The 116,332-nt window shown below is 43.0% G+C and overlaps 2 protein-coding genes and 2 pseudogenes across 13 annotated transcripts; 1 reads left to right on the top strand and 3 right to left on the bottom strand.

The window, feature by feature from the left end:
• Positions 1–6,204: 6,204 nt before the first annotated feature.
• Positions 6,205–9,653, bottom strand: GPR119 (G protein-coupled receptor 119). Its single transcript, XM_002720293.4, has one exon. The coding sequence runs from the start codon at positions 9,466–9,468 to the stop codon at positions 8,458–8,460; it is 1,011 nt and encodes a 336-aa protein (XP_002720339.1). The 5' UTR covers positions 9,469–9,653; the 3' UTR covers positions 6,205–8,457.
• Positions 9,654–14,362: 4,709 nt separating this feature from the next.
• Positions 14,363–14,766, bottom strand: LOC149119719 (small ubiquitin-related modifier 1 pseudogene; annotated as a pseudogene).
• Positions 14,767–22,128: 7,362 nt separating this feature from the next.
• RBMX2 (RNA binding motif protein X-linked 2) lies at positions 22,129–74,317 on the top strand. 11 transcript variants are annotated; one of them, XR_016227744.1, is made up of 11 exons: positions 22,129–22,315; positions 22,488–22,603; positions 23,873–23,924; positions 30,363–30,492; positions 32,342–32,519; positions 35,858–35,964; positions 69,282–69,950; positions 70,386–70,529; positions 70,791–70,860; positions 73,195–73,232; positions 73,770–73,895. XR_016227744.1 is itself a non-coding variant. In XM_089323894.1 (9 exons), exons 1-9 carry the CDS (start codon positions 22,311–22,313, stop codon positions 73,842–73,844), a joined length of 771 nt encoding a protein of 256 aa, XP_089180020.1. In that variant the 5' UTR covers positions 22,129–22,310; the 3' UTR covers positions 73,845–74,317. The 11 variants fall into 11 exon arrangements, 7 of the variants coding, with proteins under 7 accessions (XP_089180020.1, XP_089180025.1, XP_089180024.1 ...); XR_016227745.1 differs by having other exon boundaries at positions 69,282–69,428; positions 69,777–70,529; XR_016227743.1 differs by having other exon boundaries at positions 69,282–70,529.
• Positions 74,318–84,968: 10,651 nt separating this feature from the next.
• Positions 84,969–95,126, bottom strand: LOC149119720 (fibrous sheath-interacting protein 2 pseudogene; annotated as a pseudogene). The gene is made up of 2 exons (XR_016227747.1): positions 95,096–95,126; positions 84,969–91,000 (listed from the first exon to the last, which is right to left on the bottom strand). The product of XR_016227747.1 is annotated as a fibrous sheath-interacting protein 2 pseudogene (transcript).
• Positions 95,127–116,332: the final 21,206 nt, after the last annotated feature.

A 116,332-nucleotide genomic window follows, 5' to 3' on the forward strand; every position in this document is an offset into this window, starting at 1 on the left:
ATGAAGAAATAAACAAGTGACTCATTTGGAAGTTTCTACACATAAAATGCTTAAAAAAAAATCCTATGTTCAGAGTCCTAATCATATTATGGGCAAAATGTTCTGACTACTTTCTAACACTTAAGATAGTGCCTATACCTTATATGCCCTCAAATATTTGTGGAATGAATAGTTCATGTTTATCAGTTAATTCCTTTGTTGAGCAATCATTTATTATGTGTCTATTATATCTTCGAACCTGGGAATATAAAAACCAGCATGAGGTAGTCTCTGTTTCCGAGTTGACATCATAGCAGGAGAGCAGATCTGTAACTAATAACTGCAGTGTCGGTTCTAAGTACTCTGTGAGAGAGGAACAAAGTGCTGTGGGAGCACAGAGGATGAGTAGCCTTACCTAGAGTAGTTGTCAAATATAAAGTGGGGTGACATTTGAGCTGAATCAAAGAAGGGTAGATGCTCCTATATAATAAGGCATTATACAGGTTTACTGATGTAAAATGACATGTATCTATCATTATAGAATCATGCCAAATAGTTTCAATGCCCTAAATATCCTCTGTATTCCTCGTGTTCATTCCCCCATCCTCTCTAAACCCTGGCAACCACTGAGCCTTTCGGTTTCTCTGTGATTTTGACCTTTCCAGAGTGTCATATAATTGGAATCGCATAGTGGTTGTTCAGATTGGATTCGTCCACTTAAGGCTTTGGATTTAAGGTTCCTTCATGCCTTTATAGCTCATTTCTTTTTAGTGCTGAATAATAGTCCATTGTCTGACTATAACCACAATTTATTTACCCAGTCCCATACTGGAAAACATCTTGGTTGCTTCCAAGTTTTTGTAATTATGAATAAACATGCTATAAACATTTGTGGTCACGTTTTTGTGTTGACATAAGTTTTCAGCTCATTTAGATGTATACCAAGGAGTATGATCACTGAGTGGTATGATAAGAGTATGTTTAGTTCTGTGAGGAACTGCTCAACCGTCTTCAAAGTGGCTGTACCTCTTTGCGTTCTCAGCAGCAATGAATGAGAGTTCCTCTTGCTCTACATTCTCTCCCCCTTGTAGTGTGTCAGTGCTTTGGATTTTGGCCCTTATAATAGGTGTGAAGTGGTGTCTCATTGTTTATGTTTTTTTAAAGATTTATTTATTTGTTCAAAAGGCAGAATTAGAGAGAGAGAGAGAGAGAGAGAGAGAGGTCTTCCATCCACTGGTTCACTCCCCAAATGGCTGCAATGTGCCAATCCGAAGCCAGGAGCTTTTTTCTTCATCTCCCATGTGGGTGCAGGGGCCCAAGGACTTGGGCCATCTTCGACTGCTTTCCCAGACCATAGCAGAGAGCTGGATCTGAAGAGGAGCAGCCAGGACTAGAACTGGCGCCCGTATGGGATGCCGGCACTGCAGTTGCTGCCTTTACCCTCTATGCCACAGTGCCAGCCCTTCCCCCCTTTTTAATATCTGGAGAATGAGACAACTCAGATAATAGTAGCTGAGACTGACATGGCTTTTATTATGTGCTGGGTTCTAGTGTGTTGTGTGTGCAAGACCATCGACGTCCTTATAACCACTCCTGTGAAGTAAGTACTGTTCTTGTTTCTCAGATGAGAAATACTTTCCCCCTTAGAAAGTGACAGAGCCAGGTTCTAGCCTTTGCAGTCTGGCTTATGGCTCATGCTTAGAGTCAACTATGCCAAAGGTGCACTGATTTAACCTTGTTCCGAGTCTCTGACAGTTTATGGCAGGTATGCAGTAAAGCATATTGATTTCATTAATTCCCCTAGCTTTATAGCACCCTAGAGAAAGAAGGTCAGTAGCTTTGTGGTTGGCCACTCTTTAACACTTAACTGTAGTGCTGGGTTTAGCTTATTTTCCTGGAGACCTGTGGCTGTACATATATCATTTTCCCCTTTCTGCTGCTTCTCTCCCTTCCCTTTTTTGGTCTTTCTTTATCACTATCCCACCCCCTTTTCCTCCAGTCTAATTGAGCACAATTCAGCAGGGGGTGGCACAGCAGGGTTCAAGGGATCTTGCTGTCAGAAGATGGCACTACGAAACATGAACTTGTTCCTGTTGGATGTTAGATCATTTGTGAAGAACATGCAGTTATTTCTACAGATGCTGCTAGTTTGACATTTAGTAATTTGGACATGTGGCTAGACTTCTATGCAAAGAAATGTTTTGTTGTAAACAAATGCATGGGAAGAATGATTAAGCTATTAAGGACCAATTATGAATAATTCTTTTCTATTATTCACTAAGGCATATTATTTAAGGGATAATATTTTTTGTCAGCCTAGGTCTTTTAGGGTATTACCTGTTTTTCTTAACAAATTTCTTTGTTCTCTCAGGAACAGCTATTCCTCGACAATCTTAATTTCTAAAGTCTTGCTGTAAGGGGTATTTCTTCTCTATACTCAGTGTCTCAGCCTCAGAATGTGGTTGTATTATGGGCTATGCTTTACTATAAGTACTCTTCATACATCCTTGTGTCTCCTATTTATTTAATAAAAAGAAAAACAATTCACCACCATGCACTGTGTGAGATTTCTAAGGGACCTGGTCATCTTAAGGTGCTGGCTGGAATTTTGAATAAGAAATGTTTAGATTATGAGTCTGTTTTCCACATTTGAAACAACTCTCATAGACATTGAGCTATAATATCTTGGTTTAGTTTTCTCACCTATAAAAAAATCTCCTCTGAGATGTAACTGATACCCATTTGCTTTTCTATAGGAAGTGCTTTCATGTTTGTTGAGTGGTTCAGTGGATAAAGCCACACAAATACTATGGGTGGAAAAAGTACACTGAACAGTTTTCTGAACAGCATGGCCTTTTACTGGGCCTATGACTGTTCTCTCAGCATGTTTATCAGCTTTTTAGTGCCTTAATGTCAATACAACTGAGACAGAATTGGAACTGATAGGGATTTATTACAGTAACTGGGAAATATGATTCAATCATGGAATTGTTGGGCAACATGCACCAAATGGGAGCAAACCTAACTAGATGAGGAAATCCCCTCAGGCCCTTGGCCCTGTGTGATTATATTTGGCCCTCCTGTGCTTGGGAGCAAATAAATCCTGCCTGCCTCATGTGTAGAAGTGGTTTTGAAAGCCACAGGAACCACTTTGCGCATTAGAACAGACTCTTAGACCCTTAGCACTGCATTGGTGGTTTCTAGGACTCCTCACGAGAGGGCTCCTTGAGCCTGGTGGCTGATTATGGTCTCAACAGCTTATAAATCCAGTGACCATATGGCTGGGTAGCAGCATGTTAAGCTCTCATGCCCTTTACCCTGCCACGTGTGATCCATTAAGGGAAGCACATCTTTCCCTTTCAGCTTCACGGCTTCAGCTGCATCGCAAGAATGGTCTCCTAAGCTCTGTGAGAAACTGTTTTCTGATTCACTTGCCTGCTTAGCACAAAGCAGCTACCTCCAAAAGTTTCAGAGTGAAGACACTGAAATCACCATCTGGATCCCACATACTGCTGTCGGATGGGCTTGTTCTTAGTCCAGGTTTCTGAATGTGCAGGAGGCAGATTAACCCGAGCAGTAGGATATGTCAAAGGGCTTCCTTTTGTGATACACAAAACAACAACAACAGCTGGTTAACTCTCTTGGTATGGCTGATGCTTTCCGGAAGCTACATGTCTTTATTTCTTTGAGATTAGTGAGGTTTGTTCATTTACGGGTCACTTATGATTTCTCTTAGCAGATATCCCGGGGAAACATTACACTTTGAGAAATGCTGGCAGAAGTATGAATCAAACTTCTTACCAATGTTTAATGCCCCTTGATCTAGTAATACTGCTCTGGAGAATTTATCCCAAGGAACTGAACAGAGACATGTCAAAGAGTTATACAGAAGGGTATTTATAGTGGTATTGCAACAGTGAGAAATTGGAAATGATCTAAATTTTAGCACATCTATAAGGAAATGGTTCAAATAGTATACATTTGTTAACAAACATGCAACCAATTACAAGCTATGTTTTTGAAGACTTAACAACAGGAAAATACACAATGTTAAGTAAAAAAAAAAAACAGATGAAGGAGAGTTACAGGTCATCTCTGGGTGGTGTAATTGTGGGCACCTTTATGATTTTCCACATTTTCAAAAAATTCTAAAACAAGTTGCTTTTAAAATCAGAATAATAAACATGATTTACACATCGATATATATCTCTAGAAGAAATCCCAGCAAAACTAGGGCAATTTAGCACCCAATTCCTAATAAACATTTGTGGGATAGGTAGGTGGATGGAGGGACAAACGAATGACAATTGACATTTGTAGACACCGTCATTGAGTTTATAAGATGGCAGAAATTACAAAGACTCATTAATTCTAAGACAATATTTCCAGACAGGTCATCAGTTTGAAGGATGACATGGAAGGTACTCAAGGAATCATAAAATTGAGTGGCTGATAGTAGACAAGGAGCTGTGGTCTGCTCTTGGACCCTTTACTGCTCTTGCTGCCCAGCTACTGACATCATGTTTCCTCTTACTCTGTGTGTGTCCTTGCAGTGTTTTTTGTGTCTGCCATTTTCACTGATCCCTATTGGTATGGCTAGGGAGAGTATGTTGAGAACAAAACCAAGATCATAACTTCAATTCCTATTTGAACCAGTTTAGTCTCTCTGTCTAGGTAGAAGGTATCCCGAGACTAACTCTTGTTGACCAACTCTCAGAGATGAGCATACTTGTCATGAGGACAAGCAGGATAGTGTTGGTAGATCAGGGCAGCTTGCTTCTAAAAATTGTGAAATCATTCAAAGCACTCCTTGACAAAGGGTTATGTATTCTATATTCTTGACAGTAATCCTCTGAAACTAAAGTGTGATATATGCATAACTCGAGCTCCCCAAGAAATCCATGTAAAACTTGGGCATGTCACAATTTATGTAACAAATTCACAATAATCTGTTCATGAAAACAGTCAGAGAGACTGATTGACCTGCATTGCATCGTACAAGATCTCAGTTTTTTTTTTGATGTTTTGATTAAATTGCTGAACAGAATCTGGCTTCTTTGCAAATCCATCAGGAGACAACATTGGATGCATGAGTGAAATCTCAATGTTTCCTCTCCAGTGTATTCCTTTATCTGTGAAGCAATGTATGTCAAAGAAAGCCATTAGACTTTTGCATAGCATTCTGTATTTTTGCTCTTGGCAGCTTATTAAACACAGAGTGCTTAATTGCAGTTACTGTTAAACCCAAGTGTATGATCCTAGTGCCAGTGCCTTGTTTCTATCTGCTCTGTCTTTATCCTGCTAAGGTATTTGATTTACTAGTTATCTTTTTCAACCTGAGTCACATCTCTCATTATTCATTTTGAGAAATTATATTCAGAGAATTCACAGGTCTGAGCCAAATCGCTCTGATCCTGTAGTTAATAATATCTGAATATATAGACTCCCTTAAGCAGGTCAACTGGCTGTTTTATTTTTAGCATTTTTAAGAAAGAGGAAGAGAAATTTTTTTTCTGAACACTAACAATGTGCTGTATTTTATTAGGCATTTTCACATGTATTATCTGAGTTAATGCTCACCATAACCATGGAAGGCAGTATTATTAGCTTGGTTTTATAAATAAGGAATATAGCTTTGAGAATTTAAATACATGAATCATAACGTGAACATGATCTGTTGTACTTCACAGCCTGTGGTTTTCCCACCACACGTCTGATGCTAGGGGACAGCAGGGTTTCTCAGACCAAACCTAGTAACACAGTGATCACCTAGCCACCCCTCCACTCCTGCATTTCTCCTGTACCTTTCTTGGAAAAATTTGTTAATTTTAATTTTTGATGGGTAATTATATATATATGATACACATGATGGGATACACATTTACAACATGGAATGATGAAATTTGGCTAAGTTCCATTCCACTTTACTTGTATTACCTGGGCAAGATCCATCCTTTGCAACAAGTCCAGGAGTGAAGCCTTGAATCACCAATATGGAGCATGTTGGCTTGAGCCTGCTTTCAATTTTGTCCAAAATACAGTTGTTTGTATTTTACCTAGTTCCCAGGGTCTCATTAACCCAATCCAAGAATGTGCCTTCTTGTATTTCTGGCATAATTGTTCCTTGATGGATGCTAAACCCTGCAAGGCATCTTGGGTTCCATTATCCACTCAGGAGCTAAGAAGTTCTTCTGTTGTAGGAACATAAAGCCTGCTGTGGTGAAAGCAAGTACCTTCTTCCTCTGGGCTGGCCTGGTAAACAGAGCAACTGCAGTAGAATAGGTCAGTGGGAAACAGGCCAGTTGGGCTGAAGACAGAGGGTGAACATAGGGAGAAAGGAATTTTCAAGAGTAAAGAAACTCAAAGGGATGGCTATTATCCTTTGGACAGCTGATGAACAAAAGCTGGAGGCTAATCTAAGACTCAAAGGGAATTAAGGAAAGCCAAGTGTGAAAATTCATGGTGTGGTGACATCGTTTTAAGAGGAAGATGGCTGGATTCCATCCAGGTTCTGAACATTATAATTTGAGATTTGAAGGAACGTTTGCAAGGGCCTCTTGGGATTAGCCATTACACAGTAAACTCAAATGCATTCTCAGACCAACTTTTTAAAGATATTGAGAGATTAGCTTTCCAGTGTTGGTTCAGCACCAAATCTCAGACAAATTTATACACACGGTTTTACTTTCTTCTTGCTATCTTTTGTTGTCAACTCAGAAGCTTTCTGGAGAGGTAATCTTTTGGTACTTGAGAGCCAAACTCCATGGCACTCCACTGTGGAGACTAAAGGTTGAGAAAAGAGTTACAGGGAAACACAGGAAGGCAGAGCGTGGTTTCTTCCCCGTTTCTGTTCTTGAATTCTTCCTGCCAGGGTTGTTCAGGGGGAACTTAAGCATAATTCCCAGCTGCCAACATTGACATTATCGGTATTCCGTAGAAAGGAGGATGAGGTACCTGCTCTTCAGTCGGTCCTTTGTGCCATCTTGACGCCCTCATCTTGTGCAACTGAGTCTCTCAGAAAATGCACATTAGGAGTAAATGAAAGAAGGTCTAGGTCTGAGGAGCAAAGAGGGTCCAGTCTGCAGAGCTTGGCAGCACCTGCCGTGGCACCTACCTCTTTTCCCTCTTTCCTCCCTCCCACTGTCAGAATTCATGCTTCATTGTCTTCAGCAAAAAGCTACATGTGACATATGAAACAACTAAGGGGAAGAAGCACCAGGAGATTTAAAAGGTGGTAAATTGGGGGGGCATAATAGCAGAAATAATCACAAGATAGGCTATATCCGAAAGGAACTCTATTGGGGTGGGGGGCAGCGTTGTGGCACAGCATGTAAAGCTGTTCCTGTGATGCTGGCATCTCACATGGGCTCCAGTTCGAGTCCTGGCTGCTCCACTACTGATCCAGCTCTTTACTAATGGCCTGGGAAAAGCAGCCAAAGATGGCCCAACTGTTCAGGCCCCTGCCATGCGCGTGGGAGACTGAGAGAATCTCCTGGCTTCTGGTTCCTAGCTTCATCCTAGCCAGCCCTGGCCATTGCGGCCATCTGGGGAGTGAACAAGTGGATGGAAGAATGGACGATCTCTCTGTCTCTCCCTCTTTGACTGTAACTTTGAGTTTCAAATAAATATTAAAAAAAAGAAGAAATCCTATTTGGAGTACTATGATGTGTGGGAAAACACACACTTTAGATTCCAATTGAGATTCTGGAATTATATACAAACTCACGCTATGAAATCTCTGATTTACATCAGGAGGGGCAGGAGGTACAGGAGCCCTTCATTTTACCAAAGCAATTACTTGAGTAAATCACAATAGTAAACACTGAAGAACAGAACCTTACTTCTCTAGTGCTGTGCTGTCCAGTATGGTAGCCACTAGCCACATATGGCTATCAAGCATTTAAAATATGCTTAGTTTAAATTGAAATATTCTGTAAGGTAAAATATACATCACATTTCAAAGACTTGGTATGAACAACACTAATAATTTTGATTACATGTTAAAGTAATATTTTGTACATATATATAGGGTTAATAAAGCATTACTTTTCACTGTTTCTTTTTACCTTTTTAACATGACTACGAGAACATTTGAAATTATGCCTGTGGCTTGCATTATAATTTCTGCTGCGCGGTGCTGCCGTGTTTTTATCAGAATAGGATTTGGTATATAGCATTTTTTTAGCAGTACATTTCTTGCTTTAGATAAGTGTACCTGCACAGGAGATACAGGGCAATTTCAAAAAGGACAGGGAGCAGTGGCGATTTGCAGTGGGGAAAGGGATGGGGCAAGAAGGTTAGGACCCTACCTCAGTTGCCCCTCAGGCTGAGGGTCAGGGGATGCAGGGCGGGGAAGTGGGCTGGCAGATTGCCTGAAGCGAGTGCTCTCTCATTCCCCTTGGCTCCATCCGATCTCCTCCTTGAGTCCCAGAGGGGAGAGGGGAGAGGCACTTTGAAACTTCTAATGCCCTTACCATCTTAGCCATCAAGCTCTGAGTGGGAGATAGTGACGATGTGACAAGAAGTTTCTCTGGGCCTTTCTGGGCCTCCATTCTTGGCTGAGACAAGGAGGAAGAGGAATGCAGTGAGCCCCTTCTTCACTCCCAGGGCCATCTGGTAGAGCTGCTGTCGCACTTCCTTCTGCCAATAGGCATAGATGAGTGGGTTGAGCAAGGAGTTGCCCACACCAAGCAGCCACAGGTACCGTTCCAGTGCTAGGTAGAGCTGGCACTCCTGGCAGGCCACTTGCACGATGCCAGTGATGAAGAAGGGAGCCCAGGACAGAGTGAAGCTCCCAATGAGAACAGACACAGTGCGGACGGCCTTGAAGTCACTGGGAGTCCTTGGAGGCCGGTAAGCTCCAGCCATGGCTCCTGCATGTTCCATCTTTCGGATTTGCTGGCTGTGCATGAAGGCAACCTTGAGCATGTCACAGTAGAAGAAGACAAAGAGGAGCTGGGCTGGGAAGAAGCCAACGCAGAAGAGGGTCAGCACGAAGCGAGGGTGAAACACAGCAAAGAAGCTGCAGGGCCCCTGGTAGGTGGTCTGCTGGAATACGGGGACTCCGAGTGGGAGGAAGCCAATGAAGTAAGACAACAGCCACAGCCCGGCAATGCATGCCCCAGCCACGAGCCCACTCATGATCTGGAAGTAGCGGAGGGGCTGCTTGATGGCAAGGTACCTGTCAAAGGCAATCAGCATGACCGTGAGGACAGAGGCAGCTGCAGAGGAAGTGACAAATGCCATCCGAAGGCTGCACAACGTCTTCTGTGTGGACCGAGCAGAGTTGGAGACCTGGTCTGAGACCAGGCCAGAGATGGCCACGCCAATCAAGGTGTCAGCCACAGCCAGATTCAAGGTGAAGCAGAGACCGACACCGTCACTCCTGTGGATCAACAGCAGCACAGCCAGGGCCACTAGTGCATTGGCAGCAATGATGAGGGAGGCCAGCACAGCAAGGATCACTCCGAATGAGAAAGAGGGCTCCATGTCTGGAAGTGGCAGGACTTCCACTTACCAGGTCATGCCGGCTCTCCAGCTCAAATTCTCATGGGCCAGGCGCTGAGCAGCTGTGGGTTCAGAGCTACAGTGCAATTCTGGCCACTGCCGGCAGTCCGGGCTGGCAGCTGGCCATCCTGTGGGTCATTAAGAAGTCCTCCTCTTTTTCAGTCCTGAGCCTGCTGTCTCTCCAGCTCTCTGAAGGCAGCAGTCCCTGTGCAGACCTCCCCCTGGTCTTGAACTGGTCCCTCCCCCTGACAACAAGCGAGTCACCAGACAACTCTCAAGTACCTGGTGTCTCGCCAGGCCCTCTCTTTACTGATGCTTCAAGGACTTTGTTTGGAGGCATTGGGGCATTAACCAGGTATCCTGTCTGACAGAAGATATAATTGACTCTAATCACACATTTTCTCCCTCCATAGCTTGATGTTAAATTTCTACTTCTTCCTAAGCCGGAGTAATTTTGGCTTAATTCAGCACTTGCTTAAGAAATAATTCTGCTACTATTACGATTGCTTTTAATCAAGCAAGATGCTCATCATCCATTGAAATGGGGAGGGCAGGGGAGCTCTTTGAGGAGCCCAGCATACTTTCAGGGGTGTTGCCACACATTGAGGCTGTTTCTGACATTTTGTTTCATGGCAGCTTACATCCTAAATCAAATACGGTATGCTGTTCCACTCTTTCTTATTCTTTGGAACTCAATTTATTGAGGATGTGGAAGGACAGGAATAAAAAAGCAAAAAATTGTTAATAGCTGCCATTCAGTTGAGAAGAGAGCCCATTCTTGTCATTCAGTTTAAAATAGAGCCCCCTCCTCCAGCCTAATGCTGCTGACAAGCTTGTTCTTGGTCCTGTAGACTGGAGGTTATCACTGGGGGCAGGAGCAGAAGCAGGGTAGACTCCATTCAGGCTGTGGAATTTTCCATTTTCCAAGGATGTGCCAAAGGGAGGCAGTGTTGCTGAATCAGGAGAGATGGGCTCAGGAGAGGCACTCGTATGCTAGGTTGTATAACCATTTGCCCGGGTACATTAGAACTAACCTTTTGCCTCCTATTCTCATCTTGGATACCAAGAAGAGAGCGTTGGGGAGAAGAGTGGTTCGAAGCTTATTTACTCAGTTAAGGTGAGAGCACAGATGGGAAAGGTTAGTGTTTTAAGTGAGGGAGTGGAGAGCAAGGTGCAGAGTTGGAGGCAAATATTGTAGGGCAGGATGTTTTGACAGCCTGAGAGGGCCCCTTGCAGATGTCTCTCCTAGGAAGGCTCAGAAAAGCTGTGTCACTGAGATTCAGTCTTCCGGTTGCCTGCCTGAGAACAAGTCTTGTTGTTAGGTACATGCTTCAGGAAGCTGAGTTCAGTTGCTTAGAACCTGGTTGAATTTGATACATGCATCTAAAGTGCACTTTTGTTTCCCCGGTGGCCATTTATAAGCCCATGTTCAATCTTAAGAATGCATCAGAGAGGGCTTGTTAAAACACAGTCTTGGGGCCACCGCGCTGTGGTGCAGTGTCTTAAAGCCCCAGCCTGCTATTGTCGATATCCCATATGGGTGCTGGTTCAAGTCCTTGCTGTTCTACTTCCAATCCAGCTCCCTACTAATGTGCCTGGGAAAGCAGTAGGAGATAATAAATCTTTTTTTTTTTTTTTTTGGACAGGCAGAGTGGATAGTGAGAGAGAGAGACAGAGAGAAAGGTCTTCCTTTGCCGTTGGTTCACCCTCCAATGGCCGCCATGGCTGGCACGCTGCGGCCGGTGCACCGCGCTGATCCAAAGCCAGGAGCCAGGTGCTTCTCCTGGTCTCCCATGGGGTGCAGGGCCCAAGCACTTGGGCCATTTTCCACTGCACTCCCGGGTCATAGCAGAGAGCTGGCCTGGAAGAGGGGCAACCGGAACAGAATCCGGCGCCCCGACCAGGACTAGAACCCGGTGTGCCGGCACTGCTAGGTGGAGGATTAGCCTATTAAGCCATGGCGCCATCCAGGAGATAATAAATCTTAAAATAACATATTTTTTTAAGAAATCTTTTTATAAGAAAAAACAGTCTTGGCCTCACCCCCAGAGTTTCAGATTCAGTAGGGCTGAGTGGGCCTGAGAATCTGCATTTTTAACACATTTTCAAATGCTGGCTCAGGAGAATAATGGCTTTAATGCAATTTTCTTCTTCTTCTCCTTCTTCTTCTTCTTCTTCTAAAGATTTGATTTATTTGTTTGAGAGCTAGATTTACAGACAGTAAGAGGCCGAGACAGAGAGAAAGGTCTTCCATCTGCTGGTTTACTCTCCAAATGGCCGGAGCTGGGCCAATCTGAAGCCAGGAGCCAGGTGCGTCTTCCGGGTCTCCCATGTGGGTGCAGGGTCCCAAGCGCTTGGGCCATCTTCCACTGCTTTCCCAGGCCATAGCAGAGAGCTGGATCAGAAGTGGAGCAGCCAGGATAGGAACCGGCATCTATATGGGATGCCGGTGCTACAGCTGGAGGATTACTACTACTACTGCGGCACATTGCCAGCCTCATTGGAGATTTATTTATTTATTTGAAAGGCAGAGCAAGAGAGAGAGAGAAGCAGACAAATCTTCCATCTACTGGTTCACTCCCCAAATGGCCACATTGGCTGGGGCTTGGCCAAGCCAAAGCCAGGAGTCTGGAACTCCGTCTGGGTCTCCCACGTGGGTGGCAGGATTCCAGGTACTTAGTCCATCTTCCCTGCTTTCCTTGGCACATTAATAGGAAGCTGAATTGGAAGGGTTTTTCAGACCACACAAAAGTGCATGTGCCACACACACATATAAACACAGACGCGTAAAAAAGAGGGGCTTTTATATATAATTTGCACATTATAAACATACACATATATGAGGTACTTCAAAAAGTTCATGGAGAATGGAATTAAGAGATGAGAAGTTTATTTTGGCTGGGGTGGATGTTCGGCGAAGTGGTTCGGATGGTGCTTGGTATGTTTGCCTCCCGTATCAGAGAGCCTGGGTTTGGTGCCTAGTCCCAGCTCCGGACTGCAGCTCCCTATTAATGCACACTCTGGGAGGCAGTGGTGATGGGTCAAGTAGTTGGGTCTCTGTATCGGGAATTGGCAGACAGGCAAGCAACTTGTGCAGGACACATGGGCAGCCACTAGGAATCTGTCCTGTTTCACATCAAACACAAAGACTACACTGTTGTCCCCTTGCTAGTCGGTGCCTCTGTGCCTTTGCCCATCCTAATTCTGACTTCAAGCTGATACTTTGATACTGTTTTTTTTCCCAAACGTGGCTGGGCTGAGAATAAGGAGATTTTTTTGGTTGATAAGGTCTAGTGATCATGGAAAATGTGGATCATTTTAACCCAGGCCCAAGAAGTAGATAAATCTGGACTCGTGTATTTATCTGCCCACTCTTCCTTTCCATTCTTGCTGTTGCCACTCTCATTTGGCACTTTATTATCTTTTCTCTGCACTATTGTAGCCATGTCATTGTGCATCCTCTCTCCTCACATGAACATCCCCCTAACAGCATGTTTGTTGAGTGCCTACTCTCTGCTACTTACTATGCTAGGAAAGAGCTTTTTCATACGCTCAGTTGTTCAGTTGTCACACAGTGAGCTGGGGGTTATTATTATCCCCATTTGCAAGTGAAGAAGCCTAGGCTTGCAGAGGTGAGGGGATCTTCCCCAAGGTTATGCAGGGTAGGTGGGGCACATCCAGCCCAGGCCATATAAGGCCTGCTAAAAGGTTTGGTCTGGCCCAGCCAAGGCAACCGCAGGTGGGACTTGAAATTCAATAAATCTATTGCAGGCTAATTTTTTTTACAGTTTTTACAAGTATTGTTTATTTTAATGAACCTGGTACAGACAATGTCCATTTAAAACCCATATCTCAGGCCAAAAATTACAAATGAAATCAAAAGGAGCAGTGTTCTGTTGTACACACTTCTGCATGAATAATTTCATTAACTGCTTATGAAAGTCAGAACTTTTATGGGATCTTCTGACAAGATTTTTTTTTAAATCTTAAAATGCTTTCTCTTCAGTGAAGCCATCTTTGGAGTTAGTCATTTCTTTTTTTTTTTTTTTTAAGATTTATTTTATTTATTTGAAAGACAGAGTTACAGAGAGAGGTAAAGACAGAGAGAGGTCTTCCATCTGCTGGTTCACTCCCTGGATGGCTGCAACGGCCAGAGCTGCACAGATCTGAAGCCAGGAGCCAGGAGCTTCTTCTGGGTCTCCCATGTGGGTACAGGGGTCCAAGGACTTGGGTCATCTTCTACTGCTTTCTCAGGCCATAGCAGAGAGCTGGACTGGAAGAGGAGCAGCCGGGACTAGAACTGGCGCCCATATCGGATGCCGGCGCTTCAGGCCAGGGCTTTAACCTGTTGCACCACAGCACCAGCCCCAGTTAGTCATTTATCTCACCAAATCTGTCATCTTGACACCAACCTGCTATTCCTCTTCTTTAGGTCCAGACTGTCAGATTTTTAGAAGTAGCTTCAAGTTAAGGAAAGGTCATTTTCCCACAGTTGTGTCCTCTGAACAATTTCCATCTCCCACTGAAAGTCACAGTCCAAGAGTGAAGCAGTCACCTGTTAGGATCTCAGGGCCAATTGGAAAGTCATTCTTAATTATTACCACAAGCCTGAAAATGCACAGTCCTGAAAAAAGTGGCCTCTCTGTACACACGGAATCATGAAAAGAGAGAGAGGGCCCTCTGAAGGAGCCGAGGCTTGATCACCAAAAATCAGCGCGAGGAAAACAAGAATGGATAGCACCAGAATTCAAATTCCCAGATGTTTTAAAGAGACGGGGTGCCAGTTTTGAATTCTGTTTTGAACACCACATTACAAAAGAACGATTTTTACAAATAAAAAAGGATTAAGGGAAAAGAAAACGAATAAAAAGAATATCTAAACCGTGGAATGACCCCCTGTTTGTTCCTGATAAACTTCAGTCACATCTTCTTCCTCCATTCCCAGTTCGTTTGGAGTATGATTATCAGCGATTCTCTGACCTTCAAAGAGAAACCTGAATGAATTCATTGGAACGCCCTGTCTTTGACAGTATGATTCTTTGAGTTGCTTGAGATGTGTTATCATTTTCACTTTGAAGTGAATCTCACTGCTATCTTCTCATGCAGGACCTCTGTCCTCAAAGAGTTGTATTGTAATTATGTCTAAGTGCTTGCAAGAGATGTGTCATTCCTGGGTGCTTCTTTAGAGTTAATTACGTTTCTGTCCAATGACTTTGAGTTTAATGTGTTCTCCTTCCTTCTTATCCCCAAGTCCTCAGTTGAAGGTTTTGCCTCTGAGGCCTAGAGCCTTCCTTCCGCAATCAGTCCCCTGGAGAGAGACGGACGGGTTCCCCAGGGATCCTTAAGGGGGGTGGAAGCGGGGCTCTGCACCAGGTCAGACATGGTGACGGTGGCTTTCCCTGGGGCTCTCTGCACAGCAGCGGCCTCTGGTAGGCAGATCCTTGCTCTGGGGTTTACAAATCCTTTTCCCTTGCCCACAGCACAACATTGTGGCTGCCGCAGGCTAATTTTTAAGTCGGTCATTTGTATGGTCTTTGTTAAAACCATCCACACGGCCCTTGGCAGAAAAAAAGGAAAGTGGGTAGCACAGCTGGTATTGGAATCCACCAGTTCTCTACTTCTGATCCAATGGTCTTTTTGCTATTCCATGTTGCAGAAACCTTTGTGTTCATAATGCCCTTCCCCCATAGATATCCACATCCGGATCCCTGGAACCTCTGGTTGTGTTTCCTTACATAGCAAAAGCTATGCTGCAGATTGATTGGATTAAGAATCTTCATATGGAGCGGTTAGCGTTGATTTTTCACATGGGCCCAGTTATAGAATCACAAAGGTTTCTTACAAGAGGGAGTCAGGACATCGGAGTGAGAAATACTGGGGACGCGACAACAGAAGGCAAGAAGAAGAAAAACCAGAGAAGCCAAGGAAACAGATTCTCTCCTAGAGTCTCCAGAAGGACCCAACCCTGTTAGCACTCTTACTCTAGCCCAGTGAAACTGACTTCTGATTTTTGACCTTGAGAACTGGGAGAGAATAGATGTGTGCAATTTTAAAGCTGCTACTTTTGTGGTCGTTTGTTTTCACAGCAAAAAGAAACAAATACGAGAGAGTTGAAAGGTTAATATGAGGACACCATTCAAAAACTGAGTCCTGGTTATTTCACTGTGTGGCAGCCGCTACTGCCCAAAAAGCATTAGGTTGCAACACTGTCTTGAAATCTACTCGCTGGGAAGGAGCAGCCTTGCTGGCCTAAGATGCCAAGATGGCAGTGGCCAAGAAGCCCAGCAGAGGGCACTGTGTAGGGAGAAAACAATCCTTGGAAAGACGCTTTTCTGTTCTGGATTGTTCTGCACAAAGGCACAGCTAGGAGGAAGTTCTCAGGGCAGCATGGTGAGTATGAAGCCCTTTTCATTCACCACTCAGAGCTCAGAACCTTGCTGTTCCTATTTGCATCATTGGGGCTGGGGTGTCAAAATGCTACCCCAAACCCTGCAGAAAACAAATTGGGTAATAGGGCACACAGGTTTTTGTTTAATGCCCATGGCTTCTGGACTGGGGTTGGGGTAATGGCAGAAAATATATATTCAACTCATGTGTCTTGTTGTTTTCAAGGAACATTTTTTTGAAGAGTATTCATAATGAAAGATTGTACTTGGGGGATGGTTCTAGAAGGAATTTCATGTAGCAGCTCTCCAACTGTCAGACAGCTACTTCCAGCATTTACCTAAGGAAGAGCTAGTTTAGTTTCTAAGGTGTAAGACTTTGGGGTTGCAGAAGGGGTGGGGGGCAGTAAGCAATGAGCAAGAGTATTTGGAACATGAGGAGGGGACTGTTATGATTAATATGAGGGCACTTCACAAAGCTCATGGAAAAATGAGATTTAAAAGATCAGTTTCTTTTGGTGAAAAAAAAATGGAAATCCATGCTGAGTTTACAGTTTTTTCAGAACAGGCATTCTCCATGAACTCTTTGAGGACGCCTCATATGCTTGCATTTCAAAGATTTTTGCACCAAAATATGCTCATTTTTAAATTGCACTTTCTAAAACTTTTTGAAGTGCTCTAATATTAGTAATACTTACCTCTTCTCACAACCCTCATAATATCCCTGAGAGCTGATATTGTCACCATTTGATAACTTGGGAAGCCTACCACAAAGAAGTGAATTGAAGCTGATTAAATTGCCCAAGATTCCATAGCTAGCAAGTGGTGGAACTGGCATTTGAAACCAGGTGTCTCAAGACTCAGCATCTATACTTTTCCCACTCTTCCACCTGGTGTCTGCAGAATGTAAGTTGCTGACCAGAGATAATGAACACCTGTGTCTGGGATGCCAACCCATACCACACCCAAGAATGATGCTGCCAGCCTTCATGCAAGGCCATTGTGACTTGAGCCAAGACTGGCCTGGAGGGCTTCGCAACTGATCACTCATCTGCTCTAGTCTTTACAGTGCTGTGTTTGAGTTCTGTGGCTGCTCTTCGTCCCCTAATCTGCAGAGACTGTCCCCTACTCCCAGATGGGTGTTTCACCTGGTATGCCTAGTAATTGGCTTCTTCACCTCAGGTACCATATTCCATCCTCTGATCTGATTCAGAAACAGAACACCCCAGGAAAAGTCTGGCTTAGGAAAGTGACACTGACTGAACAGAGGGTACTTCACATTAGGGATCTAGAGCAAATATGATTTGTGATTACAGGTGGGTTCTATTTGGACTGGAGCTGTCTTCTCCTCTAGCAATTTTTTCCTCTATTGTCTCCCTTTGTTCTCTGGAACTGGATCCTGCTTTTCATTTTTAATTTAAGAGAGAGAGAGAGAGAGAGAGAGAGAGAGAGAAAGAAAGAGAGAGAGAGAGAGTGTTCCCATTTGCTGGTTCACTCCCCCAAATGCCTGCAATGGCCAGGAGCCCAAAGCTAGGAGCTGGGAACCCAATTCAGGTTTCCCATTTGAGTGGCAGGAACCCAATTACTTGAGCTATCATGGCTGCCTCTCAGGGTTTGCATTAGCAAGAAGGTAGAGTGAAAAGCTGGGGCTGGGAATTGAACCCAGGCACTCCGATGTGGGACATGGGTGTCTTAACTAGCATCTTAACCACTAGACTAAATGTTGGCCCCTGGTTTCTGCTTTCTAATCAGCTCATCAACATTTATTTTGCATCTTCTTGAAGGCATTCTCACCCCTAAAAGCTACTTGGCTTCTTCCTTAAGCGTTTGTCTCTGCCCAGCCCCTCAAGATTCTATCCAAGCATCAAGTTACTGGGAGCTGTGCTGGGCCAGTGGGGTGCAAACAGGCGTGCAGTTGTACCTGCAGTGCATTTATTTCTGACTCAGATCACTCATGTGAATTCTCCTGGAAGAGCTTCTTGCTAAGCTCGCCAAACTGTTCTCAGTTGTCTGTGGGTGACAGTTTTCGTAATCCTTAAATTCGCCAAAGCAGTGGTCCTCAGCTGCTGTTTTTCTACCACAGAACTCTTCTAGACTCCCTGAAGCCCAAGCATGAATGTTGTTAATATTCCCCGAACCTGGCTAAAGTTGGGGCTTCGTGTGGGGGAGCAGTGAGAGAAAAGACTGGAGAATAGGAGCTGGGGCAGTTTGAGAGTGTAGGTTGTAAGAGTGATGAAAGAGCGAGGAGCCATGTGATAATGACTCAGAATGGGACTGTGACTGGAAAAGATGCATTTTATACACATTGCAGTAGTGGGATTACTGGCATTTGGTGACTGCATGGATATCCCAGGGGGTGAGGAATAGGGCAGAAGGAGATACGATACCCATGTTTTTGATCCTGGGCAACCAGGAAAATGGTGATAACATTGCCTGGAATAGGGAAGTCAGGAGGGGAAACTGGGGGCATGGTGTGGTGGTGGGACGTGGGGAGATCAGTTTGGCTAGACAAATTGTTCAGGCTTTCCGTGAAGTGTGGGCTTCCTTTGCTTTCCTTAGCATTGTCCACATAGGCTAGAGTGAAATGCCACATACAATAGGTGTTAAATGAATATTATTGATGTGCATCACTCATAGCTATCTTGGATGGCAAACCATACTCCTTCTCTCAGGTGTTAATTTCAGAGGGTCCTCTTTATCTTTATCCCTTTTTAACTTAGAGAGATATCTCTAGGCATTGTCTTACCTACCAATTCCTACAAGCTGCAAACATGTCTATGGAGAATCTGCCTTCTTTTTTAAAATTTTTATTATTTGAAAGTCAGAGTTACACAGAGAAGGAGAGGCAGAGAGAGAAAGGGGGGGGGCTTCAATCCGCTGATTCACTCCCCAATTGGCCAAAACGGCCGGAGCTGCACCGATCCGGTGCCAGGAGCCAGGAGCTTCTTCTGGGTCTCCAACATGGGTGCAGGGGCCCAAGGACTTGGGCCATCTTCTACTGCTTTCCCAGGCCAGAGCAGAGAGCTGGATTGGAAGAGGAGACCTGGATGAAACTCCTGGCTCTGAGCTTTAGTGTAGCCCAGCCCCAGCCATTGCAGCCATTTGGGGAGTGAACCAGCAGATGGAGGATCTCTCTCTCTCTCTCTCTCTCTCGATCCCCTCTCTCTGTAACTCTGCCTTTCAAATAAATACATAAAATATTTTTTTCTTTTTTTTAACTTTTATTTAATGAATATAAATTTCCAAAGTACGAATTATGGATTACAATGGCTTCCCCCCCATACTGTCCCTCCCACCCACAACCCTCCCCTTTCCCACTCCCTCTCCCCTTCCATTCACATCAAGATTCATTTTCGATTATCTTAATATACAGAAGATCAGCTTAGTATACATTAAGTAAGGATTTCAACAGTTTGCTCCCACACAGAAACATAAAGTGAAAAATAATAGATGATTTTTTTAAATGATGATGAAATCAGATCAGACCTATTGTCATGTTTAATCCCAGTGAGAGTCAAGTTGGGAGTTGATAGTTTCTTTTTTTTTTTTCAAATAAATACATAAAATATTTTTTAAAAAATGAAGTAGCAAGGAGGCCAGAGTGGCTGAAGAGGAGCAGGCCAGAGTGAGAATAATAGGAGACTTTTGTTTATTTAGCAAGATCTAGGTACTTTATATACATTCTAAGTACTTTATATACATTCACTTATTTGCTTCTTGCAACTAACCTATGTGGTAGATGTTAGCATTCCATTTGACAGATGAGCAAACAGGCACAGAGAGGCTAAGTCCCTAGGTGACAGCTGATAAATAGTAGTCAGGATTTGAAACTAGGAATTGTAGCTCCAAAGTCTGAACTCCTTGTTTTAAAGAGGCGGAGGATTAGCCTATTGAGCCGTGGCGCCGGCCCCATTTATTTTTTAAAAAAGATTTTATTTATTTGAAAGGCAGAGTTACAGAGAGGCAGAAGGAGAGAGAGGGGGAGAGAGAGAGAGGGAGAGGGAGAGGGAGAGGGAGAGGGAGAGGGGGAGAGAGAGAGAGAGAGAGATGTCTTCCATCTGCTGGTTCACACCCCAAATGGTTGCAATAGCTAGAGCTGCATCAATCTGAAGCCAGAAGCCAGGAGCTTCTTCCTGGTGGTCTCCCACACGGGTACAGGTGCCCAAGCACTTGGGCCAACTTCTATTGCTTTCCCAGGCCATAACGGGGAGCTGGATTGGAAGTAGAGCAGCCGGTACTCGAACCGGCACCCATATGGGATGCTGGCACTGCAGGCGGCAGCTTTACCTACTCCACTACAGCGCCGGCCCCTATAATGCAATTTTTTATAGTGGACCTGAGCATCCTCTGGGTTCCGTATCCACAGGCGCTGGTGGCGTGTGTGTATGTGTTCTGGGACAAATCTCCCATGCATACTGAGGGAAAATTGTATATCACCACGTCTTTTACTGGTTCCTAGATAATCCCCGGCCTGTGGCACGGCATCCCATATGGGCTCCGGATTCTAGTCCAGCTCTCTGCTGTGGCCTGGGAGGGCAGTGGAGGATGGCCCAAGTGGTTGGGCCCCTGCATCCACATGGGAGACCAGGAAGAAGCACCTGGCTCCTGGCTTTGGATCAGCGCAGCGCTGGCCTTAGCAGCCATTTGGGGAGTGAACCAACGGAAGGAAGCCCTTTCTCTCTCTCTCTCACTGTCTATAACTCTACCTGCCAAAAAAAAAAAAAAAAAAAAAAAAAAACAACAACAAACTACCAAGCAAACATATCTTGTCGCCTCAAGAGGGCAGGAAACCCACCCCAAGACTCCTATCTACAGATGTTAGCTATACAAGACAAATAGACTCGTAGATACTGAATAATGACTAATTAACCCAACCTAGTCTGCAGAGAAAGCACTTTTCAAGTTAACTGAAGTTTAGTTTTTTCTTCTATAAAATGGGAATGGTAATTGCATCTACTTCATGGTTGCCAAAGTGGAGAGGCAGTACATGCAAACTGCTCAGCACATATTAGCACAGCACATCATCTGCTCAATTGTTAGCTATTAATTTCACAATATTAATTACTGCCTCCTGGTCAACTAGGAGAGAGGCTATGGAAAAGAGTGTAGTAGTGCCCATCAATCTAGGAGTGGTCAGTTTAGCCTGTACAGGCACGCTGGCCACCTGCAGATGCATTGGGATTTGATTTACCCTTTTGAGGCCAGCCAGTGGGGCTGGAGTCTGTGGGCCCCTTCAGACAAAGGTAGAATGCCCTTCACAAGCAAGCTGTCAGCTGTGGCTGGAAAGCCTGTCTCCAGACCAACTGGCATCTCCCCCACTAATAGCTTCTTGTGCTGCATGTGTGACCTTGCAGCCTTAAATCACACCTTCAGGGTGGGTGCAATCTTTCACTCAGAGCTGTCAGGGGAAGGGGATGAGTCCCTGGGGGGTGGTGGTGGTGGTGGTGGTGGTGGTGGTGGTATCAGGCTGGTTCCAGGAGATCCAGGCTATCTTAGGACCTTATGGCTTTAAATCACACCTCCAGGGTGGCTGCAATCTTCCACCCAGAGCTATCAGAGGAGGGGGCTGGGCCCCTAAGGAGATGGACAGTTTCCAGGAGACCCTCCCCCCTCCCCGCCCCCGCTATCTCCATGAGCCCCAAGCCAATCCACATACAAATGTGAAACTCCCTGTTCAATGGGCACCCCCCAGTAGGATAACCCAATCAACAGACAATAATGCCTTAAAAATCCGGGGCACAAAGCCAGTGTCCTGCTCAGGCACTCTGCCTGCTCGCCCCTCGGACCAGACGCTTTGTCTGTCGCTTGCCAATCAAATAAAAGTTTTTGCCTCTTTGCAAATTGTTTCCCGGCTCTTTATTTCTATACTAAGCTGAGGAAAGAACTCACGAGATTCGCTCCAGCAACTGCCCTCCCTTTCGTGACCGGTAACACCTTTTACCTATCTTCATTTTTCTGCCCTAACTCCTAAACAGGGACGCTTTGATGGGGTTGTGTGTGCACAACTGACTGGGAGCGAAGATCCCTGTAGGGCTTTGCAGTGGGAGCGAGGGCTGGGACTAAAGTCCCCCCCACACAAAGAATCTTGCTCAGTTTTCATTAAGCAAACCAGTCTTCATTACGTAAACGCTCAGAGATAATATAATCAGTGCTAGGCATCGATCAGGAGCCAGGGCTCCGGTAACAGCCCGGGCTCGGACCCTTGCCCCATTTTACAGAGGGAAGGTAGGAACTAGACAAAACTACGTTTTCAGAGGTGGGAATTCCACGGAGCGCTGAAAAGCCGCTTCCGCACTACAGCGCTGACGTCATAATCCCGCGCCGCCGACTTCTTCCGTCGTAAACTGCCTACGCCTCTGGGCGCGCGGCGCCGGGGTCGCGCATGCGCCGCGCAGCCCCATCCGGAAGCTGACTCCTAGGTGCATAGAGGAAGCCTGCGAAATGAAGTAAGGCCTCAGTTTCCCTTTGGGTTTGGGGGAGCAGCTTTCTGGGGTGGACCACCGGGGCTGGGGTGGTCGACCGTCTATAGGGCCGAGGGGCGGGAGAGGCGCGGAGAGTAGAGAGTGGCTAGTCCGGTAGTTTGGCTGGACTAAGCTATGTCTGCTTTTCCTTGTGCAGCCCTTTAACTAAGGTGAAGCTGATCAACGAGCTGAATGAGCGGGAGGTCCAGCTTGGGGTAGCGGAAAAGGTGTCGTGGCACTCTGAGTACAAGGACAGCGCCTGGATCTTTTTGGGTAGGATGCACGTCTTTTCCTCTGCAGTATTATATTCTCTCCTGGCCTACTTTTGTCCCTTTCAGTATTTCTGCCTTTCACTCCTCCGCACATTTATCGTCCACTTTTATGTCCCTGTGCTAGCAGTCTTGCCACTTGTTTTGTCGGAGACCGTGGTTGTCTCATCCACCCATTGTACAGGTGAGAAAACTGAGGCACAGAGACGTTAATGGATCTCCACGGAAGTATGGAATTCTAAAACTCATGGTCCTCACCATTATCCTATATTACTCCTAACTGCCCTACACCTTTCCCGTTCCCTCAGAATTCATGCCCCTCCTTTAACTAACTAGCTGTCTTTGGTCCATGGCCAAACTACCATCCCTGTGTTCATTTTGAATCACAGCCGCTAATTCTACAGTGTGACTCTTCAACAGGGTTATTTCACCATTTATTTCATTCTTATAAGAAGCCTTTGAGGCAAGTACTAACACCTGAGTTTTAAAGATGAGGTTTGGAGGGGATATTGTTTCCTATGAAATGCTTAACAGTAGTCTGTGTGATCCTTTGTAGGTGTGAGGTGGGGTAATGATATATTGAAATTGGTTTTGGATGTTACCTATAAAACCAGGGGAAATAAGCATACTAGTTCAAGGTATGGGGGCCGGTGCTGTGGAGTAGTGGGTAAAGCCGCTGCCTGCAGTGCTGGCATCCCATATGGGCATCGGTTCTAGTCCCGGCTGCTCCACTTCCGATCCAGCTCTCTGCTATGGCCTGGGAAAGCAGTAGAAGATGGCCCAAGTTCTTGGGCCCCTGCACCTACATGGGAGACCGGGAAGAAGGTCCTGGCTCCTGGCTTCGGATCGATGCAGCTCCGGCCATTACAGCCATCTGGGGAGTGAACCAGCAGATGGAAGACTCTCTCTGCCTCTCCTCTCTCTGTGTAACTCTGACTTTCAAATACATAAATAAATCTTAAAAAAAAATAAATTTAAGGTATGTTTTAGAAGCAGAGTTTTGTGGTAGAAACTGCTTTGTCCGTAGGATTTTCAGTGTGAGGAGAACTGAGTGATCGGATGAGTTTGGCTTGTGGTGACCTGACCTTTCCACTCAAAAATAATCACTCCTTTGTACTACTGTCTTTTTTATATATACTTGTGTCACTGTATCAGACTGATTTCTTTGACGGTGGAGTCTGCTAACTCTTTGTATCCCCAGTGCCCGACCTAGTGATAATGATACTTAGGAGTCATTTGCTAAATTTCAAACTGAAATGTTTTTCTCTTCTAGGAGGGCTTCCTTATGAACTGACTGAAGGGGATGTCATTTGTGTATTCTCACAGTAAGTCCATTTCACTTCCTGCCTTCTGGGTCAACAAAGTAGTATACTTTCCTTTTTATTTCCTTTTTCTTTCTTTAAAAATGATTTATTTATTTGAAAGGCGGAGTTATAGAGGCAGAGAGAGAGAGGTCTGCCATCCGCTGGTTCACTCCCCAGATGGCCGCCACAGCTGGAGTTGCACTGATCTGATGCCAGGAACTTCCTCTGGGTCTCCCATGTGGGGTGCAAGGATCCAAGGACTTGGGCCATCTTCTATTGCTTTTCAAGGCCATAGCAGAGAGCTGGATTGGAAGTGGAGCAGCCAGGACTCGAACCAGCACCCATCTGGGATGCTGGCACTGCAGGTGGTGGCTTTACCCGCTAAGCCACAGCGCCGGCCCCAAGTGGTGTACTTTCATAATACATTTTGTGCATGTATCACAAAAGCCATATATTTTAATTCTAGGCTGATGGCATCCCTGAATGTGGAGGGCTGGAACTTTTGCATTAGTCTAGATCAGTCTCAGGACATGACGAAAGACCCCAGAAGTTGAATAATTTGAAAGCTGTCTTGGGGATTTTCACTGAGGCTTGTTCAGCCTGGGTCTACACAGAAACAGATTGAACTCCCAGGAAGATCTCATGTTGGCCCACTTTCTTGGGCTCCTGCAGACTGGGGGTAACCCATGATCACGGGTTCCTTCTGAGCTCTCACTTCTGTGACACTGTAGAATTAGGGCAAAGCACAGAGGAATCTGGGAAAACCAGAATGTTTAGGTGGTAGCTTGTATTCTTTCTAGATGAGTGTAAAGTTAGTGAGCAGAGCCATTGTCTGTACTGAGAGCTTGAGAGTGGCCCATGAGCAACGAGAATGAATAGGAGGCTCATATATTCTTTCTGCCGAGGGCATGAATCAGTAGCACCTGATGGTAAAGGGTGCTGGTAGCTTGTACTGGTGGAAGCACCTGATAGGAGAGGGCCTTGGTGGCTGATACACAACCCCGGAGCTAAACAGAGTGGTTAGACAATCCACAGGGCCAGAAGGTCTTGGCAGCTCACAGGAGCAGAGGGCCATGGCCTCTGGGTTGTGTATCCTCCAGAAGCAGAGAAGTCGCACAGCAAGTATAGGCAGAGGACCATAGAGGAAGGGCCGGGTAAGCAAACATGGGCTGTGAACCTGGCAGAGGGATTGCTGTGGTGGGATGGTTGGGGCATCCGGTAGGCAGACAGCCCTGGCCAAGTGATTGGTCAGCCAACCATGGGAAAGGAATTGGCGAACACACGTGAGAGGAAGGCCGTTGGTGGAGGGCCTGGGCAGCCCAGAGAGGCCATGGGTCCTGGCAGGGAAGAGTCTGCCACCTCTAACTTCTGGGTGTTGGCAAGTTCTGGGCATGTGCAGACTGTAGTTTCTGTCCCTTTGTGGGTACCTTTACCTGATCCAGCCTTCATCTTGGAGCTGTTTTTATTTTTACTTGCACTGAGTGGTGCTCTGCTAGTCTGTATGTTTATTCTAGTTCTCTCTTCTGTCTATACATTCTCTCCATGAAGATTGCCTCGGCCACTGATAATGATGGCTTTCCCAAAATGCATTTTAGGGAAATTATTGGGGCCAGTGCTGTGGTGTAGCAGGTGGGACTACCGGCTGCAGTGCTAGCTTTCCAAATGGGTGCCAGTTCAAATCGCAACTGCTCCACTTCCAATCCAGCTCTCTGCCATGGCCTGGGAAAGCAGTAGAAGATGGCTCAAGTCCCTTGGGCCCTGTACTTATGCCGGGGACCTGGAAGAAGCTCCTGGCTCCTGGCTTTGGATCGGCCCAGCTCCTGCTGTTGTGGCCATTTGGGGAGTGAACCAGTAGATGGAAGACCTCTCTTTCTCTCTCTCTGCTTCTGCCTCTCTGAAACTCTGCCTTTCAAATAAATAAATAAATCTTAAAAAAAGGCAGTGATGTCTATTAAAAAAAATTATCAAAAAAATGTGTAGTTGTTTTAGAACCTTGAACACAAAGCAAAAAGTGTAAAGAAGAATGTAGAATGTACTTTTAAGGAAGAACTTGGCCGGCACCGCGGCTCACTAGGCTTATCCTCTGCCTGTGGCGCCGGAACACGGGGTTCTAGTCCCGGTCGGGGCACTGGATTCTGTCCTGGTCGCTTCTCTTCCTGTCCAGCTCTCTGCTGTGGCCTGGGAGTGCAGTGGAGGATGGCCCAAGTCCTTGGGCCCTGCACCCGCATGGGAGACCAGGAGAGGCACCTGGCTCCTGGCTTTGGATCAGTGCGGTGCGCCGGCCACAGGGGCCATTGGAGGGTGAACCAACGGAAAAGGAAGACCTTTTTTTCTGTCTGTCTCTCTCTGTCCACTCTGCCTGTCAAAAAAAAAAAGGAAGAACTTAACATGTTGGCATATTTCTTTCTTTTTTTTTAAAATATTTATTTTATTTGAAAGACAGAGTTACAGAGAGAGGTAGAGACAGAGAGAGAGAGGTCTTCCATCCGCTGGTTCACTCCCCAGATGGGGCCTCAACGGCCAGAGCTGCGCCGATCCAAAGCCAGGGCCAGGAGCTTCTTCTGGGTCTCCTACGTGGGTGCAGGAGCCCAAAGACTTGGGCCATCTTCTACTGCTTAGATAAAATAAAGACCTCATCTTTATTTTTTTAAATAATGTTGGGTATTATTTCCAATGATTTACTATTACAAGTTATATTACAGTATACATTATCATATGTAAATGTTTGTATGCAACCGCAGTGGCTTCCTCAGTGAAAGAAAACGAGCCTCCTGCTCCCTGCCCCTCCCCTCCCCTCTCCTTCCCTCCCTCTCCCTTCCTCTCTCTCCCTCTTTCCCTCTCTCTCCCTTTCCTCCCTCCTCCTCTCCCTCTTTTCTCTCTGTTCCTGTCTCCCTCTCTCCTTCTCCCTCCCTCTCCTCTTTCTCCCTCTCTCCCTCTCCGTCTCCCTCCCTCCCTCTCTCTCCTTCTCCCTCTTTTTCTGCCACTCTGCCTTTCAGGTAACTAAAGTAAATCTTAATGTTTTTAAATTATGAAACAATTTCAGGCTTAAAACAATGAAAGTTATAAAATAATATAAAGAATGCCTGTGCCCCCTCCACCTAGATTTTACAGATGTTAGCATTTTGCCACATCGGCTTTGTCATTTCTTCTCTTCACGTGTACATACCAGGGGGTCTTCAGAAAGTTTGTGGAGAATGTGGCTTATGAAAAAATGTAAGAATTTCAAAACAAATTGTTTTAAATTCAATTTTTCCACAAACTTAAAAAAATGACTGCTTTACTTTCATTTTATTGAAAGAAAGAAACAGGGAGGGATTGGCTGTCTGCTTGTTCGTTTCCCAAATGCCTTCTTCATATTGACTTTCATGGTATCTCTATTCAGTGTGTTATTTTTATGTGGTCAGATTTATGTCTTTTATTGTTTCTGGATTGCGACTCATAATTGGAAGGTGTTTCTCCCACCCACATACCCATGTTCTCTAGTATTTGGTTTCAATTTTGTGTATTGAAATCTCTGACCAATTTAGAGTCTGGTTGACAGTGTGAGGCATGAATCTAGTTCAATCCTTTTTCAAATTGCTATCCACTTGTCCCCAAACCATTATTAAAAGTCATATTTTCCCCCAGAAAATTGAGATGCCATCCTATCTTATAGTAATTTTTTTTCATATATACATTAGTCTCTTTCTTGGCTTTCTTTTCTGCTCTGCTGCTGTGTTTAATCACTTGCCAGTACAATGTTATTCTAGAAGCTTTTCAGTGTGTTTACTATCTGATTAGCTTATTTCTCCTCATTGTTCTTTTTTAAAGGTTTTTTTTTTCAGTTCTTATATGTTAATTTTTTTTTCCCCACAAGAACTTTAACGTCAACTTACCCGGCTGCAGGAAATGAAAAACTTATACTTTTATTGGAGTTATTTTACATTTATATATTTACTTGGAAATTTTTATATCTTTTTGATGCTAATTCATTTATCCAGGAATAATGGGTCTTTTTATATTTGTTCAAATCTGTGTTTTTGTCTTTCTTTCAGGAGTTTTTTTTTAAATAAAAAAATTTTTAATTTATTTGAAAGAGAGACAGCAATCTCTCATCTGCTAGTTCAATCCCAAGATGCCTGCAACAGCCGGGGCTGGGCCATGCTGAAGCCAGGAACCTGGAACTCAGTCTAGGTTTCCAGGTGGATAGCAGGGAACCAAGATATCAACCCATCACCTGCTGCCTTCCAGGGCGTGCACTAGTGGGAAGCTAGAATGAAGAGCAGAGCCAGGATTTGAACCCAGGCCCTTTGATATGGGATGCAGGCGTCTTCACCACTATGCCAAATATTCACCCAGGTTTTTTTTTTTTTTATTTTCTTTATGTAGGCTATCTACATTGCTTGTCGCTAAATGTGTTTCCAACTATTTTATCTTTTGTTGCTATTATAACTGGGATTTCTCTTGTATCTTCTAATGGATTATTGTTTGTATGTAAGAAGATGATTGATTTTTAACTTTATTTCCTGTTTGCTGAATTATTATACTGCTTGTTTTTTAAATCAGTTTATTATTCATTCTCTTGGGTTTTCTATATATATTTTAATGTATAAACTGTGGAAATAGTTTTATTTCTTCTTTCTCATTTCTTCTGTTTTATCTCATTTGCTTTGGTCCATACTTAATATGCCGTTAAATAGTTCTGACCTTAGTTTAATCACCTCTAGTATTTTCTATTATGTAAGATGTGTGTGATCATATAACATCATATAATATGAGCTTTAACTTATCTAGAATTTATCTTTTTGTAAGGAGCAAGATAAATTTTTAAAATTTATTTATTTGAAAGGCAGAATTACTGTAGGGGGTGGGGGAGAGACAAAGATCTTCCATCTACTGGGTCACTCCCTGAATGGCCTCAATGGCAGGGGCTGGGCCAGGCCCAAGCCAGGAGCCTGGAACTTGTAGCTCTTCCACGTGGGTGGCAGGGACCTAAGCACTTGGACCATCTCCTGCTGCTTTCCCAGGGACATTAGCAGGGAGCTGGATTGGAAGCTGAGCATTGGAACGTGACCCAGCACTCACATGGGATGCTGGTGTTGCAACTGGAGGCTTAACCCACTGAACTAGGATGCTGGCCCCTAGATTTTTTTCTATTTAACTTCTGCTTTATCTTTATTGCAGCCGTCTTTCATGAGTTTGCTTTCATTTTATATTCATTTTCTGTTTTTTAGACAACAAAATTCATTAAGGTTATAGATTTTCCTGAGTATGGTTTTAACCACATCCTATAAATTTTGGTGTATATTCTTTGTATTTTTGTTCTTTTCTAAATAGTCTACCACTGACTTTTAGCTTTATTTTATTTTACTCTCTTTTCTTCTGGTTACTGGTTAGAAGAGTAGGTTCCAAGTTCTTGTTAGTAGGGTATTTTTTTTGTTTAAAACGTTATTTCCAACACTGTAACTGTGGTTGGATAACGTAGTCTAGTCTAATTTTTGGAGTTTATCGAGGTCTATTTTCAAACTTTATTGAGGTCTAATCTGTAGTCTGTTTTAATCCAAAGTTCATGAATTCTTTTTTTTTTTGACAGGCAGAGTGGACAGTGAGAGACAGAGAGACAGAGAGAAAGGTCTTCCTTTGCCGTTGGTTCACCCTCCAATGGCTGCCGCGGCCAGCGCGCTGCGGCCGGCGCACCGCGCTGATCTGAAGGCAGGAGCCAGGTGCTTTTCCTGGTCTCCCATGGGGTGCAGGGTCCAAGCACTTGGGCCATCCTCCACTGCCTTCCCTGGCCACAGCAGAGAGCTGGCCTGGAAGAGGGGCAACCGGGACAGAATCCGGTGCCCCGACTGGGACTAGAACCCGGTGTGCCGGCGCCGCAAGGCAGAGGATTAGCCTAGTGAGCCGCGGCGCCGGCCAGTTCATGAATTCTTGAAAAGAAATTGTCATCTTCTTGTAGGTTTCAAAAATAGCTATATATGTACTAGCCTGATGTTTCATATTTAATATAATTATTGGTATGTTAATTATGTTTATTGTTATTATACAATTGTCTATTTTCTCATCTTATTTCTGTTAACTTTGTTACGAACCTACTGATGTGTTAGAATCTCTTATAGTTTTATTAGTTTCTTTTTGTATTTCTACTGGCTTTTCAAAAATTTGGATTTCTTAATTGATGCATAAAACTTAATGACTTATACCTTTGTTATATATTAGAACCCTTTTCAAGGTAAAAGAGTTTTCATGCTCTCATAGTCCCATTTAATGTTTTTAATTTGGCCTTGTATTTGTCTTCAATCTTAGTATTTCCACTCCTTTTTTAAATTGGTCTTTTTTTATTTTCAACCTTTCTATCTTACCTTGTTCTAGATGTGTTTCCTGCCTGGAGTACATTGTTGAATTTTGTTTTATTATGAACAGTCTGAATATTTTTGCATTTTGAGTCAATGATGTCTTACTCTTTTCTCACATAAATAGATATGGGGAGGTTGTTAACATTAATCTCGTGCGGGACAAGAAGACTGGAAAATCCAAAGGTTTCTGCTTCCTCTGCTATGAAGACCAGAGGAGCACGATTCTGGCTGTTGACAATTTTAATGGGATCAAGGTGAGCATGCCTAGTGAGCAGAATTTGGCTGGACTCTGTGTGTGTATCCGTACAGGTGCAGGGGCAGTACTGGGCAGCTGGGTGTGTGGCAAGGACTACAGAGGTGTGGAGGCATTCTTCAGAAAGTGATTCAGGAGATGATGCTGTTGGCCCATGGCCCTGTCAAGACTTGTTCCTTTCCCCCGTACGTGAGCAAGCCTTCTCCCCAGGAACATGCCTGCCGCCCATCCCATCCTGCATTTTTTCACCTTTCCCTCTTCACCCTCTGCCCTCATCTCTGGTGCACTGGAGAGCAAAGAGACTAGCAAATGTGTTTTTCCATGTGTGCTATGTTGGTGGAGTTGGGCCTCATAGGACACAGCCATGTCTGTCTGTCATGTGTCTCCAGTGCCCTAGCACACTGGGCCCTGGAAATTCTCTGGTGAAAATCTGATGACCAGTTCTACAAAAAACTCATTCTGAGATTTTTCCCTTCTCTCTTTCCTCTCATCTCCCCCATTGCGAGTGAGGCCTGGAGCTGAGAGAAGAGGATGGGACAAGTTAGGTTTATCTGTGCTCCACATGATCCCTACACTCATTTAGCAAAGACCCTTCAGTTGGAGTGAGCATTGTTCAGGGTCAGATGTGACTCCTGCCTTTGAGAATTTGTCACTGGTTGTGCCAGTACGGAGTGGCTGGAGATTATAGAACAGAGTGGAGCAGTGTGCCAGGCTTAATTTTTAAGGGAGCCAGCAGCCAGAGGGAGTTACCATAAAAGGGAGGCTTCTAAAAATGTTTCAGAATGGAGAATAGGATAGTTGATGAAGGTATTCAAGCCCAAAGAACAGAATAAAAATCTGTTCTTGAATTGGAACAATAAAAGTTAAGCTTTTCAAATTTCAAATTAATTCGTCTATGTAATAAGTCTGTATCTGTCAGAAAATAGAATTTTTTTTAAAAAAGATTTACTTATATTTATTTGAGAGGCAGAGTGACATTGAGAGAGAAACACAAGTGTTTCCATCCTCTGATTCGCTCCCCAAATGCCCACAACAGCCAGGTCTGGGTCAGGCCACAGCCAAGAGCCCAAATTCCTGGGCTATCATCTGCTGCCTTTCCAGGCTCATTAGCAGGAAGCTGGATCAGGAGCAGAGCAGCTGAGACCCAAACAGGCACTCCAATATGGGATATAGGCATGCCCGGTGGTGGCCTAACCCATTGCACTGCAACTCCTGTCCCAGAATGAATTTTAAGTGAGGAGCAATTTTGTGATTCCCCTGTGGGAGTTGTGATTCACAGCACAGGAATCGATGTAGGCTGATTGTTCTGGTATGGTGAGGGTAGAACAAGGCATGAGAGCTTAAGAAGAAGAAATTGGTCTTTTCTCCATTTCTCTCACCTTTCTACTTGTTGGTCCACTTTTACCTCCTCCTAACGACTGTGCTGAGCTTAAGCTAGACTTCAGGAATTCCTTCTAGCTGCCAGGCTTTTCCAGGACAGCTAATGATACGGTATTACAGAGTGGGGCAGTTGGTTGCTGTCCCTCTGAATTCTCATGGTCCTCTGTGATGCTTGTGCTCCTGGGCAGTGCTTCTCGGCCTTTGTTCACATGAAAGTATTTGTATCTCGCCCTGGGGTACGCCGATGAGAATGCTAGTACAACTGTCCCGGGCCCAGCTGGCTGCCGCTGCCCTAAAGGCTGAATGGGTTACCATCTAGGCACACCTGCAGTGATTCAGACTGGTTGAGTGGGTCTGCTGTGGCGGTTTGCGCCGTAATAGAATTAGAGAGAGGGTAATAGATGGCGTTCAAACAGCTGGACAGTTTGAAATGAAGCCTGCCTTTTTGAGACGCTGCCTGTTTTTCTTAGATCAAAGGAAGAACTATCCGGGTAGATCATGTGGCTAATTATCGGGTTCCTAAAGTCTCAGAAGACATGGACGATGTGACCAGAGAGCTCCAGGCGATGGGCTGTGGTGTTAATACCCCCTCACCGAGTTCATCTGAGGATTCTGAAGAAGAGAAACCCATAAAAAAGCACAAAAAAGGTAAAACATTCAAACCCAAGAGAAACTTGGCAGTCTTAGCATCTGTTCCTCCTAGAGTTCATTGATGGTTGATAATCGGGTCATAAGTATGCGAAGGAGAGGTGGGGGGACCTTATTTTAATTGGGGAAGGGGAGGTGTCAGCAGAAGACTCCTGTTCTGGGTTGAATTGTGTTCCCCAGAATCGACACGTTGAACTCCTCACCCCTAGTCCACTGTGACTGCATCTGGACATGTGGTTTTCAGAGAGAGACTGGAGTGGGAATGGCCGTGCCCAGCAACTTGACGTTGCGGGTGACAGACATCGAAGTTGCTTCCCCGCGGCACTTTCCCAGAAGCACAGGGTGACGGCTTCACGCTGCTGCCCAGCCTATTTTCCTTGCCCATGGGCTCCCCTCCCGGCAGGCAGGCATTGGTAAACTGGTCTACCTTTGCTGGATGTCACGTACACGGAGAGGAAAGACATGGCTTTAGGGAGTTCTATTTCCCTTTTGTTACCGATTGTCGCCCTTCTCCTCCAGACAAAATGGAAAAAAAGAAAAGACGGAAAGAGAAAGAGAAAGAGAAGAGTGACCGGACAGTACTGGTCGAGCAACCATCTCCCTCTTCCTTGCCCAGAAGCAAGACAATAAAGGAAAAGGATGAGCCTGGCCCTAAGACAAGCAGCACCAAGGGCTCCGAGAAGGTGCCGAAGTCGGAGTCCAGGGAAGCACGGAAGCACTACCCTGTCTCCCCTGAGGTCAGAACTGTCCCCCGCGGTGGAGTTGAGGACCTGGCCAGGGAGCTGAAGAAGGAGAAATCCAAGCATGAGCACAGGTCCTCCGACAGGAGAGAGGCCAGAGAAGAAAGGAACAGGGATAGGGACAAAGGACGAAGCTCAGACGCGTGTTCTAGCTGGCACAATGGGCATTCGGATGGGTGGAGCCATCGGAGTAGAAGTCGGAGCCGAGATCGATCTCACAGACAGAAGAAGTCCCGTAGCTCCCGGGAGCGGGAGTCCTCAAATCTCAGTGAGCGTAGGCGTCACTGAAGCCAGTTCAGCCGCTCGGTAGATCTGGAAATGAAATGTGTTTCTAAAATGCAGTCAGATTCAGCTACGCCATTACTTCTCCATATGAAATCTCTAGAGCTGATTTTTAAAAAATCCCTTGAGTAGTGGAGTCCTTGAGAAGGCTGTGGTTTCATTGGCAGATACCCTGCATTTTCTAGTACAATCCATCATCCCTGGAAATATACTTGGAACTTAACAGAGAACGTGTCCTGAATTTTCGTTCATAAATTGGCCATGGGGCCCATAGCCCCCCCAGCTTGAGATGAAATTGCCAGAAAAGGAAAATTACAGACAATTCTAGAGGCCTAGTCTTTGTCTTCAATGTTGAGAACCCAGCATTCTAAGACTTCCAGTTAGAAGGTAGAACTGCAGTGAAGTGTGGTTTAACTAGGTTCAGACAGCTGGAGGTGAATGTGATGGGATTCTTTTTTTTTTAAGTATTAATTTTATTTATTTGAAAGGCAGTGTTACAGAGGAAGGGAGGGAGAGACACAGAGATCTTCCATCTGCTGGTTTACTCCCCAAATGGCCACAACAGCCAGGGCTGGGCCAGGCTGAAGCCAGGAGCCAGGGACTCCATCCAGGTCTCCCACATGGGTTTGGGGACCCAAGTACTCAGGCTATCTTTCACTGCTTTGCTGGGCGCATTTAGCAGAGAACTGGATCGGAAGTGAAGCAGCTGCAGCTCAAAACTGTTGCTCATCTGAGATGCCAGCATCACAGGAGGCAGCTTACCACTGCACTACAACGCCAGTGCCTGATGGGATTCTTAAGAACAACCAGCTCCCTCTCTAAACCCTGTTTGAAAACAGCTTTAAATGTCTTGTCTTTTTCTTTTTTTGGTTGAGATATTTTTCCACATACTTTTTTCCCTTGGAATTCTTTGTATTGATGTGAAATGCAGATAACATAAAGTTAACCAATTCAAAGCAATTCAGTGGCACTTATATTCACCATGTTGTGCAAACACCACCTGTGTCTAGTTTTGAAGCATTCACATTGTCCCCAAATAAAACCTAATACCTATTAAGCAATAACGTGCCATTACCCCTATCCTCCCTGTCCCTGGAAGCCACCCATCTGCTTTCTGTGTCTATGGATTTGCCTGTTTGGGATGCTCCACAGAGCAGGAATCACACAGCAGTGGCGTTTTGTGTCTGGCTTCCTTCACTAAGCATAATGTTTTCTAGGTTCATCCATGTTATAGCATGTATCAGTACTGCACTCTGTTTTAAGGCTCAATAATATCCTGTTGAGAGACCACGCTTTGTTTCTCCATTCCTTGGGACGGACGTTAGGATTGTTTCTACCTTTGGTTAGTCAGCTTCCTGTTTTGTGTGCAGACACGCCAGGCGACCTTCTGTGCTTGGTTTGCTTTTCACGTAGCCGCTCTTGCTCAGGTGGGAACACTGGTAGCTCCATCGCACACCTCTGGTCTGATTGGTAGTTCCTTCTCATTTTGAATCTTAGTTTCTATTATAGCACTCAGCCCCTTATGAATTTGGCAGGAACTGGTTCACAGGCCCTGCTGCAGTCTTTTTTTTTGTTTTTTTAGTTAAAAAAATTTTTAAACCTTTATTTAGCAAATATAAATTTCCAAAGTACAGCTTATGGATTAGAGTGGCTTTTTTCCCCCTATACTTCCCTCCAACCTGCAACCCTCCCATCTCCCGCTCCCTCTCCCCTTCCATTCACATCAAGATTCATTTTTCAATCTTTATATACAGAAGATTGATTTAGTATATATTAAGTAAAGATTTCAACAGTTTGCACCCACACAGAAACACAAAGTGTAAGTGTACTACTGTTTGAGTATTAGTTATCCTGCTGCAGTCTTAATGTTGAATTTCTTTTTTTTAAGTTCTCATTTTTAAAAAAGATTTTATTTGAAATGCAGTCACACACAGAGAGAAGGAGATACAGAGAAGGGTATCCGCCATCTGCTGGCCACAACAGCCAGGGCTGGGCCAGGCCAAAGCTCAGAGCTTCATCTGGGTCTCCCATGGGGGTTTAGAGTCCCAAGCAATTGGGCCATCTGCTGCTTTCCCAGGCACATTAGCAGGGAGCTGGATCAGGAGTAACCAGGACTCAAACCAGCACCCTTATGAGGTGCTGGTGCTATAGGTGGCAGCTTAAGCTGCTATGCCACAAGGCTGGCCCCTTAACGTTGAATTTCCGACCCTGCCAATGGGAGGGCCAGTGCTTTAACAGTGAGCACGCTATCTTAACGTTACCCTGAGTGGTAGTTTGGGTCCTTGATTACAGGTACAGGGCTTTTTTTTTCCCCAGGGATAGAACGCCTGAAAAGGAAAATGGAGCAGGAGATGGAGGAGTCTGGGAAAGCTGTCAGACTGTGGTGCATGTCTGACCTCTGGAGAAGCAAGGAAGGAAAGAAGGTGAGTAAAGAAAGTCTTACAGGGCAGGTCTCAGAAGTTCTAGCAAAACTGATGTTGAGTCCTCGAGCCAGAGCCACTTGTCAGAGGAGGCCTGTTTAGTCAGTTTGGTAATCAGGAGTCTGCTGTGGGCCTCTGCTTCACCCATTGTGGCTACTTTGCTCAAGTCCCAGTTCCTGGTAGCCAGTTGTGAAGGCTCATGCAATTGACTAGGTCATTTTGTGTGGTTTTTCTGTATATGGCAAGGAGCTGGATCATACAGTTGTGGGCACTGGTTAGGCAAGTATGACATTCACAAAACAGGAGCTGACACTGCAGTCCACAGGCAGAATTTTTTCAGGGAAACCATAGCTTGCTCTTAAGGCCTTCAACTGATTGGATGAGGCCCACCCAGGTCATCAAGGATGATCTTTCATTTATTTTAAAGATTTATTTATTTGAATGTCAGAGTTAAAAAAAAGAGAGGGAGAGACTGGGAGAAACATCTCCCATCTGCTGGTTCATTCCCTAGATGGCTGCAATGGTTAGCACTGTGCCAGGCCAAACCAGGAGCTTCATCCAGGTCTCTCACATAGGTGGTGGCAGGGGCCGAAGCACTTTGGCCATCTTCTGATTTCCCAGGCACGTTAGCAGGGAGATGGATTCGAAGTAGAGTAGCAGGAACATGAACTGACACCCATATGGGATACTGGTGTCATAGGTATTGGCTTTACCCTCTGTGACAACACTGGCCCCATAATTTCTTCTTAAAAAAACTGTAGGGGCGGGGCTGGTGCTGTGGCATAGCAGGAAAAGCCACCGCCTATAGTGCTGGCATCCCATATGGGCATCAGTTTGAGTCCCGGCTGCTCCACTTCCCATCCAGCTCTCTGCTGTGGCCTGGGAAGGCAGCGGAAACACTTGGGCCACTGCATCTGTGTAGGAGACCTGGAAGAAGCTCCTGGCTCCTGGCTTTGGATTGGTGCAGCTCTGACCGTTGGGACCAACTGGGGAGTAAACCAGCAGATGGAAGACCTCTCCCCCCAACCCTGCCTCTCTGTGTAACTGACTTTGAAATAAATAAATAAATCTTTTTTTTTTTTTTTGACAGGCAGAGTAGACAGTGAGAGAGAGAGAGAGACAGAGAGAAAGTTCTTCCTTTGCCGTTGGTTCACCCTCCAATGTCCGCCGCGGCCGGTGCGCTGCGGCCAGCGCACCGCGCTGATCCGATGGCAGGAGCCAGGTACTTATCCTGGTCTCCCATGGGGTGCAGGGCCCAAGCACTTGGGCCATCCTCCACTGCACTCCCTGGCCACAGCAGAGAGCTGGCCTGGAAGAGGGGCAGCCGGGACAGAATCCGGCGCCCCAACCGGGACTAGAACCCGGTGTGCCGGCGCCGCTAGGCGGAGGATTAGCCTAGTGAGCTGCGGCGCCGGCCAATAAATAAATCTTAAAAAAAAAAAAAAAAAAACTGTAGGGGGCTGGTGCTGTATTGTAGCAGGTAAAGCTGCCACCTGCAGCACTGGCATCCTATATGGGTACCAGTTAAAGTCCTGGCTGCTTGGCTTCCAATCCAGATCCCTGCTAATGTGCCTGGGAAAGCAGCAGAAGATGGCCCAAGTACTTGGGCCCCTGCACGCATATTAGAGACCTCGAAGAGGCTTCTGGCTCCTGGCTTCAGCCTGGCTCAGCCCTGGCTTTTGCAGCCATTTGGGGAGCAAATGGAAGATCTTTCTCTCTCTGCCTCTGCCTCTCTCTAACTCTGCCTTTTAAATAAATAAATAAATTGTAAAAACAAAACAAAACCAATTGTGGTGTTAACCACATCTACAGTATATACCTTCATAGCAACACCTGGACCAGTGTTTGAATAATGGGACTCTATAGCCTAAGCCAAGTTGACACACAAAAATAGTCATCACAAATGACCATCTTGTCCACTTGACTTTCCTCACTGATAACCTTTACCCCACAGGCCAAGACACATTGGTGTTACTCCAACTCCCAAATTAGTTCTAGGTACATGCTGGGGGCTAGGAAATGACCCCTGGGAAATTCAGCAGGCCCACTGTGAGGCCTATTTTAGGCAGCACTTCATAAGCCCCCCAGTCCACTAGGGGTCCGTGATGATGCTTCCAGTCTCGGGCTCAGGCAGTTTAGATGCTGAGTCCCGTACTGGAAATGTGTGGTGGTTCTTTCCCCAGTGTACATGTAGTTTAGTAAGTGGCTGGAGGTCCTGTAGCAGCCAGGACTCAAACTTGTCGCTCCCCCTCTTCGTGGAGGAACGACACAGGACCCTGTGCTGTTCTTTCGTCTGCTCGGCCCTCCCCGGGTTTGCTGCTGGTTCTTCCCGGGTTGGCTACTATCCCTTCCACCTCCGTGGAAGGGCAGTTCCCCCTGCCACATTCCCCACTTCCGCAGGGGAGCGGCACACCGCCGGCCGGCTCTCTCGGGGGCTGCACAGGTGTTCCCCTTAGATGTTCCCCTTAGATGTTCCTGGTGCATGCCGTCTCTCTCCTCCTTTATAGTCCTCCTCTGCCAATCCCAACTCGGCTGCCCACACGCCGAGTACGCTGCTCTCCTCCAATCAGGAGCAAGTCCTACAGTTTATTGGTTGAACTGGAGGCAGCTGTGTAGAAGCTGTTTTCTTCTCTCCCAGCGCCATATTGTGGGAGAGCAGGTGCATAGAATAAGTCTCAATTCCAGTAACAGTCTAGTCCGAGCTGCTCCCCACAGATCCCCCTTTCTTTTTATTTTTTGGCGTTGATACGCGCCTGTCTTCGGTGTCCCGCGGCACACATTCTGCTCTACTTGCTAGAGTTGCCACAGGTTCTTACAAGTCCTATCAATCAGGCAAACCGAATCCGGGTCCTCTCTTCGCCACGTTGTGAGGAGGTTTTTAGGCGCTGATGCGTGCCTGTGTTCGGTGCCCTGCAGCGCATGCTCTGGTCGAGCCGCCTGCTGGTGCTTACCGCCTTAATCAGGCAGACCGAATCCAAGCTCTCTCATTGCTGTGTTGTGGGGAGGCCTTATTGGTGTTAATTCGTGCCTGTCTTCGGTGACCTGCGGCGCATAAGCTGCTAGCCGCCCGCAGGTGCTCATCGCCTCACTTAATCAGGCAGACCGAATCCAAGCTCTCACATTGCAGTGTTGTGGGGAGGCCTTATTGATGTTAATTCGTGCCTGTCTTCGGTGACCTGCGGCTCATACTCTGGTCGAGCCGCCTGCTGGTGCTTACCGCCTTAATCAGGCAGACCGAATCCAAGCTTTCTCATTGCTGTGTTGTGGGGAGGCCTTACTGATGTTAATTCGTGCCTGTCTTCGGTGACCTGCGGCGCATAAGCTGCTAGCCGCCCGCAGGTGCTCATCGCCTCATTAATCAGGCAGACCGAATCCAAGCCTTCTCATTGCAGTATTGTGGGGAGGCCTTTCTATTTTCTCTATTTCTCTATCTCCGGGCATTCCTATTTCTCCCATTTTACTTCTGTCTGCCAACATTCCTATTTCTCTCATTTTACTTCTAAACTTCTGTTTCTCTTATCCCTGCGGCTTCCCGGCGGCGCTCGCCCCGAGGCTGCTTCTCGGCACCTCGCCCCGCGGCAGCTTCACGGCTCCGCGCGGCTTCCCGGCGCCTCGCCCCGCCGGCGGGCTCCCGGCTCTGCGCGGCTCGGCTTCGCGCGCACACTCCGCGGTCTCCACGCCCCTTCGCGTCTGAACCACGGCCTCGTGCCAGCCCCGCGTTCCCTATCTATTCACGCCCCGTGCTCTCTCTGCACGCGGCGGCTTCCGCGAGTCACACAGCGTAGCTTGCGTCTCCGCCACTAGCATTCAATCCAAGTTCCCCGGGCTAGCCTGGCGAATTCAACCCAGCTCACGTCTCCGCCCCACGATTTGGCCTCCCGTCCTCTGCTCCCCGGGCTAATCAGACGGATCCCAATCTGGCTTACGTTTCCGCTTCTGGTTTCAACTTTTCGCCCCCTATTCCCGGGCTAACTTGAGAATCCCAAAGTGGCTTTCGTCTCCGCCTTGGCCTGCCCCCCGCGGCTTCAATTTCCCTAACATTTTTCTCTACCCGGTATGTTTCCCCAAGCTTTCCTCCAACAATACTCCTCCCTCATTTCTCCTGGCCTCTCCCCACAGTCCGCATCCGAGTCTGTTTGTTCTAGCTTTCACTTTCGCTTTCGACCTTAGAGATTTCTCCCAGCTTCCCCCCGTAGTCCGTATCTGAGTCTATGCCTAGGCTTTCAATAGCTTCTTCCGGCACCTTTTTCGTCCGGCTTTTCCCTAGGCTGTTTGCTAGTCTCTCCCTCCGATATTTTCCACTTCTTCCCGTTTCTTCCCTCCTAAGTTTCATATCCGTCCTAGGTTTCCTATCCGAGTCACGGCACCATTATGTCGCTCCCCCTCTTCGTGGAGGAACGACACTGAACCCTGCCTAGGCTTCATATCCGAGTCACGGCACCATTATGTCGCTCCCCCTCTTCGTGGAGGAACGACACAGGACCCTGCGCTGTTCTTTCGTCTGCTCGGCCCTCCCCGGGTTTGCTGCTGGTTCTTCCCGGGTTGGCTACTATCCCTTCCACCTCCGTGGAAGGGCAGTTCCCCCTGCCACATTCCCCACTTCTGCAGGGGAGCGGCACACCGCCGGCCGGCTCTCTCGGGGGCTGTACAGGTGTTCCCCTTAGATGTTCCCCTTAGATGTTCCTGGTGCATGCCGTCTCTCTCCTCCTTTATAGTCCTCCTCTGCCAATCCCAACTCGGCTGCCCACACGCCGAGTACGCTGCTCTCCTCCAATCAGGAGCAAGTCCTACAGCTTATTGGCTGAACTGGAGGCAGCTGTGTAGAAGCTGTTTTCTTCTCTCCCAGCGCCATATTGTGGGAGAGCAGGTGCATAGAATAAGTCTCAATTCCAGTAACAGTCTAGTCCGAGCTGCTCCCCACACAAATTGGCACCCATATGGGGTGTTGGCATCATATGGTAGCTTAACCTGCTGTGCCACAACACTGGTCTCCTGGCAAGGTTTTGGACTTCACATAATCTGTCCACTCTGGCATGCCCACTTCCCTCGGCTTTTGTGTTCCTTCCTTTGCTGTCTCCTGGGCAGCTCAGGCCTTTGTACCTTGCTTAGCATTAGCAGGCCTCTGAGAGCCACTGGAGTAGACTTTTTGCCCCTTGTTGTTCTTGCCAGGGGGTTAAATCCTATATCCTGAGAAAGGTCTTCCAAGTCTGACTTCTAGCTTTTCTGGCCCTTTTAATAATCAAAGCACCCTTGAAATGCAAACCCACCACTTTCCTGACTCCTGCCAGTGGGTGCCAGCTAATTCTTGCGGCTCTGTAGTATACACCTCCTTCTTCATTGGGCCCCGTGCATTGCCTGTGAGGTTACGTTGGGATTAAATCCTAATTAACAGTGAATAGCCAGGACAGGACCTGGGGACGGCTTTGCAGGGCACTGGTTGCCTGGTGCGGGGAGCAGACTTGCTGCATCTTCTGGCACAGGGGAGTGTTAGGCCTCACTCACGAAGAGTGGGCCCCTCTGCAAACTGCCGGCTGTGCTGAGTGTGCTGAGCCAGCACCCTCAGGGGCGTCCAGCCATGTGTTTGCGTCCAATGTTTCAGGGCCCCAGGTCTCTGCTAGCACATGAAGTGCGGCCCTGACCTCAGCAGAACAGAGTTGCTCCATGGTAAACACTGCACTTTTAATCTCCCTGGACTTCCGCAGCACTGGCCCATCTTGTCCTGCCTGGCTGTGTTTGCTCCTCACTGTGGGAGATAAGGGCCCTCTGTGGGTTTCATGGAAGCCCTCTGGCTCTCACAGTCTATCTTTAGCCACTTAACTGTCCTCCATTTAGCATCACACTGCTGAGCACGCCTGCCTCTCCACTAGCTTTGCAGGCCTTACTCCCCCAGATTTGTCAAAGGTCTGAGATGGCATACCTGCAAGGCCATCTGCCCAAGTCATCACAGAAGCAGGTGGAATGCCGCCCCGTGGCTGCGGCTATTCAGGCCCTCCAGACAATGAGAGAACCTCACCCCGCCACGGCCTGTTTCCTGGACCACCACTGGCACCATTTGTGCTGGTTTGAGTTCTCTGAGAAACCAGTGCCAAGGTGGGACTACACAGACACTGACTCGGGAAAACACAGGGTGAGGGGAGTGGGGCGCTGGTGGGGAGAGCCTAGAGGCAGGCCTAACCTCTGAGAAGAAGAGAAATGAAGGGTGGATAAGAAGGCTGTAAAATGCAGTCTAAGAATATCCCAACAACGTGAATATGTGTGTCAAGAGGGCCAGTGTTTTTAAAAGATTGATTTATTTGAAAGAGGGGGAGAGAGATCTTCCATCTGCTGGTTCATTTTCCAGATGGCTGCAACTGCTGGGTTGGGCCACACTGAAGCTAGGAGCTTCATCCAGGTCTCCCATATAGGTGGCAGGGGCTTAGACCATCAGCTGCTGCTTTTCCCAAGCCATTAGCAGGGAGCTGGATTGGAAGTAGAGCAGCTGAGACAAGAACCAGTGCCTGATATGGGATGCTGGTTTCACAGGTGGTGGTTTTACCTGCTATGCCACACAGTCTTTTTTTAAAAAAATTATTTGAAATGAAGAATTAGATCTTCCATTCACTGATTCACTTCCCAAATGGCTGCAATGGCCATGGATCTGAAGTGGAACAGCCAGGACTCGAACTGGTGCCTTTATGGGATGGCTTAACGTGCAGTGGTACAGCGCCGGCCCTAAGAGAGGCAGACTTGACTCAGGCCCTGAGCACCCTGTACACTGTTGGTGTTTTATATGGCCAGGCTTATCCATCTTGTAATGCTGAACTCTCACTGCAGGGTCCCATAGGCAACTCAGTGGGGCAAGGTGGCCACTGGGTGACTACTGTTCAACTGCTCGCTTCCCAGGGGAGGAGCACCAGTTTGCTCATGGCCCCCAATGTCCCAAGACCTTGACCCCAGGTTCCTCAGCTCCAGTACAACCTCCAACATATATTGCAGCCATCTAAACCTGCTGCATTGTCCCTGTGAGACTGTGTGTGTGTGTGGGGGGGGGGGAGATGTGGGAACTGGAGAAACTGCACTGCTGCTCATGGTGTTGGCTGCTGAAGTAAGCCATCTGCTTCTGGCCTGTTAAGTCTCATTGTGTGTTCTTTCTGTACCTGTGAAGTTACGGGAGATTTGCTCTTTGCCAACCTCTGTAATGGCTGGGGGCTCTTCCCTGACAGTACCTGTGACCTGAAGTTACCTGTCAGGGGCAAGTGTTAACGGTGCAGTCAGTTAAGCCACCGCTTGTGATGCCAACATCCCACATCAGGGTACCAGTTCGAGTCCTTGGCTGCCCCACTGCTCATCCAGCTCCCTGCTAATGTGCCTGGGAAGGCAGCAAAAGATGGCCCAAGCGCTTGGGTCCCTGCATCCCATGTGGGAGGCTTGGAGTTCCTGGCTCCTGGCTTTGGTCTGACCCAGCCTGGTTGTGGCTGTTTATGAAGTGAACTGGCAGATAGAAAATCTTTCTCTTCCTTCCTGTCACTCTGCCTTTTAAATAAATAAATAGGGCTGGCGCTGTGGCATAGTGGGTTAAGCTGCTGCCTGTGATGCTGGCATCCCTTAGAGGCACTGGTTCGAGACTTGGGTGCTTCACTTCCCATCCAGCTCCCTGCTAATGTGCCTGGGAAAACAGCAGAAGATGGCCCAAGTCCCTGGGTCCTGCACCCATGTGGGAGACTTGGATGAGGCTCCTGGCTCCTGGCTTTGGCATGGCCCAGCCCTGGCCATTGTGGCCATTTGGGGAGTGAACCAGTGGATGGAAGATCTCTCTTTTTTTCTCTGTAACTCTGCCTTTCAAATAAATAAAATTAAATAATAAATCCATCTTTTTTGTGAAAGTTACTTGACAGAGGAGTCCTGTGTTGCAGGAGTGGCCCTACTTGAAGTCTGCCATGTGGACAGATGCCTGTGGGGAGACTTGGTAGAAATGCAGTGATGGATGGTGAGTTTCAGCTGCAGTAACTGGAATGCAGGTCAAAGGTCAGTAGCTGGGCAGTGTTATGCTTCCTGCACTCAGATCTCAGAGGCACGTAGGCACCCTGCATCAGGCCCTGGCTACTACCAACCTACTAGCCATTGGTTTTAGTGAGTTTTGAGGAACAGTGAACATTTATTTATTCCTTTCACGAGTCACTTCTCAGAAGACAGTTGGAATTCATTGGTGGACAGATTATCAAAAGTGACCCCAAAGCTAAACAGCCACATTGAGGGGCAGGTATGGTGGCACAGCAGGTGCACAGCAGGACGTCCGCACCCCATACCAGAGCGCCTTGGTCCAAGTCCTAACTTTTCCCAATCCAGCTTCTTGCTAATGTGCACCCTGGGAGGCAGCAGGTGATAGCTCAAGTACTTGGGCCCCTGCCACTCACGGGGGAGACCTGGACTGAGTTCCTTAGCACCCGGCTTCTGCCTGGCCCTGCCCTGGATGTTACAGGCATTTAGGTAGTGAACCAGAGGAGAGATCTTTCCCTCCCTCCCTACTTCTATCTCTGTTGTTCTGCCTTTCAAATAAATAATATGTAAATAAAACAAAGTCACATTGAAGTGTTTGTGAGGAATTTTTTTAGGTTATTGATATGTCAATTTTTTTTTGATATGTCATAATTAACACCAAAGATGGTCCCTCTGACTTTTTTTTTGCTTCCTTTAACTTATTGAAGCATGTACTTAGTAAGCAACTACCTTGGCAGTTCATGAACTCATTGACTCCTAAATTGGAAGTAATCTTTATCTGGTAGAGGCCATTCGTTCTGTAAACATGTTTTGAAGCTCTTTGAAAGGAATGGCTTAGTGGCTGTCTAAATGGTAATCTAAGTGAAGTGTGTAAGTGCTTTGCAGGGTGCTGTTAGGACCAAAGAATGAAGGCAAACATTTCCTGCTTTCATTTTATCTGAAAATGTCAACTCAGAAGACATCATCATTTTGGGTGTGATTATTTGTACCATGGAGGCTTTATCGCAGAGTTCTTCCTTTACTAAAAAAGTGGCCCCTGATTTCTGTTACTGGAAACTGCATCATAAAATAGACAAGGGCACCAGTTGGGGCGCCGGATTCTGTCCTGGTCGCTCCTCTTCCTGTCCAGCTCTCTGCTGTGGCCCGGGAGTGCAGTGGAGGTTGACCCAAGTCCTTGGGCCCTGCACCTGCATGGGAGACCAGAAGCACCTGGCTCCTGGATTCGAATCAGTGCGGTGCGCTGGCCACAGCGCACTGGCCACAGCGGCTATTGGGGGGTGAACGAATGGAAAAAGGAAGACCTTTCTGTCTGTCTGTCTCTCTCACTGTCCACTCTGCCTGTCAAAAAAAAAAAAATAGACAAGAGCAGGTCATATTTTTCAGTGGAAACTAACCAACAATGATATTTATGATAAGCATTTGTATTCAAGAAATCATGACCAATAGTATGTCATCAGAGATGCACTGGTTGTTAGATCAATCATCGAAAATGTGTGTCAGGTATTATTAAGGGGCAAAACCATGTGACACATGGTAGTTATGTTTCTTTGCAGTGTGTCTCATCATACAGATATGTAGCCATTGTCATTGGATATTCAGTTTTGATCCAGTACACTCTGTATAGTGAACATCAGTCAGAAATGTGGTTCCTTCTCGTCACTGTAGGATTTAGAAGAGTCCTTTGGGGATGGTGGAAGATGATCTAGCCTTTTTGAAGAAGCCCTTCGAAGCAGTCTGAATGCTTCCTTTTTCCTCAAGCCTCATAAGAAGCTAGGGCATTTGATAGCATTCCACTCACTTTAGGTTGGGGTTAGGGTTTCCTTAAGAAGTGATGTTACTGAGGAGTATGATGGTGCTTCTTCAAGAAGGTAGCTTGTTTATTAACAAGCAACTAAGAATATTCAAAAAGACCATCACTATTTTTGAATTTTTCTTTGAGAGACTGAGAAAGAGATCTTCCATCTTCTGATTCACTCCTCAACTGCCTGAAAAAGCTGGGGCTGGGGCTGGGGCAGGCTGAAGCCAGGAGCCCAGAACTCAGTCAGGGTCTCCCAAGTGAGTGACAAGAGCCTAAGCACTTGAGCCATCAAATGCTGTTTCCCAGGTTGTGCACTAGCAGGAACCTAGAATCGGGAGCAGATATGAGACTAGAACCCAGGCACCAAGTGGCTGTTCCAAATACCTAGCCCCATGACTATTACTTTAAATCCCTACGTTGTTTGCATTTTTCTTGGTATACCATGATTGTTAAATGATAACAGAGGGTGCATCTTACTTCGTGGGCTGTTTTCACTTATATGTTCATTTCTTTGTGTGTATATAGTCACTATCCTTGTCATTTTCACTGGCTATATAGCATCCTTTCCTGCAAATGTATCCCACAGTCTTCCACTTGGAATGTTTTACTTTTTCATTACAATCAATGGTACTGATATGAAAACTTTTATGCCAAACCTTTTTAAAAAATGTCCCCCTCTCTTTTAGGGTTTCTTTGCCCCATATTCCCTGAAGTGGAGTGGCCAGCTCCAAAAGTACTATAGTTTGTCTTACTGCTTTTCAGAAAGGTCACCTTTGTAGAACCATCAGCACGGTATAGTTCAACCAAGAGTAATTGTTTCCACACATTCTGAACAACTCGGGATTTTATTATTTCTTCCCTGAAAGGTACATTGTGGTACCTTCAGGTAATTCTGATTTCCATCCTTTCATTACAGGCGAGGCTGTGCATGCATTGTTACTTGTAGTGCTTAGTCTGTTCTTTAAATGGTTCCCTCTCCAAGGACTGTAGATACTGGCTCATGCATTTGTAATGATTTTGACCAGTGGGCATCAAATAGCTGTGGTAGACACCTTCCCTCTATTCTGTTGCTCATCTTTGGATATTTATTAGGAAAAAAGGATGTTTGAAAATGAGGGCTGGCTTTGTGTACTCAAAGCCACAATTCCGAGCATAGAAACAGATCTGTGCAGAGTCAGCAGGAGATGCTGGCTGTCAACATACTGACTGGCATTCTCTCTCTCCCTCCGTTCTCTTCCCTGCCCTCCCTGTTTTCTGCCTTTCTGAGGGAGGCTATCCGATCAGACTTCTTTCCAGAGGCAGATGTTAACGTACTTGTTTTCCCAAGCACTCCCTGGGGAAGAATACTGGATCCATTAGTAATAAAGCTTGCTTCTGGAGAAGAGAACCAGGTAGCAGCTGGGTGGGTGGGTGGGGTGGGTGTGAGCAGCTTCCTTCCCACTGTATCTTTATTGCTCTAGTGTTCTGTATTGGTAATAAAAATGAATTAAAACCATATAGAAGACCAGCGTTTGTCACAGTGGATTTTTGAAAAATGACCCTCAAAGTTTGCTGCTGCATGTGACAAGCTTCAGTGTGCACAGGCAGGCAGGAATGAGTGAGCAGATGAAGGCGGCCAATAGACGGAGGTCATATTTGGGCAATAGAACTGCCTGCCTTTCTCTTTACTGAAGTTTACTTAATCTTTATGGACTGCAGGACAGCATAAAGGAAATTTACTTGCCTAAAACTACTTCCCTGAGGAGTGTGGGATATAGCTGGGATGTTCCTCTGATCTAGCCTTTCGGATAAAGCTGGGGTATGAGAACAACGAGTTGAGTCATTTTCCTGCTTCCTGGGTGGACAGGGCCAGAGAGTGGCGTTGCTATAGAAGCTGCTTCTAGCCAAGCACGGTGTTTGAGGCCCGCTGGTGGGCACAGGTTCAGGTTGTGATTAACTTGACTTTGTTGTTCTACTTGGGGCCTGTCCTTCATCAGTTGAGTTTTGGCAACTGCAGGGGAACGGGTATGACTGGAAAGCTTGAGCACCCCTGGCCACACTTAGTGGTTCATGTGTCTTGAAGGGGGCAAGAGGATGCCTGGAGGCTTCAGAGCCCCCTTTGAGAAGTCACTGCACCACCCTAGATATTCTGGGATAGACTTTGGAAATGAGCTTTCAGGGAACCCCTCAACCTCACCTGAACTGGCTTGTGTCCATGAGGCTGTGTACTAACCACTAGCCACATGAGGCTCTTTAAATAGAAATCAAAATGAAAAACCCCGTTCCTTAATCCTACTAGTTGCTCAACAGCTGCGTTTGGCTTGTGACGACTGGACTGGACTGCATATACAGCCCAATCCCATCGTCAGACAACATTCTATGGGACAGTGCTGAAGTGGGCCATTGAGGGATGGTGGGATGCTTTGTAGCCGTGTGATACACGCTGCAAGCCTCTCTGGTGCTTCCCGTGCCGACGTAAATCCACCCTCCCTTTTAGGGTTGGCTCAATTCTAGTTCTTCCAGAAACTTCTCCTGACTACCCCAGCTCATAGTAACGACTCCCTTCTTGGGACTCCCCCCGACAGAGTCCCCCAAATACTTGATGACACTCCATCTTACTGGTGTCACATCTTTGCTCATCAGTCTTATCTTCCCAGTAAGGCCACAGGACCCTCAAGCACAGAGCTTAAATCCCACACTTCCTGGGAGATGCATCTACATGTGAGGCTAGCACCTCTTCTTCTTTTTTTTTTTTTTTTTTGACAGGCAGAGTGGGCAGTGAGAGAGAGAGAGACAGAGAGAAAGGTCTTCCTTTGCTGTTGGTTCACCCTCCAATGGCCGCTGCGGCCGGCGCGCTGCGGCTGACTCACCATGCTGATCCGAAGCCAGGAGCCAGGTGCCTCTCCTGGTCTCCCATGCAGGTGCAGGGCCCAAGGACTTGGGCCATCCTCCACTGCACTCCCGGGCCACAACAGAGAGCTGGCCTGGAAGAGGAACAACCGGGATAGAATCTGGCGCCCCGACCGGGACTAGAACCTGGGGTGCCAGTGCCGCAGGCGGAGGATTAGCCTAGTGAGCCGCGGTGCCGGCCATAGCACCTCTTCTCCTGCCAGAGTGCTCAGCAGAAGCATCTATCAAACCTTTCTGTTCCCCAGCTGCCTTTTGTACTTTGCACTTACCTTCAGTACTATAAGAATCAGCACGTGGGACAGACTGCATGTCGTGCTTCAGAAGCATTTATTGGTAGGTCAGCATCCTTGTGATGCCAGAGACAGCAGATTCAGCTTTAGTACTGGTCAGGGGAGGGGGGAGGAGGGGGAGGGGGTGGTGACCGAAACCAGGGCTTGGCATTGACATCAGGTCTTGAAAACATCTTTGACAAAGCTGTTGATATGTTCTTCCTTACTTCAGAGCCTTGTCTGGAAGTACTGGGCATACTGTCTGTGAACAGACCGAAAGAATTACAGACACTATTTCCAGTTGTTGCTGTGGTGCTAGGGGACTGAGAATTTAGGACTCAGAAAAGCAGCATTTACGGAATAACATGGCTTTCAGAGTGCTTTCACAAGGAGTTTGTTGCTTCCTTCTGACATCCCTATGAAGGAAGCAGGGGAGGTCAGCGAGGTCACCTCATCTAAGGCCACATGGGTAGCAGTGGGCAAACTGGCAATAGGGCCAGCATTGTCCTCTCTGTACCCTGATGCTTCTTTTTTATTTTTAAGGATTTTTTAAAATTTACTTGAAAGGTATAATTACAGAGAGTGGAAGAGACAGAGACAGAGATGGGGGGAGCAGGGGAGAGAGAGAGAATGAATCTTCCATTCAATGGATCATTCCCCAAATGGCCATAACTACCAGGGCTGGGCCAAGCTAAAGCCAGGAGCCTGGAGTTTCTTCCAGGTCTCCCACGTGGGTGGCAGGGACCCAATTACTTGGGCCATCCTCTGCTGCTTTCCCAGGCACATTAGCAGGGATCTGGAGTGGAAGTGGAGCAGCCAGGACTTGAACTGGTGCTCATATGGGATACTGGCGTCACAGATGGACGCCCAATCTACTATGGCACAACACTCCCCCCTACCATGCTTCTTGAACCAACTCTACAGCCTGCCTTCTCCAACCTAGCAGATGGCTGTCCAAAAAAATCAATCAATCAATCAAAAATTCCTAATGAGCTAATTCCATGTGAAGAGGTAGCTTTCAACTCTGGAGTGTGGACACTCATTTCAGAATTCCAGGTAAAAGCAGCAATGTGTTCAAAAGGCCCATCGTTCTCACTTGGGCTAAATTTTCAGTTAACTGATCTCAAGTGACCAGTTTGTTGTGTGAGCTATAAAGGACTGTGTGGCAATAAGAGTCTCCATTTGAACCCATTTTTCTGCACCACTAGTTTTACGTATAGAGCTCTTAAGAGCATATGGCACTTCGTGTTAACAAAGTGATGGCTGTATCTGTAAGGACAGAGAGAAACCTTTATCTGCTGTTGATGCCTCATGGCAGGATGTGCTATCCCATGCAAAGACAGCAGGTGGGGTGGGCGTTGCGGCCTAGTGGGTTAAGCTGCTGCCCGTGATGCCAGCATCCCATATGGATGCTGTTTCAAGTCCTGGCTGCTCCACTTCCAATCCAGCTCCCTGCTAATGCATCTGGGAAGGCAGCAGAGGATGGCCCAAGTGCTTGAGCCCCTGTGCCCACATGGGAAACCTGGAAGAAGCTCCTGGCTTCTGGCTTCAGTCTGACTGAACCCTGGCCATTGTGGCCATTTGGGGAGTGAACCAGTGGATGGAAGATTTCTTGTCTCTTTCTCTGACTTTCAAATAAAGTAAATTAATCTTTTTTTTAAAGACAGTAGGGTAATAAAACATATGCTTTCTTATTCCTGGTAAAAGACTTCTTTTATACTTCCCATGCTTACCTAGTTTTTATTTTCTCCAGTGATATAACCTTGGAACCTCAAGCATCTGGGGTTTAAGCTAAGGTGGCAGCAAATTTACACCTTATGAATGAAGGGGGAAAGGTTTAGCTTTTGAAGGAATAATACAGCACTGGAATATGCTGGGAATTTTAAAAATGAACTAGAAATTGATAAGGAAAATGCCAAAATCTGCAGGGGGCAAAAGCAAGGGCCCGAGTGAGGGCGATCTATAGTCGTAATACATAACACAGAGACTATGAGTCATGGGACTAAGCTTGTGCTGCAGGATCATGTTCAGAAAATCTCATTGCTGAGGGAAAACTGAAGCTTTGTTTTTGAAATTTGGGAATTTTGTAAAAATGCACCTGCCTGGACACCATTTCCCAGACGGTAACTGGGCGTGTCTGGGGATGAGCATTGCTAGTTAGCACCCTGGGTGATCCTGATGCAAACACCCCAGATGACACTTTGAGACACTGTCCCTAACTTGCAGTCACCATGGATTCAGCATATTGCTCAAGATTGGCAGGTGGCTGGCATCCTAGATCATAGCACACGCGGAGCTGTGCCTGAGAAGCTCAGCGAAGCCAAGTTGTCCTTTCACAGCAAACTGCTGAAAAGGGAAATGAAGCAGTAGGTGTGGCGTTCGCAATGTGTGGGAAGTAGGAGAGTCAGCCATCAGGATACAATAAAGCCAGCTGGGTAAGACCACATCTCTGACAGTGTCTCTGCTGCTGCTTTGGTCAGTTTGTGGGAAGAGTGGTGGGCTGCCACTGGGATCTGTGCAGAGACAAGCCTGGGGCATTTACGGCCAAAGTGAATGGGCCGTGATGCACACTACGTGCCAGGGAAAGTCACTTCACACTGTGGCCCGATTCAGAGTCCCGCTAAGACCGGACTTGTCAAAACAACACTATTGGCTCTAATGAGCATGCGCTGGTCCGGAAGTCCTCCTTTTCTTGTGGGTTTTATGAACAGGCAGCATTGTAATTCTTAATAAATTCCCTTCTGTGGGCCTTTTTATTGTGAGCATCTGAGTACAAAGTTGGCCATTTGTGCATTTCTTTCCCCCAAAGCCCTTATCAGAGTAAAACTGGGTGGTTTGACTCTCTAATGGCTGCCCGCGAGCTTCTGTGTTGTGCAGCATGCAGAGGCTGGGAGGAGGTGTCCCTGTGCAAATGAGGGCACAAAAGAATGTGATTTTACTTTGTTGACTGGACATGTGGTTGGGACCCTAGGTGGGATCTTTTGCTCCTTGCCCCTGAATTCTGCAGCCTCTCCAATTTTGGGCCACAGCGTGTTTGGCTATAGCCCAGGCTGGTGGAAAGACAGCCACACACCCTGCAAGGTGTGGGCCCCAGCTCTGCCATTTGCAAGGCCATTCAACCTCAAGCAAGTCATTTCCCTCCAGTCTCTGTTCTGGGACAGACGTGAGGCCTTGCCAAGGAAGCATGGTATGGTGAGCTCCTTCACTTGTGTGACGCTCTCCTCTGCTGTGAGGTTCAAGTTTGAGAACTGCATAATAACCTGCTGATGGCAATCTGTTCACACACACTGTGTTAACAGTCTTTCAACCCATATTGGTGGTGGATGCAAGTGCTGCAAAGCAGGAGTCAACACTCCAGAGAAATGAATAACAAAATATTTGTTTTCCAAATGATGTAACTGTGAGCTGTGTTATAAAATGAAATCTATTCTGTACCTGAAGTGTCATCATTTGAAGAGTGGCCATTGGTGAGAGCACTGTCACGTTGAAAGAGAGTAACAAACTGCGGAGACAAAAGGGAAAGACTAACTCAGGCCTCTGCCTTTTGTTGGACAGTGAACCCTAGACATGCCTAGGAACCCCTGTGAGGTGGGAACACAACCATTGTGGCACTACACGTGTTAATCTCTGCTCTGCAGTCTCAAAAAGTTATTCTCTGGGGCTCTGGCTGCTCCCAGGTTTTGCTTCTCATTCTCCCCATTTTAACTCTGAAGATTGGCCCCAGGCTTGGGTGCAGACCTTGGCTGTGCCTCTAGGGTCATTTTGAGGGATCACGTGAGTCCCAGGTCACAAAAACTGTCAGCTGTGTTTTTAAATTCCCCTTTTTCCTAGGGCTTGCATGAAATAAAATGTAAAACCCTACAGATCTTTCTCTGAGAAGATAACAATGGGGGAAGTCTTAGGGGAAAAGGGGGGAAAGGGATGTCTCTTATCTTACCACCCCAGTCTCGCTTGAAAAGACTCAGCAAGTGTGGGGTCTGGAGCAACACAGTGGCAGAGGGTGGAGGGGAAGGGTCACAGGCACATGGAAGTGGTGGCAAGGCAGGGTGAGTGGCCAGACCCTGGTTTTTCTTTGTGGAACTTTATTAGCTCTTGGAATACAGAAGAGGCATGGCTGCAGAATTCAGGGGCAAGGTATAAAATAGGCTGGGGCACATAGCTGGGCTGCAGGATTCATTTCAAAAGGAACTGGGAAATCAATGAAGTAGGCCCACATACATGCTAGAGGACAGGGATAAATTGGGACATGGGTAATCCTGGCTGTACAAGAGAACCAACTGGAGAAAATGTTAATACACATCCTTGGGCCTAATCCCAATTAAACAGGACTCCTTGAAGGTGGGCCACATACTGGTAGGGTCTTAAATTGCCCAGGTGACTATAAATGTGCAGCCAGGACAAGAAGCCAGAAGGGCAGAGGCTACCAGCCCCCTGACGTGAGCCTATTAATTTAGTGGTTGTACATTAAAAATGCACATAAAATATGTTGGCTGTACATTAAAATCATCTGAGGAGCTTTGAAAACTTCCGCTGCCCTGGCTTCAACCTACGTAAGTTGACTCAGAATCCCTGGAGGTGGAACCCAGGGGTCAGTCATTTTTAAAGTTTTCCAGATGGTGGGCTGTAAATGTGGTACTGTGGGTTAAGCTGTCACCTGTGATGCCAGTATCCCATATTAGAGGGTAGGTTTGATTCCTGGCTGTTCTCCTTTTTTTAAAAAAATATTTGAAAAGCAGAGTTACAGAGGGGGGGAGAGAGAGAAAGAGAGAGAGAGAGAGATTGATCTTCCACCCACTGGTTCACTTCCCAAATGGCCGCAATGGCTGGGGCTGGGCCAGGCCAAAACCAGGAGGCAGGAGCCAGGAGCCAGAAGTTTCAGGTCTCCCACGTGGGTGCAGAGGTTCAAGCACTTGGGCCATCTTCAACTGCTTTCTCAAGCCATTAGCAGGGAGCTGGATAGGAAATGGAGCAGCTAGGATTCGAGCCAGTGCCCATATGGGATGCCAGTGTTGCAGATGGTAGCTTAACCCAGTACAGCAAAATGCCAGCCCTGGCTGCTCCCCTCATGATCCAGCTCCCTGATAATGCTCCTGGGAAAGCAATGATGGTTGGCCCAGGTACTCTGGTCCTGCCATCCATGTAGGAGACCCAGATAGAGGTCCAGGCTCATGGCTTTGGCCTGGCCAAGCCCTGCCATTGCAGCCATTTGGGGAGTGAACCAGTGGACGGAAGATCTCACTGTCTCTCATGCTCTCTTTGTCACTCTCCCTCAAATAAAATAAATCAAACAAAAAGTTTTCCAGGTAGTTGAGATTCTCTTTCTGTGTAGTAGTTCACAAAGACAGCCATACAGCAGATTCACAGGGAGGGGTATCTGGGAACTCCTGATACAGAGATGAAATTTAAAACATTTTTCAGAGATCTCCCTCTGGTGGGTTCACTTCTCAAATGACCACATTAACCAAGGCTAGGCCAGGCCACAGCTGAAATCTGGGAACTCAATTCAAGTCTCTTATGAGGGTGGCAGGCACCCAACAACGTAATCCATTGTTACCTGCTGCCCTCCAGAGTGTGAGTTGGCAGAAAGCTGGGACTCAAACCCAGCCACTGTGGTATGGGAAGCATCTTAACCACTAGGCCAGATGTTTGCTCCATGCAGACTAAATCTCACCCTGACGGCTAGGCATTACTGCCTTCAACAAGTGTTTGCTGGTCAGGGAAGGCTTCACCAAAAAGGTGGCATGAGGGGCTGGTGCTGTGGCATAGTAAGTTAAGCTTCCATCTGCGGTGCTGGCATCCCATATGGGTGCCAGTTTGTATGCTGGCTGCTCCTCTTCTGATCCAGCTCCCTGCTAATGTGCCTGGGAAAGCAGTGGAAGATGGCCCAAGTCCTTGAGCCCCTAAACCTATGTGGGAGACCTGGAAGAAGCTCCTGGCTCCTGGCTTTGGATTGGCCTAGCTCAGGCCATTGCAGCCATTTGGGGAGTGAAACAGCGAATAGAATACCTCTCTCGCTGTCTCTCCCTCTCTCTGTAACTCTGCCTCTCAAATAAATAAATCTTGAAAAAAGAAGGTGGCATGAGCAAAGACTAGAAGGAGATGAGGGAGCCAACTGCAGTAGTTATCCCGGGACAGTGTGAAGTAGTTGCAATCAGTACTCATTTCCCTCTAGCAGTGGCCCTTCCTCTCGGGGGCATCTGTTCCCTCTCTGCCACCAGCAGGCCTCTCACTTGGTCTAGCTGGGGGCTATGTGCCTCTCTCCCTTTCAGCTTGTCTCCAGAGGCTATGGCACCACAGCTCACGAGGGGAGCTGTACTAAGGTGCTGAGGGGCACCTGCAGCTTACTCTATGTACTTAGGCAAAGGCAATGCCTTAACCCCCAGGTGAGGGCTTTCATTCAGGGCTTTTCAGGCACCAGGGGCTGGCCGCGGCAGGAAGAGGCTAGGAGATGGGCATGGACAGGGTGGACAGAGAGTGATTCCTGATGCCCCTCATGGCATATCTTGTGGACGGTCCTTTATTCCATGTTGACAACCCACTACACCACAAGGAGGGGCCAGCAGCACCACATATTTACCTTAATACTGCTGGATTTGTCAGCATCTAGGTTTTCAAGATCTTCTGTGAGGGAAATACAATATTGGGAAAGTTATTTTTGAGATGTGTATGAACTGTCAGCAAAAAATAATCTCAATACTTCCATCCAAGCATCATAGAAATTAGGCAAACAGAGGTGAAGCAGGTGTGATCCTTAGAGAGCTAGGTCAGGTCTTGGCAAAAGATGGGGCTAGAGTGTGGAGAGGCATTCTACTGTAGTCGCCTTCAACATCTAGTCCCTCAGAAGCTCCTGCTGACTCAACCTGCCAAGCAGGTTAGGAATCTGTTCACTTCTCCCCATCTCTTCACTGCTACCCCCTCGCATGAGCTACCTTCCTCCCCTGGCTGGCTTGGAGTATTCTCCTAACTGATCTCCCTGCTTCCACCCTTTTCCGACTCAGTCCATTCGCTAGACTGTGGCTAGAGGGATTTTTTTTATTTTTATTTTTTTATTTTTTATTTTTATTTATTTTTTGACAGGCAGAGTGGACAGTGAGAGAGAGAGACAGAGAGAAAGGTCTTCCTTTGCCGTTGGTTCACCCTCCAATGGCCGCTGCGGCCGGCGTGCTGAGGCCAGCACACCATGCTGATCTGAAGGCAGGAGCCAGGTGCTTCTCCTGGTCTCCCATGGGGTGCAGGGCCCAAGCACCTGGGCCATCCTCCACTGCACTCCCTGGCCACAGCAGAGAGCTGGCCTGGAAGAGGGGCAACCGGGACAGAATCCGGCGCCCCGACCGGGACTAGAACCCGGTGTGCCGGCGCCGCTAGGTGGAGGATTAGCCTGTTGAGCCACGGCGCCAGCCGGGATTTTTTTTAATGCACAAATTAGATTATGCCATTTCTCTGCTTCAGATCCTCCACAGGCTTTATACTGCAAGGCAATCCACACCTCTTCCCAGGCTCGAAACAGGCCCTCCATGACCCGACCCTGGCTGTCTCTTTCATCTCCTGTCACCTGCCTTCTCACTGTGCCCTGGATGTGGCCTTTCTTCTTTTCCTCCAGATTCAAAACTCATCCCATCCCAGGGCTTTTGCACTTAGTGGAACCTGTATATGGACTCCTCTTCTTCTATATCTTTCTCCTTCTTGTCATTAAGGTCGGATGTTCCTGGATTTCTTGGACCAAACTGATCTAGCCAGCTACCTTCTATCTATCACGTTTATCTTTCTTCATACTCATCTATGAATTCCTCAAGCATTTACTGAAACCCTACTCTGTGCCTCCTTTCTAGCCATGTGGGGATCTAGTAAACAGATGCCTGGGAAAGGCTTTACTTGGAATATGGTATTTGGGCAAGATCTGGAGCAGGTGAGTGGGTTGTGCAGACATCTGGGAGAAGAATATGGCTGGCTGCGCAGCAAGTGCCAGGGCTCTGAGAGAGGAGAATGCCTGGCATGCCGAAGGTCAGAGTGGCTAGACTGCAGTGATTAAGAACTAACAGGGTGGGCTGGTGCTGTGGCATAGTGGGTAAAGCTGCCGCCTGCGGTGCCGGCATCCCATATGGGCACTGGTTCAAGTCCCGGCTGCTCCACTTCCATTCCAGCTCTCTGCTATGGCCTGGGAAAGCAGTAGAAGGTGGCCCAAACCCTTGGGCCCCTACACCCACATGGGAGACCCAGAAGAGGCTCCTGGCTTCGGATCAGCACAGTTCTGGCCGTTCAGGCCATCTGGGGAGTGAACCAGTGGACGGAAGACCTCTCTCTCTCTCTCTCTCTCTCTCTCTCTCTCTCTCTCTTTCTCTGCCTCTGCTTCTCTGTAATTCTGCCTTTCAAATAAATAAATACATCTTTTTTTAAAGAGCTATCATTAGGAGAGGTGCTCACAGAAGTCACAGGGAGTGTGAGGGCTGTCCATACCATCTAGGGCCTTATAAGCCATTGTAAGGGCTCTGGCTTTTACCCTAGATATGATGCAGAGTACTCATTCTATCCACAGTTAATATGTTTATGCTCCTCTCCCCCACACACACTCCCACGTTAGAATGAAAATTCTATGAGGGCATGGACTTGGTCTTGTTCACAGCTGTATCCCCAGCACTTAGGACAGTGTCTACCACAGAGAAAGTGCTCAGTGAATATTTGATAAATGAGTGAATTGTGCAGGTATAGTAATGCCAAAGGATTGAGGAACTAAGCCTACTTGGTTAAGCAATGAAGTTGTTGGAAACACTAACTCTGGCTTTAGGTTTAGGAGACTTGGATCTATACTCTATCTCAATATATGACTTTAGACCATTCACCTTTCCTATCCTGAACCTCATTTTATCCATCTCCAAAACCTTGGTCCCACAATACAGGAAAAAAAATCACCTCTGACTATGATGTGTGCATGGAATTCTGGCGTATTTACCAGTATCCTATGGCTCATCTTTTAATGAATATTACTTCTACTGTTGGGTGAGTAACTCCTTGAATGGGTTACTGGCTTAAAATAGGCAAAGTAAACTTGGGCCCTGTGGTTTGAGTCTCAAGGCCACCTTTATCAGTAAACATGACAGTCCTATGTCTAGTTCAGTGCTGTCATTGTTAAATTGATGCTGAGATTTCAACAGAGGACCAAAAATTCAACTAATACTTCATGAGCCACTTCTAAAAGAGACAAAAGCATAAAGTGGGATCCACCCTAGCTTGATTTTAATGTAAGACATAAATATATCTTTAGCTTCAAAAGCTTTTTAATATATTTTAGTAGGGCTAAGCTAGTTATACAAAGCAAGCATATACTCTTAAAGAGATGATTAAGTCCTAGTAGCATGGACTCTGGTTCCCATTTAAACTATTGATATGATAAACTCTTATTTCTTGGATAGTTCCCACAGGAGCATGGTTAATTATAAACTCACATCTCAGCATATACTCTATACCCAAATCATTAATGAAATCTTAGGCCTGGCTCAAACTAGTTGGCTCACGTTAATAGGTTAACTGTCATAGTGCTCCACCAAAGTAGGTCAACCTACTGAAAGATCTGGTTTTAACTTCAGGTTTGACAACAGGAAAATTCATCAAAGTAATGAACAAAGACTCCTTTTAAATATCAATTTAAATTAAGAAAAAAAATCAGTCCAACCTTTGGTTATTTTAGTGCTTGGGTCAGGGGAATGATCATCGTAGTCACTGAAAAAGTAAAAGATATTTCATTGTTCTACATTTTATACGTGAAGGAACAGCAGTCAAGCCAACATACAGTCTGACAAAGCCATTAGTTATATAGAAGCAAATCTGGAATGGTGTGCCTCTGAATCCACAAATCAAGTAAGAATGAGGCCAACGTTGACTTTTACAAGTATTTCATCTTCTATATGCCCCCTTCTTTTCTCCAAGGATACACATAATTGAGAATTGCCTGCATTACTGATCCTGCATGTTAAAGCTGTCCTGACATCATGAAGGGCCAACAGTGGGTGGGGAGCTAGTGCCCTAAAATGGCATCAGGTCAATAAATACCCTCAATTTCACATTCCTAACTGGAAAAGAATATAGGTACAACCTAGTGGTTTTCTCCTTATACCAAGTTTCTCCTATGATACAAAGTGCTTCCCCCTGTCCCCAGTTTGTGAATATTCTTATAAATACAAGCACAACTTCAGATGTGTTTTGGCTATTCTAGAAAAAAGTGCTGGGGCCGGCGTTGTGGCATAGCGGGTAAAGCCACTGCCTGCAGTGCCGGCATCCCATATGATCACCAGTTCTAGTCCTGGCTGCTCCTCTTCCAATCCAGCTCTCTGCTATGGCCTGGGAAAGCAATAGAGATGGTCCAAGTCCTTAGAACCCTGCACCCATGTGGGAGACCTGGAAGAAGCTACTAGCTCCTGGCTCCAGATCGGCACAGCTCCAGCTGTTGCAGCCATCTGGGGAGTGAACCAGTGGATGGAAGACCTCTCCCTCCACCCTTCTCTCTGTGTAACTCTTCCTTTCAAATAAAAATAAATCTTTAAAAAAAATGAAAATGAAAAAAGTACCAATCAGGTCTAAGTTATTTGGTCCTCCTTGTTCCTTATAAATACCAAATAGTTCAGCCTTTGTTCCTACAGTCTTCCTCAACTTGGACAGCCTTCTTCTTACCTAAATCTTATCTATTCTTAAAGTATCAACTCAAACTCCACTGCTTTTGAGAATCCTTCAAATGCTCTGATTCACATCATCACTCCCTCTTATTTTTGGCATTCCTCTGAACTAAGGGAACTAAGTAGGAACCTCTGTGAGTGAGCCATTAGTACAGGCACTTCTGTTAATCTGGGGCCTGTTTCCCAAGTTCAAGAACTTAACACGTTAAAGACCTAATCTACTATACTACAAAAAAGGAGGTCCCAGGAGAAGGAAGTAGAGGCCAGGTAAATAGGAATGGGAGAGAAGATGAGAATTTAAAGCACGGGAAATGACCACAGTGGGGAACTGGGGTGGGAGTGAGGAAGATTGAGGGGTTTAATACTGGGTTCCTCACAGGCTGATTCCAGGGCCCTGTTCTTCCCACAGTTATAATTTTCATGTCAGATTTCTATTTTCTTAGTCAACTAATACTGCTTTAACTGTACCTAGAATATGAAGTCACGTCGTCATCGTTGTATGAAGATGAACTCATGATTCTGTGTATGAAGAAATGCGCTGGTTCTTTAGAACTCACTACTTCTTTCTGAAAAAGTACAAGTACAATATTACACAAAGTAGAGTTCACAATACACCAAGTAAAATATACTGTAACATTTCCTTGGTGCTCTAACTGTATTTTGTTGCCACAGGTTCACTGCTGTGTCTGGGTTAACCTGGCATCATTGCTAATGGATAATCCAGGGAACTCACTCACTAGGAAACCCTAAATCCCATGTATTTTCCAAACAAATGGTATGGTACAACTTTTTGGATAGGTTCAACCGAAGAGGTCAGCCCAGACCACTGACAGAGGGATACAGAATCAGGGACAGGAGCTGTGTGTCAAAGTGATAGTGGGGTGCACAGGCTGACTGCAAGAGATATAGTCAAAGTATTTTCACTAACTTGCTTTTTTGTTTCAACAAGCTGGCCAAATAATTTTTTAGAAAAAACATTGTCTAAGTTATGTGCCCAACGGTCACATAACTAATAAGTGGTGCCAAGCCAGAATGCTAAGGCAGAGAGGCTCAATTTGCATGAATCTTTTTACTTCCCTCCCGCTCATCTTCTGACCCTGTCCACTGACATGGAGCTTTGTACACCAAACTCCCAGTACGTATTGATCAGCTAGGATCAAAGAAAAGGATGAAATGTAGCGCTTTTAAGTAATTAGCTTGTGGGGCTGCCATTATCACACAGCAAATTAAGCTGTTCTCTGTGACACCAGCATCCTATACAGAGGTGCTGATTTGAGTCCTGCTGCTATGCCTCCCAATCCAGCTTGCTGCTGATGCACCTGGGAAGGCAGAGGAAGATGGCCCAAATTCTTGGGGCCCTGCCACCCATCTGGGAGACCAGGATGAAGTTCCTGGCTCCTGGCTTTGGCCTGGCCCTGCTCTGGCTCTTGTGGCCATTTGGGGAAGTGAACCAATGGATGAAAGGTCTCTCTTTTTCTGTCTCTCCCTCTCTCTGTCACTCTGCCTTGGAAACAAATATTTTAAAAAATGATTAGCTAGAATTTCTCCTAACTAGCTTTCATTTTCTGTTTTTGTTATGTTTCTATCTAACTTAGACTCTTCCCATGATCTGTTTTATCTTAATGAAGGCTCCTGATTTCATCTGTTAATCATTTCCCTTTTGTTGTAAACATCAGCAGAGTTGGGAGAGACTCCCTGAATGCAGTTCAGTAATGTTTTCTTCCTATCCAAGGTACACTGCTGGGACTAATATTGTGAAACTACCCTCTCGATAGAAAGCACATTTCTTACTTACATTAAGTTGTGGCTTCTGCTCCTGAAAGGAAGAATCTGCAATGGTGGAGGATTTCAAGGTAGCCTTGTTAGCCACAGAAATATTTTTTATTTCTGTCTCTTTAGGGTCTGTGCATGGAATTGGGCTTGCTTCAGTACTTTTTGTGGATAAAGTGGTTATGTAACGACAACATTTTCCTAGAGACAGAAACTTTTTCAGAGTGCTCTTGTTCTGTGATGGCTTGGGAGAAGACTTTGAACTTGCAGGGGGCTTTCTATCTTCTTTGACTTGATCTTCAAACAGGCTGTCGGATAGAATTTCTTGGACAACAACTTCATCTTCATCAGAAGTCAAGTTCTCTTCTGTGTTACATTCTGACCCTTCATGGCTGATATCATGAGCAACTAGCCGAATGATAAGATCTTTTTTGTTCAGGACATCCTTTAAGAGTTCCACTTTGGTGATGTCAGGTTTTGTTAAATTCTGAAAAGAGTTTCTGCTTGCTGTCTGCAGTTGAAGAGACAATGAATATTAAAAACAATTGCCTAAGCCATTTTCCCTGTGGTTCTATTGAATCAAGGTAATTTTTATGTGGTTTCTAGTTTCAACTTAGTAAAATTACTTATCTTCAAATTACATTTACTTACATATTAATGGTATATTTAAAGGAAGAAATAAATGAACTGCAAAAGCAATTTATGCTGTTGTGTAAATTTTTTTTTTGTATTCAGAAATAATAACATTCAAGACCAAAGAAGAAAACCTAACTAAGGTTCTTTATTTATTTTTGACAGGCAGAGTGGACAGTGAGAGAGAGAGAGAGAGAGAGAAGTCTTCTTTTTGCCATTGGTTCATCCTCCAATAGCCGCTGCGGCCAGCACATTGCGCTGATCCGAAGCCAGGAGCCAGGTGCCCGGAGCCCGGTCTCCCATGCGGGTGCAGGGCCCAAGGACTTGGGCCATCCTCCACTGCACTCCCGGGCCATAGCAGAGATCTGGCCTGGAAGAGGGGCAACCGGGACAGAATCCGGTGCCCCGACCGGGACTAGAACCCAGTGTGCCGGCACCGCAAGGTGGAGGATTAGCCTAGTGAGCCACGGCGCCAGCTAAGGTTCTTTTAATTCAGAGTCTACTTTCTACTTCCTAAGAAAAGGAGAATCAGAAATACTTTAATTGCATTATGTTTTCATAATTTACTATGAAAACTCTATAACAGACTTAGACTTGGCCATCCATGATAACATGTTTTTCTTTTTTTCTTTTTTTTTTTTTTTTTTGACAGGCAGAGTGGACAGTGAGAGAGAGAGAGAGACAGAGAGAAAGGTCTTCCTTTGCTGTTGGTTTACCTGCCAATGGCCGCCGCGGCCAGCGCGCTGCGGCTGGCGCATTGCGCTGATCCGATGGCAGGAGCCAGGTACTTATCCTGGTGTCCCATAGGGTGCAGGGCCCAAGCACTTGGGCCACCCTCCACTGCACTCCCTGGCCACAGCAGAGAGCTGGCCTGGAAGAGGGGTAACCGGGACAGAATCCGGTGCCCCAACCGGGACTAGAACCTGGTGTGCTGGCGCCGCAAGGCTGAGGATTAGCTTAGTGAGCTGCGGCACTGGCCAACATGTTTTTCTAAGTTTCTTAGTAGGGAACTAATCATAGAGTAATCTAAATACAGGCATTTTCACGAAAAAAGGCAAGATACTGGCTGACCTGGATTTTTAAAAATGCCTCACAATAAAAAATGTGAAGGCCTTTGAATGTTCACTCCTCACCATTCTGTCCTTAATACTTTGAATACGTTTAAAAAAATAAACTTCAAAGAGTAAATGTTTATTTTTCCTCACCTCCCTAGCCAAATGTCACTTTCCATTTTGCAGTGTTAAAGACAGCCCAAAGAAAAGACCATTATAATTAAATAAATGCCTTTTCCCATTTCTGTAGTCTTTGATGATGCAAAGAACCTTTAAATTAATTTGAGTTATCAATCTTAGATCTCAACTTCTCTTTGTAACACTGAAGAACAGATTTTCAGATAAATTCTGCCCTAAAGGAATGTCTTTTGTGCAAAACAAAATGAAAGAGGAACTTCTGTAAGAAATGGAAACAATCAATTTTGATTATCTGTGCTGTTGGAGGGGAACAGTGGCTCAAAAAAAGATCGTTCTATATGGCTTTGGAATTTGTCACTGTTATAAGCCTTAACTGTGCACAAATGTGTTGTGCTGGGAAGTTTTTGTACCTCAAAAAGAGCAAATGAAGCCCTGCTGGTGAATTCTGTACTGAGGAGTAGCCATTGAGTTGTGTGGGGCTATGCGGGGCCTTGCTATCCAGATTGCTGCAAAGCATTGTTCTAGTTGAGCTGCCTATATCTGTCCACTTTCCTTAAGACAGCTTCTGCTCCTCTTTCTAGTGTTAGGGTAATTCTTTGGGGTTAAATATTCTCTTCCAATGTTCTCTGGGCTATAAAGAGATAGTTAAAGTACTAAGAAAAGATATGAGAGCAGGTAACCAAAAATAAGAACTGTGACAGATTTCTGCAGATGAACTAGGCACTAGCATGGGAGTAATGTTTCAGTTTATTCACACAGATCTTGTGCCCAAAGAATTGCTTACATATAAATGTAGACTAAGTAAATGCTAATATAATTTTGAGAACTGAGAGAGATGGACATTTTAGAGCTGGGCTGGCAAGGGCCTTAATGTGGTTCAAGAAACTAAGGACCACAGAGATTCTGTTAGTGTTCCAGCTGATAATAATCTCAGTATTTTGCATTCAAAAAAGTACCCATTAATGTATTCACCAGTTCAGAGACTTAGTTCAGTGGTTTGGAGAATAATGCTAAGGAAAACATGCTCCTGGGCCTATACTCCAGGCATGGTGGTTTAATAGAACTTTGCTCAGGTGTTACGCCATGGGCTGCATCCCTAGTGTGAAAGCACATGATCAGAGCAAGAGGCTCATTTACATATACCAAGTGGCTGTGGCATGAATTGAGAACATGGGGCTGAAACAGTGTAACTCCATCTTTGGGCAAAGTCTTTTGACAATAAAATGAGAAACATAAAATCTAAAGAACTTACAGTCTAATGTTTGCTGATGAATATTGGTAAGTAAAAACAGTAGGACCATGGAGCCTTAAATTTGAGGACTCAAATGGCTGGCAGAGGCTGCTGTAGCTGATATTCTAATGGTCCCTTTTGTACCTATTTAGTACTCTAATAATGTTTAGCCATAAAAACTAACTGGGGGAACTTCTGTAAAAGACTGCATTTCTTTTAAGTTACCTAATGGAACTACAATGCCACTCAGTCTCACTTGTTGTCAGGGGATTCCCTGGGTTCCCATTCTTTAAGAGATGGCAGTTCAGTCTGCTTGGCTAACCACAACAAGCCTGATACCTAGAGGTGATGGGCTAAGTTCCAGAAAGGCAGAGGACTGCATTGTCTTGAATGAAGGCTACCCAGTTCTACCAGGATGGGAGGAGAAGTTGACCATGTTTTACAAACACATTCTGTGGACCTAACCGAGGAAGGCAGGCACAGAGGGGCAACCGGGTCACCCTAGACACTCGCTTCTGTTCACGACGCCTCTTATGCTTACCTCTAAAGGCTTCACATTCAGTCTTCCGGCCATATCCAGGGAGATCCGCCTTTCCTTCTTCCTCGGCTCTGCGGCAGCTAAGCCTATTGAGTAACTCCTTCCACTTATCATTGCGGACCTCAGTGCTTCTATGCTGTGTCCCGTTTTAGCTAAGCACTCCATCTGCAGTTTTTCAAGAGGTTGCGTTTTTATAGAAATGACCCCTAAGTGTTCTGCAACAATGTTTGGATCAATATTGATTGGCTTTTTCCCATGGTGAGGAATTATTCTAATCGGAAGTTTCTCTTTAGTTAAATTGTGGTCTGATTTTTTCCCCTCCGGTATGGGCTTCCCTTTAACAGCATACTCATATGCTTTTTCAGCAATCTGATGGACATCCAGATCTTTAAAGAAATCAGTACATGAATCTTTTGAGCTAACTGTTTCTAGTGGACAGTTTAAAACTTTACTAAAAACCAAAGAAGCCACCTTATTAGGGAAGAAGTGGTTTGTACCTTTCACATCATAATAAAGTTCTTCTTGTGTTCCACATTGTTGTAGTGCCTGATTATAAACAGAATCAACAATCTGAAGAACAGTTTCTCTATTTTCTGGATTTAGAAAGTATTCTTCAGGATAAGCAGCTACAACACTAATGTTATTTCTAGAAATTTCAGCTGTAACAGATTTTGTCAATTGAGATGACATCTTATTTAACTCAAATTTCGATAAGTTTTTAGTATTTTTGCTTGAGGCACTTGGCAACATTGCTAGTCTAGCCAAGAACAAGGCCAGTATCTCCTCTAAAAACAGGGCATCTAATACAACAGATTTTCTGGATGAAGCCTTTTCCTTCGACCTAAGGTCATCAATGATCTTAACCACTTTTTCCATAATTTTGACAGCTTCTAGAACTAATTCCGAACCTGATGCTTCTCCTTCCACTTGAGGGTGAAACTCTGAATTGGAAATTTCTTTCACCATTAAAAATCCTATGATATCGGAAAGGAAGTTGCTTTTGCCCAGTAAATCTTTATACACTGAAATATGTGAGCCAGAGTGCTTTAAAACACTGTTATAAACTGAAGTGACTACTTTTTCAATAGTTTCACTTTCTGCTAAAGATATAGTGGATGATTCTTTGGTTTGTGGTACAACTTTAATCTGACTTTTGGACATATATTCTTGGAACGAGTCTAAGATTTTTGAGATTATCTTTTGCATTTCAGCATGTAAAGTTTTGTTTGATTCTTTACCCACTGTTGGAAACACAGATAAAAGCTTTGATAAAAATTGTACAGCAATTTCTTCTATTATGTGAAAAGGCAGTTTGTGAGCCTGCGGTGGCTCACACTGGGGAACTTCGGTGGTTTGCACTATATCTTTAAGGACATTTTCAACAACATTGTCAATTTCTGTACACTGATGTGGGGTTAGCTCTCCTGAAAAATAGGTCTGGAGCTGATTGCCAGTTACTTCCCTTACAACTAAATTCACTATAGATTCTGAAAGCATTCTACAATCACTGGTGATACAATTTTGTATGTTTGCAAGAGATCCAAATTGTGGCAAGAGATTATTATAAATAGTTTGAACCACTAATTGAATAATTTCATCATCATTAGGATGTAAGGACTGTACATACTCTATAATCATACATTCATCTTTGGATATCTCTGTCATAACCGTGCTTACTAACTTCATTTGAAGGAAATCTAGTTTTGTGTACAAATTATCCTGTAACATGCTTGTGTTGGCCACTGTAAAGAAAATTTTTGACAGAAGAGAAGACATTATGTTCTCTAGAAATTCATGAGGCAACAATACAGTATATGGCTGCGATGTCTGACATTCTTTGCAGGAAGTTTGAGGCACCTTTTGAACCTTTTTCATAAGCTCCTTAGATTCTAAAGGCAAACATATTGAAGGCAGACCTTCATCATGAAGTAGCAAGTTTAGCTGATGCTGAAAAATTTCTTCTAGTACTGCATTAGCTAGCCTTTTTGCTAAATTCTCACCATTACTATTTATGTCCTTACAAATGGAGTACTGAGATTCATATTGCTGCAAAATACTGGATAGGGAAGAGTTAACAACCTTACTGATGAATGCTTTATCAACTGATGGTGTTTTAGGTATTAAAAGCACCTCATCTGAGGGAGACATTTTAGTTTCAGATGACATTTTGTTCATGGATGGTATTTTATCTCTAATTATCATTTTTATCTCAGGTGAGACTTTATTCACAGGTGGCTCTTCCTGCCTGAGAGATACTTTATGAGCTGATGAAAATGTATCTGTAGATGAGAAGGACTGATTTCGCTGATCTTGGTTTGATGCTTTCATCTGAGCCTCTAAAAACTCCTTTAACAGAGAATCTATCAACTTCACAGCTGCATCATACAGCTCATCTGAATTTACATCACTGGCTACATTTTGACATGCATCATCTGTATTTGGTGAGAAACAAAAAATACATTTATTAACTATTTCTGAGATAACTTCTTCTAAAAAGTTTTCAGGAAAAATACCAGGGTTGTTTTCTGGTGGGTACTGAGCACTGTCTGGTTTACTAGGTTGAGTTAGAATCTCTTCATCGTTACTTTTCTCCTTCTCTTTCTTGATGGCCAGAACATATTGGCTAGCTGAATTCACTGAAGTAGGCTGTGCAAAGTCCTTGTCATCCTGCTTGATTCCATATGTTGCTTTATCATTTAGAGGATATTGGGATTTTGAATCATCTATTGGCCCTTGGAAAGAAGATATTTCTAAAACGTTGCTGTAAATGATTTCAGTGATATTGTGGACATGCTGAGGATGTAATATCTGTGTGTCATCCCTAACTCTGTAAGGTGGGGAACAGCTCCTCTTCACTTGGGACCGAATATCTTTCACAATGGATTTCAAAGATGTTAATTCAAAAGGTACATCCTCTTCTAATTTTCTTTTTGCATCACTCTTCTTTGCATCATCTAATTTAACACCAGATCCCAGTACACTGTTCATGTTCCATGTGTCAGCGGTAGCTGGTGAAAACTGTTGGCATAACTTATCACCTCGCCTTTTCTCATCTTTTCTAGCTGAACTATCATTCTTCATGTTATTCTCTGGAAGTGGTGTACTTGAATATGGCCTCTGCGTATCTTCACTTTTCATCCTGGTTGTGGGGGAAGAAACTTCTGCTGTCTTCCCATTCTCCTCTCTGATGGAACTTTCCTTTTTGTTTTTATCCCTGTTCTTTCTGTTGGCCACACCTCCAGCCAACTCTGATACTAGTGTAGTTACTTTGCTCTTTATAATACTTGTTACACCAGTGCATATTGGATCCTGGATGCTGCATCTTTTCATTGAAGTCTCCTCCTTTTTGAAATCCTCTTTTTCATTAAATGTTCCTGTATCTGTCTCCCAGGTGTGCATTTTGTTTTTCAGGCCTGAGGCAGATGACTGTTCTGGTGAAGAAATCAGATTCCCTTTTAAGCTTCTGGTTGCCTTTGTAAAGGTTTTATATGGCAGATGTTGAACCCTTTGGATGATGTTATCTACATCTAGAAAGGAAAAGAAGGTGGAATACCAATTTCCTGAAAACAGTGGTTCAATCTCGAAAGCAGTGATTGCCTTCCTAGCTAAAGAAGCAATCAACTCTGTAACAATGTGACTTCTGTCATCTTTTTGAATGTCACTAGATCCATATATTTCTGTGACCTGATCATACACAGAATCAGATATCTTATTAATTGTCTTTTTATCTACTGGTGGAAAAGAAAATATTTCTTCAGCATTTGTTACAGCTTTCATTTCACTTTTCCTAAATTCTCCTATCAGGTCATTTGCAAAATTTATAGCCATGCCCACAAGCTCTTGTTCTGGCATTTCTTTGTCATTATGATTTCTATTACTACTTAGGAGTGTACAAAACTTGCAAACAAGGTCAATGATAACCTCTTCTAAAAATGAAGCAGAATACACAGATGCCTGTGGGCAGGATGATGTTTCTTCATTAGCAGGATTTGAGAGTTCAGTGGCAGAGTCATTTTCAGGTAACTCGCTGGGAGGTAAGTCTTCATCACATAAAAATGGCTGCAGATGGCGATCTACAATTTCCTTGATAATGAAGGCAGCTATTCTCTTGATGAATGAACTTCCCTTTTTGCATGTACCTCTCTGTGGTTCAAGTTGGAATTTAAGGTTTTGCATAATATTGTTACATATGGAGTCAATAAAGTTCTCAGTTGCCTCTAATTGCATACTTCCTGCATGCTCTTCTGTAGAGGCAAGTCTAATCTCATGTGCAGAAATTTCTGCTATTATTTCATCTGTTAGTTTTGAAGCTGCATCCACAAATTCACAATCTGGTATCACCTCTTCCTCTTTTATTTCAGTTTCTGTCTCAGATGAAGAGACTACATATGCTAAAAGCTTGGAAATCATATCTTCTAAGAGGGAACGAGGCAAAACAGTGATGCATGACGGCGAGACACGGTTATCCTCAATGGCCTCGAGCACATTTCTAATGATGTTATCTTCCTGTAAGGAGGAGTAAGAAGTCATTGCTAATTCTCCTGAAACTAATGACTCTATTTGATGATCATAAATTTCTTCTAACAACAAATAATAGATTTTTCTTCCAAAATTGACGGTATCATTTTGTATAGCCATATGAATATGAATCAGAGATTTATATTCATCTAATAGCTTTTCATAAATTAGGCTTATCATTTTTTGGATCAGTTCTTTATATCCTTCTGAAACATGCAGATTTTCATCCAAGTTGTCTGTAACTAAAATCTGTGATGTGGTGAGCTCCAACACAATTGATTTTACTAATATTGTAACAATGTTTGTAATATCAACTTTTGCTTCCTGTCGGTCTTCAGAAGCCAAGACATTACATGAGAACATGTAAAGGAGTTTGCATAAAAGTTCAGAAATAACTTCCTCCAAAAAGACAGCTGAATTCACAATGAAAGACAGTTCTCTTTGTTGAGGATCTTTTGTTCTTTGTTTATAAGTATGGTCAACTGAACCTGAATAAAGAGTTTTATCTCCAGGTAAAAATGACTGAAGATGATGGTTAAATATTTCTTTTATTATATAACTTGCTAGTTTTGTAACAGGTATAGCACTTATGCCTTTTTTATCTTTTGTAAGAGACTGAGAAATATCTTTATAAATGGTATCAACCATAGCCTGAGTATCTTCTTCTGAAAGCATATTTTGTTTTTCACTTCCATGTTTGATAATGCATATAGCATGCTTAGAAATTATTGACATGATTTCATCCACTAGTCTCACAACTGTGTTACTGACGTCTGGTTGGGAACATACTAGGCTTTCTTCACTGAAGTTTAATGGACTTATTTGAGACAAAACCTGAGTGACAATTTTTTCCAAATGGGTATGTGATAATATGGTGGTATATGTTGTACAATTCTGATTTTGGAGTTGTGATTTACTAATTTCACACTGTACTCTTTTTATCAAAGCATCAGCATTGAGTTTTGAATATGATGTAACAGGCAGCTTTGCTATGATATCTGGAAGAATCTGGAAATCAAAAACTTCAGCCAAGATAATTTTAGTTACTCTTTCAGCCAATGTCCTTGTGTCACTGAGAAAATCCTTATTAGGTAATAGTTCTAGATTATATTCTTGTGAAATTTTGTTATACACCACATCAATAATTTTTCTAGTTATATCTCTATCTACTGTTGGCAAACACAGTTGCTCTTTAGTATTTTCAAGGATGCTAACCTTGGCTTTTGACAATTCTTCTATTATCAAATATATGAGTTCTTTAGCTCTTGAAAGCTGTTCTTTTTCTAAGTCTCTTATTGTTTTTGTTTTCACACTGCTGAATGTCTTATGGAATATTTTGCTTACAACCCCAGAGATCACATCTTCTAAAAAGGCTGGGGAGTAAACACCAGCAAAAAATGGTTGCCTTCTCCTATCATCAAGGTGTGTATTCGATGGAAGCAGCAAATTTCTATACTCAAATGGATGGAGATGTTGTTGGCAGATATTTTTAATGATACAACCCGCTATTCTATCAATAAGAACATCATTACTGCTTGTGATATTATGCTCCACTACTTCTGGAGACTCTGAGTTTTGCAAAATACTTTGGAATACTGAATCAACAAGATGCTGAGCATCATCCTCTGAATACAAAGATTTGGTTTCATCTTTATCTTTTGAAAATCGAATTTCATGTTGGGAAATTTTCATCCTAATATCACTGATTAGTTTTGAAGAGATTGTATTGACATTAATTCCTGATCTACCATCTGGGGTTTCACCACATGGAAGCATGCTAACTGCAGGTGGAAAGATTCTAGATAATATTATCTTGATTATGTCTTCTAAAAATGTATACGGCAGTAAGGTGTTATACAGAGATAAATGCTGACTTGGCTTGGTAAATTTACTGATGCCACTAAAGATGTTCTGAGTTATATTCTCTGTTGTTAAAGTTGCATAGTAAGAAGCTGACAAATCCCCAGAAAAGAGTGGATGAAATAGATAGTCAGAAATAGCTGTCACAATTAAATTGGTAATATTTTCCACAGAAATATCACTGCCTTTGAGTTCCTTATTAAAAGCCTCAGGGGCCAGATCATGCTGTTCCAGAATACTCTCATACACTGAATTGACAAGTTCATCCACAATATCTGTATCTACAGTGAGAAAAGAGTGCTCTTCATCATCACAAAGAATGCAGATTTTAGCTTTGTTAAAATGGTCATTTATTGAGTTAACTATTTTGGAGACTGTTTTATCAAATTCATGCTCAGTGTTATAGTTTGGATTGAAGACCTTTGATAAAATCCTGGCTACAATTTCTTCTACAAATGTATTAGGATAAAAACCCATACCTAGTGATGATGCTGGGGTCTTTTGGGGTTTGTATGATTCAGTGACTTCACTGAGAATCTCTTTGGCCATATTTGATACTTCATCCAATGGAGTCCTTGAACAAGGTAAATTTGTTCCACACAAAAAGGGCTGAAGATGGTTGTCAATAACCTCTTGAATAATAAGACTGGCTATTCGGTCAATCATAATTGGACTTTGGCTTACCATACTTTTCTGCATTGAAACAACAGAGTCAGACATCTGCAGAATATTATCATAAACAGACTCTGCCAAATTGTGGAGGTTTTTTTCTGTACACAGATGTTGATTATCATAGTTAGTGAGCCAAATCTTATGTTTTGAAATGGCCAACATAACTTTATTTACTATACAAGTGGATAGCTCATTAAAATCTGAAATTGTTAAATAGTTATTTCCCAAGCATGAGGTCTTGCCAGAGATAGGCATAAGCCGAGGTAACAGCTTTCTGATGACATCTTCTAAAAATGAGTGTGACAACATGGTGGTATATGAATGTTGAGCATGGTAATGGCGTTCTTTCAGGTTATTTTGGAGTTTTTGTAGTATATTTTCAGCCCTGAGAGGAGAATATGAATTGGGCATGAGCCTTCCTACAAGGTACAGTGGGAGCTGGTAGTCTAAAATCTCCATCAATATGCTATTAGCTATCTGTTCTGATATGGAAGTAATAGTATGTGCCAGATAATTTCTGCAGTTTACTTGCAATTCATATCCCCATAAAACATCATTATAAACTGAGTCAACAGTCTTATTAACACTTTCTTTGGAGAATGGTGGGAAATATATACTTTCTTCAATATTCTCCAAAACAGAGACTTTGGCATTATTAAACTCATTAACCACAGAATTCACACCTAATATATTCATTTCACTGAGCTCGGCCTCGGTGATGTTTACAGTTTTGGCCCACAATGAGGTATAGAGATTAAGAAAAATGCCTACAATGATCTCTTCCAAAAATGTGGCTGAGTAAACTATTGTGCTCATGCCTCCTGCATTTTGCATGCTATGAAATATGGCTGCTGTGTTCATTCTTTTATTTCCTGGCCTTTGCAGGGGAGGTAGATGGGATAATTTTCTAGGAAAGTGCTTATCAAAAAGGGTGTGTGTTTCAGAACAAATGGATTTGGGATCATTCAATGCCCCTGTCAAAGGCTTGCCTTCATAACTTGTGAAATTTACAGAGCCTTTACCCTGTCTTAATTTTTTTAATTCTGGCCTTTTTGCTTTTGGAAACCCAGAAAATTTCTCTCTAGTGCTATATGTTAATTGTTTGTTTGCTAAGAGTGGACTTCTGGGGGGCTGTGGTACATTTTGTGACAGTTCTTCCATTAAGGATTTTACCAAACTATGGGAAACAATACTGAGAATATATTCTTCATCTATTTCTTCCAGATTTTCTAAAAGGTCTGCCATGTCATATCCTTCAGATGGTGAGCATACATTTTGAAGCATGTTGAATAGTTGACATTCTGCTGATATTTCATTAGAGAGTTGGTCACTTGCAAGGGCATTGTTGTGGGCCCTGTGTTCTTCCAAAAGTATCTGAATAAGTTTCTCACTCACAGTATTCAAAAGAAAAACTGATTTGGGTGAGAGGTCTACATTTTTTTTAGGTATGCTATGACTGTGCTCATTATTTGGAGATGGGGATACTTTCATTCCTAGTCTGCCCAAATCAGTATTCCAATTTGGGTGCTTTTCTGGAAATAACAAGTCTACAACAATATTAAAAATTTTGTTGACCACTAGTTTAGATTCACGAGTTCTTAGGCTCCCAACCAGAGTGCCTAACTTACATGCTAGTGTATTTAGTTTATCTTCCGGTAGAAGTTGATCAATATGGGGAAGACTAGTTGATTTCCAATCTCTAGAGCATGTCTGTCTTTTCATAGATTTAGTTTTGTTGCAAATGGTCAAACTATGGCCTCCACGCATGAAAAGTGACTTGTTTCTTTGTTTACTTTCAGGATGAAGGCTCATCCCTATTTCTTTGGACAGAACGTGGATTACTCCCATTAAAAGATCCTGAAAGAGTTCATTGAAGTCTGTTGCAGCTACTCTTAGGCAGTAAATATATTTAGTTTTTACAGAAACCGTTTGTTGTGTAGTGTCTTCCTTTAAAATATTGTTATTAAAAAGGATTAGAATAATGATTTCAGAAATGCTTAAAGCAAGTTCTCTGATAGAAATGATCTGACTCTTAAACTCTTGGGAATGAACTATAATAAACTTTGTAAAAGTTGCATCTTTTCTTTCCAGTACTTTCTGAACCATTCCACTGTCTTCAGTGCAATCAGAAATTCTTAACATTATATGGGAAATAACTAATTCAGTAAGACGTTCACAAAATTTCTTAAGTGAGGAATCAGTGTTTATGCTTCTTAGAGTCTTTTTAAATTCATACTTTTCCCTTAATGGTGTGGAAATCATATAGACTTTTTGATCATGAGGACCTTAAAACAGAAAACATTGCTATTTTTAACATGTAATAAAGAAAAATGTTGACCATTCAAAATACTGGCTATATTTTTATGTTAATTTCAGCTTGGTTGCACATGACTCAAGAAATCAAGAAAGCTAGACAAGAAAGGTACTGGGTTTTCTTCAAATCTCTATTTCCTATCTGTGGAATCCTTACTTCAGCTAGCAATTTTAAGACAGCAGAATTGTAAGGTCTAAAGTGTTGGTTTCCTCCTTTAATAGCTATGTTGCTTTAAGAAGCTGAGAATCCTGAGGCAGAGAACATATTTCTAGCTTTAGTGTTGCAATGCCTTTGTAGGATTCCTGTGATTGCTAGAGACCTCATATTAGTATCTTAAAAAAAATTTTATTACTATACAGATTTCATGTATTTCATAGGTACAATTCTAATGATATTCATACTTCCCTCCCAACTTTTGTCCCTCCCTCAATCCCCTTCCTTCCTTCCTTTTTTCTTTAATATTTGAAAAAAATGTAATTTCAATCCACTCTATTATTATCACAGGCTTAATGCCCTACTAACCATAATATTCAACAAGTAAAGTAGAAAGGCCACAGTTTGTATAAACAAGGGCTAAAAACAACATGAAAAATTTTAGGATGTTCAGGAAATTATCCAATTTAGTATGTATAACTATTAAACTTAACTAAATGACTGAATAAACTTGTTGCTGTTTGACAGTTTTTGACACACATAACTGGCTATTTCATATAGTGAGCATTCGCAGACTGGGAATAGAAACAACATCTTTGAAAACATAAGTTTAGAATTCTCTACCCAAGATTTTAGTTCAGACAATGGAACGTGAATAGAATTAGCCACTGTTCCCATAAATGCTTGCCTATCAATTATTAAATGTCAATGTCTTTAACTATATACCTCAAAAATGAATTCAAGGGGGAGTTCCAAGATGGCAGAGTAGAGAGGGAGCTTAGTGCTCTAATCTAGGAAAAGATGGTTTAAAAAAGTGGAGAGAGTACAGTCTTAGGGAAGTGTTAGGGAGAAAACAGTAAAGGAAGCCCTACACAAATTAGAGGGACATGGTGGACCTACTTGGAGGGCATGGGTGCTCACAGCTCAGGAATCCAGCAGCTGAGAACCTACGCATCATTGTTGGAAAGTGAGGTGAGACCGGACCCGAACAGCCCAAGTCACTGGCAATAAAGCTTCAGAAAGAGGCTAGAGGTAACCTGGCTTAGAGCCCTGAGAGGGATAGTGTACCTGCCAAACTAGAGGAGAAAAAAAAAAGGAGGGACATGTTTCTCTCTCCCAATCACTTTACAATGGCATCTTCTAACAAGCTGATAGAGTGGGTGTCATTTTGGACACACATAAAGCTGCGCCAGCTCGTGTCTGCACCCAGCAACCAGCTGAGTGGAGAGTCCTGAATCTGGTGGGGAGAACTAACAGGGGGCTGGGAGCTCATGACTGTGGGAGGCTTAGGTGCCAGGACTGTGAAAAAAACTGAGGCTGTGTGGGAGGACTCACCACGTGGCTGGGACTTTGGGCAGTCACTGTGGGAGACTCCACATGCTCAGGGCTTCCTGGTTACCTGGTCGGGGACATTGCTGGGGAATCTGAGCTAACACTGAGGACTGCACAGGTCCTTTGTGTGGTCCTTGGGGCAGAGCAGATGAATGCTATACCTGCTGGGGTTAGTACTCAGGCACTGGTCACCTTTGAGGAGAGGGACTCAGCTGAGCAGAATAAACTTCCCTTCTGATTAAAAAAAAAAGACCACAGCTAATCTGGATGTGTCAACTTAGACATGCCCTTCACCCTGGAGAACTGAACAGAGCTCCCTGGCCACACCCACTACAAGCCTCTAGGTATTCACTGAAAGCAGATTCTCCACTTATCTACAGAGGAATAATACAAAGATAAAAGCCATCACAGTGAAAAAAACAAAGAAGAAACCAATGAGTATCTCCACAAATGCAGAATAACAAATGCACCAATTCAAGAAACAAGAATACCGAAGACAACATGACACACCCAAAAGAACACAACACTTCAATACTAGATTGTGAAGATGACAATATGGAAGAAATGCAAGAAATGGAATTTAAAAAATTCATCATAATATTACATAGATTATCAGCATCCCATATGGGCACTGGTTCGAGACCCAGCTGCTCCACTTCTGATCCAGCTCTCTGTTGTGGCCTGAGAAAGCAGTGAAGATGGCCCAAGTCCTTGGGCCCCTGCACCCATGTAGGAGACCCTGAAGAAGCTCCTGATTCCTGGCTTCAGATCGGTGGAGCTCTGATCATTGCAGCCATTTGGAGAGTGAACCAGCAGATGGAAGACCTCCCACCCTCCCTTCCTTTCTCTCTCTCTCTCTCTCTCTCTCTCTCTCTGCCTCTCCTTCTCTCTCTGTATAACTCCGAATTTCAAATAAATACATAAATCTTAAAAAAAAAGACACAGACTGGCTGACTGGATTAAAAAACAAAACTCATCTACTTGCTACCTACAAGAAACACATCTCACCAACAAAGATGCAGGCAGACTGAAAGTGAAAGGATGGAAAAAGATATTCTAGGCTAACAGAAACCAAAAAAGAGCTGGTGCAGCCATCCTACTATCAGACAAAATAGATTTTAACACAAAAAAAATGTTAAAAGAGACAAAGAAAGGCATTATGTAATGATTAAGGGATCAACAGGAAAATGTAACTATTATAAAAATGGCACCTGTCTATTTAGAATTGTTCAGGGATCTAAAGGGAGACATAGACTCCAATACCATAGAAATGGGGGACTTGAAAACCCCACTTTCAGCACTGGACAGATCAACCAGATAGAAAACCTGAAAGGAAACAGCAGATTTAATTGACACTATAGAACAAATGGACCTAACAGACATCTACAGAACTTTTTATCCTACAGTTGCAGAATACACATTCTTCTCACCAGTGCATAGAACCTTCTTTAGGATTGACCACATACTAAGGCATAAAGCAAGTCTTATCAAATTAAGAAAAAATCAAAATTATACCATGCATTTTCTCAGACCACAATGGAGTGAGGCTGGAAATCAGCAACTCAGGGATCTCTAGAACATATGCAAATACATCAAGACTGAATAACATACTCCTGAATGAAGAGTGGGTCATAGAAGAAATCAAAACATTTCTGGAACAAATGAAGATGACAACAGAACATATCAAAACTTATGGCATACAGCAAAAGCAATGTTAAGAGGAAAGTTTATAGCAATTGGTGCCTACATCAAGCAATTGGAAAGGCTCCATATAAATGAGCAATCAATGCATCCCAAGGATCTAGAAAAACAACAGAAAATCAAACCCAAACTAGTAGAGGAAAGAAGCAATTAAAAGTAGGGGCCGGTGCTGTGGCATAGCAGGTGGAGCCGCTTCCTGCAGTGCCAGCATCCTATGTGGGCAGCAGTTTGAGTCCTGGCTGCTCCACTTCCAATCCAGCTCTCTTCTGTAGCCTGGGAAATCAGTAGAGGATGGCCCAAGTCCTTGGGCCTCTATGCTTGCATGGGAGACCTGGAGGAAGCTCCTGGCTCCTGCCTTCAGATTAGCACAGCTGTGACTGTTGTGGCCATCTGGGGAGTGAACCAGCGGATGGAAGACCTCTCTCTCTCTCTCTCTCTCTCTCTCTCTCTCTCTCTCCTTATGCCTCTCTGTAACTCTGCCTTTCAAATAAATGAATAAATCTTTAAAACAAAGAAATAATTAAAATTAGAAAAGAAATCAAAAAATTGAATCCAAAAAAGCCATACAAAAGATCAGCAAAATGAAGAGCTGGTTTTTTAAAATTAAACAAAATTGACACACCAATGGCACAACTAACCAAAAAAGGGAGAGAAGACCCAAATCAATAAAGTTAGTGATAAAAAGGAAATGTAACAACAGACACCACAGAAATAAAAAGAATCATCAGAAATTACTACAAAGAGCTGTATGCCAACAAACTGGGAAACCTAGAAGAAATGGATAGATTCCTGGACAGAAACAATCTACCTAAATTGAGCCATGAAGACCTAGAAAACCTAAACAGACCCATAACCAAGACAGAAATTGAATCAGTAATAAAGGCTCTCCCAACAAAGAAAAGCCCAGGACCAAATGGATTCAATGCTGAATTCTACCAGACATTTAAAGAAGAACTAACTCCAATTCTTCTCAAGTTATTCAAAGCAATTGAAAGGGAGGGAATTCTCCCACATTCTTTCTATGAAGCCAGCATCACCTTAATTTCTAAACCTGAAAAAGATGCAACAGAGAAACAGAATTACAGACCAATTTCCCTGATGAACAGAGCCGCAAAAATCCTCAACAAAATTCTAGCCAATCGAATCCAACAACATATCAGAAAGCTCATCCACCCAGTCCAAGTGGGATTTATCTCTGGCATGCAGGGATGACTCAACATTCACAAATCAATCAATGTGATACATCACATTAACAAACTGCAGAACAAAAACCATATGATTATCTCAATAGATGCAGAAAAAGCATTTGATAAAATACAACACTCTTTCATGATGAAAACTCTAAGCAAACTGGGTATAGAAAGAACATTCCTCAACACAATCAAGGCAATTTATGACAAACCCATGGACAGTGTCCTATTGAATAGGGGAAAAGTTGGAAGTATTTCCACTGAGATCTGGTACCATACAAGGATTCCCACTCTCACCACTGCTACTCAATATAATCCTGGAAGTTTTAACCAGAGCCATTAGGCAAGAAAAAGAAATCAAAGGGATACAAATTGGGAAGGAGGAAGTCAAACTATCCCTATTTGCAGGTGACATGATTCTATATATAGGAGATCCAAAAGACTCCACTAAGAGACTATTGGAACTCATAGAAGAGTTTGGTAAAGTAGCAAGTTATAAAGTCAATACACAAACATCAACAGCCTTTGTATACACAGATAATACCAAGGCTGAGATTGAGCTCCTAAGATCAATCCCATTCACAACAACTACAAAAAAATCAGATACCTCAGAATAAATTCAACCAAGGATGTCAAAGAGCTCTACAATGAGAATTACAAAACACTAAAGAAATAAATAGAAGAAGATACAAAAATTGGAAAAACCTACCATGTTCATGGATTGGAAGAATCAATATCATCAAAATGCCCACTCTTCCAAAAGCAATTTACAGATTCAATGTGATACCAATCAAAATGCCAAAGACATTCTCCTCAGATATAGAAAAATGATGCTGAAATTAATATGGAGGAACAGGAGACCTCAAATAGCTAAAGCAATCTTATACAACAAAAACAAAGCCAAGGCATCACAATACCAGATTTCAAGACATGCTACAAGGCAGTTATAATCAAAAAAGCCTTGTACTGGTACAAAATAGATGGATAGACCAATGGAACACAATAGAAATGCCAGAAATCAATCCAAACATATACAACAAACTTATATTTGACCAAGGAGCTAAAACCAATCCCTGGAGCAAGGACAGTCTCTTCAACAAATGGTGCTGGGAAAACTGGATTTCCACATGCAGAAATATGGAGCAAGGTCCCTACCTTACACCTTTCACAAAAATCCACTCAACATGGATTACAGACACCATCAAATTACTAGAGAACATTGGAGAAACCCTACAAGACATTGGTCAGGCAACGAGTTCTTAGAAAAACCCCAGAAGCACAGGCAGTCAAAACCAAAATTAACAAATGGGATTACACCAACTGAGCAGTTTGTGTATGGCAAAAGAAACATGCAGGAAAGTGAAGAGGCAACCGACAGAACAGGATAAATTATTTGCAAACTATGCAACTGATAAAGGATTAATAACCATAATATACAATGAGATCAAGAAACTCCACAAATAACAAAACAAACAACCCAGTTAAGAGATGGGCCAAGGACTTAAACAGACATTTTTCAAAACAGAAAATTCAAATGGCCAATGGACACATGAAAAAATGTTCAGGATCACTAGCCATCAAGGAAATGCAAATCAATACCACAATGAGGTTTCACCTCACCCCAGTTAGAATGGCTTTCATACAGAAATCAACAAACAACAAATGTTGGTGAGGATGCGGGTGAAAAAGGTACCTTAATCCACTGTTGGTGGGAATGTGAACTAGTAAAGCCACTATGGAAGACAGGGTGAGGATACCTCAAAAATCTGAATATAGACCTACCATATGACCCAGCCATCCCACTCCTGGGAATTTACCCAAGGGATTTACCCAAGGGAAAAGAAAACAGTAAACAAAAGAGCTATCTACACCTCCATGTTTATTGCAGCTCAATTCACAATAGCTAAGATATGGAACCAACCTAAATTCCCATCAACAGAAGACTGGATAAAGAAATTATGGGATATGTATACTATGGAATACTACACAGCAGAAAAAAATGAAATCTGTTCATTTGCAACAAAATGGATGAATATGGAACACATCATACTTAGTGATATAAGCCAGTCCCAAAGGGACAAATACCATATATTCTCCCTGATTTGTGAGAACTAATAGAGCACCTAAAATGAAATCTGTAGAAGTAAAATTGATACTTCAAGAAGGGTTGACAGAAAGAAGTGGCCATCGAAGAAGGAGGTTCTTTTCTCTAACGGGAGTAGAGTACTTCTACTTTGCTTATGGTCTTGTCCAAATACTGACGGAGTTTGTGTACTCAAAAGGCTTCCATAGCCTAGGCAGCTCACATCAAGAGCCTTAGGTAGTCACTGATGTAATACATAAGAGTGTGAATTGCTAAATTAACAACAGGACTCACTGTGCACTAACTCCCCATGCAGGACCTCTGTCCTCAGTGAGTTGTATTATGAGAGTTATCTGTAAAACTAGTTCTCAGGTTTTGTGTGTGTGTGTGCAAATTGTTGAAATCTTTACTTAGTATAGAGTTGGTCTTCTGTGTACAAAGTTAATTGAAAATGAATCTTAATGGAGAATAGGACTGGGAAGAGGAGAGGGAGGAGGTGGAGGGGTGGCAGTGTGGATGGGAGGGCGGTTTTGGTGGGAAGAATAACTATATTCCTAAAGTTGTAATTATGAAATTTGTATTCCTTAAAAAATAAATTAAAAAATGAATTCAGTCATTACTTTGCCATCAATTAGCTATGCATGAGGTCTGCCTATAATGTAAGAAGTCTTTTAAAAAGAACTTTTAGTTTTTTAAGATTGACAGTGTTTATTATCTTTTAAAATTAAGATTATTTGTTTTTATTGACATACAATAATCATACATATTTATGGGGTACAATATAATATTTCAATACATGCATATACATTGTAATGATCAAATTAGGATAATTAGCATCCATCATTTCATATATTCAAGATTTGTTTGTAAGAAGAACTTTTAAAAGACCTGTTTGAATTTCTTTTCGGGAATTGTCTTTAGAGTTTTATGTACCACTCAAGGAAACTGGTCTCATCATTTCATAGACATACCTCATGCCCAACCAAGATCTCTTGCTTTAAAATTTGCCCATTTAATTTCTTTTTTTTTTTTTTTTTTGACAGGCAGAGTGGACAGTAAGAGAGAGAGATAGAGAGAAAGGTCTTCCTTTGCCGTTGGATCACCCTCCAATGGCCGCCATGGCTGGCGTGCTGCGGACGGCACACCGCGCTAATCTGATGGCAGGAGCCAGGTGCTTTTCCTGGTCTCCCATGGGGTGCAGGGCCCAAGCACTTGGGCCATCCTCCACTGCACTCCCTGGCCACAGCAGAGAGCTGGCCTGGAAGAGGGGCAACCGGGACAGAATCTGGCACCCCCACCGGGACTAGAACCCGGTGTGCTGGCGCCGCAAGGCGGAGGATTAGCCTAGTGAGCTGCGGCGCCGGCTTGCCCATTTAATTTCATCTGTAGATAGGGAAAACTGAACAACAGCCCTCCCAATAAAAGTTACCTGAAAGCGTATTTTTTTCTTTTAGCATACCAACCAGTTGAAAAATGCCCAAGTAGATAAACAGCCACCCAAATCTAAGACTGCTTCCAGAGAAAGCAGTAAATGCAGCTTCTTAGGTGTAAAGGTAAAAACAAAATTCTTAAAATTATCACTGATTTCTCATCTAAAAACAGACTAACACTTTATTAATCATCTCTCACTCACCTCTGGTTTCAAAGTTCTTGAAATGTGTGACCACAGATGTAGTAATATATCTTGCTACTAGATGGATTTCATTTGCTCCCAGTTCCTGGTCCGTAAAATCAATGACTTCAGCCTCTTCAAAAGTCGCAATTTTCTCTGAATTTGGGGACTTATTTTCCCACTTTTCTAGTAAAGTGAAGTCTCCACTGGCTTCGTGGCTTTTGTTTTCTTTTTCAGTTTTACAGCTGAATCTTTTGCCCCATGTTTTAAGTAAGCTGTTCTCACCCTTTTCTTTAGACATTACAGACAAAGCCCTTTCATTTGAGATTAAAAGTGGCTGCACCATTTCCATACTTGCATTACCGTGGAGAGAACCCAGAAATTCAGAACGTCGCAGCACATTGTCGATATCATTTTCTGCAGCTAAACATACTTTGACTGGAGAAACAGATGTCTGTGTTTGGTTTGAGTGAAGCATTTGATTTTCCTCTGCCTCTCCTTCTCCAAAGGATGTGGCGTGCTCTAGTGTTGCCTGTGCAGAGATGATGGATTTCTGAGGTAATTTCGGTAAGACACTGTCTTTAGGGAGAGTCTTGTTTCCTTTCATGCCTTGATCAAAATGGTGAAGGTCTTGTGCTTCACTTCTTGAATATGATGGTTTAAATTCTGGTTTGAGCTTTTTCATTGTATGTGTGGTTTTTGTTGTATCTCCCACACAGTGGCTGGCACAGGAAGAGAATTTTGAGGAAACCCTGTCTGATCCTTTCGAATCTCCCTCTGAAGGAAACACAAAAGCAGGGATTTGTGAAGGATCATTCCTGTGGTTAACTCCCTCTAACTCTGAGGTGGGCATTTTCACCCTGTTTGTGAATTCGTTCTGATTAATATTGCAGTCTCCTTTGAGCTGATCTTCCTTTTGTTGATTTTTGATGAAGGACTCGTAAAAATGAGTACACTGCTCTATCAATGTGCTGATGATCTGACTTGTTACTGTGCTGTCTTCAAATGCACTATCTGAAGATAGTCCCACTTGGAGTTTTTCTTGGTCTAGCTTGTTCTTAATTATACCAAGCATGTCCCTGACAGTATTGGTAGCATAAGTAAGCAATTCTGTGTGGAACGAATGAAGCTGTCGAAGGGTGTCCTGTATGTTTCCTTGGGGAGTCACAGCACTATGTTTAGATTCATCAGGAAACACATTCAATGACTGGAAACTTGGTAATAATTTTTTCACTGATGGTTTCTGTTGGACAGCAAAAAATTTTTCAATAGGCACTTTCACAATTTCTGAGAAAGTGTATCTAGAAATGTGCTTAAGCTGGAGGTCTGCAAATGACTCTAAAATGTTTAGAACTCCTTCGATGATCTCTTGAGCGACTTGGTGGCTAGAGAGCAAATCACGTGTGTCTTCTACTTCTGTGTCATATATTGGTGTACTGTTGATGTTGTTTGATCTTTCTAGAGCTTGCTTTTTGCTGACTTGAGTTTCTTTACTATCTTTTAGGAACATCAGCGTTGAGAAGCAGAACTTTAGTTTTTGAAATAACATTTCAATAATTGCCTTGCCAAACATATTAATTTGTGTTTGGGAATCCACAGCTCTTTGAAAACTATGTTGCCTGCTTTCACAAGCCTTAAGAGGTGACAAATTTAAAAGTGAAACAGGCTGCTCTAGTTCTTTTGTTTTTATTAAAATTTCATGCAAAACAGTCTCAGTTATCATCAATAGCTTATGTTTTTCATTTTCCATCTCACTTGATTCTGTTGGCCTTTTACCAAATATTTGCATAAAAATGTCTTCCGTAGGAAAAATCTTTTCCGGCTGTGAACAAACATTCTCTAAGTAAAACTGTGCTTCTGGGTTTGGAGGAGAGATAGTACTTAAAATCTTCCATAAATGTTTTCGGTTATCTGAACATGAGCCTTTTTTTGGGTCAGCCAAATTGTTCTTCATGGCATATACTCCTTGTAAAACTGTATTTACTATTTCACGTGCTTTCTCGAGTTGATCAGAAGGAAAAGTTTGCATGTTTACCATTGCTCTACTTTGCTTTACCTTTTGAAATTTATTCACAGTTGTCTCCAGAATATTGCATACTATATCATTGGCATACATTTTTAGTTCTGCAGTGGGAAGTTTTGTTCTCACTGAAGGTCTTTTGGCATCTCCTGTTGATAATAGTTCTTGCAGCCCAATGATAGTCTTGGACTTGCTGTCTCTTGGAATCTTCACTCCAAGACCCAACTTGGTCTTGCTTTTGGCCTTACCACCACCAAGTTCCAATGGCGGTGTTGCAAATTTAGGCAGAGAGGTAACTTTCGATTTTGTTTTGAAATCTTTTTTAAAGCCTGGCCCAGGGCTGCCCTTGGGATTCATTTTAGAATTGCATGGCCTCAGAAATCGTGATTCATGAGACTGACCTAGATCCAGCAAAGCAAAATTTGTGATCTTTGTAAGAACATTTTGGACCAATTCTTTGCCCACTTGCAATGGAAAACAATGCAATGATGTGGTTTCCATTGAAGTAACATTTTTAGTGCCCGTAAAAGGATAACCTCGCCTTATTAAATGTTCAGGGAATGCTCGTCTTTTTTCTGCTTGTTTCACTCCTTTAAAGCATGATACATTCATCAGTAATTTATCACTGCCAGATGCTTCCAGTTCACTCCTAGTCTCATTATTTTCATATAATGATGTCAGAACTACCAAGAGCATTGTTTCAAAAACATTTTTAATTATATCATTTGTGACACTGCCTATACGTGATTGTAAGATATTTTTTTTGTGCTGCTGTTCTAATTTTAAAATCAGATGGAAAACGAGAGGGATTGTTAAATGGAGGCCAATGGTCTTTGTCTTCCATTACCCTTCGATAAACCTTCTTTACAATTTCTCTAACTGCACTGAACAAAGGTGATGTTTTCTCCTGTCTAGATTCTCCATTTCTAAATATTCCCTCCAAAATCCTTCTCAAGTTTTCCTCTTCTGATGAAATTTGGTTTTGATCCAGGCATTTTGAAATCAGAGGAAGTTCAGTGTTGTCTTCCACCTTTCTTTGACCATGCAATAGTTTATTTTGTAAAGCCGGTTGTGGGAAGAGAGTAAAATTGTGTTTTGAGTGAAGACTACTTTCCTTTAAAGATATTTTATCATGCAGACTCTTCAAGATATTGTTGACAGTTTCACTTGCAATGGTGTTTTCTAGAAATAAAGTAATGTTTGGATATGAATATGTCATTTGGATTTCTAGATCTACGTCATTTTTAATAAGCATCAAGATGGTGCTAGCAATGATTTTTGCATATTCTTTAAGGCTAGCTTGTGATAGGTGGATTGCAGGACCCCATTCTTCATAATTAGCAAATTTATCATCTGTGACTCCTTCACTGAGAATGGTTTCATTTGTTGATAGTTTCAGACCATTCACATCAGATGATATTTGGTTTGATTTTAAAAATACAGTGTCATCTTGTTTGTAATTTGTAAATTCTGGGCTAATAAATGATTTTTCTCTAGGCTTGGAATCAAGAGTAAGTAAATCTATTCTTTCTGTGGCAAAAGATTTTAATCTATCTAAAATAGCTTTAGTAATGCAGTTAGCATTTTCTTCATATGAATTAAGGGCAGATTGCTTGGTGTCTTGTTCCTTAAGAACAGTTGCTTGAGAGTCCATAGCAGACTGTTGACATTGTTCTTTTGGATATGCATCACACAGTCCTGGGGACATTCTTGCAGACATGGAATACTTTGCACTTAGGCCAACCGTAACAGCAGAACTGATATTTTCAAGAACTATATCCACCATATCATTAGAAATCACAGCAACACATGAATTAGGAACTAAAATCATTGGGACAGCCATATTCGCACACTCAGGGACCATTTCAGAATTGACTTCAAGATGTCCCCAGCTTCCGTTACCTTTATGACTTGACGTATCATGTGGGAAATTATTCTCCTCTAGCATTTTTTCACAAATGTCACTTAAGATACATTCAATGGTTTCTAGTATTTGAGACTGAAGTTTTTTTCGATAATCCTTTTTATTAAACAGCTTTTTTACGACATATTCTGGCTCACTTGAATCAATCTGTGTGTCAGAAATACTTTTTTCACACTTGCCTTTAGCAGATAGACAATCCAACACTGTATTAACAATCTGACTTGTAATACTTTCAGAGACCACAATATTATGTGTTAAGAATGGGCTTTTTGCTTCTTTATCTAACTTCCGTTTGATTTCTTGTAAAATCTGTTTAGCTACCTGCGTTGCATATATATGTAATTTAGATGTAGTCAATTGACATTTTGAGGTGGCCTTTCTTGACTTCTTATGATCTACTGAGTGACAAGATAATTGATCACTAGAATATGAATTTTTGGTTGATGACCATGATTGACTTAAAGCAGTCACATCCTGCTGTAAAGTCATTGGAACTCTGATAAGAGGACAAAAGTATGATTTTACTTTAGAAGTTGCAAATCTTTCCAAATTTGCTAATACTGACTGTATAATATCTTCAACTACATCTACTGTGGTCAATTTATCAGCACTAAATCTAGTAAGTGAACATGGGTTTCTGTCCAGTATGGTAAAATGAACAGAGGGCTTTTGTCCACTGGCATGTTCAGGGAAACAGATGCTTGTGGGGTTGCTTAAAGTGTCCCATCTATTTTCACCTGCATTTCTATCTGTCATGGTTGCAGAATGAAGTTTTTGAAATATGGTTCTGATAATATTATCTGCAACAGTGATAACATCTGCTTCAGATATTAAAGGATCCATTGTTTTGTCCAGGCCTTCAACTGGCTCATCATTGGCATGAGGGGTGTCACATAACTTGGAATGGAGGACAGGACGTACATTTATTTGATCAATTAAATCATTTTGGAAAATTTCTTTCAAAATATGTCTTATAATGGGCACAACTGGGGACTTTTGTGGCTCTCTAAGTTCTGATTCAATTTTTTTCAAGGTTCTTTCTAATTTCTGCTGTTCAAGACAATCTGATTTAGTTTCTTCTGGTGGCCTTTTCTCTCCATCACATTCTTTCTCTGTATCTTCAGGATCTTCTAGATAGGTTTCTGGTCCAGCTCCTCCAGGAAGAAAATTGCCATAAACTGGTTTGTACCTGTAATATTCAATACTTCTCTCTTCCAGTTCAGTTTCATTAAACTTATCTGGAGGCATTCCATCTAAAATTAAATTGACTAGCTTCTTAAGCATTTGTTTCTCTTGTGGAGGGTTGTGTACACATGTTTCCAAATCTGGCAAGCTCGCATTTAATTCAGTTTGAATAGCCTTTAAAATAGCACTTGATGCCTTCTTTGTTCGTATGTGTAAAGCAGACTTCAATAGTTTGTCATGTGTGGTAGGCCACATATTGGTACCTTCACTTTCCCAGTCTGTTGTGTTGCCCTTTTTATTGCCATTGATTACAGCACCCAGAGTTTTAAAACTTCTATTGGCAAACCCTTTCAATATAGCAAAAACTGTTTCAAGGATATCTGAAGCCATGATTTTTAGTTTATTTGTATACTTTTTTGGCATGCTCCCGGTTTGAGGGACAGTAGTTTTACCCTTACTGGTAGTCACCTCTTGACTGCCCTGCTGGATCACACTGGACATCATGCTGGAGATGATATCAGAGCATCTGCTCATTTCCTCCATAAGTGAAGCAAATGAAAGGCTGCTAATATCAAAGTATTCTGAGGTCTCTTTAAATTCTGAATGTTTCAAGCTGCCATTCATCTCAGCACTACATAATTTTGTAATGATATATTCTAGAATTGTATGAGAGATCAGTTGAATATCTGGCTGCATTTCAGTGTTCATTCTCAAATTTTCATTACTCCTCTCTCCCTTTGGCTCACTATCAGATTGGGGAGAATGCGGATAGCCTCCTACAAGATTACATAACATATCACATAAAATGTCTCCAATTTTATCTAATACTTGCCACGTGGTACATATGTGAACTTCTTTTTGCCCAGGAGGACAATGAAAAGGAGAAAATATTGGTTGATTGATGTCAGTATTTTCATACGAGATTCCTTTGTTTGAAGGCAATGGAACATTGTGTTTTTCTGGCTTTTCATTTAACACTTCACAAATACAGCTTACTAGTGAACTTGTCATAATGTCATTGTTTAGTTTTGTGACAAAAGAATCTAATTCGTTTTCAGTGTTAGCAAAAAATCCTGTATCTGTAAATTTCTTGGCAGGGCCCTTCTCCCTAAAATTTTGATTTTGCCTATTGTGTTTTAGTTTCTTCTGTATAGAATCCAGAACAATTTTTACCACTTTAGTTGTGTATGAGCTAAGTTCAGATTGAAACAGAGATTTCTTGCTAGGTGTAGGCTTCAAATTGCTAGTATGGCTTTCTGATTTGAAGCATTTTTGCAATTTTCGATAAAGGAATGACTTCAGCTTCTTAAAAATTGTATGAGTGATCTTATCATTAATATGAAATACAGTGTCAGATGTTGATTCATTATTTCCAGATTCTAACCAGAGATGGTCTTCAGGATCAGTACTAAGTGCAGCTATAATGTTCATCTTCTTTTCACTCTCAAACCATATTTCTAATGGATCTTTATCTGGTATTTCCGCATTATTGAGAGAAGTTTCATGTACTGATGAACAAGCAGAATGTTTACTGTCATTGATGATGTGAGTTGAAGCTATGGAGAGTATTTTTAACACAGCATCTGCTATTTCATGAGCTACTGTATCGATTTCTGACACAGAGAACATCTGGCCCAACTGTTCTAGATGTGATAGACCAGATTTTTCTGAAGTAAGAGGTGTAGCTTCTTGATCAAGGAACACAGAAGATGTATCTTTAAGCACTTCTGCTAAAATATTTGTAATTATGTTTTTTGAGGCTTTTTGTATTTGATGCTTTTCATGTTGACTGAAAATCCAAGTATCTTTATTCAAACATAGTGTGTCTTTAAAAACATCTTTATTATTAAAAGTTGGAAAGTTACTCTTTAATCCCCAATCTTGAAATGCCACTTTGCCTTGACAAGCAGGCGTTGCAGGTGAATTGGCAATTTGGTTGTATTTAAGATCAGCGTTTCCCTGTGCTGACTGGCGATTAGCCAATTGTTCTTGTAAATTTGCTTTTTCATCCTTGATACATGGGATCAGCGCCTCTTCCACAATTTTGTGTTCTTCTTTTTCATCTTCAGCATAAAGGACCATGCCAGGCACATTAATAGGTGGAAACAGTTGCCTATTTCTAGGACCAGCCACCCCAGTGCCAGCAAGTCTGTTTTCTTCAGTGATAAAAGGACTGCCTAGTCTGGGCTGTCTAGTCTTTCCGATGTCTGTTTTCACTGATTTCCAGTGTAGCTGAGTCAAGATATCATCAAGTAGCCGAAGGGTGGCTACTGTCTCTTCACTTGAGGTAAGCCTTTCATTACAAAGTCCAGTTTGTATATAATCCAGTATAGTGCAAATTGCTTCCTCTATATTAACAAGCAGAGAGGACTGGGACAAAATATTTGACACTAAATTTTGTATTTCTTCTTCAGCAATCAAATTGGCTGCATCATATTCCACACTAGACTTTCTTTTGCCAACTTTTTGAAAACACGTGTATGTTGGATCTGTCAGACATAGCTGATGAGTGGATTCAGGCATGACATCATCAGCAAGTTGATTTTGCTTAGAAGATGCAAGAACCAACAGCTTCTCTAAAATTACATGAACCATATCCTCTGCGATGTCACCCATGTTCTCTGAAGCATAAGGCAGTGAACCTTCCGAAGGCTTTTCTGTGGGGGAAATGAGATGTTCTCCACTGGGTGTTGAGTCTGATTTAAAGTGGACTGGCACATCTTGTGAAAACACTTCCATACATTTTTTCTGAGCTGCAGACTGTAGTTTATCAAGCACGCTTTCCACGATTTCATCAGCTGCTGAAGAGGTATCAATGTCAGAGAGCAAGTCTTCACTGTCCCTGTCAGTCTGGTCAGGCAAATCATCAGCTACAACAGTAGAAAGGGTGGGGATGGCCTCATTTAGATTGGACACCATTTCCTGAAAAATGTTTTGTAAAATTACCTCAGTTTCCTCCTTTAGGTAACTCTTAAACTTAACAAAAGCATTCGTTAACTCCTGCTTCTCGTTTTCGATTGTTGCTTTCCCACCTGAAGACTGTGGGTGTTCTAAGTCATCTGTTTCAGTGGCAGCATCCCTCGATTTCTTTGAGTTGCGCTCAGTTGATACAAAAAGGTGAGTATCTGATTTACAGGCTTTGAGACCTGTGTATTCATAGACCTCGTCGTCATTAATTTCAGAGGGCACAGATTGTCTTTTCTTGGGATGAGCTTTCTCCGCAGCTGTTCTATTTATAGGGGCAGGAGATGGTATTAATGGTGTGGTTGGTTGCTCCATTGACCTATCAGCTGCCTTTGCAGAGGGCTCTGTCTGAAATGTCTTCGTTCCTGTATACATCAACATGTAACTGCATGTACTACAGGAAGAGGGGGCAGAGTCAGCAGATACTGGGTGTGCATTATTTTTTACTCTTTCTTCATAATTTGTGATGGCTGGGTATAATATACTGGTAACTGAAGCCACAACCCATGCCATTATATTACGAATTATACTATTCAGTTCTTCAGAAGTTACCTAGAAAGAAGATGAGCAGGGATACAAGGAAAATCAAATATAAATTCACTCTATTTTAGGGATGAGGGCTAATCTTTAATTTCATACATCAAACAACAAGTAACTAGAATACAGTCATGGTGTAGAGGGAACACAAGAAAGGATCTCTTTTGAAAATCTGATCAATTTCAAGTCAGTTTGTTCTCTGTAGCTCTGATCTATTCTTCAAACATGATTCCATTTTATTTAAAATCCCTTGGGGGTTTTATTTTTAGCGGTTTTTTACCAGGAAAAAAATGACTTTTTGGTAGGAAAACAAAAGCTAAATGGGTGCTTAGGTTAAGACAAAACAAATGCTTTGACAAGAAGTGAAACTGTGTTTATGATCTATATGCTATTGTAAAAAAACAGACTACCTCTACCAAACCATTTCATTTTTATTTATTTTTTTTTTATTTTTTATTTTTTGACAGGCAGAGTGGACAGTGAGAGAGAGAGAGAGAGAGAGAGAGAGAGAGAGAGAGAAAGGTCTTCCTTTGCCGTTGGTTCACCCTCCAATGGCCGCCGCGGCCGGCGCGCTGCGGCCGGCGCACCGCGCTGATCCGATGGCAGGAGCCAGGAGCCAGGTGCTTTTCCTGGTCTCCCATGGGGTGCAGGGCCCAAGCACCTGGGCCATCCTCCACTGCACTCCCTGGCCACAGCAGAGGGCTGGCCTGGAAGAGGGGCAACCGGGACAGAATCCGGTGCCCCGGCCGGGACTAGAACCCGGTGTGCCGGCGCCGCTAGGCGGAGGATTAGCCTAGTGAGCCGCGGCGCCGGCCCCAAACCATTTCATGAAGCAAATCTGTAGCCAAAGCATTCCTGTGCATTCACAGAGATAACGTTCTGCATAGGCATGTTTTCAGCTAGGATGCAAAGAGAAACATTAAGACCAGGGATCAGCCTGAAGCCTTGGTGGTCACTCTGCTACTTTCCTCTGTCAGTTGCCTTTTGTAAAAGCAAATGATTACAGCTAATTGTTAAGGATTAATTGATGGGCAAAATTAGCACTGATGCTTCAGGAGGAATGAATGGGCTTTAGGTTTAAAAAATTATCAGTGTAAACTGTTTTGATAGGTAGAGGACAGATAATGAAGTAAAGGAACACATTAATTTAGTTAGAAAAAAGTGTTGAGCCAGAACTGAGCTTCAAACAGTCAAGAAGGACCAATAGTAAAGGGAAGCTGGGTCTCCTAAGGTCTGGACTGAAATGGAAACTCAGGAGCCAGACCTGAATTACCATTTCCTTAGTGTTTAGTTGTGCTCATGTCACAGCTTAGAGTGGCCCAGGGGTAGACACCAACTGCAGCTGCAAAACTTTGTATCTGCTCCCATACTTTTTGTATTATGCACTTAAGTGTTACAGATCTATTTGCGGAACATAAAAATCCTTTTCCCTATAATAAAATGATACATATTTTCAGTGATTGTTACGCTCAAGACAGCCAGACCAAGAGTGCTACCTTCCTCTCACATGGACTCATACTTTTAATTACATTTCTCCCTGAACATTTTCAAGTGTCCTAGAATACTCTAGTATTTCTTGATCTACAGGTTGGATCAAAATGTTACATTTGGTGATAAAGCATTGCATTGATGTTGACATTTTAAATTTCCCCCCAAATTGACATAGTTATAAAACCAAAAAGGAACTATTATTGTGAATTTAAAACCCTCAGATAATTTAATTTTTTCCAATAAAAAAAAGGCACTCTGCAAGTCAGTGGCAGCATTGGCTGGACACCTGGCATTTGGGCATCAGAGTGAATGGTTGGATCCCTATGATGTGGTTGTACACCTCCTCCCTCAGTTATCTCCAAGGTTAGCTCCTAGATTGTTCAGGTTTAGGCCAATGTTCAAAGAAAAGTTAATACCTTGTTGTATTGTCATATACTCTCTCCTGACCCATTGAGGTGGAGGGCCAACTTAGAGATCAGTTATTATTTCACTCTTAATTCCCAAATCTCTCAGTGCAGCTTTTGTTGTAATAAAATACATGACATACAATTTACCATTTTAAAGTGTATCATTCAGCAGTGTTATGTATATTCATAATGTTGTGCAACCACTATCACTATCTTTTAACTGCATTTTTAAACCCATGATAAAGGTCAGATCATTGGCAACTGAGTTTGAAAAACATGCACTGGAATGAAAGCATATAGTTAGAAACATACCAGGGGATTCCAATTCAATCCCATCAAGGTGGCATGTACCAATGCCATCTCACTAGTCCAAGTGATCAATTTCTGTTCACAATTGATCATAATGATAGCACTAAGAGCCAAAAGGATCACATAAACAAGACTAGTGTCTGCAAATACTGATAGAATAAAAAAGGGAGAGAACGATCCAACATGGGAAGCGAGATACACAGCAGACTCATAGAATGGCATATGTCCTAAACGGCACTCTGGCCTCAGAATCAGCCCTTAAGGCATGCGGATCCGGCTGAAAAGCCCATGAGAGTATTTCAGGCATGGAAAGCCAAGATACTCTGGCAAAAAAAAAATGACCTAAATGAAAGATCTCTGTGAGTGAGATCCCAGTGGAAAGAACAGGTCATCAAAGAAGGAGGTACCTTTCTCTGAAGGGAGGAGAGAACTTCCACTCTGACTACGACCTTGTCTAAATATGATCAGAGTTGGTGAACTCAAAAGGCTTCCATAGCCTTGGCAACTCATGACAAGAGCCTTGGCAACTCATGACACCATAAACAAGAGTGTCAATTTGTTAAGTCAACATCAGGAGTCACTGTGCACTTATTCCTCATGTAGAATCTCTGTCCTTAATGTGCTGTACAGTGTGATTTAATGCTGTAACTAGTACTCACAGTATTTTTCACTTTGTGTTTCTATGTGGGTGCAAACTGTTGAAATCTGTTGAAATCTTTATTTAATATATGCTAAACTGATCTTCTGTATATAAAGAGAATTGAAAATGAATCTTGATATGAATGGAAGGGGAGAGGGAGCGGGAAAGGGGAGGGTTGCGGGTGGGAGGGAAGTTATGGGGTGGGGGAAGCCACTGTAATCCATAAGCTGTACTTTGGAAATTTATATTCATTCAATAAAAGTTAAAAAAAAGAAAGAAAAACATACACTAGAATGAAAGTATATAGTTAAAACATACTTGTTTTACATAAATATGTCCTCAATCAAATACTTTTAAGAATAACATCTGAATATTAATAGGGAATTTACCCACCTTCTTGGTCTAAATCCATTCCAATACATATGTGCCAAGAATTTCACTAGGTATTATTTTCTTATTACCAGAGATCACATACAGCAGACCTACATTTTTATTCCTAGGATAGCTGAGAGGAAGCAATTCCAAACTTGATATATAAAATATGGTCACTGTTAAATGTTTCAATGAAATGAAATGTGATAAATAAAATCTGATTCTTCAGATTATTTTCATTATACTATGAAACTAAGAAATATCCTTTTGGTGCCATTGTGTTTATTTCATGGTCTATGAATTCAAGAATTATATGTGTGAAACAGTGTCTAAGAGCATGTGCTACTCCTTGTAATCCTGTAGTTGTTCATGCTTGTTCTGTCCAGTCCTAGAGTAGAAGCTCATAAAATGTACCCTCTCATCTTTACCTGGTACCAGTTCCAGCTCTCAGTTGACCAAGTCCTTTCTTTTGATGGAGTACTCAACCTCAACCTCAAATTCTTCTTAGTGCTTGAAAAATTAACCGACAGACTCAAGCATACTGGCTTACCTGCCTGAGGGGCCAGCCTGAGGGTCTGCAAAGGCATTTCTCATAATGGCTTCCCATTATGGAATGGGTTTATCATATTTGGATGCTTTTCCTGTGCAGGCTAGACCTCCTAAGATTCCCCAGCCCACCCTCCTGAGCCCCATATCTAAAGGGCCAACATTTTCTTTTAACAATAAGTTTGTATCCCTGAAAAACTGATAGTGAAAGTCAAAAAGAAAAGGCAAAGAGATGGACCAATATGAACAAATGATTGCTGGCTGTCTAATTCAGATTTTTCTCTTATACCATATTATACAATATCTTTACTATGTTACTTATATAGTGAATTTCATCATACATACTTTTTCTTGACAGAGATGTTCATTGCTGTACTCTTGTCTGAAAAGTCAAGAGAGATTGATTTCATTACTTAGGGTTAAGAATTTATGGAATCTTCCCCCAACTGTCACATTACACTTTCTTTTAAAGAGTTATTTATTCATTTGACAGTCAGAGTTACAGAGGTAAAGGGAGAAACAGAGAAGAGAGATCTTCCATCCATTGGCTTGTGGCAGGGAGCCCTCCCCTCGAAGAAGAAAAAAATTGACTAAAGGCAAAAACGGTAGAGGCTTTCAAGCAGGGGCTTCCTGGGACAGGGGGTGGAAGGTGCTTTCTGGGAACAATCGCAATGCAATTAGGTCAACTGCAGTGATGTGGGTGCACGTAGGCATGGCTGTGTGATGCAGTGAGTGTAAGCAGGGCTGCAGTTCTAAGATATCCAATCAAAAGTTGTATAACTGAATATGTATTAGAAAACTTACAGTCATTTGTGCTAGGCTATATAAGATAATACCCTGCTTTGTTCAGGGCCCAGAGATGTTAAGGACTGTTTCAAAAGTTAGCTACTGTATCTTAAAAGTCCAAAAAACTAAAATTGCCCGATTGTATACCTCTTTGTATATGTTATAGTTATAAAATCATATGCTGTCATATGCTAATCATTTTTAATCAAGGTTTTCCTGTTTTTGAAACTAACCTAGGTAACAAAAATATCATGTCTCTTGGGAAACTTTCATTTATTTTCTGACTGGCTTTATTCAGTTTTACTGCTAAAGAACTGAGTCTGCTTATTTTAAAATGTTTGTGTGATCATTTTATCTCTGAGTCTTTGACTATGAGTCTTTCAGTTGGATCCCTGAAACTCTCAAAGGATGAGATTCTCAACATAGAGGTGATAGTTGTTTAAATTAATCTGGATTGTACAAAATACATTGTTGGGTTATAAAATAATGCCAGGTTTACATTGTGCTTATACAAAGTTGATGTTTTACACTCCAGGGTCAGTGGAATGCCATCACAGATCAGACCCATCCCTCATGGATTTTCCCGGATAGCTTGTCCTGCATGTTCTGTTGGTTGTGTGATGATGGGATAACAGGAAAGTATGCTCGCTCTCTCTCTCCTGCCTTCAGCATCTGACTAAGGCTCAGTCAGCTCTGGGACAAGGAGCTGGCTGTTCTTCCCCCACTATACTTCCATCCTTGCTTACAACTCTTCTCCACCTAGTGTGTCCTGGAACCAAGGATTAAATTCCCAGTGTGGTGGATGTGTATGTGGCAGGGCGAGGAGGGCATCACAGTGTGTAAGTATTTCCAGCTGTGCAACTGCAGCTGGCTAAAGAAAAAAATAGACAATTTTGCCCTATTCAACCTTCTAGCTGTTTCCTTTTACTCAGAGAGTCAGTCAGCCCCCAGCCCCAACTGTAAAAGCCATTAAATGTACCCTCCAAGAAGAGACAGTAGGACCAAACAGCACCATCAAGATATAAGTCCCCTTTACAGCACAAGACCTAAATCAGATAAAAGAGAAGAGGGGAAGCTTCATTGAGAACCCTAATTAGTGGACAGATAGATGGCAGAAAGTGACTGACATGTTTGATCTTACCTAAAAGAACACAGTTAGCCTCATGGGCACTGTCTTAACTCACAGGAAAAGGCAATGCCAAAGCAAGCCCATGACTATGGATTGCTAGTTCTGGCCACTCTTGATGTTAGAAAAAGGTCCAATTAATAGCTGCCTTATGCAATGATCTGCTATTGAGGAGATCTAATAAGGCCAGTCCACCCCTAAAGAATATCTGTTTTTGATGCAAATAGCTAAGGCATCAAACCGTTGTTGTGGCAGAGGCTGGCTTTCAAAGAAGCCCCACCTACTCTGACCAAAAAAAAAAAAAAATCTGGCCACTTGAAATGAAACTGCTGGGAGGGGGCTGAGGGGCAGAACTGTCAGATCAGAATCACAAAACCTACTGTTCCTAAGCTGAAGAAGCCATTCTTCACTCAGCCTAGCATCATTGTTGGCATTGCAGATAGGACCATAACTTTCTGTACTCTCCTAATCATAAACCCCTCTCCTGAGACCCCAAACCTTTTACACCTGGATGTTTTTCCAGCCAGGTAAGACTCCCTGCCTCTGGGACACTCAACATCCTCTGTTGCCATAAAATGTCCCTTAAGGACCCCTTTCCAGTACGAGTTAACTCAGAGAATGGGGGTCTATGTGAAAACTCTCAACCCAAAGCCACTCCAATCATCTGGAGTGGGCCTTCCACGGTCCTTTCAACTACCTCTCCCCTCCCTGCCCCAGCTGCCAAACTGTTAGGCTTTCCCTGCTAGATTCACTTTTCCACGTTAAAGCTCGCCTTAGCCCAGAAAAGGCAACAACCAGGTAGGGGCTCCAAGTAGATGGCACTCATATGCCCTAACCCCTACTTCCCTCCTTCTTACTGCCATTCCAGAGGATTCTGAAAAGGAAGACACACCCACTCACAAAACTCTGAGACAACCCTCTATGACCCTGGACAATTTTGTTTTCCTGATCTTTCTGGAATGCTCCCACATCCCTATCCAAACAAAACAAACGTTCTTTACTCTGCTGTGTGCCTGTGTCCTCCAAGGTAATTTTGTTGGTCACACTTTTGAGTGCCTTTCTGCTTGAATTCTAGTCTCCAAGAGATGATTTTCAGGCTGCTTCTCCTGACCACTGCCCTGTCTCCCTCCTGCCTGGTCCCCATGCAGGACTCGGTTTTGCAATACATCACTTAGAGTGCACACTCAATCTTACCTTCTAACTTTAAAATAACACAAATGCATATCTCACAAAGGATTATTGCCTATGACTCTCCCTAACTTCCTCCACCTCCACTGCAGTCTCTACCCCACAGCAGGCCTGTGTTAGCACCAGAGCACACTTCTCTGCTAAAATGGAAAAGGGAGCAAAGCAGCATTTTCAGATGTAGCAAAAACTTTCTTAAAAATTACCCTACAGCCCAAGCAGACTGGACCTTTAGGCTTTTTGAGAACTGTATGTCACATATCACAAAATTCTCCTATATCCAAACCCTAATCCTTGGCCCAGTTACCACCAATAAGCCAATCCTAGCCAAGGCTCCTTTCTGCATTAAAAAAAGACCAAAAAAACTACCTCTCCAAGAGTAGCCTCTCTCATTACCCTGGGTAATATTCCTCCTGAGTTTTGTGCTGTAATGATTAACATTATTGGCCCCTCTAATCACCAATCACATCAGATAGATTATTCTGTGTCACCTCAGGCTAATGACAAATGTACACAACCTTTTCTAAGCCCCTCCCAATCTCTCTATGCTCAATTCTGGTAATCTAAATACCCAATTCTGTATGAGCCGGGCCTCCACACAGCACGGCATGGATTTTTTCCCTGGCAACCTATCTCAGAAACTGAAATGACAAAGGGCTTTCTTACAAACACATATAAAAATTCTACTAGTTGGTTCCTCATAAGATACTCACATTTTATTCTTTATGAAACTAAATCATCAGGAGTGAACCAAATTAACCACAACAATTCCCTACAACCTCTCACAGGCAACACATTGGCAGGTACTCGAAATGTGTGGGAGAATGGACTAGGAATAGCACGAGGCACTTAACGTACTTAAACATCCGACAACTTGCTTTTATGAACAGGAGCTCCTCTTCATTTGTGGAATCAACACTTACGCTCTGCCTCCCCACTGATTGGACCTGAACTTGTACTTTTACCTGTCTCCCAATGTTAACATGGCTTCCAATACCCAATTTTTACCAATTCTTCTAACCACAAAACATTTGTCATAAAAGAGTTGTCGCCCTAATACCTTTCCTAGCCAGCTTAGGAGGCACTGCTTGGGTAGGCATGTGGATAGAAGTACTTGCCACATCCCTCTCCTTCTACCAGAACCCTTCCTAAAGATATGCAAGACAGCTTAGATGAAATAGCTCAAGGCCTTTTGAAAAGTTCAAGACCAAACTGACTCCCAGGCAGCAATAACCACATCAAATCAGTGGAGCTTGGACCTGTTAACAGCCGAAAAAGATGGTCTCTGCTTATTCCTAAAGGAAGAATGCTGTTTTCAAGTCAGTTAATCTGGTCTTGTCAGGGACACTGCTCACAAACTGGTGGATGGGGTATCTAAAATTTGACATAAATGTCTGCCCTTAAACGAACTGGTTTCAAAAATTCTCCTGGCTACCTTGGCTTTGCACCCCTTCTTATTCCCCTCATAAATTTTTTTTCTTCTTTTATCTCTAAGGCCAGGCCTTTTACTGTTGCTGAGAGGACTTGTTCATTCAGTAGTCCAGAATCTTACTCAAACCCATGTTGACAACATCTTTCTACTAAAAGGTACCCAATTCCAGCCACTGCTCCAATGACCTCAATCCCAGCACTGGAGAGGGAAGAACCAATACCTAAACTATGCCCTTTCTCAGCAGGAAGCAGCTAATAAGCTAGTGAGGCTGTCTCTGCCCCCAATTCTCTGGTTTTATCCCTCCCCTGAGAACCTTTTTCCATACAATATGCAGCTTTTTTCCCTTTTTCTTTATTATAGAGGCTGGATATGTTAGGATGTGCTAGGCTATGGGGACACAAATCGTTAAATTCACATCTGACAAACTGAGCCTCAATTAAGAATGACCCTGAGGATGTCACGTTGGTAAGGACTAAGATTCTGCTTGTCCTGTACATACAAAATTGCCAAGATCATACAATGGAAATAATGAGTCTTCTGCCTGTTCAAACCCACATTATTGCAGTGGATGTGGGTCTCTGTATTTCCACATGCCCCCCCCCACACAACAAACAGCATAAATAGGCTGCTGCCCACTGCTTCATGGGCTGAATCTCTTCTCAGACCCACCACTCCTGATCCCGGTGGGCTGCAACCTTACTTTCCCTCAACCATGCTGTCTTGTCTTCAATAAAAGTATTTTCTGCTTTTAAATGGCGATCTGCTTGCTTTCTTAGAATCTTAAGAAAATTCTAAGCCTAGCAGAAATTACAACCTAAATCTTGGTAGGAAAGGAAATCTTACAGATGTCAGCTTAGTAATGGTGTTGGGAAGCTGTAGCCTATCTTCAGACTAGTATCATTGTACAATATGGAACCTGGAACTTAAGTGCTAATGTCAGTGACACAGTTTGTATCCTGATTTCATTTATTTTTCTAGGATCCATTTTCTTAGCCAAACTCTGGCACAATTTGCTTCCACTGACCCTCTGCAATCTAATGCACCCAGAATTTTTGTTTTTTGTTTTCTCTATTTCATGCTACAGGCAGCAAGTGAAAGTCAATGGGTCCTATGTATTTATTGCTACCTGTCCTTATAGACTTCTGTTCTAAACAAATGCATTTAGATAAAAGTAAAAAGCAAACACCCAAAAACAAAGGTAACCAAACAAATTATAAGGCCTCATGCATGTATAAGACTATTAGATGGGGATGGTGCTGTGGTGCAGAGGGTTAAACTCAGGGCCTACAGTTTCCTGAAGGAGAAGGAGAAGGAGGGGGAGGAGGGGGAGAAGGAGGAGAAGAAGGAGGAGGAGGGGAAGGAGGAGGAGGGGGAGGAGGAGGAGGGGGAGGAAGAGGAGGGGAAGGAGGAGGGAGGAGGAGGAGAAGGAGAAGAGGAGGAGAAGGAGCTGGATCAAAAGTGGAGGAGGGGAAGGAGGGGAAAGAGGAGGAGGAGAGGAAGAAGGAAGAGGAGAAAGAAAGGAAGGAGGACAAGGAGGAGGAAGCAGCAGTGGAGGAAGTGCAGCGGATGGAGGAGGAGAAGAAGGAGGAGGATAAAGAAGAGGAGGAGGAGGAAGGGGTGGAGGAGAAGAGAAGGAGGAGGAGAAGAAACAGGAGGGTAGGGTTGGAAGAGAAAAAGGAGGAGAAGGAGAAGAATGAAGAATAGAGGAAGGAGGAGGAGATAGAAGAAGAAGAGAAGGAGGAGGGGAAGGAGGAGGTGGAGGAAGAAGTGGAGTGGAAAGAGGATGAGCGGAAGGAGGAGGATGCAGAAGAGGAGTAGGGGAAGAAGGAAGAGGAGGAGGGGGAGGAGGAGGGAAAGAGGAAGAGGAAGAGGAGGAGCAGGAGGAAGAGGAGGGGAGGAGGGGAAGGAGGACAAGGAGGAGAAATCAGGAAACTATAAAACAATGTTGGGAAATTTATAGGATACTACCAGACAACCCAACATACGGGCCTTAGGAATTCCTGACAGCATGGAAAGAGAGAATGGATAAGAAGCCTTTTTAGTGAAATAATTGCAGAAACCTTCCCTAATTTGGAGAAAGAAAGAGACATCCCAATATAGGAAGCACATAGCATTCCTAATAGACATGACCAGAAAAGATCTTCACCATGACACATTGTAGTCAAAATCTCCATGGTAAAACATAAAGAAAAGATTCTAAAATATGCATGAGAGAAATGCCAGATTACTTTCAGAGGATCTCCAATTAGACTCTCAGCAGACTTCTCATCAGAAAACCTACAGGCTAGGAGAGAATGGCGAGATATAGTCCAAATCTTAAGAATAAAACTGTCAACCCAGAATCCTGTACCCTGTAATGCTCTCATTTATGAATGAAAGTGAAATAAGGACCTTCCATAACAAACAGAAATTGAAAGAATTTGTCACCACCCATCCAACCTTACCAAAGATGCTTAAGGATGTGCTACACAGAAAAGTGGTCATCATGATCAAAGAAGGCAAAGGCACAAAGTCTCCCAGTAAAGGTACAAATGGTATCCAAAGTAAACAACAGGAATATTTAAGAAAAATGGCAGGGCCAAGCCATTACTTATCAATGGTCACCTTGAATATAAATGGCCTCAATTCTCCAGTTAAAAGATACAGACTGGCTGAATGGATTAAAAAACAAGACCCAACTGTCTGCTGACTACAAGAAACAGATCTCACCAACAAACATGCATGCAGACTGGAAGTGAAAGGATGGAAAAAGTTATTCCATGCTAACAGAAACCAAAAAAGAGCTGGTGTAGCCATTCTACTATCAGACAAAATAGACTTTAACACAAAAACTGTAAAAAGAGACAAAGAAGGGCATTGTGCAATGATTAGGGATTAATTCAACAAGAAAATGTGATTATAATAAATGTATACACACCTAATTACAAGACACCTGGGTATTTAAAAGAAAAGTTGATGAATCTAAATGGGATCACAGATTCTCATACAATAGCAATGGAGGTCTTCAATACCCCACTTTCAGCAATGGACAGATCAAGCAGACAGAAAATCAACAACAACAACAAAAAAACCCAGCGGAGCTAATTGACACTATGGACCAAATGGAACTGATGTCTATAGAAATTCCCATCCTACAGTCACAGAATACACATTCTTTTCACCAGTGCATGGAACTTTCTCTTGGATAGACCACATGCTAGGCCATAAAAAAGTCTCAGAAAATTCAAAAAAATTGAAATCATACCAGTATGTTCTCTGACCACAATAGAATGAAGCTGGAAAGCATCAACTCAGGAATCCCTAGAGCATATGCAAACAAATGAAGATTGAAACAACATGCTCCTGAATGAACAGTGGGTCACTGAAGAAATCAAAACAACTTCTGGAAACAATGAAGACAACAATACAACAAATCAAACTTATGGGATACAGCAAAAGCAGTGTTAAGAGGAAAGTTTATGGCAATCGGTGCCTACATCAAGAAATTGGAATGGCACCAAGTAAATGAGCTATCAATGCATCTCAAGGATCTAGAAAAACAACAGCAAATCAAACCCAAAACTAGTAGCAGTAAGGAAATAATTAAAATTAGAGAAGAAATCAATCAGCAAAATAAAGAGCTGGTTTTTTGAAAAAAGAAGTAAAATTGACACATCATTGGCCCAACTAGCAAAAAAAAGGAGAAAAGACCCAAATCAAAAAATTAGAGATAAAAAGGAAATGTAACAACGGACACCACAGACATAAAAAGAATCATCAAAGGCTGGCGCCACGGCTCAATAGGCTAATCCTCCGCCTTGCGGCGCTGGCACACCGGGTTCTAGTCCTGGTCGGGGCGCCGGATTCTGTCCCGGTTGCCCCTCTTCCAGGCCAGCTCTCTGCTGTGGCCCGGGAGTGCAGTGGAGGATGGCCCAAGTGCTTGGGCCCTGCACCCACATGGGAGACCAGGAGAAGCACCTGGATCCTGTCATCAGATCAGTGTGGTGCGCCGGCCGCGGCGGCCATTGGAGGATGAACCAACGGCAAAGGAAGACCTTTCTCTCTGTCTCTCTCTCTCACTGTCCACTCTGCCTGTCAAAAAAAAAAATCATCAGAAATTGCTACAAAGAGCTGTATGCCAACAAACTGGGAAACCTAGAAGAAATGGATAGATTCCTGGACAGAAACAATCTACCTAAATTGAGCCATGAAGACCTAGAAAACCTAAACAGACCCATAACCAAGACAGAAATTGAATCAGTAATAAAGGCTCACCCAACAAAGAAAAGCCCAGGACCGAATGGATTCAATGCTGAATTCTACCAGACATTTAAAGTAGGACTAACTCCAATTCTTCTCAAGTTATTCAAAGCAATTGAAAGGGAGGGAATTCTCCCACATTCTTTCTATGAAGCCAGCATCACCTTAATTTCTAAACCTGAAAAAGATGCAACAGAGAAATAGAATTACAGACCAATTTCCCTGATGAACAGAGACGCAAAAATCCTCAACAAAGTTCTAGCCAATCGAATCCAACAACATATCAGAAAGCTCATCCACCCAGTCCAAGTGGGATTTATCTCTGGCATGCAGGGATGACTCAACATTCACAAATCAATCAATGTGATACATCACATTAACAAACTGCAGAACAAAAACCATATGATTATCTCAATAGATGTAGAAAAAGCATTTGATAAAATACAACACTCTTTCATGATGAAAACTCTAAGCAAACTGGGTATAGAAAGAACATTCCTCAACACAATCAAGGCAATTTATGACAAACCCATGGACAGTGTCCTATTGAATAGGGGAAAAGTTGGAAGCATTCCCACTGAGATTCAGAACCACACAAGGATTCCCACTCTCACCACTGCTACTCAATATAATCCTGGAAGTTTTAGCCATGGCCATTATATACTGATTCATCCCATCATACCTGCCCTCCTACCCACACTTCCATGTCCTCTTCTCCTCCCTCTCCCATTCCTAGTCCCATTCTCCACTAAGATTCATTTTCAGTTAACTTTATACATAGAAGACCAACTCTAACGATTTCAACGATTTGCACACACACACACACACACACACACAAAACTGTCCTCAAATAGTTAAGACAGGGGCTGTTCATATCTTCCACTTAATACACTAAAATGAAATAAGTCTTTGAGAACAAGTTTTACAGTTAACTCTCATAATAGAACTCATTGAGCACAGAGGTCCTGCATGGGAAGTTAGTGCACAGTGACTCCTGTTGTTAATCTAACAATTGACACTTTTATGTATGACATCAGTGATCACCAAGGCTCTTGACATGAGCTGCTTAGGCTATGGAAGCCTTTTGAATCCACAAACTCCATCAATATTTAGACAAGGCCATAAGCAACGTGGAAGTTCTCTCCTCCATTCAGAGAAAAGTACTTCCTTCTTTGATGACCACTTTGAGAAAAAATTTCTAAGATCAATCCCATTCACAATAGCTACCAAAAAATCCCAAATACTTTGAAATAAATGTAACCAGGTATGCCAAAGAGATCTATGATGAGAATTACAAAATAATAAAGAACTTGAAGATAAAAAATGGAAAAATTTTCCATGTTCATCATCCAACATCATCAAAATGTCCATACTACGTAAAGCAATTTACAGATTCAATGTGATACCAATCAAAATATCTGAGAAGAAGGACATTCTTCTCAGGTATAGAAAAATTGATGCTGAAATTCACATGGAAACACAGGAGACCCTGAACATTGGGGAAACCCTGCAAGACATTGGCACAGGCAAAGAGTTCTTGGATAAGGCCCCAGAGGCACAAGCAAGCAAAGCCAAAATTAACAAATAGGAATATATCAAATTGAGAAGCTTCTGTACTGCAAAACAAACAGCCAAGAAAGTGAAGAGGCAACAGACAGCATGGAGAAATTATTGCAAATTATTAAATTGGTAAAGGATTAAATAACTAGAATATATAAAGAGATCACAAAACTCAACAACAAACCAACAACCCAGTGAAGTAATGGGCACAGGACTTAAACGGGCATTTTTCAAAAGAGGAAATCCAAATGGCCAACAAACACATTAAAAAATGCTCAGGATCACTAGCCATCAGGGAAATGCAAATCAATACCACAATGAGGTTTCACTTTACCTCTGTTAGAATGGCTTTCATACAGAAATCAACAAACAACAAATGCTGGTGAGGATGTGAGGAAAAGGTACCCTAATCCACTCTTGGTGGGAATATAAACTGGTAAAGATACTATGAAAGACAGCATGGAGATTACTCAAAAATCTGAATATAGACCTACCATATGACTCAGCCATCCCACCCCTGGGAATTTACCCAAGGGAAATGAAATCAGCATTATGAAATAGTTATCTGTACCCCCGTGTTTATTGCAGCTCAATATATAATAGCTAATACATTCAATCAACCCAAATGCCCATCAACTGAAGACTTGATAAAGAAATTATGGGATATGTACAGCATGGTATACTACACAGCAGTAAAAAATTCCAGTCATTTGTAACAAAATGGATGAAACTAGAAAACATCATACTTAGTGAAATAAGCCAGTCCCAAAAGGACAAATATAATATGTTCTCCCTGACCTGTGATAACCAATAGAGCACCTAAAAGGCAACCTGTAGAAGTGAAATTGACTCTTTTAGAATCAATGACTTTGACCAGACCATGTCTCAACTGTTGAGGAATATTTTTTTTCCCATACTATTTGTTGAACTTTTTGCTTAACATATAGTTAATCATATGTGTAGAAAGTCAATTAAAAATAGATCTTGGCCGGTGCCGCGGCTCACTAGGCTAATCCTCCGCCTTGCGGCACTGGCACACTGGGTTCTAGTCCCTATCGGGGCGCCGGATTCTTTCCCGGTTGCCCCTCTTCCAGGCCAGCTCTCTGCTGTGGCCAGGGAAGGCAGTGGAGGATGGCCCAAGTGCTTGGGCCCTGCACCCCATGGGAGACCAAGAGAAGCACCTGGCTCCTGCCTTCGGATCAGCGAGGTGCGCTGGCTGCAGTGCACCAGCCATGGCAGCCATTGGAGGGTGAACCAACGGCAAAGGAAGACCTTTCTCTCTGTCTCTCTCTCTCACTGTCCACTCTGCCTGTAAAGAAAGAAAGAAAGAAAGAAAGAAAGAAAGAAAGAAAGAAAGAAAGAAAGAAAGAAAGAAAGAAAGAAAGAAAATAGATCTTAGTGAAAAATAAGAAAGGGAATAGGAGAGGGAGGAGGAAGATGGGCGAGAGAGTGGTGGAAAGATGGGTATGGTGGGAAGAATCATCATGTTCCTAAAGTTGTAATTATGAAATGTATGAAGTTTGTTTTCCTTAAATAAAAGTTTTCTGGGGAAAAAAGATAAAACCATTTCTAAAGTAAAAAACAAGAAAATTATAAAACATTGATTAAAGAAATCAGCAAGGACAAAATATGGAAAGATATTCCTTGCTTGTGGATTGGAAGAAATAATAATGTTAAAATATCTAAACTATCTGAAGCAATCTATAGTTAATTCAATCCCTATCAAAATACCAATTCCATTCTTTAAAGAATTAGAAAAAACAATCCTAAAATTCATAGGGAATCACAAAAGATCCAGAATAGTCAAAGTGATCCTGAGCAAAAGAAAGAGCTGGAAGCATCCAAATACCTGGCTTCAAAGCATACTATAAAGCTACAGTAATTAAAACAGAATGGTACTGGCATAAAAACTGACACATAGATCAATGGAACAGAATAGAGAGCCTGGACACTAATCCATATACACACAGCCAACTGATTTTTGACAAAAGTGCCCACACCATACACTGGAGAAAGGATAAACTCTTCAATAAATCGTGCCAGCAAAACTGGATGCAGATTTCATATATATATATATATATATATATATATATATATATGGAGAAGAATTAAATAAGATCTCTACCTCTCACCATTTAACAAAACAATTCAAGATGGATCAAGGATCTAAATTTATGACCTGAGATGGTAAGGTTGTTAGAAGAAAATGTAGGGGTGACATTTCAAGACATTGGTATGGATAATGGCTTCTTGGATAAACCCTCAAAGCACAGGAAACAAAAGCAAAACTAGACAAATGGGATTACATCAAATTCAGAAGCTTCTGTACAGCAAAGGAAACAATCAACAGAGTGAGAGTCATCCAATAGGACGGGAAAAATATTTGCCAACTACCTCTCCGACAAAAGATTACCATCCAGAATATATCAGCAAGTCAAAAACTCAACAACAAAATAACCAATCCAGTTAAGAAATGGGCAAAAGACCTCAACAGACAGTTCCCAAAAGAAGAAATACAAATTGCCAAGAAATATATGAAAAAATGCTCAACATCACTAGCCATCAGAGAAATGCAAATCAAAAGCACAATTAGATATCACCTCATCCCTGTAAGAACGGCTATTATCCAAAAGACAGAGATTAATTAATGCTGGCAGTGATGTGGAATAAGGGAAATTTTATATACTTTTGGTGGGAATGTAAATTAGTACAGTCACTGTGGAAAGCAGTATGATTTCTTAAAAAATAAGAAATAGACTTGCCATATGATCCAGCAACTCCAGATCTAGGTCTATACCCCAAAGGCATGTAACATTGTATCAAAGCAATACCTACACCACCATGTTATATTACAGTAGCACTGTTACAATAGTCAAAATATGGAATCAACCAAGATTTCCACCATCAGATGAATGGATAAAAAAAATGTGACACACACATACACATACTCAATGGAATATTTTTCAGCTATAGAAATGAATGAAATTCTAGCATTTCCATCAAAGTAGATGTAACTGAAGACAGCAGGATGAGTGAAATAAGCCAGACACAGAAAGACAAAGACTGCATATTCTCTCTTATATGTGGGAGCTAAAATTTAAAAAGAAAAAAATATTTAAAAAACAAAGAAATAACTGTATCAGTATTGCTGCAAATATGGTTTTGTCAAACTTTGCTTTGTCAAACTAATTAGTTTTGTGAAACTAATGGTTAAGGATTACAATAATTTTAATGATCTTTTAAAGTGTCATATATATGAGTAAAATGGTCTTTACATTTGATTGTTTATAACCTTTGCCTATATTTCTGCTGAACTGTAGTCTTTTCACTTGTTGAACTCTTTATTTAGTGGAGGATGACGCTCTTGAGTACAGGGTAAATTAAAAATAGTTTATCCTGGCCGGCGCTGTGGCTTACTAGGCTAATCCTCTGCCTTGAGGTGCCGGCACACCGGGTTCTAGTCCCGGTTGGGGCGCCGGATTCTGTCCCGGTTGCCCCTCTTCCAGGCCAGCTCTCTGCTGTGGCCAGGGAAGGCAGTGGAGGATGGCCCAAGTGCTTGGGCCCTGCACCCCATGGGAGACCAAGAGAAGTACCTGGCTCCTGCCATCGGATCAGCGCGGTGCGCCAGCCGCAGCGCGCTGGCCGCGGAGGCCATTGGAGGGTGAACCAACAGCAAAGGAAGACCTTTCTCTCTGTCTCTCTCTCTCTCACTGTCCACTCTGCCTGTCAAAAAAAAAATAATAAAAAATAGTTTATCCCAAATACTAGAAAAGGGATAAAGAAAGAGAGAGAGAGAGAAAGAGAGAGAGAGAGAGAGAAGTGGAGAGAGTAAGACAAGGAGAGTGAAGGTAGGTGGAAGTAGAAGAAGGAATATTATATTCTTAGAATTGTATGTATGAAAAAATAAATTTTAAAAATCATCAGTAAAAGGAGAAAATTTGAAAGATAGATTCCCATTTAACATGGTTTTGATCAAAGCATACATCTCTCTTCTCCCAGTTTGAGGCTTTTGTGCAGGTCACAAATTGTTAATGCATTTTTCTCAACTGGCTATGAGTTATTTTGTCCTATATACTGCTGTCAGAGGCAATCAGCAGAGTTATTTGAGAATATCGCATCCTTCCTTACAGCCATACAACTGTCAGCAGTGAAACAGACAGAAACTACTGTACGCAGTTTTCAGGGCAATAGGCTCACTGCTTTCTTTACTCTGCCTCTCCTCCTATGACCCATCCCAATCATAGGAACAGACTCATTTTTTAAATTCAAACTTTAATTGTTACAACTATTTATCCCTACCACTATCTTAACACATTTTCTTCCTCCTGTCCTGATTTATTTGGTTATTCATTCTATTTTACTTGGTGTTTTTTTTTTTTTTTTTTTTTTTTTTTTTTTTTTTTACAAGCAGAGTGGACAGTGAGAGACAGAGAGAAAGGTCTTCCTTTGCCGTTGGTTCACCCTCCAATGGCTGCCACGGCTGGCGCGCTGCGGCCGGAGCACCGTGCCCATCCGAAGGCAGGAGCCAGGTGCTTCTTCTCCTGGTCTCCCATGGGGTGCAGGACCCAAGCACTTGGGCCATCCTCCACTGCACTCCCGGGCCACAGCAGAGAGCTGGCCTGGAAGAGGGGCAACCGGGACAGAATCCAGCGCCCCGACCGGGACTAGAACCCGGTGTGCCGGCGCCACTAGGCGGAGGATTAGCCTATTGAGCCATGGCGCCGGCCCTATTCATTCTATTTTATTAAGCTTACCATGTAAGTCTCTTGTGATATCACTCACACACACACACACACACACACACCCTGAGTACTAAGGAACTGAGAAGTGAGAAGAGAGAGGAGGTAAATGGTGGAACAGCTGTGAAATATCCACACCTGAACTTTGGGGAGCAAGGAGCAGCATTAGAACGAGGATAAAGTCAAACGCTGCGAACCCGTGTAAGGTAAGGGAAGTGACATGGATGCAATGGGCAGAACAAGACCGGATGTTGTTGTTAGCTAGGTTGTTAACTGTATTTTATTTTTCATGTTCTGGCCTAGAGCTGTGCTGGGTATACATGGATGATGGAGAAGTTCCAAGTCACCCATGGAGTTCATCATAATTGAGCTAAGATTTTTTACATAAAAGTTATCAAGACCATTTGCTATTAAAAAGGCTAAAGTGATTCTGTAACTCTAGTGTGGGGTGGAGGGAGAAGTGGTAGAAGAGGCTGAAATTAACACGTTATAAAGCTACACAAATTGTTACTCTACCAGCTTTATTACTTTAGAGGGAGTAAGATTTGGCCAGTTAGTTTCCTTCTTTAGGCCTCCTTGTATCCCATGAGCACTCAGTAGGTCTGATAAACTGATTTCTACTAATCCTTAGGGAAAATGCTTTTTTTAAGATTTATTTATTTATTTGAAAGTCAGAATTATACATGGAGAGGAAGAGAGGCAGAGGAAGAGAGGCAGATATCTTCCATCCACTGGTTCACTACCCAAATGGCCACAACAGCTGGAGATGGGCCAATCCGGAGCCAGGAGCCAGGAGCCTCTTCCGGGTCTCCCATGCGGGTGCAGGGGCCCAAGGACTTGGGTGATCTTCTACTGCTTTCCCAGGCCATAGCAGAAAGCTGGATCGGAAGTGCAGCAGCTAGGACTAGAACCGGTGCCCATATGGGATGCTGGCACTTCAGGCGGCAGCTTTACCCGTTACACCACAGCGCCGGCCCCGGGAAAACACTTTTCCAGAGTGCTTGGTCTGAATATCACCACCATTTACCACCACATGGTACTTTATTTTACCCAACTATTTTCATCATAAATGGATATTTATAAAGCCCATCCTGTACCTCATTTGGTTTACTGAGTGTTTAAAAGATGACAATGTTGGACATGTGTGTCCCACAGGAGTTATTTCATGTGGATGAAATATTACTCTAGGTTGGATAGAATAAGGGTATTACCAGAAGAGGTGGCCACAAAGGTTTGAGGGCTGAGAAAAAAACCCTTCTCCGTTGTTGCCTATTTTCCGTCATTAGAGATTGGTTACTTTGGATTACAGAGAAATATCCTTAGGATGGGGTAACAGATGAAGTCGTTAATACTATATAGTAACATATTTATCATCATTAGGAAACAAATAACCTCAAAAGGCACAAGCAGAGGTGCATATTTGAATGGGGAGAGGAGAAAGGATAGCTTCAAATCCTGGAAAGCTACCTGGAGAGAAGAAGTGACAGTAGGGTTCTACCTGAAAGTGGAGGAATGGCTCTGGGTATTGGGGCAGCATAGAACTGAAGTGAGAACAAAGGAACAGAGAAAGAGGTGGTAGAGCATGCATCACTGCTTTGAGTACTTTACAATTTTAGCTTACTTCTGAGAGGTTGCAATTCATCAGAGTTTCACTCCGTACAAGTACAACCATAAGAATGAGGGATTCCATGAAGAGAATCTGCCCTCAAGCAGCATTCCTGTGCAATTATTAAAATAACATTAACTTACTGTTTTTTTTCCAAAATACTTACTTTTCTGATGAATCAGGAACATACACAGTTTTATGAACTGTGGATAAATTTCCAGACAGAAAAAATTATTTGTTGGTAACTTTCACAGCTACTGGTAAGGTAATTAACATGTTACTAGGTCTTTATTCCCTGCTGTCACTGCTCTATTTCCACCATCTAGGAACTCCTAGGGAAGGATAAAATAGACCTTAAAATCTGGGGCCACTGCCTACTTTGCCAGCCTAATCTCTGGGCACCATTCTATTTTCTGTGTTCCAGAAATACTGAACAACACATAACTCCCTAAACATCATGTTTTTCACACCTCAGGGCCTTTGCCCTTAACTATTTCCTTAGCCAGGAACTCTAAAGTCTCTCTTAAACTTGTCTTACTTTGCAATTCTTTCAGTTCATGTCACCACCTCCAGAGAGCCTTCCTCAAAGTCTGGCTAGGCATCCTCTAGCCATGCTCCTGAATCACCCTATATTCCCTTTTATTATTTCAGGACTTACTAAGCTGTATTTTAAGGAATAGTTTACAGTGTTTGGAACATAGTAAGCACTTGATACCATTTATTTGCTGAATGAATTCTTTAATATGAAGATATTTCACAATGTTCATGGAAAAATTAAATCAAAAGATAATGTGCATTTTCATGAGCTTTTTAAACAGATCTGTTTATTTTATTTGAAAGGCAGAGCATCAGAAAGACAGACAGACAGACACACACACACACACACACACACACACAGAAAGAGAGAGAGAGAGACCAACCCACCAACCGACCTTCCGTCTGCTGGTTCATTCTCCAGATGGTTGCAACAGCCAGGTCTAGACCAGGCCAAAGCAAGGAACCAGGGAATCCATTTTGGTCTCCCATATGGATGTCAGGAACCCAAGTATTTGGGCCATCTTCCACTGCTTTCCCAATGCTCATTAGCAGAAAGCTGGATCAGAAGTGGAGCAGCCAGGACTTGAACTGGCACTCCAATATGGGATGCGGACATTGCACGTGGCAGCTTAACCTGCTGCACTACAATGCTGGTTGGTCCTTCCATGAACTTTTTGAGGACCCTTGTATGTGTGTTTGCTCAATGCTAGTTCATTAATCTGCATGTCATTAATCTCTTCCCAAATACTGTCTGACATGTCTGCACGTCATTTAGCTTCATAAGCAGATTTTAGTGAATATTCTGGATAGACAGTAAAGCAAGTCTTCAAAAAGAACATGTTCGTAGGAATCCTGGGATGGTGTATGTCAATTATGCATTTCATGCCTAAATAAAAGTCTTAGACAAACAGAATGTTCTGAAAAACATTAAGTACTGTTACCAATTACAGCCAACAGCTCAGTGAGTGAGCCACTTTGGAAGTGAATCCTCCAGTGCAAGTCTTTAAGTAACTACAATAGCCCTGCATGTTATGTTGACTATAACCTCATGGGACCCTGAGTCAGAACCACCTAGCTAAGCTGCTCCCATATTCTTGACCACAGAAGCTGTGTGAGAATAAATGCTTGTTTTTATAAACTGTTAAGTTTTGGAGTAATTTTTTACTCAGTTGCATTAACAACTGTTAAAAAATAATGAACTCTGGGGTGGAGATTGTGGTGCAGTGGGTTAAGCCATTGCTAGGGATGCCTGCATCCCATATTGGAGTGCCTGGTTCAAGTCCCAGATCCTCCACTTCTGATCCACCTTCCTGCTAACGTTTCTGAGAAGACAGCTGATAATGGCCCAAGTACTTGGGTATTATTACCTATGTGAGACACCAGGATGGAGTTCCTAGCTCTTGGCTTTGGCCTGGCCCAGCCTTGGTTGTTGTGGGCATTTGGAGAATGAACCAGTGGATAGAATGGAAGATCAATCTCTTTTACTAGCTCGTTTCTCTCTCTCTCTCTCTCTCTCTCTGTGCCTTTCAAACAAATAAATCTTTTTTTTTTTTATTTTACAGGCAGAGTTAGACATTGAGAGACAGAGAGAAAGGTCTTTCTTCCGTTAGTTCACCCCCAAAATGGCTGCCACGGCTGGCGCACTGCACCAATCTGAAGCCAGGAGCCAGGTGCCAGGTGCTTCCTCCTGGTCTCCCATGCGGGTGCAGGGGCCCAAGCACTTGGGCCATCCTCCACTGCCTTCCTGGGCCACAGCAAAGAGCTGGACTGGAAGGGGAGCAACCGGGACTAGAACCTGGCACCCATATGGGTTGCCAGTGCCACAGGTAGAGGATTAACCAAGTGAGCCATGGCGCCAGTCCCAAAATAAATAAATCTTAAAATAATAAAGAACTCTACTTTTTCCAGCAAAATGGATGAACAAATATCTTGATGCAATGGGAATTTGATATAATCACAATCACGGTGGAGACCTTCAATATACCTCTTTGATGGCTACCTCGTAGATAATAGGAAAAAAAGACAGTCTAATATGCAAAAACCAGTAAACAGAATAACTGAATAATATAATCAACAAATAGAGTTCAATATTCATTTAGAGCCTTATATCTTTCAGAGAATATACATTTTTTTGGTATGTCCATGGAACACTTTCAAATATCAACCATATATTTGGTTACAAAGTAAATTAACAACTTCAGTGTGCTAGATGCTTGCAAACTACGCTCTTTGAACCTAATACAAAATAAGACTAAAATAATTAATTTCTTGGTAATCAAGAAACATACTTAGAGGTAACTTAAGATCTAAGAGGGAATTCACAGGAGAAAATGTAATCTACCTGAAAAAGAACACTTCATATCAAAACCTGTGGAAAATAACAAAAGCTGTTCCCATGGCATTTCTTTAAATAAGAACTTATTTTTATTAATTTGAAAGGCAGAGTTGCAGAGAGAGAGGGAGAGACAGAAATCTTCCATCTGCTGGTTCACTCCCCAGGACTGGACCAGGTCAAAGCAGGAATCAGGAATTTCATCCAGGTTTCCCATGTGGGTGCAGGGGCCCAAGCAGTTGGGTCATCCTCTGCTGATTTCCCAGGTAATTTTGCATGGAGGTAGATCAGAAGTAGAGCAGCCTGGACTCAAACTGGTGCCCATATGGGATATCGGCATTGTAGGCAGTGGCTTAACCCACTAACCCACCTCACCGGCCCCGCCCATAGGTTTTGATATAAAGTGTTTTTTCTGTTACTTCTCCCATGAGTCTCAGATCAGTATCTATAACTGCCTGCCTGTTCCACTTAGATGTCCTATTTAGATGCCTGCAGGCATCTCAAACCCAATATATTCAAAGCTGAACTCTTTTTCTTCCTGACTTGTTCCCCTTTTAGTATTGCATGGCTGCTAAATGGTAGGATGCTTCATTAGCCACTTTAGGTGCCCAGCCTAGAAATCTGGGAGTTGTCTTCAACTCCTTCATTTCCCCCATGTTCACTTGGTAACCAAATCCCATCAATTTGCCCTCCTATTTTGAGTCAAATTTGGATCCATTTCTCCATCCTTACTGATACCGCTTTTGTTCAGGACTGTGTGGTTGCATAAGACAGCTCTAGGTTAAAACTCTGGCTTTGCCATATACAATGTGACCATGGGCAAGATAATTTACTACTCTGAGACTTAATTTACATATATAGAGAATGGTAGATATAAATATTGCTGACCTCAGTAAATTGTTGGAAGGGCCAAATTAAAGAATACAAAGAGTTTAGCATAGTATCTGGTACATAGTAAGTGTTTAACAAATGCTGTTATTATTTTGATGTCACTTTTACTTTAATTTCATTACTTCTATTTTCTCTCTTTCAAAAAGGCAAATTCAGGTCATATTATGCCTCTGCTGATATTCTTCAATACTTACCCTTAGGTAACAGGATAAAAGGTAAATGCTTGGCAGGACCTACCTGAATTTTAATGATCCAAATCTTTTGCAATTCTCTGGATTCAATTTTTAGCTATAGCAATTCTGAAATAATTTGTATCTCCATAAACATAATCCTGTAATGTCTGTATATTGGTAAATGTATTACTCTTTCCTAGTAGGCTCTGACAACTTCTATTTGTCCGCCTAGAAAATCTAAGATCAACTGTGGCTTCTTCTGCAAAAACTTCCCTATGCTTCCACAAGACTTCATACACACCCCCAGTCTGCACTTACCATATTTGGTTGTGATTATTGACATGACTGTTTCTAACCAGACTGTAAAATCTCAGGGTATGGACCATGGCTTTTCTACTATATGTATTCAGTAGTAAGCACAAGGCCTGGTGTGTAGCAGAAACTTCAGTAAATGTCCATTAAGATAATGCAGGAGTGAACTGCAAGATGTACTTACAAATAATTATTTTTAATGTTTACCTGACTTATGGCTGAATTTTGATTTCTTGGGCTTTCTTTCCCTCAAATCAGCATATGACACCTGTATATGCCAAAAGAAAAATAAAAATAATGAAACAAGTTCTCAAGGAGTTTTTAAAACAAGTTGAACAATGGCTATTCTCCACATTTAAAATACAGAAACGTGGGGCCAGTGTGATGGTGCAGTGAGTTAAGCCAATTCCTGTGATGCCAGCATCCAATGTGAGTGCCAGTTCCAAGTCCTGTCTGTTCCATTTTCTATCCAGCTCCCTGCTAATGCACCTGGGAAAGCAGCAGAAAATGAATCAATTGCTTGGGCCCCTGCTACCCACATGGAAGACCTAGATGGAATTCAAGGCTCCTGGCTTTGGCCTGGCATAGCCCTGGCTATTACAGCAATTTGGGGAGTGAACCAACAGATGGAAGATTCTCTCTTTCTCTCTCTCTCTCTCTCTCT

Source organism: Oryctolagus cuniculus, chromosome X (assembly GCF_051225735.1).
Source record: "Oryctolagus cuniculus isolate XC-2025 breed Fujian yellow rabbit chromosome X, ASM5122573v1, whole genome shotgun sequence".
Classification (NCBI taxonomy): Eukaryota; Metazoa; Chordata; class Mammalia; order Lagomorpha; family Leporidae; genus Oryctolagus; species Oryctolagus cuniculus.

What these genes read in the sequence shown, in the direction of transcription:
- GPR119 (XM_002720293.4), bottom strand. Translation starts at nt 9,468, where the DNA reads ATGGAGCCCTCTTTCTCATTCGGAGTGATCCTTGCTGTGCTGGCCTCC.
- RBMX2 (XM_008273191.5), top strand. An exon ending in CAGCGCCTGGATCTTTTTGG is followed by an intron (nt 22,604 to 23,872) that starts GTAGGATGCACG and finishes TTTCTCTTCTAG; the next exon opens with GAGGGCTTCCTTATGAACTG. An exon ending in GTCATTTGTGTATTCTCACA is followed by an intron (nt 23,925 to 30,362) that starts GTAAGTCCATTT and finishes TCACATAAATAG; the next exon opens with ATATGGGGAGGTTGTTAACA.